Source organism: Gorilla gorilla, chromosome 2 (assembly GCF_029281585.2).
Source record: "Gorilla gorilla gorilla isolate KB3781 chromosome 2, NHGRI_mGorGor1-v2.1_pri, whole genome shotgun sequence".
Lineage (NCBI taxonomy): Eukaryota > Metazoa > Chordata > Mammalia > Primates > Hominidae > Gorilla > Gorilla gorilla.
The window spans coordinates 161,197,487-161,341,665 of record NC_086017.1 but is presented as its reverse complement, the minus strand read 5'-3'; the positions used below and the strand labels follow the sequence as shown (position 1 = coordinate 161,341,665).

Sequence of the window (144,179 nt, the reverse complement as noted above, 5' to 3'; positions counted from 1 at the left end):
TGGAGTGTGGTAATTTCCAAGTGCATCAAACTTTGTATTAGTGGTGAGGAAAAATCAACCATGTTTTTATTTAATATGCTATACCCAAGGTATATTATTTGTTCTAGGGCATTTATACCTAAGATATATTATTTGTTTTAGGGCATTTATCCTTACTACATCAGAGAGCCTATTAGTTCAATAATGGAAAGAAAATGAAAATTCAGAAAGGAGAAGTGTTTGCCTTGGGATTTTTGTTGATTTAAAAGATGTAGGTAAAAGGCCTGGAGGTGGAGCAGTACTTTTGTTAGCTTTGAGGAGCAAGGGGCTAAAAGTTGGAGTAAATGGTATGTCAAGACAGGGCCTGGGTGAATATTCACATTCTGATTTGGGACCGAAAAGACTATACCTTGAAACTAAGAGTGAGCCTGAAATAAATTATCACTCATAGACCTCTTGCAGGCTTCACACAAATAGTTCAGTGTTGCTAGGAACTCAGATGCTTGGCAGAGCAAGCCAAAATGCTCTCTGAAAAAAATATAATATCACTTTGGCCTCAAATAATTTTAATAAACAATTTTCCAAATGCAATGTCTGGCACACAAACAAAGAAAACTGGGCATACAAGAAGGTAGAACAACATAAACCATAATCAGTAAAAATAATGGCAATAGAAAGAGACTTCTGGAAGCTCCAGATATTGGAGTTATCAGATACAAACATTAAAATAAATATACTGATTGGGCGTGGTGGCTCACATCTGTAATCCCAGCACTTTGAGAGGTCTAGGTAGGAGGATCACTTGACCCAGGAGTTTGAGATCAACCTGGGTGACATAATGAGATCCTGTCACTACTAACAACAACAACAAAATAGCCCATTGTGTTAGTGTGCACCTGTAGTCTCAGCTACTAGGGAGGCTGAGGTGAGAGGATTGCTTGAGCCTGGGAGGTCAAGGCTGCAGTGAGCTGTGATCACACCACTGCACTCCAGCCTGGGCAACACAGTGAGACCCAGTTTCAAAAAATTAAAAAAAAAAGAAATAAAATAAATATGGTTCCTATGTTCAAGAAGATGAAAAACAAAATGAAAATATGGTTAGGGGATTGAAAAGTTAAAAAATGTATAGCCAGCTAAAAAAACAAATAGAAATTTTAGAATGAAAAAAATACAAAAATGGGCTGGGTGCAGTGGCTCATGCCTTTAATCCCAGCACTTTGGGAGGCCAAGGTGGGAAGATCCCTTAAGGCCAGGAGTTTGAGACCAGCCGGGAAACATAGGGAGACCCTACAAAAAAACAACAATATAATATAATAATAAAAAGTAAATAACAAAATTAACATAATATATATTATATATAATAATAAAAAGAGAATGCAAAAAAAAATAATATAATAAAATCAACCCAATTATTCACAACTGAAGAAAAATTAGTGCACTGGAAACAGGTAAGAAGAAAATATGCAAAATGAAGTACAGAGATACAAAAGGATAGAGCAAAGAGAAATGAATATAAGAAACATAAGACAGAGAGAAGATCTAATTTACTGATATTGTTGGATGTTTGTTTTCTCCAAATTTCATGTTCAAATGTAATCCCCAGTGTTGGAGATGGGACCTGGTGGGAGGTGATTGGATTATGAGAGCGGGGGTTCCTTCATGAATGATTTAGCACCATCCCCTTGGTGATAAGTGAGTTCTCACTCTGAGTTCACAGGAGATCTGATTGTTTCAAAGTGTATGGCACCTTCCTCCTCTCTCGCTCCTGCTCTCGTCATGTGACATGCTTGCTCCCCTTCACTTTCTGCCATAATTGTAAGATTCCTGAGGCCTTCACCAGAGGCAGATGTTGGAGCCATGCTGGTATAGCCTGCAGAACTGTGAGCCAATTAAACCTCTTTTCTTTATAAATTACCCAGCCTCAGGTATTTCTTCATAGCAATGCAACAATGGCTTCACACATTTACATAAGTAAGAGTTAAAAAGAGAAAAGGGAAAATAGGTAAAGTAATATTTGGAAAGATAATGAATGAGCATTATCCAAGACTAATGAAAGATATTAATTCACAGAATCAAGGATCCAAATGAATTCCAAGCAGAGTAAATACTCAGGAATACATACACATGCACCTAGCCAAAAAAAAAAAAGCATGGCAAAAAACTTAGGTAAATTACTGAGAATACAGAATCAATCTGAATGAAGTAAAAAAAAAGGATTATATGAGTGAAAAAATGGTACAAACAGTAACAGCGATAAAACCATGTATGTCTGTCAATTACAATAACTATACATGAATACATTTTTGAATGGAAAAAACATTATTAAATTACCTTTAAAAATAAGTGTACTTCCAATTTCCAGATTGGCATCTAGTAGCTTGGAAATAGTCACTTGTCCTAACAACAGCTAAAAAATTGAACAAACTGAAAAGTCAGTAACTCTTTTTATATCTGTCAGAGAAGTGAGGCCACAGGGCAAGCCACTGCCCTCAAAGTTGTAGAGACAATTAGGTAAATACAGAAAATTAAAATTTACCAGAGCAAAAACCCTCAAGCAGAAACTCCCATGGAAACCAACCCCAGGTTCCTTTTACCTATGATATCATGTCTATCTATCAAGAAAAAAATTACAAGACATACTAGAGGGGAGAAAAACCCCCACAATTGGAAGAGACAGAGCAAGGATAAAAAACAGACTCAGAGGGTGTTGGAATTATCAGACCAGGAATTTAAAACAACTGTGATTAATATGCTAGGGGCTCTAATAGGAAAGTAGACAACACACACAAACAGATGAATAATGTAAACAGAGAGATGAAATTTCTAAGAAAGTATAAAAAAATGCTGGAGAACCAAACACTAACAGAAACAAAGAATATCTTTCATGGGGCTGGGTGTGGTGGCTCGTGCCTATAATTCCAGCACTTTTGGAGGCTGAGGTGGGTAGATTGCTTGAGCCCAGGAATTTGAGACCAGCCTGGGCAACATGATGAAACCTCATTCTTTACAAAAATATACAAAAGTTAGCTGGGTGTGGTGGTACACACCTGTGGTCCGGGCTACTCGGGAGGCTGAGGTGGCAGGATCACCTGAGCTTGGGGAGGTTGAGGCTGCAGTGAGCTATTATCACAGCACTGCACTCCAGCCTGGGTGACAGAGAGAGACCCTGTCTCACACACACAGCAAAGAATATCTTTGATGGGCTCATTAGTAGACTGAATACAGCTGAGGAAAGAATTTCTGAGCTTAGAAATATCTCAGAAACTTCCAAATGAAAAGCAAAGAGAAAGAAAAAGTCCAAAAAAAAAAAAACCAGAATGTCCAAGAACTGTGGAAAAACAACAAAAGGTGTATCTTATGAATAACAAGAATAACAGAAGGAGAGGAAATAGGGAAAGAAAAAAACCAATATTTGAAATAATATTGACTGAGGATTTTTTCAGATTAGTGTCAGACATCAAATCACAGATCTAGGAAGCTCAGAAACCACCTAGCAAGATAAATATGAATCCCCCTCTTCCCTTCAAAACAACAAACAAACAAAAAACCCTACACCTGGGCATATCATATTCAAACTGCAGAAAATCCAAGATTAAGAAGAAATCTTGAAAGAAGCAAGAAGAAAAAAACACCTTACTTATAGAGGAGCAACAATAAGAATTACATTTGACTTCTACTCAGAAACCATGCAAGCAAGAAGAGAGCGAAGAGAAATATTTAAAGTGTTAAGGGGAAAAACACATCAACCTATAATTCTGTACCTTGTGAAATTATTCTTCAAAAGTGAAGGAAAAATAAAAACTTTCTCAGACAAACTAAAATTGAGGGAATTTGTTGTTAGTAGACCTATGAATGTTAAAGACAGTTCTTCAGAGAGAAAAAAAATGATACAGGTCAGGAATGTGGATCTACATAAAGGAAGGAAGAGCATCAGAGAAGGAATGAATGAAAGTAAAATGTAAACCTTTATTTGTAAAATGTTAAATTGATCAAAATAATATTCTTGTTCAAAATAATAACAGCAACAATGTATTCTGTGTGTGTATATATGCTTATATACAAGTGGAATGTATGACAGAAATGATACAAGGAATAGGAAGAAGGAATTATGAATATATTTTTATTATAATTTACTTGCATTAACTGTGTAGTACAGTGTTATTAGAAAGTAGACTTTGATTAGTTGTAAATGTATATTGTAAATGTATATTGCAATCACTAAAAAAAGTTTTAAAAAAGAGGTACATTTGATTTGCTAAGAAAGAAAAGAAAAGAATATATATATAATACATTTATATTATATAAAACATTCATATTTTATAACATAATATAATACTTATATAAATACTAAATGTAAATATTGTATACATGTATTAATTAAAACCATAAAGTGGATGCAAAGAGCAGAAGACAAAAACAAGAACAAATAATAAGGGCCACAAATAGAAAGCAGTAACAAATATGATAGATATTAACCCAATGATATTAGCAACTGCTTTGAATATCAATGGTCTAAGTGCACCAATTAAAAGAAATTTTCAGAGTGGATCCAAAAAAAAGACCTAACTATATGTTGTCTATAATAAATCTACTTTAAGTATAGAAACACAAATATATTAGAAATATATGGATGAAGAAAGATATATCACGCTAAAACTAATTAAAGTGGAAGTGGCTATATTAATTTCAGATAGAGCAGATTTCAGAGCAAGGAAAGTTATTAGGGATAAAAAGGTGTATTATATAATGATGAAAGGGTCAATTCTCCCATGAGAATACATAAAAATCCTTAATGTGTATATGCCTAACAATAAAATGTCACATACTGAAGGCAAAAAAACTAATAGAACTGCAAGGGGAAATAGATGAATCCACTATTATAGTTAGAGACTCTAACACTCCTCCATCAGAAATGAACAGATCCAACAGGTAGAAAATCAGTGAGGACATATTTGAACTCAACAACATTGTCAATCAACTGGATAAAATGGACATCTATATACTGCTTAATCAAACAACAGCAGATTATACTTGCTTCTTAATCTCATATGGAATATTTACCAAGATAGACCACATTTGTGGGCCATAAAACACCCCTTAATATAGTCAAAAGAATAGAAATCATGTGATGTCTGCTCTCATACCACCATGGAATTAAATGAAAAATCAATAACAGAATGTTTGACTCCAAAGTATTTGGAGATTAAACCACACACTTCCAAATAACACATCGATCAAAGATTAAATCTCAAAAGAAATTTTAAAATATTTTGGGCTAAATGAAAATGAAAACACAACTTTAAAATGTGTGAGATACAACAAAAGCAGTGCTGACATGGTTTGGATCTGTGTCCCCACTCAAATCTCATGTTCAATTGTTTTCCCCAATATTGGAGGTGGGGCCTGGTGGGGGGAGATTGGATTATGGGGGCAGATTTCTCATAAATGGTTTAGCATCATCCCTCTTGGTATTGTCCTTGCAATAGATAGTGAATGAGTTCTCATTAGATCTGGTCAAAGTGTTTAGCATCTACCCCACTGCTCTCTCTCTTCCTCCTGCTCTGGCCATGTGACATGGCTGCTTCCCCTTTATCTTCCACCATGATTGTAAGTTTTCCAAGGCCTCTCCAGAGGCCAAGCAGATGCCAGTCTCCTGCTTCCTGTATAGCCTGCAGAACTGCGAGCCAGTTAAACCTCTTTTCTTTATAAATTACTCAGTCTCAGGTATTTCTTTACAGCAATGTGATCACAGCCCAATACAAGTGCTCAGGGGGAAATTTATAGCATTTAATGTGTATATTTTATTAGAAGAGAAAAATTTCTAAAATCAGTAATCTAAGCTTCCACCTTTGAAAACTAGGACAAGAAGAGCTAATTAATCCAAAGTAAGGAGAAGAAAATAAATAATAAAAATTATATCAGAAATCATTTAGATTAGAACCAGGAAGTCAATAGATGAAATCAATGAAACCAAAGGCTTGTTATATGAAAGGACAATAAAATCAATGAGCCTCTAGTCAGGCTAAGAAAAAAAGATAAAATATTGCTAATATCAGAAATGAAAGAGGGAACAGCACTACAGATCCCTTGTACACTAAAAGGATAATGAATACTATGAAGAATTCTATGTCCGCAAATTTGATAACCTACATAAAATACACCAATTCCTTGAAAAACACAATCTGCCAAAACTCACACAAAAAGAAATATACAATCTGAATAAGCATATATCTATTAAAGAACTTGAATAGATAATTAAAACCTTTTAGAATAGAAAGGACCAAGTTCACATGGGCTGACTGGTGAATTCTACCAAACATTTAAGAAATAAATTATAACAATTCTCTACAATCTCTTCTAGAAGACAGAACAGAGAAAATACTCCTAACTCATTCTGTGGGGCCAGCATTACCGTAATACCAAAACCAGGTGAAGACAATACAAAAAATGAAAACTACAGATCAATATCTCTCATGAACACAGACACAAAATCCTCTTCAAAGTATTATCAATACAAATTCAACAATGTTCCAGGTATACAAGGCTAGTTCAACATTCAAAAATCAACTAACATACTATATCACATGAACACGCTAAAGAAGGAGAATCACATTGTCATATCAATAGATGCAAAGAAAGCATTTGACAAAAATTAAATGCCCATTTATAATAGATACTCTCAACAAACTAGAAATAGAGGGGTACTTTCTCAATTTGATAAAGAACATCTGCAAAAAACCTACAACTAACATTATACTTAAGAAAAAATAGAAGCTTTCCTGCTATAATCAAGAACAAGCAAGGATGTCTCCTCTCACCATTGCTTCTCAACATTATACTAGAAATCTTAGCTAAGGCAATAAGACAAGAAAATAAATAAAAGGTATACAGATTGGAAAGGAAGAAATAAAATTCTGTTTACAGATCACATGATTGTGTCTGTAGAAAATCTGAAAGAATCCATAAAAAACTCCTGAAACTATTAAGTGATTATAGCAAAGTTTCAGAATACAAGGGTAATACACAAAAGTTAATCACTTTCCTATATACCAAAAATGAACAAGTGGAATTTGAAAGCCAGAACACTATATTATTTACATTAGCACCTAATAAAAGGAAATACTTAGGTATAAATCTAACAAAATATTTACAAGCTCTATATGAGGAAAACTATAAAACTCTGATGAAAGAAATTAAAAACTATATAAAAGGAAGATATTCAATGTTCATGGATGGGAAGACTCAATATTGTCAAGATGTCAGTACTTCCCAACTTGAATTATTGATTCAATGCAAATTAATCACAATCCCAGCAATTATTTTAAGGATATTAAAAGACCCAGAATAGCCAACACAATATTAAAGGAGAAAAAAAATCAGAAGACTGACACTACCCAATTTGAGTTACTATAAAGCTACAGTAATCAAGACAGTATAGTAACAGTAAAAGAATGAAATAATAGATCGGTGTAATAGAATAGAGAGCCCAGAAAGAGACTCACTTAAAAATAGTCAACTGATCTCTAATAATGAAACAAAAAATTAAATGGATAAAATATAGTCTTTTTAACAAATGGAGCTGGAACAATTTGCACATCCACAGGCAAAAAAAAATCTAGACACAGACCTTTCACCCTTCATAAAAATTAACTCCAAATGGATCACAGACCTAAATGTAAACTGCAAAACTATAAGCCTCCTAGAAGATAACATAGGGAAATATCTAGATAACCTTGGGCATAGTAATGATTTTTTACATATAACACCAAAGGCACAATCCATAAAGAGATAATTGATAAGCTTGATCTCATTGAAATTAAAAATGTCTGCTCTGCAAAAGAAAGACACTGTCAAGAGATGAGAAGACAAGCCACAGACTGGAAGAGAACATTTGCTAAAGACTAATCTGAGAAAAAGTTGTTATCCAAAATACATGAATAACTCTTAAATTCAACAATAAGAAAACAAACAGCCTGAATAAAAACGGGCAAAAGACTTGAACAGACATTTCACCAAAGGTATACAGATGCCAAACTAGCATATGAGAAGATGCTCAACATCATAAGTCACAGAGAATACAAATTAAAACAATGAGATACCACCACATGCAGTTAGAATGGCCTAAATCCAAAACACTGACAACACCAAATGCTGGTGAGAATGTGGAGCAACAGGAATTTTCATTTATTGCGGGTGGTAATTCAGAATGGTACAGCCACATTGGAAGACAATTTGGCAGCTTCTTACAAAACTAAACATACTCTTACCATATGATCCAGCAATTGCATTCCTTGGTATTTACCCAAAGGAGTTGAAACCTTATGTCTACACAAAAACCTGCACACAAATGTTTATAGCAGCTTTATTCATAATTGCTAAAACTTGCAAGCAACCAAGATGTCTTTCAGTAAGTTAATGGATAAACTGTGGTACATCCAGATGATGGAATATTATTCAGCGCTAAACAGAAATGACTTAAACCATAAAAAGACATGAAGGAATCTTAAATGCATATTGTTAAGTTAAAGAAGCTGGTCTGTATGATTCCAAGTGTAGAATATTCTGGAAAAGGCAAAATTATGTCAACAGTAAAAGGATCAATGGTTGCCAGGGATTACAGGGGAAGGAGTGGTGAATAGGTGGAGCACAGAGGTTTTTAGGTAAGTGAAAATCCTGTATGATACTATAACAGTGGATACATGTCATTATACAATTGTCAAAACCCTTAGAATATACAATACCAAGAGTGAACCCTAATGTATGGATTTTGGGTTGTAATGATATATCAATGTAGGCTCATCAATTATAAAAAATAGCATTCTGGTGGGGGATGTTGATAGTTGGGAAGGTTGGAGGCAGGGAGTAGGGGTATGTAGGACATCTCTGCACCTTCCACTCAATTTTGCTATGAATGTAAAATTGCTCTAAAAGTATTCTATTAAAAATATTTACAGAAGCATAAAATATAAAATACCTAGAAATAAATCTGACAAAAGATGTCCAAGACCCCTATGTGAAAATCATGAAGCATTATTGAGAGAAATTAAAGACTTATATAAATAGAAAGACATGCGATATTCATCTATTGTATACTTAATATTATAAAGATGATAATTTTTCTCCTGTAGTCTACAGATTTAATGCAAACCTGTGATTCTAAATTTTATATGAAAATACAAAGGTTTAAGGATGGCCAAGATACTATGAAAAACAAATGAGAGGACTTGCTCTCCAAGATATGAAGATGTATTGGTTCTAGTAATTAGGACAGTTTGATATGTTTTTATTTTATTATAAATTGATAGTTTCTAATTGTATGTATTTATGGGGCACCAAGTGATGTTTTGATTTAAAAATACGATGTGGAAAAAAATAAAAATAAAGCTAATTAACATATCCATCACCTCAAATACTTTAAACTTTTTGTGGTGAGAACTTTTGAAATTTACTTTTAGCAGTTTAAAAATGTACTATATACTATTATTAATTCTATTCACCATGCTGTGCAATAGATATTTTAAAAACCTTACTCCTGTCATCTAACTGAGGTTTTGTTTCCTTTGACCATCATCTCCCCATTTGCCCCACCCCCCCAGCCACCATTCTACTCTCTGCTTCTATGAATTTGATTGTTTAGATTCCACAATTTTCTTCTTCTTAAAGGCTGAGTAGTAGTAGTCTATTATTTATATATACTGCATTTTCTATATTCGTTCACCTGTTGATGGACACTTAGGTTGCCTCCATAACTTGTGCTACATAATAGTGCTACAATAAATGGGAGTCTAGACATCTCTTTGACAAATCTTTTGGGTAAATACCTATAGGTGACATTGCTGGGTCATACAGTAATTCCATTTTTAGTTTTTTGAGAAACCTCCATACAGTTTTCAATAATGGCTGTACTAATTTACATTCCCGCTAATAGTGTACAAATGTTCCCTTTTCTCCACATCCTTGCCAATTTACCCTTTGTCTTTTTTATAATAGCCATGCTGACAGGTGTGAGATCTGAGGTTTTAATTTTTATTTCCCTAATGATTTAGTAATGTTGAACATTTTTTCATGTATCTGTTAGCCATTTGTATGTTTTCTTTTGAGAGTTATGTATATAAGTTGTTTCCCAATTTTTTAACTGTTTTTTTCTTGCTGTGGAGTTGTTCAAGTTTCTTAAATATTTTGGATATTAACCTTTTATCAGATGTATGGCTTGCAAATATTGTCTCTCAATCTGTAGGTTATTTCCTTTGCTGTGCAGAGCTTTTTAGTTTGATGCAATCCCATTTGTCTATTTTTGCTATCGTTGCCTATGCTTTTGGGGTTAAATGAAAAACTCATTGACCAGATTAATGTCATGTAGGTTTTCCCCTATGTTTTCTTCTAGGAGTTTTACAGTTTCTGGTCTTACTTTTAAGTCTTTAATCCATTTGAGGTGACTTTTTGTATATGGTGTGAAATAAGGGTCCGATTTCATTCTTCTGCATGTGGATATTCAGTTTTCTAAACACCATTTATTGAAGAGACTAGCCTTTCTCCATTGTGAATTCTTGGCACCTTTGCCAAAAATCAATTGACCGTAGATGTGTGAGATAATTTCCGGGCTCTCTATTCTGCTCCATTAGTCTATGTGTCTAGTTTTTTGCCAGTACCATGCTGTTTTAGTTATTGTAGCTTTTTAGTATGGTTTGAAATCAGATAGTGTAGTGCCTCCAGCTTTGTTCTTTTTGCTCATAATTGCCTCCACTATTCAGGTTTTTGTCATTCCATATGAAGTTTAGTATTTTTTTCCTATTTCTATGAAAAATGACATTGGAATCTTGATAGGAATTGCATTGAATCTATAGGTTACTTGGACAGTTTTATATTCAGGCAAGATAGAACAATGGAACAGAGTAGATCATTCTCAAACTCACACACAAATGAACACGATTTATGACAAGGGTGGTACTGTAGAACAGTGGGAAGAGGAGTGTCTTTCCAACAAATAAACCTGGGACAATTGGAAACCCAAATAGGAAAAATAAAACTTGACCATTACCTTCCGTCTAATAAAATGTCAATTCCAGGAGACTAGGCCTAAATGCAAAAGGCAAAACAATAAAGGTTTGAGAGGTAATATAGGACAATGTCTTCCCTCAGCATAGGGAAATATTTTTTAAATAAGATACAAAACAAAAATCTTAAGAGTTATAAATTGAGTTTCATAAAAATTAAGAACCTCTGTTCCTAAAGAGACACCAATTAAGCAAATGAAAAACAAGCCTTGACTGAAGGAATATATCTCAACATATGTAACTAATAAAGGCCTCTTAACCAGAATATATAAAGAATGAGTACAAATAACTAAGAAAAAGGCAGACCTTGGGAAATTGGCCAACAGACTTGAATAAGTAATATCTCAAGGAATATATCTCAACATATGTAACTAATAAAGGCCTCTTAACCAGAATATATAAAGAATGAGTACAAATAACTAAGAAAAAGGCAGACCTTGAGAAATTGGCCAACAGACTTGAATAAGTAATATCTCAAGGAATATATCTCAACATATGTAACTAATAAAGGCCTCTTAACCAGAATATATAAAGAATGAGTACAAATAACTAAGAAAAACGCAGACCTTGGGAAATTGGCCAACAGACTTGAATAAGTAATTCTCAAAAGAGGATACCTACATAGCCAAGAAATATATGGGAAGTGCTTGACTTCACTAGTAACTAAGAAAATGCCAACTAAAACACCGTGAAGTATCCTGACCCCACCCATCAGGATGACAAAAATGAAACTGGCTGACAATACTAACTTTTGCAGATGATAAGGAGCAAAGGGAACCCTCATAGTCTTGATGAGAGTGTAAACTGTTATATTTCCCTTGGAAAGCAGTTAGTCATTGTTTACTGAAGTTGAAGGTATGTGAACCCTATGACCTATCAATTACAAATACTTGTACAAATGTCCCCAAAGTCATAATGTACAGGATCCCATTTATGGGCCTCCCTAGATTGCTCTGGACGTTGTCAAGTCCCCAGATCATGATTTTATAACAACAAAGAAGCCTGCGCTCCTGTCCTAGGAGGAAATATTTCATGTGTAGTTACTGATAAGCAAGACCTTAAGATAATTTAGTCTTCTTTCCGTTCCTGGGTTCATTCCCAGACAAAGGTGATGTCAGGCTTGTACTGTGCGCTGAATTCCCACAGCCCAGCGGCTCTGGCTTTTTCGGTAAAATTTTTAGGCGGAAGATAAGGTGCGTTTTTCATTTGGTACTCGCCCTTCAGAAAGGAGCTAACTGTTCAGGATGCCGCTGGTCTTGTTTCGTAACAACGCTAGATGGAGCTCCTTCTTTTCGTTCCTTCTTGACTCTCGCCAGCAGCGTGGGCCCCGCAGTTTCTCACAACCCTGAGCGGGTGCCCTTGCACTTCCCGCAAGACAAGGACGTCGCCGTCCACCACCCAGGAATTAATTCGCGATGTCTTTACTCTGGGGGAGGGTGCAGTGCTCCTTTCCCTCAGAACAGCTAAGAGGCTTAAGGGGTGTTCTAGTCAGCTTCATTCTTCTGCTTCTAGGCAAGCGTGAGATCAAATGATTTCGAACCTACAGTTCACTGCCTTTTCCTTAGAGACCGGAGGCAAGCGGAATCCATGAACTCCCACTTCAGCGACAACCTTGATTATAACCTTCTGAGTAGCAAATATCTCCCCCTAGCATACAAAGAAGGACTCAATACATTTTTTATTGTTTACTGAAAAAATAACATTACATCATCGTAGGGAAAAGGAAGAGAATTAGCAGGAGAAATGAGTAAATGATGGGTCTGTAATCCACATGTACTGGGGTCACTCTGCTCCTGACCAACCTACACCTCCACCCCCACAAAGCTGATAGTAAATTCTTAATGGGAATAGTCTCGGCTTCAGTGTTGCCTCTGCAAGGCAACCATTCATTCTCAAGCAGAGCCTCCATTCATCACCATATGCTCTGCTTTATTTTTCTCATCTATTTATCTGTTCAGTTATTTATTGTCTGTCACTCCATTAGATTGTGAGTCCCCATGGACTTTGTCTACCTAGTTCCAGGCATGGTCCTCATGCCCTGGAATAGTCCTAGGCACATATTGGGTGCTCAATGTTTGTGGAGTGAATGGTCCTGTGATTCCAAGCTCCATCTGGATCCATTTTGTTTATGGGTCTTCTCCCGCCTGTATATGCTGTCTGCATTCCACAGTTTGTCAACTTGTCTGTGGAACTGTAGCCCTTCCTTAGATGCCCCTGAAAAACCTTCCATGGAAGGTGTCTTTGATGTGAAAACCTCCACTGAAAATTTGGGTAGACAGCGGGAGCTACATAGAGGTGACCAGACAGTCTGACGCTCAACATGCATATTTCCTGGATTTAACAGTCTCGTCTCCATCCCCATCACTGAGACAATCCATAATGCCCCATCCCATGGACCCCTCTGTCATCTCAGAGTCTTGCTGTCACCTTTCTCTTTTCATCTCTTTTCCTTTTTTCAACTCTTTTCATACTTTTATGCTGAATAACTCAATTCAGCTCTTCCTAGATCCTTCTCTGAGTCCAGGTTTGCCCATCTAAAACCCATCAATGTACTAGCCAAACTAAAGAGCAGTCTCCCTTAGAAAACCTAAAGTTCAGATATAGAACAGTGTTTTCTTATAATAGCGCCCCCTTTTCTTTACAACTAAGATGTTCACCAGTTTATCTGATTCTGTTACTTTACCTTTCTGTCCCCCAAAATAGTTAGAATAAATACCCAGTGTCCTTCCTATCCTCCAACATTTTTAGCTAGAATAAATGTGATTTAAAAGATGACAGATGGAGACCTTGAGGTAGATAAATAAACCACTAAAAGTATGGAGCCTCAGGCTAAGTGTAGAAGTGGCGAGAGACAGGGAAACTTTCTTTAACCTTGCCTTGATGATTGCCTAAGACGTAGGTGGGGTGTCTGTATTTATTAGCCTAAGATCTGTATTCATAGGTGGGAGGAGTTGAAAAGAGTCATCATTTAGATTCTTGAATTTCCTTTGCTCCCCATAAGCCTCCTCTGGCCTTTCACATGTGTTAAGTAAAACTAGATGCTGAAACAGATACACCTATAATCTCAGAGATTTAATAAGGTTTATTTTCTATTCACATCAGAGTCCAAGACACATTGTATGGCCTTCCATGTGAACGTTCAGAGGCCCAGGCCCCTTCCACCTTGTGGTTCCTCTTCGTCTTCATCCTCTCAGTAGCGGGCAGTTAGGGAAAGAGACTGTGGGAAATACATCTGCTTCTTACCCACTTGGCCATTTACAGAGCTCTTCTGCTCACATTTTATTGGGCGAACCAATTAATTGGCCCATATATGCGTAAAGGTTGATGAGGTTGGGAAATGTAGCCCCTGACTGGCTAGGAAGAACATGGGTTTTTGCAGTCAAATAGCTACGTTTGTCACACCCCTGAAAGCAAATTTTCATCTGGAGATTAGTCTCACGTCATCGGACTTCTTACCTTTTTCTAGCATCATTTTTTATTGTTTTAAGCATGAGGCCTCTCTCCATCCCGTATAAGCCGCCCAAATGTTTTCCTTTCTCTCAGACTTGCACCCCACTTAACACCTTTCTTATCCCTGAAAAAGTTCATTTATTTGTAGGGGGGCGCATCTATACATTGACCTGTTTCTTGACTCTAGTCTTTCTGTCCTTGGCCAAGACTCTGTCTCTCTGTTTCTGACGCCTCTTCATGAATGCACTGTCGCAGTCTCAGGAGTCCTCAGGGCTCAAAAGACTCCTGATTCCCCTGCTCAGCCAGGGGCTACATTTCCCAGCCTACCCTATCCATATACCCACTTACGGCTAGTTGGGCGATGTGACTGATTCTTACCAACGGAATGTGAGCAGAAGAGTTCTGTAAAAACCCACAGGGTTATGAAGCAGATGTGGATGGACACGGTGGCTTGCGCCTGTAATCCCAGCACTTTGGAAGGCCGAGGCGGGCGGATCATCTGAGGCCAGGAGTTTGAGACCAGCCTGGCCAACATGGCGAAACCCCGTCTCACAAAAAATACAAAAAGTAGCCGGGCATGGTGGCGCATGCCTGTAGTCCCAGCTACTCGGGAGGCTGAGGCGGAAGAATCGCTTGAACCCAGGAGGCGGAAGAATCGCTTGAACGCTGGAGGTGGAAGAATCGCTTGAACCCAGGGGGCGGAGGTTGTAGTGAGCTGCGATCGCGCCACTGCCGTCCAGCCTGGGCGACAGAGGGAGACTCGGTCTCAAAAAAAAAAAAAAAAGACAGAAGCAGATGTACCGTCTCCTTAGTCACTTTCCCCATCTTCCAGCCACTGTGAGGAAGAAACCGCTAGGTGGAAAGGACAGGGGTCTGAATGGTCACATGGGCCATTCAACCAGCCGTGGCCTGCTGCCCCACTTTTACGAGGGCGGCTTCACAGAATGATATCGGATATAAGAAAGTTAGCCTCTGACACCATCTCATCTCCTTTCTGACTTCTGCTGTCTCATCTGGCCACTGTCCCCTGTTTTTTTAGATTAACCACTAAAAGCTTAAGGTATGAGCCTTTCAAAATTGTTTCTTTAATAAAATACTTGAAATTGGAAAAGACTTCAAAAATCATTCATGATATGGAATTATAGGCACCGTGATAGGGAGGGAGATAAAAATATTTTTGAAAAAGGTACTAGCCATAGCCTCTTAAATCTCCTACAGTGATCAATGTCTACCATTTATTGACATTACCACACACTATGGTAAGTACTACTACATGCTTTAATTGAATTTTTTTCTACAAACTTAGAAGATTGATTTAATGTTTGTCTTCTCTAACCTTTGGACATCTGAACTGAGGACTATTGCTGGGAAATCTGCCAAGCTGTCTCTCTCTCCTTTCCTTACTTGGTTTAAAACATCTGCTTATTTTCCTCAGGCATCATAGTTGCATTCTTTTCTCTCCATTCCACTGAACTAAACTGGTGTTTGAGAACATCTCTGTCTGTCTGCCGCCTATCTGCCTACCTATCTAGTTCTCTGTTCATGTTCAAAGGGATTTGAGGCAGTCTTCTTATACATATTTATAAATCCCACAGAACTTAACTGAGCCACTTTTCCATGGAATATGCTTAATAACCATATATTTGAATAATGGATGAATTCCAATTTTCTAAGTTTTACATTCTAACTACTCCTGTAGTTACTAAACCTAACTGGGTATCAGAATCAAGTAGGAGAATTTGTGGCTATATCAAGATTTCTGAGGTTGGGTTTTAGAAATCTTTATTTTTAACTACCACCCCAAGAGATTCTGAAGCAGCCAGCTTGTTTCCAGCCTGCAGACTGGCGTTTGAAAACCAATGGACCACTTTGTCTTTCCTCACCCCAGAATCCTACAATATCTCTTTTTCCCTCCAGTATCCGTCCTGCCCTAGCCTGCTTCTCTTAGCAACCAAAAACCAGTAACTGAATTGGTTTATCCTGAGATTCTCACCATGAAACAAAGATATGTTCCCAAAGTCTTTAGTAAATAGCTCTGCTAGACATCAAAATGTTCCCCTACCAATCAGTTCTTACCTGCAAACAGGTGACCATTTCTACAACTCAGATAAAAACCTGAGATCTATTTCCAGGATACTTTTCACCATATTGCTTGTTTTACCCAGTGAGAGACTCTTTCAAGTCCCCACACTGAGTTTTGCCTCTTAGCTATCCTTCATGTCTACTTAGTATTTGGGAATCCCGCATTCTCAGATGACCTGATTCTGCTGTTTTCTCATGCTGATCCTACCTGCAACATACTCTTCTGGGGAGCTTTTTGTAAAGAAGCTTTTAAAGTAGAACAAGCAGATTCAAGAAAACTGCCATCTGGTTTCCACGCTGCAGATGCCCACATGAGCCTCGAAAAATCTAGCTGGGGAGGAGGTGGAAGATCCTGTGGGCTGGCTGGTAAAGGAAGAAATGAGAAGGGGACTTTTTTTCCCTTAATGTTCCTACAGTTGGACCAAATCACCATAATTTGAGACAGAGAGAGAGAGAGAATTATCACTATTAGGTGAAGAGTGTGGAACATCTGAAAGCTTAAGACAACAACCTTATTTTTCTATTCTATAGTCTAGAGACACACACTGGCCACCTTCGTAGCTCTTTAGAGATCCCCAAGAATGGAATTCTTATCTAATCATTCCCACTTTTTTTTCCTCTTGCTTTTGCTTTCTGGCCAAACTCCTGGTGTGACTAAAGGAACAAGATTTTCCAGCTATATGTATGCATGTATATACCATTTTAATTATATATATATATGAAATATGGGATTATTTTCTACATTTGCTAAAGACAAAGTAGAAGTCAGGCTATAAAAACTTAGTTTGATTTCTAAAATTTAGAGTTTTAGAGGTAAATGAAATCCTAGAGATTATCCAATGCAACCAGGCCTTTTGTAGGGGATAAAGTTGAAACTCAGAGAGACAAGTACATACTTGTTAGGTAGGATTCTATCCATGGTGGCCTCAGTGATAGGCCCCTCAGATCTCTCTTAAAGCAGAAAGATCATTGCTCTGCCACTGGGAGGGCAGTTGGCAGACAACTTTCAACTGTCAGCCTCGTTAGGGTTTGCCTCAGCTGCAGAGAGTAGCCTCACCCAGGATCAGGCGCTTCCTGGGGCAGCCCATATACAACAACTGATTGAGATGAGAGTATAAAAGCCCAACATTTTGACCTAATGAGGGACACCTTTATTGGCCTTTTTGTCTCCCAAGCTCCCTGTGGGGTTGGCTGAGGCTATCAGGCAGTCAGTGGGCCTGCTTTGTGGCTTGACTTCTCCCTGTGCTTTCCTCCCTAACCCCCACCCAGTGTTGATCGCAAGAGCACTACTCAATAAACTTCTTACACACTAACTTTTATCTTAGAGAGTGCTTCCCAAGGAACCCAACCTGGAATAAGAACCAAAATAAAAATTGTGTCTCCTAGCTCCTGCTAAAATGTTCGTGCTAGAAGTACGTGTGTGTGTGTGTGTGTGTCTGTGGGTGTGTCTGTGGGTGTATACGTGTTCATGTGTTTGGATGACTATGTGTCTGCATGCATTCTCTGTCTCCCTACTTCCTAAGAAACTTCCCATTTTGGGGGTGGGACTATAGCTCTTATTTTTCTCCATCATGCACTGCCAGGCTTTTGCCTCTCTAGCAAGATGGTGCTCATCTGGTCTAAACGAATGATTCATGTTGCTTAGCTCAGCTTGTACAAGATTAATAGCAAAGTCACATCCTAGCAGTGAATGAGTGACTCATTGAGAAAGCAAAGATCACAAGAAGAGAACTGTAAGGATCCCTGTAGTCTTCTAGCTCATCTACTGATATTGACCCCCAGAAAACCACTGGATGGTCACCCTCATTATAGCCAGAGTACTCTATCAGACATCATAAAAAATGCTATATATTTTTATGTTTTCCCCACCTCTACCTCCTTCATGCTTTTGAAATTGCCTGTCCTCTATGAGCTAAGGCAGCAGTAGGAAAGCCATCACTCCTTTGTGCCATCTCAGCTACCAGCCTCTCTCCTGGTTCCTTAGCTGCCCCTTGCCTCACCCCAAACAAGCTTGACTATGAGTCAAGGACAATTGCCCCCACACCCCACCAGCTAACCCTGGGAAATACTTCTTCCTTTTTCTTTATACCTTTCCCATTTCACTGAGTATCTTTTACTAGCTGAATGATCTCGGATAGCTTGCTTAAGTTCTCTGACCCTCAGTGTCCTCATCTGGAAATGTGAATCGTGGTACTACCTTGCAGGGTTGCTGTGAGGGCTGAACAAGATCATGGTGTGAAAGGTCAGGGCCCAAAGCTTTGGCCACAGTGGACATCCAACTCCCACAGCTCTTCCTTACTGGCAGGGAGTCTCCTGATCCAGTCTGTCTATGCTGTTAAACTTCCTTTCTCAAACACTGTCCTACCCTCTTCCATACACCTCCTCTTAGCAAAGGAAGAATAACATTCATAATGCTTTCTCCATTTTCCTAAGTTCAGAAGAAATGCCCAGGTTATATGATCAACTGGAAAATAAACATGTGTACAGCGCATTACTTCAATAAGACCCAAACTTATCCAAAATTCTGTTGTTCTTAAGGGCATCTATATCCATTATGCACATGTAAAATAGCTGCACATTTTAAAAATATTCTCACAAATTTGAAAGGGAATTCTAAATGTATACCACATTTTTAACCACTTTGCTGATTACTTAGGTATTTTCACCTCTCTCTGCCCTTGCTGTTTATTTCCCATGAACATTACATTGTAAGCGTATTGACACACAGACGTTTTAAAGTCTTCTCATTTTAAGCCATTCTTCCTTGAAGATTTCTCACCACTATCCCGTCTACTCCTCTTAAGAATGAAAATATCAGAGAGATAAGGGAACAAATCATATAACTAAAAAGAGAGTTACATATTTGATGAACAAATAGCATTGTTGGGTTATAGAAAAGACAAGCTAGTGCTTTCAAATATGTGGCCATATTCTAACTCTAGAAGGCCCTGAATCTGTTTTTCAACTGAGGATAATGATGGGAAAGAAGAAACAGAAAAATACTGAGGAATGAAACTAGAGGGAAATATTTTAAAACTTGGTATGTATTTTTGGAGTAAAATTATAAAACTGAAAGTTGATAAATATGGCAAAGAAGAAAAAGAGCATATTATGAAAGATTTTCCTATGGCCTTGGTAATGCCGTCTGCCTTATCAAACACATTTTAATGCCGGGACACTTTTATTTTTATTTCTAAGTTATTATCATTATATTTGATGTTGGAGAATTTATTTACCAATATCACAGTTATTTTGGATCAAATCCTATCCTCCAAGTTTCTAACAGGAACATCAGAGAATAAAGAAATACAATGGTTTTGACAAAATCCACACAATGAGAATGTAGGACATCCTTTTCCTATACTATAGAGTTTCAATACATTTGCTAAGCGGAATGAACATTTATGGAACATTAACTCTGTGCTGAGCACTGCTCTAAGAACTTACACATATTAGCTCATTTTTTTTTTTCACAAAACTCTTGTGAGCTGGGTACTTCACTTTACAGTTGGCTTACATTTTGCACATTATAGTTCTTCACTTGACAGTAGAAGAAACTGAGGTAGAGATGACTGTGATCTGGCAGGCAGCTATCTCTGCTTCTGGTTTTGACTCTGCCATGACTTGGGACATGAATTTGAGCCTCACAGTTCTGGACCGTCAGTTTCTCATCTGTAAGATGGAGATACTTCATTGAATCATCTCAAAGGACTCCTCTTCCTTGAAAATACCCTGATTTGGGGCTTCTATGTTTTGGTCCTAGGAAACTACATTTTGGAATTCCTAAAACATTTTTTGTTATTTTTTAAATGGAAAATGAAGACTATTGTGATTAAAACCTCAGCATTTGTCAAGGTACAGAACGGTGTTGCCTGCAAAGTTTGTCTTGGGAATGATGAATTAATTTGTTATTTATTTTGCCCTATTCTGCTATCCAACATTAGAACTTATAACTTCTGGAACACTAACTGTATGTTTTTTTCCCATAAATTACTGGGGTACAGGTGGTGTTTGGTTACATGAGTAAGTTCTTTAGTGGTGATTTGTGAGATTTTGGTGCATCCATAACCCATGTATACACTGCACCATATTTGTAGTCTTTTATCCCTCGCCCCCCTCCCACTCTTCCCCTCAAGTCCCCAAGGTCCGTTGTATCATTCTTATGCCTTTGCATCCTAATAGCTTAGCTCCCACATATCAGTGAGAACATACGATGTTTGATTTTCCATTCCTGAGTTACATCACTTAGAATAATAGTCTCCGATCTCATCCAAGTCAATGCAAATGCTGTTAATTCATTCCTCTTTATGGCTACATAGTATTCCATCATATATATATATCACAGTTTCTTTATCCACTCATTGATTGATGGGCATTTGGGTTGGTTCCACGATTTTGCAATTGTGAATTGTGCTGCTATAAACATGCGTGTCCAAGTATCTTTTTCGAATAATGACTTCTTTTCCTCTAGGTAGATAACCAATAGCAGGATTGTGGGATCAAATGGTAGTTCTGCTTTTAGTTCTTTAAGGAATCTCCACTGTTTTCCATAGTGGCTATACTAGTTTAAATTCCCACCAGCAGTGTAGAAGTGTTGCCTGTTCACCACATCCATGCCAACATCTACTGTTTTTTGGTTTTTTGATTATGGCCATTCTTGCAGGAGTAAGGCGATATTGCATTATGGTTTTGATTTGCATTTCCCTGATCATTAGTGATGCTGAGCATTTTTTCATTTGTTTGTTGGCCATTTGTATATCTTCTTTTGAGAATTGTCTATTCATGTCCTTAGCCCACTAAGGGCTAAGGGATTGTTGTTGGTTTTTTTTTTCCTTACTGATTTGGTTGAGTTTGTTGTAGATTCTGGATATTAGTCCTTTGTCAGATGTATAGATTGTGAAGATTTTCTCCCACTGTGGGTTGTCTATTTACTCTGCTGACTATTCCTTTTGCCTTGCAAAAGCTCTTTACTTTAATTAGGTCCCAGCTATTTATCTTTGTTCTTATTGCATTTGCTTTTGGGTTCTTGGTCATGAAATCCTTGCTTAAGCCAATGTCTAGAAGGGTTTTTCCAATGTTATCTTCTAGAATTTTTATAGCTTCAGGTCTTAGGTTTAAGTCCTTAATCCAGGAAATGATGAATTTATATTTCAAGCAGGAAAGAATAAGAAATTGGGTCAATGTACTTCAAAAGAGAAAATATATGTAAAAGCTTAGAAGAGGGTAGGATGTGGAAAATATTTCAAGGATAGGTAAGTGAGGGATAAGGGAGGGGAGTTGAACATCACAACATATTTTTCCTTTGAGAAGACCATCTGCTGAAATTCTGAACATGAGAACAAAGTGGGATTTGAAGGATCTGGAATAAATGAAGTGAAAGAAATGCTGAGAAATCTTTAGACTGAGCAATTTCTAGACAAGTGAAGGAAAGTCATGTGACTTGTCCTGCTGGTCCATCCAACCAAAGTATGTGAGTTCTTAGACAGCAAACTATGCTGAGAGCTCTCTGACTGAAAGGGTGTGATTCAAGGACCACAGTAACAGAGAGCCCCACAGCAAGGGGCTTGGAAGGATGTTGAGGAGTGCAGGCATTTGGCACATAGGAACCGAAATAGGAACAAAGAGTGTGGATTATATTATGCAGAATGAAACAGCATTTTAGACGAGTAAACTATAGAACATTAAAACTTCTAAGATCTTATATGTCGTTTTCTTCTCCTGCTTCCTCTCACAGATGAGAACACTGAGGCCCAGTAAAGTGAAGGGACTTTACAAAGCTCAGTGTCCTTGAAACCAATGTATTGAGGATGAAAAGCAGCATGAATTTTAGGAACAGATTTAACATTCAAAAAATACTCTCTTTTGCTCCCTTGAATATAGAAATATGTTTTTCTTAAAGAATGCACTAAGTGGTAATCCTTGGACCCTTCAGAAATCATTTTGAAGATTATACTATTAATTTATCATGTCTTCTAAACTGCCAATGTGTTTTCCTTATGTAAGGAATTATGAATCAGCTTAATTAACAAGCTTATCTGTATTGTTTGTATAGTGCCTAATTTAGGGTAACATTAAAAACAAAAGCTATTTTAAAACACAAGAATTAAAGCAACAGAAAAGCATTTATTTTAAAAATCTACCAAACACAAAAACCCTCCTTAGAAGAAGCAGCAATGATGCAAGGGCCTGAGAAGCTAAATAAAAGGAAAAGAAAATCTACCCATGGTTATTTTTAGCAGTTGTAGTTTTAAAATTTTATGTGGCTAAAGTAGAAAGCAATCCATCAGAATGGAAATTGATTAATCACCAAAAAATAAAGAATAAAATGGTTTGTGTTTTCAGTGACTTAAAGAATGTTTTAATCTAGCTGCCAGATCTACAACCTACTATAGTTCTTCACATCTCATGTTTCAAAAATGGCCAAATCTGCAAAGAGGAAAATAGAAAAATGCTTTGAAAGCATTTTTTTATAATTAGAAACTCAGATTTCAAGTGAGGCCCCAGAGCCTATCTCCAATAGCCAGTGTAGAGTCCATGACATGGATCTAAGGGATGGATCTGGGGCATCTTTCATTTCCTCTTCTATCTTAAATCAGACTGTCACTAACATTTGGTCCTGCCTTTGCAAGAGGAGCCAGTTTCCATCCCTGATTTTTGGCTCCTGATTCTTCATGAGGGCTCTTGAAAATACATGCTCCAGGCACTGTAAGAAGTCCAGGAATGAAGGGCTTTGGAACAGAAAAGGGGCCTTTGTGTTTGCCTTAGTTTGTTCCTGCTGCTATAACAAAATACCCAAGACTGGATAATTCATAAACAGCAGATATTTATCTCCCATGGTTTTGAAGGCTGGAAGTCCAGAATCAAGTGCCAGCAGGTTCCACGTCTGCAGAGAGTCTGGTCTCTGCTTCTAAGATGGTGTCTTGATGCCACATCTTCTGGAGGGAATGAACACTGTGTCCTCACAGGGCAGAAGGGATGGAAAGGCAAAAAGGGCTGAACACTGTGTGAAGCCTCCTTTCATAAAGACCTGAATTCCATTAACAACTGAGGAGTCCTCATGACCTAATCTCTTCCTAAATGCTCCACCTCTTAATACTATGGCTTTGGGGGATTAAGTTTCTATATGAATTTTGGAGGAGACAGAGACATTCAAACAACAGCAGCCTTCTTTCCCTTTGATTGAAGAAAGAAACTAGCAGTCCAGTGGCCTCTGGCATGCAGAGCCTGTGGGCAGCATCTGCCCCTGTGGAGAGGAGAGAAGATGTCGTGGCTGACATTCTTCTTGGCCCTTGAGGCTGCTCTTCACTGCACTGGCATTTCTCCTAGTCAGGCCAAAAGCAAAGAGCTGACTGCAACGAGCTGAACAACCTGTGTTTGGAAGGAAGTCTCTCCTGATGGCTTTGAGGACCCAAGTGGAATGAGTATCACAGGCAAATGCTGTAAGTTGGGATTTGGGCCATTTCAGAGAATCAGATACCTCTTGCACATATCCTTTTTGAGAGTAGCCTTAAGTGCCATGTTACCCCATCTGTAGCTGCCCAGTGGCTCTTGGGGCCATTCAGACAACAGCTATTCCTACAGTCAAACTTTTTCCTGTTTGAGAAGAGGGTCCAGACATATTGAAGAGTAGTTTTGAGCTTGTCCTTTGCAGGGCTTACTGAGAGTGTCAAAATTATTTGCAAATTGGCCTGGAGAGTTTACAGCTAAGAGTTTTAGTAAAGATTTCTCTTTCAAATTCCTCTCTTTGTCTGTATCATAGCTTTTTTCAGCTACCAGTGTTTCTCCTCTGGATTACTGTGACACTCTTAATTGATCTTATTGCCTCAAAGCCCTTCTCTTCTGTATCACCTGAAGAATGTTCTGGAATCACTGATCTGCCTCCTGCGCTCATAGCCTTGCACTACCTACCACTTGTTTTCTGCTGGGCATCAATGTCCTCTAGAATCTGGCTCTCTTCATCACCTCCTGTTCCTACTTCTCACCTCACCACATGGGCCAGCCTTTCCCCATTTGATTTTCTGGCACATAGTGCAGACTTGTTTTCAGATGTTAGGCCTGATATCACCTCCTGTGGGACAACTGCTCTGACTCCCTCCATCTGGGTTGAGCATCCCTTTCCAGTAGACTTGGCTGTGCACACATTCATTGCCCTGACCAGAGTGTGAGCCTCTGGAGGCCAAGGGCTGTGTCTCATTCTCAAGTCCCCTGAGCCTGGTCCAGGACTTGACACTCAACCCATGTTTGGGGAATGAATGAAGGGTGTCAGTGACTCTGTCAACCAGAGAGGAAGAACTGCCTGCCACTAGTAGCTAGATCTTGCTGCTTCTTCCATTTTCCTTTCTTTACTGAGGCTGAATATGCCAAGAATCCCCAGTCCCCCTCGGCAGCCAGGAGGAGGGTGAGGAGAGGGGAGCCTTTGTTCCTCCTCCAGATGGCTGAAGCTGGGATGGAGCCCAGCAGCTGTGTTTGGGTGGAAGGCGAGAGGGCAGATGGCCTGGTGTCTGTCTGCAGACAGCCTGAGAGGCTATAGCCCTGGTGCAAGGCACTCTTTGTGGTGAACTCCACAGGGCAGTGGTGGCATAGAGCAAATGCCAGGGCAGGGCACTGTGCTAGCATTCACCGATCAACACTGGCCGGTGCGATCTTGAGACAGCAAAAAGAGAATCCTTTATGCCTGAGACCCTCGTGTTTCTGGTGGTGGCTTTTAACGTTTCAATCTAAACAAAGCCTTTTCTATATGAAAACTCTCTTAATTACTATCATTTAAACATTGGTTTAACACAAGCAAGCCTCATTAGGTTTCAGTTTTGTTTTCTGCAAATTTTGGCAGCCATTGAATTATTCACCCAACCAACACTGGTGGTGCGGGGGCAGTTGGCAGAGGAGGGGGGGTCTTCCTTCATTGCTGAAAATATTTAGAACCAGAATATGATACCGGGCCTAATAATTTGTACTAGGACAGTAGTCACATGCTTAGAACCCAAGGTGCTCACTGATGTCCTCCTATCATCAGGAAATTTTTTCTTTCTTTCTTTCTTTTTTTTTAAAACAACAACAACAACAACAACAAAAACCAGGATCCTTGGAGGACCAGAGTGAGAGTTAGAATCAACATTGCTACCACCTTTCTGGCTGCCCCTTCTCTCTTGATCCAAAGTCAGTCATTCCAAAAGGCAAGGCACAATGTCATACCTGTGTTCTGAGGATATATGGGTGGCTCCTTAAGATGACAATTTGTAATGGACACATTTATGAAATAAACTCCAAATCCAAGATTCTTTAATCATCCATTCTGGTAATCTTTTTCCTAATTAAACACTCAAGCTACAATGTGACTTAAAATCACATTTTAGTTTCTGCACATACTAAAATCGAGCATTTGAAAGATGTGATGTCATGGTGCTGTCACATTGCATAGGTATAAACTATCTTCTCCCCAAAATCATTTTTTTTATTATCATACTTTAAGTTCTGGGGTACATGTGCACAACGTGCAGGTTTGTTACATAGGTATACATGGAATACTATGCACCCATAAAAAAGGATGAGTTTATGTCATTTGCAGGGACATGGATGAAACTGGAAACCATCATTCTCAGCAAAGTAACACAAGAAGAGAAAACCAAATGCCCAAAATGATTTTTAACAACAATAAGGAATTAAAATCTACTGAGAATTCACTGGGGGCATCCTGGTGAGGAAAGTGGAATTGTCTTCTTTCCTGCCCTCTCCCCCAAAATATACATTCCCACATACCAGGGGGAGGGAACCCCCAGCATTAGAATATTTGTGATTCTTTAAGACATCTGTTAACAAAACAGTTGTGGCCAGAGAGTTCCTGGATTTCCTTCTTGTGCCTGACACCTTGGCATCCCCTCACCAAGGGTTTCTGGCTGCCAGCTAGGCTTTGCCTGAACTGACCAACATGGCAGCCACTAGCCACGTGAGGTGACTAAAATAAAAATGTAAATTAAGTAAAATTAAATATGTTAAATTTTCAGTGCCTCAGGCACACAAGTCACATTTCAAGTGCTCAGGAGGCGCGTGCAGCTACTGGCTACTGTATCGGACAGCACACATATAGAGCATTTTCATTATCACAGAAAGTTCTATCAGACAGCACCGCTTAAGACTAACTAGGCAATTCACTCCAGCATCAATTCAGGCTTGCTTGATTTTATGATTAAATTGACTCGTTGTTTGAATTTATTAATCAGTTCAGTTGGAATAACTGTGCACTCAGGCAGCTGTTGAGATGACAGAAGTGATTTGTTCCATAAAATGTTAATGGCAAGAGTACAAGTATGAACAATAGTAATAGCTGACATTTACTGAGCACTTATGCTTAAGGCACTGCGCTAAGGACTTAACCTGCATTATCTCATAATCTTGGCAACAACTTTATTATTATCCCAATTTAACAGGAGGGAAAAATTAATAGCAGAGGTGCAAAGGGTCTTTAGCATTCATCTCTTTGACCCTCTCAGTTGACAAAGCTCAGACTCTGAAGTTGGACTGCCTGAATTTGATTGAGTGGCCTTGGGCAAGTAACTTAACCTCGTTGTGCCTCAGTTTTCTCATCTGTAAATGGAGAAAATAGTAGGCCCTGGCCGATAGATTATTGTGAAGTTTCAATATGAACAGTTCATATGAAGTACTAAGAACACAGTAAGTGTTAACTGCTTAGATTATTTATTGTAGGTGAGGAAAATCCAAGGAGATTAATGCCCAAGGTCACGTAGTCAATAAAAGCCCAGTACTCTTTCCATTATACAAACTCTTCTTGCATGTAAGTCACATTGTGCCCTCCTTCCTTACCCCCACAAGCTTTCACTAGCTTGGCCCCTTTTATCTTAATCACTTGGCAGCCAACTGCTAGTATGATGAGTGACATCAGCACTTTTGCTTTGGCAAAGTCTGCGATGACTGTCCCATGGAGGCAGCCAATTTCCAGAGCTTTCTGGCTTGGTGACATGTGGAGAATAACCTAGATGATCTCCAAGGTCCCTGTCACTCCCAACGTTCTCAGATGATTTAAGCTAAGAAAGCAAAGGCAAGTTTCCCTATTAGGTAAAAGAGAACACATCTTTTGACCCAGTTGTCTGGATCTTAAGGTTTTTGTTTTCTTTTTTCTTTTCTTCTTTTTTTATTTTTAGGAGAGAAATAGTTGAAAAAAAGAAAAAAGATTAGCTCACTAGACTAGCAATATCCTGGCGGTCACTTACACAGCACTTTTTATTTATATGGAGCCTCAGTTACCTACATGTGGGTATGTTAGAGTGGTCCTGATGCCAGGCACTGCCTGAGATACTCTTTTTGGTTCACGCTTGTGCTGACCCAAGGTGCTCACGTTAGAGTCCTTGGTTTTCTTAAGAGGATGTCAACTCACTGAGGTTTCATGTGATTGGATCTGTCTGTTCCTACCTGAAAATTTGAGGATTGAAGAGAAAAATTCTCTTTAACCTCCGCACCAGGAATGGCTGCACAACTCTTGAGCAGCTGATTGGTTTTTATCTTATAGACACTGAATACATAATTCATAGTATTTTTCTGATCTTGTTGGCTGCTACAGCCAAATTTGCAACCTGTTTCTAGCAATATGGCATGGATATGGTACACAAAACCTACCCCTGGTGACTTTTTCATATTTTTTCCTATCGTCGTTTCAATTCTTCAATTATTTTCAGCACTATGCAGGATAGAGGATATAAATAATAAAGGTAATCTCTGGTCTCATTTCAGGACCCGGAAAAAGCCCCGGGCATCCCAGGCTATTCAGTTTTCTCCAAAGGGCTTAGGTCTTCTCATTTTTTAACTGCACAAAAAATATAAATTGTGGACACCACAGATGCTATTGTTCCCTGTGGTGTGATGGAGTGTTGCACAGATCATGTTGTGCTATGGGAGAGGGGTAAGACAAAAAGGTACTGGTTATAAAAAAGAAAAAGGCAAAAGGGGGATCCAAAATATAAAAGGAAAGAATTAGAATTGAGGGGGTTAGCTTGGAGACACTGGAGATAAATTTGCCTGCATGACTGTTTTTCCATGAGCCAATCTTCAGCACTCATCAGCTCCATCTGGCACAGGTACCCAGGGAGGCCTTCTGCAGTGCAGTTTTAAAGTCTACTTTAAGCTTTCTATGGCAGTAATTCTCAAGCTATTTGCATATGGATCATTGTAATTCTTACCAAAATTATTTTGATTCAGTAGATCTTGGATGGGGCCTAAGATTCTGCATTTTTAACAAAGTTCCAAGTGATGGACATGCTATGAATTCAAGATCCACACTTTGAATATCGAGAATCTACAGGTCTTATATGGCAGCAGTTGGCAATTGGGGATTTCTGGACTCACGATCTTCTGGGTCCAAGCCATCTTTTCCAGTCTTGCTAGTGAAGATCTCTGACGTTTAAAGTCAGCATTACTTGGATTTCCATACATTGCTGATCATAATGTAAAATAGTGCAGCCACTTTGGAAAACAGCCTGCCAGTTGCTCAGAATGTTAAACATAGAGTTATCATATGACCCAGCAGTTCTACTCCTACGTATATACTTAGGAGTAATGAAAGCCTATGTTTATGAATAAACCTGTACACAAATACTTATGGCTGCATTAATTCATAATAGCCCAAAAGTGGGAATAGCCCAAATGTCCACAAACTGATGAATGGATAAAACTGTGGGTTATCCATACCAGAGAATATTTTTCAGCAATAAAAAGGAATGAATTACTCACACACGCCACAACATGGATGAATCCTGAAAACGTTACGCTAAGTGAAAGAAGCCAGTCATAAACATCCAGGTGTTGTGTGATTCAATTTATATGAAATACCCAGAATAGGCAAATCTATGGAGACAGAAAGGAAATTAATTGTTGCCAGTGGCTCAAGGGAGGTGGAAAGGGGAGTGACTGCTAATGGGTACAAGGTTTTTTTGGAGATGATGAGAATGTTCTGAAATTAGATTGTAGTGATGGCTGCACACCTCTATAAATATTAAAAGCCACTGAATTGTACACTTAAAGTGGGTGAATTTTATATGTGAATTATATCTCAAAGCTGGTAAAAGTCTTGTAGAGGTAGAGGGGTGCAGAGTATATCTTAAGAAAGCCTGCATGCACTGCCTTCTATCCAAGCAGTAGTTCTCTGCCCTATCTGGGGGTTCATGCTTCCCCTTCTCCTTGTTGGGAAACCCTACACCTCATTATATGCTCTCTCAGGTCTTGGTGATGTATCTATATTTAAAGTAATCTCACCCAGATTTTTTGAGTGTGCTAGAATATTGGGTTATTAAAAATAGGCTGTGAAACATCAGAAAAATTTCAAAATTTTAATGCTCTAATTTTAATTTCTAATTAAATGAACACTTCATCTGACGTTGCAACAGAGTGCACCCTTCGTACTGTCAGTAGTGTTGTGACAACAAGCCTGAGTTAAAAAAGTTATGGAAGCTCAGGTCAATTGACTTTTCCTGTTTTGCTTATAAGACCTCAATTCCCACTTAGAGTCCATAAATATCTGCAAAACCAAACCAGCGAAAACGTTGTTCAAACCTTGCTTTTAGAATGATAATTTACTTTCATTTAATAAATATGGGCACTTCGTCTTCTGTATCTGTTCTCAAAAAGCTGATGCTATATTATTTACTGATAAATAAAATTTGGAAATCTGCATCAGACCTAATGGATATCAATACCATTAATTTAAAGGTGGATTTTTCTGTCATAAATATACATTTTAAAATGTAAATAAAATTAATAACTTGTGCTTGCAATTTAATGGATTTACCACAATACAAAAAAATCCTCAGCTGATGGGTTTTTTTTTGACAATGCTAGCTTTGCATGTGAATGGAGAAGCTCATTCCTTACAGGGTGTGATTGGCAACTGGCCAATTGCCCTCTCCTTTCTCATCTTCTGCCCACCCTGTCCCAACAGTCTCCATTGACTATGACTGAAATTACACAGTTAAAGGTTTAGTTATTTCACTGGCTTAGTTATTGCTCTACTGATCTTTTTAAAAAAAATACAAAAACCCTTGGGAGAAGCATATTTAACACTTTTGAATCACCAATACCTTGGCTAAACAGATTCCTTATCAGATAGTTTTCACCCTGATAACTCAGAGCAGCACTCAGCAAAAAGGGAATCAGAGGCCTGGTGCATCCCCCAAGGTCATCATTACTTAGTTCAGAGGCTTAGTTTCTTTATTTACAAAAAGAGAACAATGGGCCAGGCTCAGAGGTTCATGTCTGTAATACCAGGACTTTGGGAAGCTGAAGGAGAAGGATCATTTGAGCGTAGGAGTTTGAGACCAGCCTGGGCAACATAGTAAGACCTTGTCTCTACAAAACAAATTTTTAAAAAATGAGCTGGGTGTGGTGATGTACACCTGTAGTCCCAGTTATTTAGGAGGCTGAGGCAGGAGAATCACTTGAGCTCAGAAGTTCTCTAGGCTGCAGTCATAGGCTGCAGTCAGTCATGATCATGCCATTGCACTCCAGCCTGGGTGATAGAGCAAGGCTCTGTCTCAAACAAAACAAAACAAAAAACCCAGATATAAAAATGTTTAATAAAATGTAAGCACATCAAATTTAACATTATATAAAAAGAACAGTACTTTATAACAAAGTCAGGTTTACAAGGGGCTTGCTCTCTAAAAACAGCCTTCTTCTTTCCCGATAGATTGTAAGTCTGTGTTTGTAAAGTCATGATTCTCTGTAAGAAGATGAATTGTATGCATGACTATTTTACTATTGGTTACTGCTGCATTTATCAACTTGGGGAGAAATGTATTAGAGACAAAATAAAATGGTTTTAATCTTAAAAGAAAAGAGGGAACAATGGTGGTGGTAACATCTGCCTTGCCAGCCTCCCAGGTAGAATCACAGGTGGTGAGTCAGACGACTGTGAGTTTACAAACATGCAAAACAGCAGCAATCAATGAACCTTCATGATGTGCTGGATGCTGTTTAGGGACCCAAATAGACCATTTCACCGCCACTGCATGCAGATCTGAAAGGTCCTATTTTCTACATGCTTCCTTTGGAAAACACAAAATGGGTTAGATTTTTTCCCAATCTCTTGTTATAAAAATTTTCAAGCATATATAGAAGTTGAAAGAAATTTACAGTGAGCATAGATATATCTACCACCTAGATTCTACAATTAACATCTTACAATATTTGTAACATAGTGAAACCCCGCCCATGTCAATTTAAAAAAAGAGAGAAAAGGGCCAGGTGCAGTGGCTCACACCTGTAATCCCAGCACTTTGGGAGGCCAAGGCGGGTGGATCACCTGAGGTCAGGAGTTCGATACCAGCCTGACCAACATGGAGAAACCCCGTCTCTACTAAAAATATAAAATTAGCCAGGCGTGGTGGCAGATGCCTGTAATCCCAGCTACTCGGGAGGCTGAGGCAGGAGAATTGCTTAAACCTGGGAGGCAGAGGTTGCAGTGAGCAGAGATCATGCCATTGCACTCCGGCCTGGGCAACAAGAGTGAAACTCCGACTCAAAAAATAAATAAATAAATAAATAAATAAAATAAAAATAAAAATAAAAAAATAAAAGCCCTAAGGTAAAACAAATACTACAAAAAAACTTCAAACAGCTCTCATTGCTGGTTTCAGTTGTGTGCTCTACACCTGAAGAAATGCCCAAGGAAAAAGATATGATCTTAAAACCAAATAAAGTTTTGTCTCCCTGAGGGGCCAATGGTTTCTGTATCAAAGGCAGAGAAGGCACTGGAATACTGTAATCTGGAATAGAAGCTTTTTGGAAGATAATAACAAACACCTTGTGATAGTATTGAATTGTATGTTCCAAATGCAGTCATTCAAGTATCCTTTCACTGTACTTGCCTCAACATATTAATAGTTTTCTTTAAACTAATTTGTCTTTTACTTAGATACATATATTTTAAAAAGAGATCTTATATCATTCCCATGAGTAGAAAACCAGGAGTATTTGCCATAAACAGAAACTAACTTTGAAAATTAGTGCCATGCAAACCAAACAATGTTGTTAACTTTTAGCTCCATCCTGGGGCTTGATAAAAGCTCTGAACCTGGGCCTGTTCTCTGTTTAAACAAGAAAAATAGCAAGATAGGCAAGAATTAGAGAACTGTTAAAACTTTCAAGTGGAAACTCTTCTTGATTTAATTAGAAGGACTGAAAGATAATTTAAAAGAATAAATTTCTTAGTATGTGATTCAGTATAATATAAAATCAACTCCTTGTACTATTTGTGTACCATCATGGTATACAACCCAGACCGGGTTTCCATCTCAAGAAGCAAGAAAAAGAAATACAAATGAAACAAACCAAAAAACAAGAAGACTGGAAATAAAGAAAAAAAGAGAAATCAATGAAATAGAAATGGAGGTAGAAACAAAATATGAATAACACAAAAAAATTGTTTTATTGGAAAGAACAATAAAATTGATAAATTCTGACTATAAAATTAAGAAGGAAAAAAATCACAAATTACCTATGTCAGGAACTTTAAAAGAAGTATAACTACAGATACTAAATTTTAAAAACAAAATGCCAAAAAATTTTACAACATTGTTGAAATGAACAAATTCCTTGAGAAATGTAAATTATTTAAACTGACGCAAGATGAAATAGGAAAAATAAGTAATCCTATATTGATTTTAAAAACCGAATCTGTAATTAAAAGCCTGCCCCACACCAGAAAACAGAGCAAAACTGTACGTTCGGATGGCTTTGTTGATAAATTTTTCTGAATACTTAAGGGAAAATTAATATACTTTTCAAGAAGAATGAGGAAACAATTCCAAATTTGGGGGTTTTATGAGGCCAGCATAATTCTAATATCAAAAACTGCCAAGGACATTCTAAGAAAGGACTATTATAGGCCACTATGTTTTAAGAGCAAAGACATTACAATCCCAAACAAGATAACATTAATAAATTGAATCTATTGATAAAGAAACAAGATTATACATTGACCAAGTGAAGCTTTACAAAACTACAAAACTGATTATTATTCAATAATTGATCAAAGTAATTCACCAAATTAACAAAATAAAAGAGAAAAATCACAATATCACCTCAATATATGCAGAAAAAGCATTTGACAAAATTCAAGTTATGCATGATAAAATCTCTTAGTAAACTAGGATAAGATGGGAACTTCCTTAATCTGATCAAGAGTACCTATAAAATTCTTAAGGTTAACATTACATAAATGGTAAAATAGTGATCTCCTTACCCCCAAGGCCAGAAATAAGACAAGAATGCCCACTATCACCACTAGTATTAAGCATTATGTTGGAGGAACTAACCAGTTCATTAAGGCAAGAAAAAAATATATATAAAGGTTGGAAATGAAGAAGTGATACTGTTTTTAATCAGACAACATAGTGGAATATACATAGATTTATCCAGTAACCTTGCTAAATTGAATTAGATATTCAATAGTGTTAAGATGTCAATTCTTCCCAAATTGACCTACAGATTCAATGAAATTCCAATCAAATTCTAGTAGTTTTTTTGTGGAAATTCATAATATTTTCATGGAAATGCAAATGGCCTAGAATAATCAAGACAACCCTGAAGAAAAACACAAAGTTGAAGGATTTACACAACCAAATTTCAAGATTTGCTATAAAGCCACAGTGATTCATACAGTGTGGTACTGGCCTGAGGACAGGCAAATACATCAACAAAATAAACTAGAAAGCCTAGAAATATACCCACATACGTACAGTTACTTGATATGCAATAACAACACAAAGGCAAAAGTAGAATCTTTTCAGTAATGGTTTTATAGCAATTGTATATCCATATAGAAAAAAGAACTTTGCCTTCTACATCAGACACAAATATTATTTTGAGATTGATAGTAAAAATTACATGTGAAGGATGAAAAAGCTTCCAGAAGAAACACAGAATAATATCTTCATGAACTTGGATTAAGCAGAGATTAAATAGGACACAAAAAGCACTAACTGTTAAACGTTAATTAATTGGACATCACTAAAATTAAGAACTTCTACTCATCAAAAGTCAGACACCATTAAAGGAGTGAAAATGCAAGCCATAGCCTGGGAGAAAATATTTGCAATGCATATATCCAACAGAAGACTTACATCCAGAATGTATAAAGAATTCCTATAAATCAATAAGAAAAAAGACACCTAAATAATAAATGAGCAAAGAAATTAGTTGGTGTGGTGGCACACAAACACCTGTAGTTCTAGCTACTTGGGAGTCAGAGGAAGGAGGATCACTTGAGCCCAGGAGTTTTAGGCTGTAGTGAGCTATGACTGCTCTACTGCACTCCAGCCTGGGCAACAGAGTAAGATCCTGCCTCTAAAAATGAAGAAACAAGAAAAGTCAAAAGACATGAACAGACACATGGCAAAGGAGGATATTCAAATACCTAATTGTCTAATAAACATATGGAAAAGTACTCAGCATTATTACTCATAACGGAAATGAAAATTAAAACCACAATGAAATAACACTATATACTCATCAGAATGGCTAAATTTAAAGACCGATGATACGAATTATTGGTTAAGATGTCAAGAAACTGAAACTCATATTGATGGTGACAGTATAAATCCCTACAAGTCCTGGAAAGCTGTTGGCATTATATAGCAATGCTAAACACATAACTATCTTTTGACCCAGCAATCCCACTCTTAAGTGTATATCCAAGAGAAATGAAGCCTGTGTCTACTAGAAGACATGTACAAGAATGTCCATAGCAGCTTTTTTCATAATAACCAAAAATTGGGAACAATCCAAATGTCCACCAACAGAAGAATAGGTAAATAAACCCTAGCCTATTTATACAATGGAATACTACACAGTAATGAAAAATATACAGAATGACATAAGTGAATCACACAAATATTAAGCTTAGCAAAAGAACCCAGACACAATAAAGTACATACTCCATGATGTCATTTATATGAAAGTCAAGAAGAGGAAAATGGTGTACTTCATTTCATAGCAATTAATCTCAAATGTACATAAAAGTTACATATATAGCATACATAAAAATAAGACAATCTCTGTTCTTTTAGTAAATAGACATTATCAAAAGGATCAATTCCATTAACCCTTCTGAATGCCTGTCTTATAATCTAATGACTGTTTAGCTAGGAAGACTGGGTAGGAGGAGCATGACGTTCTTGGAAATTTATAAAAAGCAAAAAAAAAAAAAAAAAAAACCAACTCTCAGCAGTACATTTCATATCAGACCCCTGTTGTGAAATAATGTTTTAAGATAACCACTGGGTGCCCACCCTAGCCCAGGATTTTCCTGTGGCTCTTCCTCCCACTCCAGCTTGTGGGGAGTGCAGTGTACTTTGTCTCAGGGTAGGAACTACACAGCAGAGAGGGAGAGAAGCTTTTTTAGGTCTAAATGCCTAAGCCACAGCAGGGACCAGAAAGACACAGGACATAGGACAAAAGATTTCAAAGAACACATAATGGCTCAGAGCCAGTTTTACCTACCCTCCAAACTAGCTCTACATATTTCCTGGATTAATGGCAGAAGAGGACTGGAGGCAAGTATAAAAAGCTGGGCCCATGAAGAGGTCCCCCTATCATTCTCCCACCTCCCTCACTCTCCCCCTCTCACCCCTTCCCTGCCTTCCCTGGGGGTGGAAGGAGGAGTGACAGAATCCCAACTAGGTTTGAGGAATCCACGTGCACAGGGCATCTATTCTTGCTTTCCATGTAGAACCTGGGGGGTGGTAAGCCTCCCTGGTTGATCCTGCACTAGCAGGACACAGGGGTGACCAGTAAAGATGGTTCTATGGGGTGTCTCAGATGAGGGGCCTAAAGCAGCCTCATAGAAGTCCCACATACTCACAAGCAGAGAGGGGAGATACATGGAAAAGTAGACAAAAAAGTAGGCTGAGAGAATAAAAAAGAGCCACACTTGGGGAGGCCCAGATGTCAGAAATGGGGATGGATAACAGCACACCTATGGACTGAAGAGGAGAGAAAATGCTGTGAATCTTAGCAGATGCCAGCCTCATAGATGATTACCAAGAGCCAGATGTCCTTTCCCAAAGCTGTGACATAAGCCTCCTGCAACTTAGCCACAAACTCAGGGAGAAAAGGGAACTCTGAATTGACTGAGATTAAGTTTCTGCCACCAGGCAGGATGAAAGCTAAAATATGAATTCAGTTGTCAAAGAAAAACAAAGGAAAGTATTTCTTACACAACCGGGAATGTGTCCTGGGGTTTCTACACCTTATGCTTTTCTAGAGTGCAAGTGTTTGGGTTGTGAGTGCTCCAATCATCTGCTCATTCTGCTCTCATAAGCAGCGCAACAAGGCTATATGGAGACTGGATTTCCCTGTGCAAAATCCATTCTACTTCTAGCTATAAGGCAGTGTGAAGCAGCAGAAGAATGGGGGAGGTGGCCTCATTCACTTTTAGAATATGTGACAAAAAATTTATATACATATGCACATTCTCAGATTTCCTCTCCAAGCTCGTTCAAGTGGATTCTGTCTTTGCCCGTTCAACACTAATCATTTTAGAGCCCCACCATGAGAGAATTCGGCCTTTGCCAGAGAGGGTCTCCTGAGGTTTGTTACAAAATAATTGAGAGGGCCAGGGAAAAGGTAGAATAAGATGAAGGAAGTATCATTATAGTCTTGGGGAAAGAGAGTTGGGGGTGGGGGGGGGGGGGTTGCATGTATTCAAGGTGTGAATGAAATATCCAAACACTCTTGGCTGCAATTTCAATTCACAGTCAGAGTTCTTAATAGTAAGCAACAGCACACCATCCACTCTGGTGGATTTAAGCTGAACTGTGAAAAGGGTTTTGAGTAGCTCACAGAAATGGCAAGAAAGCAGAAGAACTGGGTTTGGAGCGATCTATGTCCAGAATGATCCTAAAACCTCACCCCAGGACTTCTCTGGGAAGGATTCTACCAGCACTGTCGCTTGGCCCACTGAGTCACAAGATTATCACAGGGCTCCTCTCAAGTCTACTTCTTTCCTTCACTAACTTTGGTTCCAAGTGTGGGGCAGGTGTGTCTGAGAGGCTAAGCCTAGGTCATTCGCCTGAGATCTGGGAACACGTGTGATTGTTATTTTTCAGCTTCTGTGGTGGGTGGTGTTGTAAGATACAAAAGAAGGGAGAATGTCCCCAAACATCAGATGAGGTCATGGGCAAAAAAGCCAGAAAGATGGCTCTTGTCTATCACTGAGGTTAACTACCTTATAAATCTGTGGGCACAGGTTTGTTCTTTAGTATTTGTTTAATGCAGATTCCATGTTCCTTTCCCTGAGCTACTGAATCATAGTCTATGAGAATGGGGTCCTGGAACTGGCATTTTAAAAACCAGCACTTCAAATGATTTTTATGTACCTCAAGCTTTTATATACACCCCCATCAGCCCGTGGGTATAGCTAACAATCACTCTAAAAATCACCATCTGTTGAAAGCATTCACATCCTGGGAAATAAAGTATAACTCTCTATAGGCGGTTGTAGAGTCTATGGCTTTAGAGTGTAACAGGCATTGGGTTAGTTCCAATTTTACCCTGTATATAGTTCTGCAATTTTAGAAAAGTTGCTTTTTCTCTGATATGGCTTGAATGTGTCTCCTAAAGTTCATGTGTTGGAAATTTAACCTCCAGTGCAACAGTGTTGGGAAGTGGGACCTTTAAGAGGTGATTAGGTCATGAAGGCTCTATGCTCATGAATGGATTAATGTCATTATCTAAGGAGTGGGTTTGTTATCATGAGAGTGAGTTTGTTATAAAAGTGAGTTCATTCTTGCTTTCTCTCTTTCTCTCTTGCCCTGTCTCACCCTCTTTCATTTTGCCATGGGATGATGCAGCAAGAAGGCCCTCACCAGATGCCAGTACCTTGATCTTGGACTTTTCAACTTCCAAAATTGTGAGAAATAAAGTTATTTCCTTTATAAATTACCCAGCCTGTGATATTCTACTATAGCAATACAAAACTGACTAAGACAATCTGAACCTTAGTTACATCACCTGTAAAATGGGATAACAATAATATAAACCTATATTAGTTAAGGTAGGATAGGCTATGCTGCTGAAACAAACAGCTTGAAGTCTTGATGGCTTAACATAGTGAAGGTTTATCTCTTTTTAATAAATTTTTTTTTAGAGTAGCTTTAGGTTTAAAGCAAAATTTAGTAGAAGGTACAGGTTTCCTAACAACTCCTGCCCTGAACATGCACAGCCTTCCCAATTATCAACATCTCACCAGAATCGTACCTTTGTTACAATTGATAAACCTACATTAACACATCATTATTGCCCAGAGTCCATAGTTTACGATATAATTCATTTTTGCTGTAGTACATTCTATGTGTTTGGACAAATGTATAATGACATATACCCACCACTATAGTATCATACTGAGCAGTTTCACTGCCCTAAATATCCTCTGTGCTCCACACGTTTATCTCTCCCTCCTCCCTAACCACTAGCAACCACTGATCTTTTTACTGTCTCCATAGTTTTGCCTTTTCCAGAATGTCTTATAGCTGGAAATCTACAGTATATAGCCTTTTTGGATTGACTTTTTTTTCACTTAATAATGTACATTTAAGTTTCCTTCATGTTTTTTCATGGCTCATATCCTTTTAGCACTGAATAATATTCCATAATTTGGATGTACCACAGTTTATGACAGTTTATCCTTTCACGTACTGAAGGACATCTTGGTTGCTTCCATGTTTTGGCAATTATGAATAAAGCTGCTGTAAATATCCATGTACAGGTTCTTGAGTGGATATAAATTTTCATTTCCTTTGGGTAGATACCAAGCAGCATGATTGCTGGATCATATGGTAAGAGTATGTTTAGTTTTGTAAGAAACTGCTAAACTGTCTTCTAATGTGGCTGTGCCATTTTGCATTCCCAGGAGCAATGAATGAGAGTTCCTGTGGCTCCACATCCTTGCCAGCATTTGGTGTTATCAATTGTCTGGACTTTGGCCATTCTAATAGGTGCATAGTTAGTGTTTAATTATTGTTTTAATTTGTATTTTTCTAATGATATATGATGTACATAGCATTTTGCCATATGCTTATTTGGCATCTGTATATCTTCTTTGGTGACATGTCTGTTAAGGTCTTTGACCCATTTTGTAATTGGGTTGTTTGAGTTCTTATGTTGAGTTTTAAGAGTTCTTTTATATTTTGGATGATAGTCTTTTATCTGTCTTTTGCAAGTATATTCTCCTAGTTTAAGGCTTATCTTCTCATTTTCTTGAATTGTCTTTCACAGAGCAGAAGTTTCAAATGTTAATAATGTCCAGCTTATCAAATTCTTTATTTCATGAATTTTGCCTTTGGTGTTGCAAAGTCATTACCATATCCAAATTCATCTAGATTTTCACCTACATTATCTTCTAGGAGTTTTTTATTTTTGTATTTTATATTTAGGTCTATAATCCATTTTCTGTTAATTTTTATAAGAGCATAAAGTCTTTGTCTAGATTTTTTGCATGTAGATGTCCAATTATTTCAACACCATTTGTTGAAAAGACTATCTTCTCTCCATTGTATTGCCTTTGCTCCTTTGTCAAAGATCAGTTGACTACATTTATGTGGGTCTATCTCTGAGTTCTCCATTCTGTTTCATTGATCTGTTTGTCTATTCTTTGCTAATACCACATTGTCTTGATCACTGTAGCTTTACAATAAGTATTAAAGACAGCATCATTTCTCTGATTGTTTTTTTCCTTCAATGTTGAATTGGCTATTTGGAATCTTTTGCTTCTCTATGTAAATTTTAGAATTAGTTTGTCAATATCCACAAAATAACTTGCTGGGATTTTTATTTCAATTGTGCTGAATCTACAGATCAAGTTGGAAAGAACTGACATCAATATTTTTACAATATTCAGTTTTCCTATCCATGAACATGAAATATTTCTACATTTACTTATTTCCCCCTTGATTTCTTTCATCAGAGCTTTGCAGTTTTTCTCATATAAGTTTTTCACATATTTTATTAGATTTATAACTAAGTATTTCATTTTGGGGGGTGCTAACATAAATGGTAGTATGTTTTAGCTTCAAATTCCACTTGTTCATTGTTAGTATATAGAAAAACTATTGACATTTGTCTATTAACATTGTATTCAGCAAAACTGCTATACTCATTTTTTAGTTCCAGGAGACTTTTTTGTTGATCCTCTAAATTTTCTAGATAGCGAATTATATAATCTGTAAACAAAGACTGTTTTATTTCTTTCTTCCTAGTCTTCATACCTTTTATTTTCTTCTCTTGTCTTATTGTATTAGCTAGGACTTCAAGTATAATGTTGGAAAGGAGAGGGGAAAGGGCATATTCTTACCTTGTTCCTGATCTTAGCAGGAATCTTTGTTTCCCAACATTAAATATGATGTTTACTGTGGGTTTTTGTAGATATTCTATATTAAGTTGAGGAAGTTCTCTTCTATTTCTAGATTACTGAGAGTTTTTATAAGTGAATGTTGGATTTTGTCAAATGCTTTACCTGCATCAATTGGTATGCTTGTGTGATTTTTCTTCTTTAGTTGTTGATGTGGTAGATTACATTAATTGATTTTCAGATGTTGAACCAGGCTTGCACACTTGGAATAAATACTTCTTGGTTGTGGCGTATAATTCTTGTTATTGGATTCTATTTGCTAATATATTATTGAGGATTTTTGTATCTATGTTCATGAGAAATACTGGTCTGTAGTTTTGTTTTTTTGTAATGTCTTTGTCTGGTTTTGGTATTAGGATAATGCTGGCCTCATAGAATAAGGTGGGAAGTAGTCCCTCTGCTTCTATTTTCTGGAAAATATTGTAGAATTGGTATAATTTATTCCATAAATTTTTGGTAGAACTTACCAGTGAACCCATCTGGACCTGTTTCTTTCTGTTTTGGAAGTTTAATAATAACAATAATAATTATCATTATTATTATTTGAGACAGAGTCTTTCTCTTTTGCTCAGGCTGGAGTACAGTGGTGCCATCTCGGCTCACTGCAACCTCTGCTCCCGGGTTCAAGCGATTCTCATGCCTCAGCCTCCCGAGTAGCTGGAATTACAGGCATGTGCCACCACTCGCTGCTAATTTTTGTATTTTTAGAACAGACAGTGTTTCACCATGTTGCCCAGGTTGGTCTCCAACTCCTGGCCTCAGGTGATCTGCCTGCCTCGGCCTCCCAAAGTGCTGGTATCACAGGTGTGAGCCACTGCACCTGGCCTGGAAGGTTATTAATTATTGATTCAAATTTTAAATATATATGTATACATATATATAGACACACATATATTGTATATGTATGTATAGATACATATATACATATAAACATCTATACACACACACACACACACATATATATATATGTCTATTCAGATTGTCTGTTTCTTCTTGTGTATGTATTCTGGCCACTTGAGTCTATCAATGAGTTGGTACATTTAATCTAGGTTATCAAATTTATAGGCATAGAGTTGTTCTCATAGTACTTCTTTATTGTCCTTTTAACGTCCATGGGAACTATAATAATATTCCCTCTTTCATTTTTTGTATTAGTAATTTGTATTATCTCTCTTTTTTTATTTGCTAATATGGCTAGAGACGTCTCAATTTTGTTCATCTTCTCAAAAAACAACTTTCAGTTTTGTTGATTTTCTCACTTGATTTCTTCTTTTCCATTTAATTGATTTCTGCTCTAATTTTTATTATTTCTTTTCTGCTTACTTTGGATTTCTATTGCTCTTCTTTTTCTAGTTCCCTGAAGTGGAAGTTTAGATTATTTATTTTAGTTATTTCTTCTTTTCTAATATGTGCCTTCAATGCTATAAATTTTCCTCTAAGCACTGCTTTTGTTGCATCCCACAAATCTTGATGAGTTGTGTTTTCATTTTCATTTACTTCAAAGTATTTTAAAATTTCTCTTGTGATTTCTTCCTTGACCCATGTGTTATTTAGAAGTATGTTGTTTAATCTCTAAGTATTTCAGTATTTTCTAGCTATCTTTCTGTTATAGATTTCTAGTTTAATTCTACTGTGTTATGAGAAGACATTGTACAATTTATATTCTTTCATTTTTATTAAAGCATGTTTTATGCCCCAAAATGTGGTCTCTCTTAGAAAATGTTCCATGTGAGCTTGAGAAGTATGTGTACTGTGTTGTTGTTGGATGATGTAGTCTACAGAGGCCCTTATATCCATTTGATTGATACTGTTGTTGAGTTGGACTAGTCCTTGCTGATTTTCTGCCTGTTGGATCTGTCCATTTCCTTTACAGATTGTTCATTATTAGTGTATTGAAATGCAATTGAGTTTTGTTTGTTACTTTGCTGAACTCAGTTATTAGTTCTAACAGTGTTTTTAAGAAATCTTTAGGGCTTTCTACATATAAGATTATATCATCTGTGTCAGAGATAATTTTACTTCTTCCTTTCCAGTTTGGATGCCTTTTATTTTTTTTTCTTGCCTAATTGCTCTTGCTGAATTTCCAGTATGCTGTTGAATAGAATGATAAAAGTGGGTATACTTCCCTTATTCCTGATCTTAGAGGAGAAGCTTTAAGTCTTTCATCATTGAGTATGATGTGCCTTGTGAATTTTTCACATATGACTTTCATATGTTGAGGTAATTTTTCCTCCTATTCCTACATTGTGGAATGTTTTTATCATGAAAGGGTGTTGAATTTTGTCAAGTGCTTTTTCTGCATCAATTGAAATGATCATGTGACCTTTTCTTCATTTTGTTAATGTGGTATACTACATTCTGCTGGAAGTCACATCAGCCAAGGGGGAAGGGACTTGCAACAATGCTTGGAAATGCAACAACAATGGCTTCTTCTTCATCTGCATCTCTGAGATCAGAAGGGTACCAATCCAGGATATTTGAGAACAGAATCCTTTTCACCCAACCTGGCTTCTGTAAGTTGTTTGCAGGCTGTTCCAGGAACATGTGCACAGCTACTTGTCCCAGAGCTGAGGGATGGGAGATGGGTAACTGCTACTGTGCTAAGAGCAGAAATTGATTGAAATTAACCAGCATTTACCATCCAAGCCTTCCCCTGAAAATTTTAAGTCTTCAATAGACTCCTGAGTTCCAAAACCATTACATTAGCCAGATTCTGCTAGTGCCATTGGTGTTTAGGTGAGAAGACACATTCCTGGTGCTTTCTACAGTGCCATCCTGCCATAATCCTCCTGCACGGTTCTATTAGCTTTTTCTCACATATTTCAATTCCCTGTTGTTAGGCACATACTCATTGAGGATTGCCCTGTCTTGGAGACTCGACCCTTTTATCAGTACGTAATTCCTCTCTTTATCCCTGATAAATTTCCTTGATCTGTAGTCTATTCTGTCTGAAATTAATATATAGCTATTCTTGCTTTCTCTTAATTAATGTTAGTGTGTTATATCTTTCTTCAGCTCTTTATTTTTTATTCTTAATTGTTCTAACAGCTTGTTCAAAATAACACAAACAATGTATTCATATATACATGCTTATGTATAAGTGAAATGAATAACAACATGATAAAAGGAATGTAAGACAGGAATTATAAATATTTTGTTACTATAAGGTACTTGCACTACAGAAGTATAGTGTAATTTAAAAGTAGACTTGGATTTGTTATAAATGTCTACTGCAAACTCTAGGACAACCATAAATAAAAGTAAAAAAAAAAGAACTACAAATGATATGCTGATAAAGGAGATAAAATGCTCATTAAAACCATAAAAGGCAGAAAAAGTGTGAAAGACAAAAATAAAAACAAAAATCAAGGGCAACAAATAGAAAACACCACAAATATGTTAGATGTTGATGCAATTATATCAATAATGACTGTGAATATCAATCTTGTAAATGCACTGCCTTAGACAGTTTGGGGTGCTATAAAAAATTCTTACGTGGGGTAGCTTACAAACAACAGAAATATATTTCTCACAGTTCAGGAGGCTGTAAGTCTGAGATGAGTGCCCGCATACTTGGGTCCAAGTGTGGGCCCCCTTCAAGGGTGCAGACTGCCAACTTTTTGTTGTATCCTCACATGACAGAAAGAGAGAGGGAGCACAAAGTGGGTGAAGATAGGTGGTTTTCCTGGGCAGCTCTCTGAACATTTGAGCTCCTTTAATTGGGCCACGAGTTGGAGTTATTTGCTTTCAGTGTGATGAAGAAGAGAAGGAGAGAGAGAGTAAAAAGCACTGTAGGCTATTGTAAGGCCAGGCTGGAAGGGGGTGCATAACTCATGTCTATATTTCATCTGTCAGAAGTCTTTTATATGACCAATCTGACTGCAAAGGAGTCTGGAAATGCCATGAAACACATGGATTTGGGAGAACACTGATGGTTTTTGCCACACCATCTCATAGGACTGGTGTGAGAACTAAATGAGCAACATGTATAAAGCACCCACAAATATTTTATTCTTTTGTTTAGATTTTCTTGGTTTTTGTTTTTGTATTTTTTGTATGTTTTTAAGGGGGAGGATGCCAGATGACAGAGTATTTATGGTTTTATTTAACACAAATAAAATGTGTACATGAGCTGTCTATTAATTTTTCTTGCTGTGCAGCCTGGCAATGGGACTAGTGACTCTGGTGGGCTGTCAGGTTACTCTCTCCACAGTGGCTTTAACTGTTCTTGGAGAAGCATGTTGAGCAATCTCAGCACAGTAAGATTTGTTACATATCAGCAGCACTTTCAGCTCTTTGACATCGTGGAACAGGAATTTTTGGAAGCCACTGGGGAGCATGTGTTTTGCTTCTTTTTGCTCCCACAACCAATGTTGGGGATCAAGGTCTTGCCTTTGATTTTTCTCCCCACCCTGTTGTCAATGCCTCTGGGTTGCTGCTATATGCGTACATCTAATTTTGATATGTCAGTCTGACTGGTGAAGGATAAACTTCTTGGTCCATCTTAGATGATCTTGGGCTTCACGAGGGGTCTAAGGGTAGCCATGGTGTCAAGAAGGAGATGGCTTTCCCTCTGTAGGCAACACGCAGGAAGAGAGGGGAAGATTTTTTTTTAACTTTTGATATAAAATTAATAGATCTTCACTATAGAAAAATTAAATAGTATACATAAGCAAAAGAATACAACAAAAGTCCCCAATAATCTCAACCTCTAAAGATAATAGCTATTAAAACATGAATCTTTTTTCTTTTACAAAAATAAGATTTTATTGTGCATACAGTATTAGAAGCTTTCCTTTTAAAATCATCATTTACTGTGGTATAACTCCCTTGTGTTATTATATTCTTTTATAGATCATCCTTTTCAATAACTACGAAGTAGTGAGTCTTACAGATGTACTATAATAGTCAAACACTTTACCAAATGTTGGGCATCCTTACTATTTTAATTAACACTGTGATGAACATTTTGTGCTAAATCCTTGCACATCCTCAGCTCTTCCTTTATTAATGTGGGTTTTTTCCACTTCATTTAGTTCTCTGTGTTTGAGCTGGGCATACACAGCAGAGAATGACTGGCTGGTCATGCTGGTCACTTAATCAACCATGCAGAATGGAACTGGTGGAACAGGTTGGGTTTATTGCTGTAAAAACCAGCCAACCATAGCTTTGACTTTTAAAATTATTCCCATTCCCTAGAGATTATGCCCCAGCTCAAACCTTCTCTGGCATACATATTGCAAGAACTGCCTCATGCATTATCTCATATTCTTAAGAGAATACACTGTCATCTTTGCCTGAGTCAAGAGGAGGCCCTGGCAGCATGGGCTATGTTACTATTTATAAAGCATGTTTTATACATGCTAGAGGATGCCAAATGTATTAAGTCAATGAGAGTCATTTGCACAATGCATATGGGATCAGGATATAAAATGATTTGAAGTCCTTTTTTGGTACAGAGAATATTTTAATGTTATATAAAATCTACAGATCAGCTTGCAAACAGAATTTTTTAAAATCTGGCAAAACTGTTTTATAAGGACCATTTCTGTTCCCTTGGAACTTTTCCTAATACTCACCTTTAACTAAATAGGGTTCAGACAGTGGTTAGTAAAACCCTTAAATGATTGTGCCACCAACCACTATTTTAAAAACACCTCAGCTCCTTGGTTGCCTATATTGCCTACACAGGATGAAGTCCCAACCCTTTAGCACTTGCAGTTTCTGTATCCTTTCAAGTCTGGTCCCAAACTTCCCTTTGCAACTTTGTCTCTGCCTGTCAATCCTTTCTTAGTGATCCACTATGGATTATAACACTTTATATCATGATTGGTTTAAAATATATCTTTCCCTCTCTATAACATCTTTTTTTTATTAACCATAATATCCTGTCCCTCTCCTCTGCCTACGTCTAAGAACCTATAATACCTGAAATACAGTAGGTAATCAATACATGTTTGTTACTAATAGTAGCTAAAAAGATAAGAATGGCTAGCATTACTATGTTCTAAGACCTTTGCTTATGTTTTCTCATTTAATCATCACAACTTTATGAGAGTGATACTATTATTATCCCCATTTTATAGACGAGGAAACTAAGGCACAGAGGTTAATCAACTTGGCCAAGATTCTAACAACAGATGACAGAACTGAGATTGAACCTAGGCAGTACTAAATCTCCAAAATCCTGGTTCTTAACCTACACTAAGTGAAATTCATTGCAAAATGAAAAGTATTCACGATGTCATTGGGACAGAGACCACATGTAGGGGAGCAGTATAGTTTTTTTGATAGATGCACAGCTCTGCAGACGGACTACTTTGGTTTAAATTTTGTTTTTACCATGAGCAGCTTTGTGAGTTCGGAAAATTTAAATTTTACTTAAATTTTCTAAGCCTTGTTTCCCCATTCATGAAGTGTGAAGAGTAGCAGCCCCAATTTGATAAGATCATAGCGAACATTAAATAATACAATCTTTATGAAGCCTGCAGGATAATGCCTAGCATATCATAAGAGCTCAATCAATACTGTATACATGTAGATATTATTACCAGCTCAAAGACCTGGATTTATTGCTAATTGCTGTCTTGGAGTGAATATTCCAAATGCTTCGGCAAATAGGTCATTCCTTCCCCAGTCACCTGCTTCATGCGCAAATCTGTGCATATGTGTACATTGGTCACACGCACAGGTGACATGAACATGGAATTACAAGACTCCTAATTCAACTAGATGGCCTTCCAAAGTGCATTCTGCACCAGTCATATTTGTTAGGGCTTTCCAGGGAATCAATAAACAGTGCTTCAGTGTCACAACACGACAGCTCTTGGAGACCTTCTGGTTCCAACATTCCATGAATCAAAGATTAAGGCCTCTCCTAGCCCTTAGGCAGTCATGAGAATTTAGAATTAGAGAAAAGATTGGAGCTCCATCCAGAACCTAGAAAAACACCCTCCCTTCAACTGATCTACTATGACACCAGCACCCAGCATCCAGCCCACAAGCCTGGCTAAGCTTGACTTTCCGGAGACTAAACTCTCATTGTGTTCTTCTCCTATTAGGAGGGAGCCGGATGGGATTTGACCATGACCTCATATGTACTCGTTATATTTCTAGTGGGTCCAGGCAGCTGTGCCCTGAAAATACAGCTCTGACTAGAGGAAATATGATCTCTTTTCTTTCATCACCAAAGCTCCAAGCTAAAGCTAAAGGTAAACTAAACTTCTGAAAAGGAAAAGGAGAAATCATCCAGCCCAATTCAGAAGAATGCTGGGAGAGAGGAAAGGCAGAGTAAACAGTGTTTAAAGACGAGGCAGCAATAGACCATGGCAATGATCACAGTGGGTAAATGCAGAGCCTCCAGCCTGCACAGATGGGGAGCTCACCTCCTTCACCCCCAACTGCAGGCAGGACAGTTGCTAAACAGCCTTAAATTCAGGCTGATATTAGTCAGGCTTTACTGATGAGAAAGGGCTTGGAGCACATCTTAAGCTGCCTGGGGTCATGAGTCAGCTGTACTTTCAGAGGAAGTGGTCACTGGGAGGGGAAAATAGATTCATAGATGTTTGTGTTGGAAGGAATTTACTCAGTTCTGCCCCTCATTTTGCCTGGGGAGGAACCAAGGGTCAGAGTGAGTCCACTTGCCCAACGTCACAAAGTGAATTTGGGGCAGAGAGTGACTGTTCTGTCCCTTTCCTACTCTGTCCCTTTCCTCCTGACACTTTACTCCTCCTGCAGCTGGCTCACGTGTGGCCCTTCCATCCTACCCTCTAGTCAAGCCTCTAACATAACGCAGGCTGCATATTGGAGCTGTGCTACCCCTGGTGTGCTGCAGAGTGGAAAGGAGAACGCATGACGGCATTACATAGGAAATGTCATGGCGTCTGTTTTTCCTCCCACTTGTGGAAATTAACTTCATTTTGGATCTCATATATGGGGTTAATTTTCCACCCAAAGGACAGACTACAAAGCTTCCAGATCAAAGAAAGAACTGAGAGCTACATCACTCAGGGAGCTTTTCCTAAGCAAGCAGAAGGAGGTGCCAAATATGTTTCCAAACACTGGACACAGTCATTCTTTTGCTACCTGTGGCTAATGCTTATCAACATTTTCTTAGCAAGAAAAGAAAGAGAATCAATGTCAGAATGCTTCTAGTAACTTTTATCGAGTACTTATTGTTTGCCAGGTAGTTTTATTTCATCCTCAACAACATCATTTTTTTTTTTTTTTTTTTTTGAGACAGAGTCTCGTTCTGTCGCCCAGGCTGGAGTGCAGTGCCACGATCTCAGCTCACTGCAAGCTCTGCCTCCCAGTTCAAGCCATTCTCCTGCTTCAGCCTCCCGAGTAGCTGGGACTACATGCACCCGCCACCACGCCCGGCTAATTTTTTGTATTTTTAGTAGAGACGGGGTTTCACCGTGCCATTTTTTTTAAAAAAAGGAAATAGAAGCACATAGAGGTTAAGTAACTTTCCTAAAGCCTTGCAATTAGTAGTCTGACTCCAGGACTTGATTCTTCATCATGCTTTCCACTCTCTTGTAAGACTGCATATAATTCTTGCTTTAAAGCATGGGTTTAGTCATTCTCTTCAAATTTCTATTTGCTTCATGAAGTCTTAAGTAAAGAACCCCTCTTGTTATTATTATTGATCAATATCTGAACCAAATCTAACAGCTGAGATGCTGGTGTTCTGTAGATTTGCAGTTCTCACAAAATGTTCCTTTGACAAGACTTTTTTCTGTTTAAATGTGCTACAGGCTATGTAACCAATGTTAAAATGTTGGTATATTTCCTTCCTGCCATTTTCTTTTTTTTTTTAACCTGATAAAACCACAGCCACATTCAATTTCTTGACGGCTCATTTACCATTTTTTAATGAATAAATAAATAACATTTCATTGAGTAGCTCTTTCATTATAAGCTTATGATGATACATAAGTAGGACACATAAAACCCTATGATGAGATGTTTGGGCTGTTTCAAAATTCGTTATGTCATCAACAACGGTAATACATTATTCTTTATTTACTAGATATATTTTATTCCAGGTTAACAGAGATTTTATTCTCTGAAGGAGGCTCAAAGCAGGGTTTGTGTGTTTATGAGTTCAGGTGGGAAGAGTTTAAGGAATGCATCTGGGTCATGAGCCAACCTAGAAGTCTCAGTAAGTTCAGTGAGCAACATGAAAGGACTGCATACGTCAGTAGCAGCAACAGAAGCAGTTGCCACACCAACCAAGAGAATATGTGCAAGAGATTTCAGAAAGCCAGAAACATCACTAGGTCTCAATGTCCCAAGTGAAGAGAAAACTCTCATATTACAGGAACACTGACTACCAATCCACACGGAAACAGTTTTTCTGGAAGTGACATAACAATTGTGTTTTCCAGATTACTCAGGGCATTCTTAGCTCTTTGTGATCAACAAAATTGACAGCATGCATGCACATCCACACAATCCAGAAGTGATCGCTTTCTGCTCATTCATGTAACAGAGGTGGGAGACCTTGGGATGATGAGGCAGAAAGGCCCGAGTTAGGATCTCAGCTTTACCCCTTCCGGCAATATGACTGTTAGTTAACATGACTATTTCTCAGTTTTCTCACATGTAAAATGGGAATCCCATTTAAGAGAATGAGTAAATAAATGAATTTTAAAAAAATAAAAACAACAAAACATTACATAAATTTTAGCTCTTAGATATTGTTAGGGCATGTAGAAATGCTGACTATTTTATAATCCTTATCTATCTTGGAGGCTTAGGGTGGAAGTGGTTACGTAAGTATTTTATACTCATTTAATAGGGTAGTTTGAGATTTTTAAGTGGGAGATATTGATAAATGTTTTATTTCTCCTGCTGTAGGAGTCTCTTTTGAGACTCCTATCTTCCTGCCCCTGTCCCCCAAGACGGCCCCAGTGGTATTCAAAGTCTGAGCAGTGGTGTCTCCAGGGGCCTGAGCAGCTTTTCTATTGCTAGGCACCAGGAAGGCCCCCTGCCTTCCTACTGGGTGATATGGGAGCCCATTTTGCCCAATTACTTATCTACAGGGCGTGTGTAGACATCTGAGCTTGTGCTCTTCCATTCTGGGCAGTCACGATTGAAGTTTGACATTCTCATTTCATTGTTCATCCACACAGTAAATTCAGTTACCAAATTTTTTGGTTCCATTTTTTCAGTTGAGTGTCTCCTTTCTATTCTTACTGCTGCTGCTAAATTCCGTCCACATTACCTCTTGCTTTACCTGTTGCCATCACGGATTTGGCCTTCCTGCTTCAAGTTTTCCTTCTTTTAGTCCCTCCTACAGATCACTGAAAGATGGATTATATTCCTAAAATAATGTCACATTTTTGCCTCAAAACAATTTATTGTCTCCAAATTCCTAGATGAATTAAATACAAACTATTCCAACATGATAGTTAAGGCCCTTTACACAACGTCCATGTAGCAGAAACCAATAATTGGTTCTCTCCCCTCTCCTTAATAATAGATACGCTTTCCTTTGCTGAATGTTAGCCAGACACTTGGCTGCTCTGAACAAGGACCGCATTTCCCAGCCTCTGTTTTAGTTAGGTATAATCACGTGACTTAATTCTGCCAATGAGATGTGAGTAGAAGTGACATGTGCAACTTCTGGGAAGTGCCTTATGGAGAAGATTCCTGTCTTTTGCTCTCCCTTCTTCTTCCTGATGCCTGGAATGCAGAAGTGGTGGCTGCATGAGTCTTAAACTAGAAAGTGGAAGCCACGTGCTGAGGATGACAGATCAACGGCATAGTAGAAGCCTATTCCCTGGCCCCGGGTGTCACTGAACCAAACTGGGGTCCACTTGCCTGGAACAGTAAGACCAAGCATCCACAGTGAGGTTTGCAGCAAGAGAAAGGAGGGTTTTTATTTGCAGAGCATCAAGCAAGGAGAATCGCGCAGCTCATGAACCCAAATATACTTTGACTCTTGTGGTTAATAAATCTTCGCAATTCTGTTTTGCAAATGAGGAAACTAAAGCCCAGAATAAACAGTATTATTTCAGGATATTGTGCCTCATTACTAGATATTATCTAAAGATTTTCATCATAACCAGTTTCCTGCATCCACGAGGGTCTTACTTCCCCTATAATCATTCAATATTTCTCAAAATATGGTCTGTAAAAGACTATAGACTTAAGATATGGAATCTGGGGCCCTATATTCTGTGTCTATGAATTAGAATCTCTGGGGATGGGGTTCTGAAATCTACATTACAAATAAGCTTCTCCAATGATTTTATACACACTGAAGTCTGAAAACTTCAACTATACCGTAATTAACAAACGTTAAGCCAGAAGACCTCAGCTCTTGGCTGGGCACCAGAAGCTCCCATGGAAGTTGAATTGCCCTATTATTGGGCCCCAAATTCTGAGGCAGCAGCTTTGGGGACTACTTCATTCCACTCTCAACTAGGACTCAATCATTCAGAGGTTTGAAATTATTGGAACTTTAGTGGACTACACATTTGGATGAAAAATTCATATTTTAAATGATCACCCAGGGCACTGAATAGTATGTTCTACCAGGCCATCCTGCTGTGGAAGAAAGAAAGTTGGAATACTACATTTAGGGAAGATTTTTCACAGGATTATGTTTATTTCCCAAAAAACTACCAGAAAAACCTGTTGATCAAGCAAAGCTAAGCTTTTTATCCTATTGCGGAAAGAGAAAACACCACCTTGACAAAGCCTTGGTTGTGTCTCAAAAGGGGAAAGTCAGGAGAGGATATTTATAGTATTTTAGTGCCTGGGATGGATGGCTTTTATGGCAAGTCTTGCAAGGCAGGAAACTAGGATTGGGCAGAGTTTATAACACAATATCTTTGGGTTGTTGGGCACAGTGAGGAGAGGGTATAGAAGTGAGTACTAATGAACAAGATGTTACTCTTGGTAAGTCAGCCATTTAAATGGTTCTCAGTCAGCCTCTGAGAACAAGAATTTCCTGGAGCAAGTAAGTAAGTTATTTGGTTTGGTCCCAGGATTGTTGAACACAGAAGAAAAGTATGTTTGTTTCCATTCTAATTAAAATAAAAAATATTTGTGGTGAAGCCTCAATTATCCCTAAAAGTCTATTTTCTGGAAGTTTACTTTCTGCAAGCACTATGGTAGAAATAACATTTGTATTTTATTTAACAGTTTACAGAAAGAAAACACACACTTCGTGTTTTTTGATACAACCTGTGAGGTAGTTAAGCCAGGTGATTTAAAATGCCCAGTTTACAGGTGAAGAAATTAAAACTCAGAGAAATTATGTAATTTGCCTGAAAAGTAAAGTGCTTTATATAGGAATTGTAACCTGGTATTCAGACTCCAATATTCATACCCTTAAACAGTACCACGAATAGGTTTGATTATGTCACAATGTCTTTAGTTGCTATTGTTGTTGGTTTTTTTTTTTTTAATGTTGCAGAATCTGGGGAGAGTTCTTTAAGTTTGATTAATGTAATTTGGTTACAGGAATGCCGAAAGGAATTCATTATAACTTGGCCACAACTACAAACTTCCAGAATCATGGACCCTACAGAAGAAACTATAATTGGCCAAGAGTAGAGCAATAATTAGCTAAGTATAGATCAACCAAGAAATAAGAAATAAACGATGACTTCCTGAGTGCAAAAGGCACTGTGTAGCACTTTAGTCCTGGTTGCTACTAGCTTGCTAATGCAGACAACCTAGACGCAAGTACTGTGAATTCCAAATTATAAGCTCCTACAAATTGAAATGTGTTTTTTGAGTATGCAGAGGCCCCCAAGGCTGACCAGGAAGTTATAAAGTTTTTCAAGTAGAAACTTACTGGTGGGGCTTAATGAGCCATGTATGTCACTTCCATTAATGAAATGAAATATGCCACATTTCCAAATCTCCCTTTAAATTGCAAATCCATCTAAATGGGTCGTTTCAGATAAACAAATGCCACAATTTCCCTCTGGATTGGAAAGCACAGTCTATGATGATCTGGGAAAAAAGCCCACGAAGTCAAATAAGGGAATATATCAGAGATATAGTAGATGTAACATACATAATGAACTCTCTCTTGGAAACTGAATGTCTAAACAGATTAAGTAAACATCCACTGCCGCTTGAAGGGAGAAAGAAATCAATTGCCCCATGTGCTTTTCTCAAGCAGGGCTCATACTCTAAATCAGAGTCTCTCAACTCTCATTGTATTTTATAATCACCAGGAAAGCTTTGAAGATTCCTGATATTCAGGCCTTACCCCAGACCAAGTGGGTTTTAAAACCTCCCAGGTGATTCCAGTGTGCTGCCGGAATTGAGAACCAGTGGCCTAAATCAGTGGTCCTCAAAGTGCAGTCCCCAGACCAGCAGCATTGCCATAACCTAGAAACTTGTTAGAAATGCAGATTCTCTGACCCGACACCAGCCCCTCTGAATCAGAAATTCTGGGGCTGGGACCTAGCAATCTGCGTTTTAACAAGCCCTCTAGGTGATGCTGGCATATGCTGAAGCACTTTTGAGAAGTACTTCTCTAAATAAAAGGGCAGTGTTCCTCCACCTGCAGCTTAAGGGAACATAAGCCTGACCTGCCCCAAACACTGCTTGGGACATGTGGCTTTTGTCTGAAGACGGATGCCACTATTGACACAACACCCAGGCCTCTGGCTTTAAAGTAAACTGTGAAGTGCCATGTTAACTATGAAGTGTGGAGCTTAAAGGTGGAAGGGAACAACAGAAATCCCTGGCCCCAATTCCAGGGCTGATCTTATGAGGCAGGCTGGTCCCAAATAGTGCATCTACTGGGACCACGGTCAACATTTGGGGTTTGCCTCCCAGCACACCCTTTCTTCTGACTTTAGGGCCAGATTTTTGTTGATGAATCCATCCTCTCCCACTTTTAGTCCCCTCGGTGGATCCCATGAGCTAAGCTGTAAGGTACATGGATGTGCTTTGGTCAAGGAATAGGCCAAGGCGAATATCCGGGCCTGCATGACTCAGCAACTTTGGCAAGCAGGCGCACACCTCCGCTTGTTATATAACCTCTTTGTGTAAGCTCATACTTTGCTTTAAGTCACAAAGGTAAAATTTCCCTGCTAACGCTGTACAGGGACTCTTGGGGCTCGGCTAGGTTCAATATGGCTTAACATGGTGGGCATGCTGGTGCCCAGAGAAAGGGAGAGAGAGAGCCAAAGCTGTCTGTCTTGCAGACGGACAGAAGGAAGTCACACAGCTCAGTGTGCTGGTGCCCCAAAACAGAAAGAGTTAAGCTGCTGACCCTGAAGGCAAGGGAGAGCTGGCCATGCAGCTGCAGGCGTGGAGGCTGTAGGAGCCGCAGTGCCAGAGCAAACAGCTGAGATAAAGGTGGACAATGTGAATAAGCTGCTAAGAGAGCTGCTGCTGAATAAAACCATATTCACCTGCCTATGCCCCCACCGAGTGTTCTTTCTGCTCATCCACCCACTCCCCTTGGACTTCAGCATGGGCTGGACCCAGACCCCAGGACCTGACAGAGACCAGTCGGCAAAAGGCTGTGAGGACTGTAGCCCCGCCTTTTTCTCTACTCCATCTCCTGCCATCCTCCTAGGCAACACCAGAATCACACTGGATGGCTATCTGATTCATTGGCCATGAACATTCTGAGTTTCTTCATTCCTGATAACCTTCCCCTATGCTCCATCTCACCCATTCCTGCCCACAGATCTTTAAATTCATGAATTCAAGTATCCTTTCTTTGGTCCTCAGCCTTCTCTCTTTACAGTGTTTTTGCTTGGATACTCCTGTTTCAACTCTTTTTTGACCTCACAAGCCCCTCTCATCTATTGTCCCTCACCTTCTTCCTCTATTGCTCCTCTTAATAAATGAATGCCCCCAGTCAATGGTAGGGAATAAAGAATGCATATGTTTTAGATCTTAAAGCACGCTTCCTGTAATTGCTACTTAAAATTCATCATTCTCTGCAAATCCCTGCCACCCTGCTATGATGGATAAAGTGTCCTTTCTGCCATCAAAGGCAAAGGTCCCCATATGTGCTCTGGTCCCTCTCTCCAAACATCTTCTAAGAAACTTTATGCTGCTTGTTATCTACCCTTATTTTCTCCTACCTTTTCAATCTCATTCTAGCAGCTGGGTCCTTCTCATCATCTGTTAAACACGGTCTGACCATTCTGATCTTAAACTGGATTTTTCCCGGTATCTCCTCCATCACCATTCTCTTCTCACCCTTCTGGCTCAATCTCCCCATGAGATGTGTCTATATTTCCTTTCTCAACTGGTTCATCATTTGTTCCTTAGGACTTTCTGATCTCATTTCTGTCTCTACCCTGCTAATGTGTCCAATAAGCTCTGTGTGGTTTAATTTAGTAGACATTCTTTGGTCCTCATTGTCATTGACTTATTAGAAGAATTTGACACACTAACCATGTCCTTCCTCCACTTCCTTCCTTAATATCCCCAACTGTTAACCCCAACTAGAAGATAAACTTCGTGAAAACAAAGGCCTTGTCTGACTTGTACCTGCTGTATCTGCATCCTAGAACAGTTCTGGAACTGTTCAATGAACAAATGAATCAATCAACTATGTAAATACTCATTTCATCTTAGTACATGAGGGAAAGTACAACATGAAAAGAAGGATAATAGAGGAATCTAAATTCATGTTAGGAAGTGGCTTATGGGTCAGGAAGGCTTCTCCTGGTTTCCATGAGCTACACTCTCTGACTTTTCTTTCTACCTGTCTGTCTTCTCATTTCCAATCTCCTTTGCCAGATGCTTTCCCCTTCTCTCTCCCTAATGTTTCATCGTTCCTCAAGAATTGTTTCCAGACCCTCTTCTCACACTACATTTCCTCTCTAGGTAACTTTGGCACTGTCACTGATGCCTTTACAACCGTTCCCAGTTAGATGTCCCCAGTCTAGTCCTCCCTTCTGAGCTCCAGATCCATATAGCCAATATACCCCTGCCTGCCCAATGTCTAACAACCACCTCAAACGCAACATATCCAAAATTAAGACACAAACCAGTGCTTCCCAATCCTCTATATTTGCTTCTTTTTCATGCTGTCTGTCTTAGCAAGTGACACCACATTATGCCTAGTTACTCATACCTGAAACTCATAAACATGAAGGAAAGTAAATATGGAAAAGAACACAGTAGAGGGATCTAACCTTATATCATTTTTACTATCTTGGAATCAAGTATAATGATTTTAGACATTTCTATAACTGGGATACTACCTTTCTTGGACTCATTCTTTTTTCCCTACATACTAGATATAGGTAATCTCAATTATAGTTCACATATACAATTTTCTTTTCCAAATGTTTGTTTTAGCTAGAGTTATTAATTGCCTCTTTTTTTGACTCACTGGCTAGGTCTTCTCATACCTCTACTAGCTCTATAAAACGCTTCTGAATATAATATTTTTATTTTATTATAAATCAACAATTTATAATTGTATGCATTATGGGGTACAAAGTAATGTTATGATTTATGAATATGATGTGGAATAATTGCCAAGCTAATCAACATATCCATTGCCTCACTTATTATTTTTCCTGTTAAGAACGTTTGAAATTTACTCTTAGCAATTTTGAAATGTACAATACACTATTATTAACTATATTCACCATGATGTGCAACAGGTCACAAAATAAAACCTCATTCCTTCTGTCTTAGATTTTGTATCCTTTGACCATGATCCCTTTATTCCTCCCACCCTCTAGCTTCTGTAACCACCATGCTACCCTTTGCTTCTATGAGTTTGACTGTTTCTGTCTTAGATTCCACATATAACTGAGATCTTTCTGTGCCTGGCTTATTTCACTCAGGATAATGTTGTCCAGTTCATCCATGTTGTCACAAATGAGAGAATTCCCTTCTTTTTAAAGGCTAAATAATGTTCCATTGTACATATAAACCATATTTTCTTTATTCATTTATCTGTTGATGGACACAGATTGATTCCATAACTTGGCGATTATGAATAGTGCTGTAATGAACATGAGAATACAGACATCTCTTTGACAAATTGATTTCAAATATTTTGGGTAAATATCATTTCATGCATTAAGTGGAATTGCTGGATCACATGGTAATTCTATATTTAGTTTTTTGAGGACCCTCCATAAAGTTTTCCATAATGGCTGTACTAATTTACATTAACAGTGTAAAGGGTTCTCTTTTCTTCACATGAACCCATTGCTTTAATTATATTTTATTTTAAGTGTTGAGGTTGAGAAATTTGCTGCCATTCTGATTTCTAACACTTATGTGACATGCCTTTTCTCTGAAAGATTTTGAACTCCTTGATTTAGCTTTGGAGATCTTAAATTTTATGATGATGTGCCTTGATACATATCTTTTTTCGTGCATTTCTGAGACCCTTTCAATCTGGAAACTTAGGTCTTTCAGTTCTGAAAATACTTCCTATATAATTAGTAAGAATTTTATATATTAATATAATTTTCTCTTTACCATTTTTAAATTCTATCTTTCTGCATCTAAAGTCTTGGGGCTTCTTTGCATCATCTCTTTTTCCTCTAAGTTTTGGCTTTCTGTTTAATTTTGATCTCTCTCTTCTATACCAGAGACTTTTCTTAAAGGCTGATCATCCTTGGATATCATAATTCAGCTTAAGCCATCATGTGTGTTTGGGTGGAACTTGCTGGTGGGTGGGCTTTAGTGTAGGGCAACTGTGTGGCCATCTTGCTTTCTCACAGAGACCTTTATTTGTCAGTTTCTGGGTAATTTCTCTGTGGCAGTTCAGTTTCTCCAGAAAGGATCCTCTGATCTCCTGCCTGGATATGGTCTACAAGTTTCCTTTGACTTCTGGAGCTGGTGATTGAGAGTTTCTGTGGTTGTACTTTTCAGTTAGCCGACTCAATTTTCTTCTAATTCTGTGCCTTGGTTCCTAAATACAGTACCCTTCTAGTTCAATCTCTCCAGGGACTCTAACTTTTGTCTACTGTGAGGTTACCAGAGGGATAGTCTAGTTGAGATAGTAGAGGGAGGTCCAACTACCGCTTATACAGATCTTCAATTGCAATGTTTGCAACCCTGTGCTCTACTTCTGCCTTTAGTGATAATGTATGCCTCACATTCTGGAGCTTCTTCAGGGTCTCATGTGGTCACCCAGCTTGCTCTTCCTTGGTCTGTCTCTCTACAGGTGCTTAGGTTTCCCTTGCATCCACTCTGCTAAGCCTCTTCCCACCTCTTCATCTGCTTTCTATCTTTATACTTGATGGTTCAAAATCACCAACGACTTCTGGTTTTATTTAAAATGGAGGTTCGCATTCCTTTGTTTTGTTCTATTCTAGTAATTTAGGGGGTAGTTTTTGAAAGAAGAAAGGCAGAAAGGGCTTTGCTTTACTCAGCAATCTTGAAACCAGAAGTCCTCCCTTCTCCATTTTTGACTTCAGCAACTGGGGTAGATGTATCTGGCATTTGTCAAAATGGAGAAAGCTAAGAATAAAACAGGTTTGGAAAGAACCACCAAATTGTTTTTGGTCGTGTTGATTTTAAGATGCCTTTTAGATATTTTAATTGGAGATGTTGGGAGTAGACAGTTGGATACAATGAATTTGGAGTTCCGGAAAGAAGGGGCATAGATTCTATTTAGAGTCACAGGATCAAATGTGATTACCCAGACAATCTGTACAGATAGTGGCAGGAAGAAAGTACAGGCTCAGCATATAAACATCAAGCAAAGAAGGAGATATCAGCAAAGGAGACTGAGAAGGAGCTGTTGGGGAGAGAGGCAGAAAATCAGGTGAGTGCAGTATCTTGGAGGCCTAGAAAGAAAAGTGTTTGAAGGAGTTCAACTATATACTGTAAGAGTGAAATAGGATATAAACAGAGAGGTGGCCATTGCATCTGCCAACACAGAGGTTATTGGTGACCTTGACCAAGCAGCCTCATAGAGTGATGGTATCCAGAGAAGCTTGAAAGGAATGGCCTGAGGAGAGAATATGAGTGAAGATGTGAGACTGCAACTGTAGATGACATGCTCACCAACTCTCCTGCTATGTATGCCTTGTTCATCATTAAATCTTTAGCAACTAGTAACCACACATAAAATATATGCGGATCCACTGAAAGAATGAATCTGGTCCAAGTGTTCCTACAGTGCTGGGATCTTTTCTAATGCATGCACTTCCATTGTCTCCCACCCTGTCTTTATCCTCAGAGAAATTAATTTTAATAATATGAAATTAATTTTAACAGGTGAAATTAATTTTAACAATATACTTAATTCACTATATTCAAAGCATTATCATTTCAACATGAAATCAATTCTAAAAAATCTTGGAGCTATCTGACATTGTGTGTGTGTGTTAAGTCTTTGAAATACAGCATATGCTATACTCTTCCAGTGCATGCCAATTGGAACCAGCTACATTTCAAGTGCTTAATATGGTCAGTGGCTACTGTATTGGCCATATTAAGTCATTCCTTTCAAAGGGAAGCAAAAGTTGTGACTATAATCTGTGAGCTTCAAAAGGTCACAAATTGGTTTACCCAAACCATTCAAATGCAAAGCAAGTTTGTTTGGCAACAGGAATTGCACCACTCAGCTGAGAACATTCTGTAGCCTGCTGGACATAGGACTTTGGGGCCAGTGAATGGAAACAGGCTTTCTGCCTGAAGGACCAACTCCCATTAGCTATGAAGTCTTGGGCATTTTCCTTTCCCAACGCATCTAGTATTTTTCCTCACTTTACAAATTAAGACTTTATTTTCTGGATATCCAACATGCCTCATGTAGCAACTAAGATGTGTTTATGAGCCTTTTGGGAATCTCTGGAATTTATATGGAATTCCATTGATGGTGTGATGATGTGTAAAACAGAATGAACTCCATGTGCTCTGTGGCAAGGATAGGCCTGAACCCAGTTACAACTAATTTCTACATTAATTGAACATGAATTCAAATAACATACTCCTTTGCCTTACAATACATTAGGTTTCTAGAGATTATGAATGCATTATCAAGATGACCTAATTCATTGTTGCTCTGTAAACTGGTTGTTTTGGTTGGTAAATACCCAGTTTTATCTGTGTTTGCTTCATTCACTGAGCTAGAGCTTGTTTCTCCTAAGAGAGACCTGATTAGGGGCAGGCAGGTGGGCAGGCTTCCACTACGGACCAGCTGGCTTCCCAGGTCTAAGACCCTCTTACATTCTGTGAGGCACTGTCTTTCATGCTGTTCACAAGTTGGTCCAAGAGGCATTGTTGAAGATTAAAATTCACACAGAAACAGCATGTTTGGCTTTCAGAGGATCAGCCATGTCATTTTCATGTCTGCATGAAGGATGGCATCTCAAAATTTTCTGAGCTGGGCCGACTCTGCAAACAAATGACCTGCATGTTGTCAAATCACCAGCTCAGGCCAATGCAGATACTCACTGCACCTGGCCCACCCAACTCCCAGCAGTCCTCTCCAGCAAGCTTGTCACACTTATGAAAGGTGGTATTTTAGCAATCTGTTTATAAAACTGCCAAAGGAACATTTATCATGAGGTGCAAACAAAATAGGCACAGGAGAGAAATGTTTTGCACCAGGTTTCCCAGAATTCTGAAACATGTATCCTAAACACTCTGAGACATCTCTGGTTAACCTGTGCAGTAAGTATCAGAAGCAAGTATCAGAAGAGTACATGGACCAGGTGTGGTGGCTCACTCCTGTAATCCCAACAGTTTGGGAGACAAAAGTGGGAGGATTGCTTGAAGCCAGGAGTTCAAGGCCAGCCTGGGCAACAAAGCGAAATCCCCATTTCTAAAAAAATTAGCTGGGCATGGTGGCATGTGCCTGTAGTCCCAACTACTCCGGAGGCTGAGGCAGGAGGATATGCTTGAGCCCAGGAGTTTGAGGCTGCAGTGAGCTGTGATTGCACCACTGCACTTCAGCCCAGGCAACAGATCAAGACTCTGTGTATTAGTCAGTTCTCACACTGCTAATAAAGACATACCTGAGACTGGGTAATTTATAAAGAAAAAGAGGTTTAATGGACTCACAGTTCCACATGGCTGACGAGGACTCACAATCATGGTAGAAGGCAAAGGAGGAGAAAGGCACGTCTTACATGGCTGCAGGCAAGAGAGAACTTGTGTAGGGCAACTCCCCTTTATAAAACCATCAGATTTCATGACACTTATTCATTGTCACAAGAACAGCATGGGAGCCCCCTCCCCACCATGATTCAATTACCTCCCACAGGGTCCCTCCTGTGACATATGGGAATTATGGCAGCTGCAATTCAAGATGAGATTTGGGTGGGGACACAGCCAAACCATATCACAAAACAAAACAAAAAACCCATATGTCCTGTAATGTACACACATTCTGAAGTGAAAACAAGCTGGGAAGTCCAGTATGGCTAAGAGTGTCAGAATCCTCCACAACTGTGTTCAAGAGATTATTAAAATATAGTGAGGGGACATTTTTCTTATTACAGCAGAGGTGACATGAGTTCAAGAGGTCCAGGAATTGCTGAGTTAAAATACCCTTGACTGACTGTATTAACCCCTGGCATTATATTAAAATTTGACAAACCACCCATGATTGGAAAGCAAATAGACAACTTGCTTCAACACGGTGGTGATAAATCAGTCACTCACCAGGAGCACTAGCCACTGACACACAGACATGAGTATTATGCAGTTTTCTTTAGTGATTTACCCAGCTGGCTGTCTGCCTACTTGTTTGAATGTCTTTGGGGAAATACCAGAATTAGAAGTTAATGTACTGAAGAAGCTACCATCAGAACGTTATTCACTAACTGAGAGAACCTGAAAATAATCAGAAAGATCTGGCTGCAGGCATTGATGCCAGACAAATATAGAGCCTGCTTCTCACTTCCCTGGAGGTCACAGGCCAGGCCATCCATGACACATTTGGGAAATTAGAGAAATAAACACTGATGGACCAAACAGTCTTGTGTTGTACCACTCAAACCCAGAAAGGTGTAGAGCTAAAAGGTGCTCTGAACACCTCAGGATGCCCCCAACACTAACTTCAGTCAAATGTATATGACAGGGTTGTCCAATCTTTTGGCTTTCCTGGGCCACATTGGAAGAAGTAGAATTGTCTTGGACCACACATAAAATACAGTAACGATAGCTGATGAGCTACAAAAAATAATAAAATCACAAAAAAACCCTCATAATGCTTTAAGAAAGTTTATAAATTTGTGTTGGGCTGCATTCAAAAGATCTCATAATGTTTTAAGAAAGTTGATAAATTTGTGTTGGGCCACATTCAAAGCCATCCTGGGCCCCATGTGGCCTGTGGGCCGCAGGTTGGACAAGCTTGGTCTATGGACAAGGCACAGACCTGATCTGTCCTAGATCTAGTGCTGGACTAGATGCCATTCCATCTCTTTGTCCCTCTTTGTCTTCTCCCCCTTCCCTCCCCTTTCTCTCCCCCTTCCCTCTTCCTGCACAGTAGATTGAAATAGAAAAATAAGAGCTGGGTCAGAGGTAGGTGTTAGATGATTTTCATGGTGTCCTGCAAATGAATAGAGCAACGTCTTGGCCCCTATCAATTAAAAGGCATTTTGAGGAGCCACTTTCTGGCCAGAGTAGGAGGTGGGTAAGGGACTGAAAGTAAGTCTCATACTGACATATTTCTTTAGGTGACTTCTTCTTTCCTAGGTTATGGGCATCTTGAAGGCAGGAGCCATGTCTTAAGATAGGCTTTTAAAACAACGTGTATTTTTATTGTCTGATTGTGAAATAAATACATACTCGTCGTAGAAAAAACTGAAACACATTTTTTAAAATCTCATTTTACACCTAGCTTTTAGAATAGTGTCTGGAACATAACAGGCATTCAATAAAATTGTGTTGGAGAGGGAGGAAGCAGGGAAAGTGACATCAATCTCCTCATTAAAATGCACATAATTCAGCAGTGGCCACATGCGGGGCAGTGAGTCAGGAGGTGCTAAAGCTGCACTGTGTAGCTCAGGAGCACAGGTTGCCTGCAGCTCCGGCTGCTGCCTCTAATCTCAGAAGTTTATCAGGGGTAGATGTGAATTTATCAGATAACAAGGACCTGGGATTACTTAGCCTGGAAAAGAGAAGCCTTAGAAACAATTTAAAAATTAGCATGGTAATAGTATTTCCATTATACAAAGTCATATATGTTTCTGAGAGATAAATGGAAAAATGTGAATGAATCCCCTAGAGTTCCAGTCCTGTTGATATTTTGGCAGATTCTCTCCAAGCACGTTTTCTAGATGTTACTCTTTTGTCATTGTTCTTTTCCGTCGCTGGGATCATGCTCAATCCATGAGGGGTCATGGCCCATCTGTGGTCATGAAACCTATGTGGTGGGTCTAACTAGCATGCAAAAAGACAAATTGGAAGAGCATCTAAAATGCTAAAATGTAGTGTCCCCAGGGTAGGCAAGCATTGTCTCATGCAACCTTTGTTTCAGTAATAAAATATGTATGGGTGTCCCGGGTCAAGATGCAAAAACAACCATTTACCCTGGGTGTAGTGTGGTCAAAAGGTTTGAGAAACAGTGTACAATATTTCTTTCTGCTTGTTCCCCTAATTTAATTTAAAAAATGCTTATATACTTTTGCATTTTAATGACAATATCATTGTTAGTAGTCTAATATGTCATTAAGTGGATGTACTATAACTTATCTAACACTTACCCTCTTGCTGGGCATTTATTTCATTTCACAATTATAAATATGGAAATAAATCTTTTTGCAAAGTTTTTTTCCACTTATAAAACTAGATTCCAAAAAATGAAATGATTATATCAAAAGATATCATTTTCTGTTTAACAGAGATGAAATTTAATAGGCTACGTAACTGGGAAATGCAGTTTGTAAATTTCTTTCCTTTCTGTAACTGAATTTAACTAGCTCCTACTTCCCTGTTTCTCCTCATTAGCAGAAAACTTAATCTCATCAGTTCAAGATAAATTAGTCCCTCTGGTTTAAAATTCTGTTTGTTCTTGGTAATTACTCCATCAATTTAGGATTCTTGCTCCTCCCTGTAGCTTTCCCAGGTGAAGCCCTCAGATGGGTACAAATCTGGTCCAAAGTTACCTGCTGGCCTTGCTAACCCCCCCTGAGGTGTACTCAGTTCCACCAGTTCTTGGGCATCACTCCATTCCTGTTTCATCCATTTCTGCCAGTCATGGGCAATCCAGTCTACACAGTCTGCCTTCTCCTGGCCCAGCCCAAAGGTTTCTCTAGCCTGCTGACCTTAGCTGCACTGCTGTCCCCCTCCTGGGAGCACAGCTCTCAGCTGTTTCCCTTGACCCAACCAGGGAGTGTAGGATGCTGCGAAGCTAGCCACAGGTTCATCTGCTTCAGTATCTCCACAGCTATCGCTACTCTGACATTCAGGTGCACGGATTTTCCACAATGCTTGCTCCCCTCCAGGCTTCTCCTGGGAAGCCAGGGAATGGTATCTTCTGCTGTAGGATCCTTGTAAATTTATCTGAAGGATTTTCATTCCCTCAGGTTGTGCCAGCCATGGAGGTGTATAGCTTGCCTCTCCCTTTAAGAAAGTGACTTGCTATTCAGATGCAAGAATGTCATTAGCTGACAGGCCCCAGCTGTGTGTCTCTTCAGGTTCTCCCTCAGCTTTTGAGCTGAGGCCACACTCTTCCCAGGCAGGGCCCAGCCAACAATTGAGCACAGCGGGGATCCTCAGGTGTTGCTATTTCTGCCCAACACAGAACTCCTCTAAGAGGCTTTCTTGGCTCCAGAGTTCCCAGGAGTGCGCAGAGACAGTCAGATTAGGATTGCAGTTGTAGGCTCTCTCTGCTCAACCTTCCCCTCTTATCTATCACAGGTGCCCTCCCCTGACACTTATCTCACCCCATAAACTTCTTGCACTCCTAACTCCAACCCAAGGGCTCAAGTGACACAAAGCCCCTTTTCCCCAGAGCAGTGGGTCCTATGCCCCTTCACAGAAACTATCCACATTTAAACCTCGGTTACTTCCCTCCAATTCTCCCTTTGCTGTCATTAGTCAAGGATATGTTTCCGTTTGGTGAGAAAGTGGATTTGACCTCGTCTCCCCTTTATATGCCATATATCCCTGCTTCCATCACTGCCAGGCACTCACCTCACTGAGCATCTCTGCATGCTGGGCAAGTGCTGGGGACTTTCCCTCATATTCAGAGCCTTTGGAACCACCATCTCCATTCTACAGATGTAGAACATTAGACTCAAAGTCCCTGAGGTCCTATGTAGATCGTTCCTGAAGAGCAAGTACAAAGTGAAGCGCAGAGAACCCAGCTAGCGGGAAGGAGCTCTGATTTTGTCTTTATTTATTTATTTTGCTTGCATTCACCTAACCATTAGCTGGCTAGTGGTATGTAACTTACATGACTATTAACTGTAATATTAAGAAAAAATGAATTTCTAAAGCTTCATAGAGTCAGGAGAGCTCCTGATTGAACATTTCTTCAGGGCAGCCCAGAAAGTACTGAATATAAAAGATCTCAGGGAATTGCTAATCATCATAATAACTTTGATAAAATATCTGAAAAGATGTGGTTTACATGGGACACAAAGGAGTTTAATCCGTGTTTGAGTTAATGAATGAATTTATATATATAGAATATAGGATATAGAAAATTTAATAACAAAGAAAAGAAGCCCAAAGATTTTCATCTGGCCCAGTGTCTATGACTTCTACAACTACAAGATGAGGATGTTCGCGATGGACTGAGATACATTAGTATTAAGTAAACCCCAAGGAATTCTCGGAAACTGGTTCTTTTGTGCAGATGACCTATCAGTTGTAGAGGAAACTGAAGGGAAACAAAGCAGACAGTCTCGGGCTGGGAGCACACAGCTGGTATTCATGGGTTGAAGCAGGTCTCTCTGAGGCCAAGCTCTGCACACAACAGCTGTTTATGGTCTAAGCAGCACTCAGCTGGTGACATGCATCCTAGAACAGTGCCTCTCAAAATTTAATGTGCATACAAATTAAAGGGGCATCTTGTTAATAAGCAGATTCTGATTCTGTAGGTCTAGGTCAGGGGCCTGAGACTCTACATTTCAATAAGCTCCAAGGTGACGCCATGGACACTAGTTCATTGGCCATAGTTTGAGTTCCAAAGGATATGAAATATGCTCAGACAGCTTCGTGCTTAATTCCAGAGGCACAGACACTGTTTGAATAATTTATTTCCCCCATTCCCAGCCCTCACTTTCAAAGATGCCTTTGGAGTTTCTTGTTAAGGAAAGTTACCAAGAAGCAACCATAAGTCCCTCATAGCCTACTGCAGCATTGTTTCTGTGAAGCCATCATCTCTCCCAGCCTAAGACAAATATTTCCTAAATAGGAGAGGTATGCCCACAAAATGATTTCATTTGATAGAAAGACACGGCATTAAATGACCTTGAATCAATAAGGATATTACTTCCTTTCCAGTTCTCTTTCCATCCTCCTAAGTATGTCAAAGAGAAAGTCTCTGTTAGGTGCTATTATGTCTTTGAATGCTTGCTGCTCTCCCTGTATTAGGATGTGATTGGTTGCTAACAACAGAAAACCCAACTAAAAATGCCCTAAATAAATGAAATAGCCTAGAGGGTGGAGGGGGTGCTCAGGCTGGTCATCTCAACTGGCTCTGGAGTCTTCAAAATATTGGCCTCACTCTTGGGCTAGAAGTAACTTTTCCAATTGGCTGTGGCAGCTCCAGGCCTTGCACTCATACTCAACATTGGCCCCAGTTAACATCCAGAGGAAAAGATGCATTCTATTCTCAAAAGACAAAAAAACCTTCTTTTCCCAAAAGGTTCCAGAAAACTTCCTCTTCGTGTTTCATCAGCACGAATCAATTCACATGGCCTTTCCTGGACAGTTTCAATGACCAACAGTAGCCTGAAGCCTTAGGCTTGGGCCCTTGGCAAGGGGAATGAGTGTTGGGTGGTTAAAAACAAGAATCTCTCCATTGTCTTGTCAACAAAAAGAGAGCAGGCCTCTTGTTGGATGCCTTTGGGCAAGAAACAGTGGGCAATCCAACTGGATTTTAGTAATGGGAGGGGCGTTTGGGTTTTTTGTTGTTTTTTCAGTTGCTTTCTCTTGATGGCAAATGATACTAATTTCCTATTCACAGTCATAAAAAGAAATTTTATTTTTTATTACTTGTATTTCAGTTTTACAATATAAGTTAATTTAGAAAAAAATGTTAAAGAATAGAACACAATACATAAATGTGGCAAAAATTATGAAGGTCATAGGAAAATGAGAAGTTTGAGAAACATCACTACACTGTTACTTCCTGGCTAACAGATATTTGGAACTCCTAAATACAGAAGGTTAGTTGTTTAAGAGACATCACCTGCTACTCAGTTGCTGTGGGTTGTAGTCTGGTGGGTTCTCATCCTAGACTGGATTAGAACCACATGGGAGTTTTAACAAAGCAGATGTCTGGGTTCCACTCTCCAAAAACTATAGATGGTTTCCCATGGGGTCTGTGTGTTAGCATTTTTTAAAAGCTTCACAGGCTATTCTAATGTATAGCCAACGTGAGAACCACTGTTGAGACCTCTGAGAAATCATTCTGAAATGCAAATGAACAGGAATTTAGTTTGGTCCCATTGGTGGGCTGTGTCTCCATCTTGTAACTGAGTAGTTTAGCTTCGAAACACATTTTTCAAACTTTTTTTTCCCTTTTTCTCTTTTCTCTCTAGTCTCAAGATGTATCCTTGAAGTAAATTGCAGAAACCTCTTTTTTCCTTCTTAGTCTTAAAATATAGCCTTAAAGCGTACTTCAACACTTCACATCTCTCCCTCTCCCACCATACACTCTTACACCATGCACATTTATCTAACTACATGCTTGTTATGACGTTTCAGGGGTAATCCTGTGACAAACCAGGCATGGAGAGCTAGCTGTGAAATTCCAGAGATGATCTCAAGGTAATTAGTCTACAGCCCAGCCACTGCTGAGATGACACCAGCACACGCTCCAGGTGGACCATGACTCAAGACGGCCACCAGAACAAGGCACACAGACCTTACACCCAGCACCATGCCCGCATGACTCCCTCTCCAAGTTCCTCTTTTAAGCCCCTCCCCCCCAGCCTAAAGTTTGAAATGTTTCTTTTAAGGAATGAGCCTGGCCATTTCCCCAACCGCTGGCTTTTGGAATAAAGCCACTTTCCTTTTACTGCATCTTGTCCTCGTTCATTTGGCTTTACAAGCAGTGATCAGCCGAGCTTGCGTTTGGTTACAATCTCAAAAATTATAACTTGTCTTATGTATCTACTATCAGTCCAGTTAAGAAGAATACAAAGATGTGTACTGCTGTTCAGAGACCAAAGGGGCAAAGGCATTATTTTAGTAAATACAATACCTTTTGAAAATACTGTTTTCCAAGTAGTGTTCTTATAATAAATTTACAAGGACAGTTAAAAATGCAAGATGTTAATGTTAGATTATGATATCTCTTATGCGGGCTTCGGAAAAAAAAGTGCACTAAAGCTTAGAGTATTTAAAAGCTATTTTAAAAAGTTAATGTACATTTTGTTATATTCTTGTTGATATAAAAATATTAACCTGGGGTGTACAGCTTCAAACTTCAGATATTCATCTGTTCCAGATTTAGCTAAGTGTTTGAAGATAAGTACAGTCACTGAGATCTAGGGTTATTATGGTTTCAACATATAATCACCATCAAATTCATGTGAAAGATCTTATATTTGTACATGGGTGATTTTATGTTGCTTATGGCATTTATGAAATAAGGTACCTTGCTCTTCACTATTCAATAGTACGATCAATGCAACAATACCACAGTACTAACGGGGTTGCTAATCTACTTCCATATTTCCTCCACGTGAAATTTTACTGGTAGCTTTGGTCTTCTTTCTGTGCCATGGGAGTGTTGACATTTTTAATCCAACTACCTTGTAGCATAAATGACTGTTAACAAAGGTACTTTGAGTTTCTATGTAAGAGCGAAGGGTGAAATGCCAAGGAAGGCTCACAACATGGAAGTAATCCCGGCAAGGATAGAATGAAAATTCTGCAATTCTGAAAGGTGCCTGATTTGCTAAGCAGGTTCCTAAAATGGCTCTGATGCTGGACAAAGAATGAACAATTTGTTGTAGATGAATAGAAGAGAACATGTGACCATCATTTGCCGTATTTTCCCATCCTGCTCGCATTTTTAATTCAATGAATGCTTATCAAGCACCAACATGTGCCAAGCCCAGACACTGAGGTAATGAATGTAAGCACAGAGATCTCCATTGGAAGCCCAAGTCAGGCCAGAAGACAAGACTTTGTCTCTAACTAGACAGCTCTTAAGGGAATGAGGTTGACATCCAGTTCAAGGAGGACTAAATGTGCCATAAATCGATGTGGTTACTCTAACAGAGAAGTCCTACTGGGGATCATAACAAGCAAGTAAATCTTATTTTGGAAGGATAAAGGTCCTTTAGAGGGTGTCAGAGTAATTTTTCTCCTGGAGTGAATTCATGTATCTGGACTACCTCTGCTCCAGCCCCCAAGACCTTGACTCACATTTTTTCTCCTCCCCTTGCCCTACTGACCACCACCACTCCTCACACCATCCCCTGGTACAACCTTTGCCTACCCTCACTAAACCACCATCTGCTCCTGACTGCTTGTCCTATCTGGACCCTATTGCAGGAGCCCATATCCTTGGTATGATCCTCAAAATTTATATCATTATTACAAGCCATTAACATAGAAACTGTAATATTCCAGAGTCATGTCTGAATTTTACTTTTATATTCCATACTGAAAAAAAAGCTTCACCTAGAAATTTTGCTTAAAGAATTAAAGTGTAAACAGAAAGATAATTCATAATTTAAGTAATTCATATTCCTTAATGCAACTGTAATAACTTTATGTAAGATCCTATGCCATGATGCCCAAACACTTGGATTTTGAGCTAACAAATAATATGACTATACAGTATCAACAATATTTATACCACAGAGGGAGAAGGATGTATTGTATAACCTTATTTCCAATGATAAAGCAAGCATCTGAGCCTGGCATCATTTCAAGTGTGAGAACAAGCATTGGTGCTTGCTAACTAGTCAAGTTGTGTATATGTTTCAATAGACTGCTACTTTTATTCCAGGCTTGCTTTTTGACCAGTGACCATTTAAATGTATGTCTTAATTTGATTTTTTTTTCTTTGCTACTTACCAAGGACAATACTCTGGAAAGCCAGTACAGAAAGAGTGAGACCTGACATGTTCCCCTTTTAATTTCTCAGTATTGATGATTTTATGGTTAGACCTGCGTGCAGAGAAAATAAAGGGAGAAAGTCATGCAAAACAAATTATTACCTGTCAAACTCTTTTTTTTTTAATTTAACATTAGAGATCATAGCCCCAACAAATGGATTTTTTTCCTCTCTATTTAAAAGCACTCTCTTCTGATTGATATTTAATGCTTACAGTGACCACACGGGACATGTATTGTTTGCAGCCATGTAAACTGCCTTCATTTAAAGGGTTCAATATAAAAGCCCAGAAGGACAATTCATTTATTTAGTTGCCTTTGGTCAAAACTGAAACAGTTCCTGGGCACTTTAAAGGAATATTGATCATTCAACCCACTATGCTATTTGCAGAAAGGCAGATGAAACCACTTTGTGCCTTTCATAAAAATCCTTTCAATTATAGTTGAAAGAGCTTTATTTACACCTGCCAACGCTGCCTTTTATGTCTCTGCTTTACTTTCTGCAGAGATAATCTTTGTTCCATCATGTCTTTTAAAAAGTGTAGGTCACAATGAATAATGATAGAACTCATGAGGAAATATGGGACTCCATGGGGGACAGTTTCAGTTCCTTCTTGAGATTGTCATTAGGGCTGTTCCAAAATACTCCATACACATGGTAGGATTGCACCTCTCTGCCTACAGGAGGTTAGGAGTGGTCATAGGACATGCTCTGACAGAGAGGTGTACATGGAAGTGATGTGTGTCACTTCCAGGCAGGTTTAAAAGCCAGTGTGTACATGGCCATATTCTCTTTTCCCACTGCCGTGACAACCTGCCATGGTCTAGAGAGCAGCTTCTTCAGCCTGAGTCCTAGAGAGAAGACATAAAGCAGTGGAGCAAAGCTCCTGCTGGCCCTTGATGGACAATGGCACAATTATACACCTTTGCTGTTTCAAACCATCGAGATTTAGGGGCCAAGTCCCAAGGAGAAACCGTCTTGTAAGTGCCGATTAGAAGAGAAATTTGTTTAGAGATCACAATAACCAAATGAGAGCATTGTCTTTTATATAAATTGAATAAATAAGTTAAAATTCTGTATTTATATAATGATTGACCCAGTCCCTTCTCCCTCCCAGCATTATTTTTATTTTTAAATAGGAGAAATCATGTGACCTTTTGGGACACAAACTGCCGTTACCACTTTCATTTTGAGATGTATTTCTTTAACAGCAATTTTATTACTAAAGAACATGTGCCCCCAGCAAAAGAAACGACCATCAGAGTGAACAGACAACCTACAGAATGGGAGAAAATTTTTGCACTCTACCCATCTGTCAATGGGCTATTATCCAGAATCTACAAAGAACTTAAACAAATTTATAAGAAAAAACCAAACAACCCCATCAAAAAGTGGGCAAAGGATATGAATAAGACACTTCTCAAAAGAAGACATTTATGCAGCCAACAGACACATGAAAAAATGCTCATCATCACTGGTCATCAGAGAAATGCAAATCAAAACCACAGTGAGATACCATCTCACACCAGTTAGAATGGCGATCATTAAAAAGTCAGGAAACAACACGTGCTGGAGAGGATGTGGAGAAATAGGAATGCTTTTACACTGTTGGTGGGAGTGTAAACTAGTTCAACCATTGTGGAAAACAGGTGGCAATTCCTCAGGGATCTAGAACTAGAAATCCCATTTGACCCAGCCATCCCATTACTGGGTATATATCCAAAGGATTATAAATCATGTTACTATAAAGACACAGGTACGTGTATGTTTACTGCGGCACTATTCACAATAGCAAAGACTTGAAACCAACCCAAATGTCCAACAGTGATAGACTGGATTAAGAAAATGTGGCACATATACACCATGGAATACCATGCAAGCCATAAAAAAGGATAAGTTCATGTCCTTTGCAGGGACATGGATGAAGCTGGAAACCATCATTCTGAGCAAACTATCACAAGGACAGAAAACCAAACACTGCATGTTCTCACTCATAGGTGGAATTGAACAATGAGAACACTTGGACACAGGGTGGGGAACATCACACACTGGGGCCTGTCATGGGGTGGGGGGGGAGGGGGAGGGATAGCATTAGAAGAAATACCTAATGTAAATGATGAGTTAACGGGTACAGCAAACCAACATGGCATATGTATACCTAGCTAACAAACCTGCACGTTGTGCACATGTACCCTAGAACTTAAAGTATAGTTAAAAAAAAGAAAAAAAAAGAACATGTGGCCCTGAGCAAGCCACTTAATTTCTCTAGGCCTCAGTTCCCCTGCATATGGAGAAGGAAGGAAATGGAGTAGACGCACCAGACTCCCTCCCTGTGGTCTCCTGCAATATATTAGCTCATTTAGGCTTTTAAAACAATATACCATAAACCAGGTGTCTTATAAACAACAGAAATTTATTTCTCATAGCTCTGGACGCTGGGGAGTGTAAAGTCAAGGCACAGGCAGTTTAGGTGTCTGATGAGAGCTGCTTCCTCACAGGCAGCTATCTTCTCCCTGTAACCTCTCATGGCTGAAGAGGCGAGGATCACTCCAGACTCTTTCATATGGGCACTAATCCCATCCATGAGGGCCCCACCTTTGTGACCTAATCACCTCTCAAAGGGCCTACCTCCTAATACCATCACCTTGGGAGTTAGGATTTCCAAACAGGAATTTTGGAGGAACATAAACACTCAGTTAAGCAGTAGCAGTCTGCGTTTAATACATAGTTCACAGAAATTAATAGAAAATTAAATGAAACCTAAAACTCAAATCTTTTAGCTCTTCTTCTAGTTCCTGAAAAGTGTTATTAAAGCGTATAGCCATTTTGTTATGAGACCGTATCTTCCTATGAGAGAGAAGCCTAATGTGAAAAAAGGAGAATTTTCGAAGAAATGAAAGAGTTTAGGAAAATTTTGGTTTTTTTTTTTTGTTGTTGTTGTTGTTTGTTGTTGTTGTTTTGTTTGTGTGTGTGTGTGTGTGTGTGTGTGTGTGTGTGTGTGTTTTGAGATGGAATCTCTCTGTTGCCCAGACTGGAGTGCAGTGTCACAATCTAGGCTCACTGCAACTTCCGCCTCCCAGGTTCAAGCAATTCTCCTCCCTCAGCCTCCCAAGTCGCTGGGATTACAGGCGCCCGCCACCATGCCAGCCTAATTTTTTGTAGTTTTTTAGTAGAGACGGGGTTTTGCCATGTTGGCCAGGCTGGTCTTGAACCCCTGACCTCAGGTGATTCACCCACATTGGCCTCCCAAAGTGTTGGTATTACAGGCATGAGCCACTGTGCCCAGCCTTGTTTTGTTTTTTAAATGAACTTTTGATTGAAGTATACCCTACATATGAAAAAATGCACAAATCAAAAGTGAACAGCTTGGTGAATTTTCTCAAAGTGAAAATTCACATTGTAACCAGCACCCAGAGCAAGAAGCAACATGATCAATACCCAGAAACCCTCCTCACACCACCAGTTGACACAAAGGCTGTCACCATGCTGACTTTCTGTAGGCTGACTTCTAATGGCAGAGATTAATTTTGCTACTTTTTAACTTCATTGTTGAGTACCAGATGCACTCTTGCATCTTCCTTCTTTAGTTAACAGTGGATTTATCCAGGGTTTGCATGACATCACAGTTTGGTCCTTGTCATTGCTATATAATATTCTGCTGTGTGACTTTACTAAAATTTAGTCATTCTACCGTGATGAACACTGGGATGTTTTCAGGTTCGGGCTACTATTAATAGTGGACATTTTAAGTCTTTTGGTTAATATTTTTTGCCCTACATTTTCAGATTGAGGGTTCAGGAGGTAGATCTCTTTAAACCTAAGTAAGAGGACCTAGGTCTGTGGCAAAGCTTGCATGTTGGAGTATCTCTCTAGGGTTGAAGGAGAGAAAGCAGTTCTAAAGTCCCAGGTAGGGAAAGGAGAGAGGAGAAAAGGAGAAAGGGAGGGAGGAAAAGAAGGAAAAGAAGAAGAAGCAGAAGCTCTATGGAGCCAGAGGATTCAGTACTGGTAAATTGTACTCCTAGCTAGGAGATGCCATTGTCCTTTTAGTTTAATCCTTTGAACCCACAAGCTATATCATGTGGAATTCCCTAGGAAGCATTTTTCTGGAGCATCATTGTTATGTCAATGTAGCAAGTCAGTAAAGATGGTAGATGCTTAGAAGAAAAATATTTTTTTAGACTTGCTATTGAAAATTGACGTAATTGGGCTGGGTGCGGTGGTTCACACCTGTAGTCCCAGCACTGTGGGAGGCCGAGGCGGGCGGATAACTTGAGGCTAGGAGTTCGAGACCAACCTGGGCAACATGGTGAAACCCCGTCTCTACTAAAAATCCAAAAATTAGCCAGGTATGGTAGCATGTGCCTGTAATAACAGCTGCTCGAGAGGCTGAGGCATGAGAATTGCTTGAACCTGGGAGGTGGAGGTTGCAGTGAGCGGAGATCATGCCACTGCACTCCAGCCTGGATAACAGAGCGAGACTCCATCAATAGAAAGAAGGAAGGAAGGAAGGAAGGAAGGAAGGAAGGAAGGAAGGAAGGAAGGAAGGAAGGAAGGAAGGAAGAAAGAAAAGAAAGAAAGGAAAGGAAAGAAAGACAGAAGGAAGGAAGGAAAGAAAGGAAGGAAGAAAATTGAAGTAATCCTGAGCACAAATACAGTATGTCAATCACTAAATGAAAATTGCATTAAAATTCATAATGGAGAGGGAGCGTGAGCAATTGCCAATTCACCTGCTCCCATTTTTGATAGATCTTGAAATATCCCCCATCCCCAACTTTGAGTGTGTAATCCTACTTAAAAAATAGCAGCTGATCATTAAGCATGACTTTGCCGTTTTCTTCATAAAACCATGAAATTAGGAGAGAATAAATCAGAGATTGCATGCCCAAAAGCTTGTCAATTCAAATAGTAATACTTGCTTTTATTACTGAATATGGGGCTTTTTTTTCTATGTCTCCTAGAATGCCAAAGCCTTCTGTCATACAACCCATACCATTTCACCCTGAATATCCAATATCCAGTCCCTCTCTTCGGTTGTGTTTCCTCTTTATGCATGCTTTGGTGAGTTAACCCACTAGTTATTGGCCAGAAGAAAGCAGTTGTTTAGATAATGTAACTTGTTGACCAAAACAAAAACAAACAAACAAAAAGCCAAACTCTAAAATATTTAAAGAGGCTTATTTTGAACCAAATCTGAGTGACCATGACCCAGGGTGGGCATAGTCCCAGGAGGTCTTGAGACCATGTTTCCAAGGTGGTTGGGTTACAGCTTGGTTTTATACATTTTAGGGAGACAGAAGTTACAGGTGAAGACATAAATCAATAAATCAATACCTATAAGGTATGCACTGGTTCAGCCTGGAAAAGTGGGACATCTCAAAGGTGGAGAGGGAAGGTGGTACTTACAGGTCATTGGTGGATTCAAAGATTTTCTGATTGTCAATCAGTTGAAAGAGTTCAGCTTTGCCTAAATGGTTGAAGTCAGCAGAAAGAAATGCTTAAGTTAAGATAAGAGGGAAAGGGGGTTGTGGAAGCCAATGTTCTTGCTATGTAGATGAAGCCTTTGAACAGCAGGCTTCAGAGAGAGTAGACGGTAAACGTCTCTTTTCAAACCTTAAAAGTATCAGACTCTCAGGCAAATCTCTCCTGGATCAGGAAAAGACCTAGAAAGGGAAGGAGATTCTCTACAGAATGCAAGTTTCTCTCTCAAGAGACAGCTTTGAGGACCGTTTCAAAATATGTGAATGAAATATATTTTGGGGTAAAATACTTTTGATTTCCTTCAGGGTCTGCTATGTGCCATGTGATGCTATACCTGAGTCAGGTGGGAATTTGGTTTTGTATTGCCACAGAGAGTCTGTGTTGTCAGTCTTATGATCTCCATTTTGATGTTAATGCCAGTCAGTTTTGCCTAAACTCTAAAGGGAGGGGGTTATAACATACCACCCTTCCCCTCATGGCCTGAACTAGCTTTTCAGGTTTCTTTGGGACTCCCTTGGCCAAGAAGGAGGTCCATTCAGTCTGTTGGGAGCCTTAGATTTTTATTTTTGGTTATGTCTGCCTATTAATGTTGATCAAAAAAGCCTAACTCTGTAAAATATTTAAAGAAATTTATTCTGAGCCAAATATGAATGACCATGGCCCAGGGCACCATCCCAAAATATGTGCCCTGGGCCATGGTCACTCATATTTGGCTCAGAATAAATCTCTTTAAATATTTTAAAGAGTTTGACTTTTTTTTCATCAACAAACTTACTGAGTACTTTATATACATTCTCTCTAATCCTTCGCACAATTTTGGGTGTTATTATCTCTGTTTTGCAAATCAGAAAACTGAGGATCAGTGAGGTATTTATAAGACTCAAAGTCAATATTTAGATCTGTCCTTGTCTTTCATCTTTCCACCTGGAATATGTCTGTGCTGAAACTTATATTCTCAACCCAAAGTTATAGAGATGTATTAAATGGTGCCTGGTATCCTTAGAGTACTCATTCTTATTGGGAGGCTATTTTGCCCCTCAGGGGACATTTTGCAATGTCTGAAGACAACTGGAGTGAGGAAGTTACTATTAGCATCTACTGGATAGAGGTCAGGAATGATGTCAAATACCTTCCAACACACTGGCAGCCCGACACAGCAAACAGCACAGCAAACAGCAAAGCTTGAGAAACCTGCCTTGCAGAGTAGTTGCCCATCATAATAGTGTTTATTAAGCCTATGAGAGTGTTGAACTATATTTGAAGGTGGCAATGAGGAACAGTTGAAAATATATCAGGAATCAGAAGTTCTGTGTTCTAGTTCCAGATCCAGGACTAACAAAACCTCAATTTCCCTGTGAGTAAATTGGTGACAATAGTATCTGTTTTATCTATTTATTAATTCATCAAATTTGTATGTATTACCTTCTATGCATGAGGCAGTACTCTAGATATGGAATGTGCAACAAGGAAGAAAATAGGCATCATCCCTGCCTTCAAGCAGCTTAGTGGAAAACAAAAATAAATAGAACTATGGGGTACTGTGGAGCACTCTGGTAACCTAGCAAAGAGAAACCTAATTTAGTATTGTATAGTCAGAGAAGTAACCTCTTAGCTGACAATCAGAAAAAAGAATTTAGGCAAGCAAAGGAGAAGGAGAAAAAGTAGAGGCTAGGACAGTGTTTGCAAAAGCACAGGTGAGAAAGAGCATGGAACAATCCAGGAACTGAAAAAATATGCAGTATGACCAGACAGTAGAATGTGAAGGGAGGAAAGAGATGTGCCCGGGGAGGAAAGCAAAGGTCACCTCTTGGAGGGTTTTGAGGGTCAGCCTAAGGAGGATGGAGGCAAAGGGAAAAAAATGAAAGGTTTTAAAAGCAGGGGGCTGGCATGACGAGATTTGAATTTTAGAAAACCATTTAGGCTGCAAGGTGGAGAATGGATTCTAGAGACTGTGAGACCAGTTGGAAGTTTGTTACTGCTGTCTCAGCAAGAGGTCATGGTGGCCCACAACTCAGGTAGAGGCAATGGGATAGATAGAAGTGAATGCATATAAAAGAAGTTCAATTAATTTTTAATGCTGGGGTGTTGACAGTGTTGACAAGATATCCCTGTCTTAGAGCAGCAGAGTTTCCAGAACAAGGGATGACTGCCACTGCTGTGTCTGAAAGCTGGAAGTATCTCCAGTCCGCTCACCAGGTTGGATTCTGTGCAGGCCTGTGTCTTTGCCTCATTACAGTGAAGTTTTGTGATGTCTGAATAGCAGGACCTAGGTCACATGTCCACACTCAAGCAGCAAGGAATGTTGGTAAAGTGAGTCTCTGGCATCTCCTTGAGAAGAATGCCCTAAACTTGGAAAGGATGCTGCAAGAAGAAAGGCAAATATGCCCCTACAGTAGCCATGGGGAGTGATTTGCTAGAACCTATTTAGAAAGCAAACCTGAAAATACCTTACAAATTAAAAATATTCTTTCTCCTAAAAACCCCACTTCTTGGAAGCTATTCCCTAGAAGTAAAATTATCCATACTTAAGAACATATGTGCATTGAGATATTATGATAGCATTGTTCTTTGGGCAAAAATTTGGTAACAAAGTGAATGTCTTTCAATGAAAAAGAGTTGAGTAAGTTGTGCTGCATTTATGCCACTAAATATGTACTCAACCTAAAAAAAACTGAGTTGGAGTTAAACCCAGTTGGGACTGGGACTCTGAAAATCTGAGAGGGACATGCTGAGCCACTTCAATATACATCTCCTTATATGTAGCATAGATCTTGATGTGTACCACCTCTCTGGGAATGAGGTGAGAGGGGTCTTCTTAGTACCACTGGCTCATCCCTCCTCCTCATTCAACACTCCCATCCAGATTCAAATTGCTGCAAGTCTAGCTCATAACTGCTGTTTCACTTTGGAGCACACTCTACCCAAATAGGCTGGCCCACCGATGATCTCAAATTTACCAAGCTTCAGTTTACTCAGTTTCCCATGGAAGTGTGGCTCCTGGTCTTGAATCTATTCTCCATCACCATTGGGCCCAGTGGGCTCTGTGACTCAGCCCCATCCTGCAGGAAGCAAAGTAGCAGAGAAGCACCCGAAATAAATTCCTGGATCTGAGCTAAAATGCCTCTTCCTAGAATTCCTGAGTAAAAGCTTAATTGTATAATAACAGCTTGGTGGTCTGTCTCAATCTGCTCAGGCTACTGTAACAAAATACCATAGAGTGGGTAGTTCATACAACAGATATTTATTTCTCACAGTTCTGGTGGCTGGAAGTCTAAGATCAAGGTGCAGACAGATTCAGTTTCTGGTGAGGGCCCTCTTCCCTGTTTGCAGATGGTTGTCCTCACATGGTGGGGGTAGGGAGTGTGCTCTGGTTTCTTCCCCTTTTTATTAGGGCACTAATCCTATCATGGAGAATCTGCCTTTGTGGTCTCATCTAAACCTATCTACCAAAGGCTACGTCTTCAAATACTATCACATTGAGGGATGGGGTTTCAACATATGAATTTGGAGGACACAAATATTTATGTCTCTGAGGCATTACAGTATGGTCATTAAGAAGACAGGCTCTGGAGCCACATTAAATCCTGGTTCTGCCACTCACCAGCCATGTGACCTTGGGCCAATTACTTAGCCTTTGTGTGCTCCAGTCTCCTCATATATAAAATGGGATAGGAACAGTACTATCTCATAAGGTTGTTATGAGGCTACGTTAGTTAACACATAATACATCTATAGAGTATGTCTCAGACATACAAAGAGCTCGATAAATGTTATCATCATCATTCCCTTCTGGATCCAGGTATGTCTCAAATTAATCTCTTCCCAAAATACTCAACCTGCAGGTACCCCAGCAGCTTTCTTTCTCTCCCAGCCTTTGGTAGAAATTCCGAGTTTAAAAACTAAACAAAGCTGTATTTATTACACAAACTATATTACAGTAATGGGGATTTATAAAGGACATGGCTGAAATTCTTGGGTGTGGGAGAACGAGGGAGGGATTTTAGAAGTTCACTACAGCCACCCCAGTTTGGAGGGTGCTCTACCCCAGTAGCGTTCTGTACTTGCAATGTTGCTATTTTCCATTTTCTAAAGCTTTATTTAACCATTGTAATTTGTGGCTTTCTCCAAGACTAAGTATAGAGCAAAACATAATAATGCAAACTGGCTCATGCTGAGCTGAAATGAGTAGTGTTCTCTCACCAAATCCTCTTGTGAACTTTAATAACTTCTTTAATTTCTCTGTTATTTTCCAATATTGTATACCTATTCCAGAAGTACTCATTTTGTCTTTCCTAAACCAACTTTCCTCTGCTGGGAAAATGACCAAATTATTCCACTCCTGTCCTCCTGCCACACCTCTAGTTTTTGGTTTTTCAGCTCCCATTCTGGGGTTTACAACCAATTTAGCAGTTGTTGATCACGGCGAGAGTGTATAATTGAGTCAGTACTGGAGATGAAATGACTTGTCAGAACAGTTCATGAGAGGGAAATGATTTTCAGGACAAGGGGAGAGAGAATGAGTGAGACTATACATACAATTGTACTTGCTTGTGGGTCATAGAGTGGACTCCAATGTAGAGTAAACTTGGGTCATTTTCTTTGATCTTCTGACACACTATTCCTTTTTTAAAAAATTAAAGGTTAGCCTCTAACAGATGGCAAGGAAGTTTCTTGTCTAGATTGAGTTGTGGAGACTGTGTTTAGACTATAAGCTCTTAGAAATAGCAAAATACTAAAGCAGAGTATGTCATGGGAACTCAGAAAATGTGAATTAAAATCTAGAGACAGAAAGAAAGAACCGTGCTTAAAAAAGATAGTGGGTTGGTCAGTGATTTCTTACGGCTGCTCTCACAGATTACATGCAGTAGCCGTGTCCTTTTCTGTATTTAGATTTTCCTACCAAAAAGAGACTATGTGGACATTTCAGAGTCCCATTATAAGAAGGGTGAGTAACTTGAGCTGAAGTTTAGGATGAAAGGAGCAGGAGAAACCTGGCTCCTTGCTGGGAGGCACGGGGCTCTGGAGTACCTTCCAGGAGAGTCTGAGATGCCCCCCTACCCACATTCCTTCCAGACCTAATTGCTTACATTTCCTTGAGCACTCTGTGTGCTTCAGCTCCTCTGTGCCTGAAGCATCTCTCCTTTGCACTCACTACACCCACCCAAACCCAATTCAAATAATGCCAAGTCTTCTCCAGCTAGAATTAATCCCCTCCTCCTCTGCATTCTCTTGGCCTGTCTTATCCTGCTCAGTTCTAATGATGCTCCTAAAAGCAGGCCCTGAGTAAAGGATTTGGGTATGAGAATTTATTCAGGAGGAGATCCCAGGAAACACTGTGAGGGAGTAGGAAGTGAGACCAAGAATGGAGAAAAAGCCAAAAAAACAGTGCTTTAATGAGCAGATTACTGCTATGAGCAAAGAGGGCTCAGCACCATTGGGAATGCTCTGAGTCCGAGTGGAACATGCTCAGTGTCCTACTGAAGAGCAAGGAACTGCCACCTTCATCGGTGATGAGTTGTGCTGGAGACTAAGTCTCTGGCACTTACAATCCGCCTATAAGGCACTGAGCTGCTCTAAAGCTAAAGAATGCCTTCAGGTCAAAAAATGCTAGAAGTTATAGCCTCTAGGGGACTTCCCACCTGTGAAGGGAAGGGGGTGGTCAAGGGGATAGGAACTTGACAAGGACATCCTGCTATAATGATTGCCTTTGAAGGCAGAGAACAAACTTTACTCATCTTTATATATCCAAAGTATCCAACCTGCAGCCTTATCCCAAGTAGGTGCTTAATAACTTAGTGAGGTTGGTTCACACTTAACACATCTGATGAAGCAATGATACATTCAACATGTGTATATCAAAATGCCTATTATGTGCCAGAGAGTTCTCAAACAAGCCTTGTCTCTGTCCTTCAGAAGCTGACAGTCTCACAGGAAAGACAGGCAATCAGCAAATAATTACAATGCAGGGGGACAGGTATGTTGACTGATATGTCAGTGTATGTTTCACCCCTTGATACTACCACTATGGTACAAAACCTATCATTTAATTTTCAGCAGATTAGATTTTTATTTTCAGAGAAAGGGGAGTTTATTTCTCCTATAGAGGATAGGGACAGGGTATGATATTGATGACATTGTTTTTGGTATGATTTCTGGGTTAATGAACATGGATTTGAAATAGCCTACTATTGACTGGAAGCCTTACTGATGACATAAACAGTTGATTAACATGTATTTTGTATGTGGTATATATTATATACTGTATTCTTACAAATAAGCTAGAGAAAATAAAATGTTATTAAGAACACCATAAGATAGAGAAAACACATTTAATATACATTTACAGTACAATATTGTACTGTATTTATTAATACCATAAGTTTATGTTATCTGTTTATAAGATGAATTATCTGTCTGAAGCAGTGGGCAAACACAGCTGCAGACCTCAATCTTCTATCAAGCGATTCAACTGTTTTGTAATGTCATTACCTCTTTGTGCTTCTTGGGGATACTTCCAGTATCACTAGTGGCACTTTGTATGGGTCCCATGGTATTATTCAAGATTTACGGTATGCACTCAACAAAATGAAAAACATGTGAGAACCACAAAAGATCACTTTTTTACTGTAATACACAATTTACTGCAGAGGTAAACTGCTCACGTAGAGATGATTAGCATCACATGATGTTTTAAGTGGACACACGCAGCACTTGTGCTCACCATGACAACAACAAGGAATGGCAATGAAATTATTACAGTAGTATAGGATGTGCTACAATTAATTGTATGTAGTTATAATTTAATACTGCATCTTTTCGTTTGCTTACATTTCTCTTGACTAAAAATGACACCGTGTACAGTCTATGTCAGTTTTGATAAATTTTAATTTTTTATAATTTATGTATATTTTATAGTAATACATGACAAAATATACTAGTATCTACATATATTTTATGCATTCATACCATGCCTAACTTTTTCTTAATTTTAAAAATATTTCTAGGCTACATAATTCATCTTCAAGTTTCTTCAAATTGTTGCAAACCTCCAAAAAATTGTCCAATATATTTATTGAAAAAAATTTGTGTGTAAGTGGACCCATATTGTTCGGGGATGAGCTGCCCCTTACCTACAGAGAAGCAAAAATAAGAATTATATCCAACGTTTCCTCAGAAACCAGGCACGCAAGAGTAAAATAAATTGTTGAGTGTTGAGAGAAAAAACTGCCAAACTAGAATTCTTTACCCTGCAAAATTATCATCTTTTAAAAGTGAAAGAGAAATAAAGGCTCTCTCAGAGAAACAAAAACTAAGGGAATCTGTTGTCAGCAGACATGTCTTGCAAGAAATGTTAAAAAGAAGTTCTTCGGAGAGAAGGAAAATAATGTAAGTCAGAAACTTGGACCTACGTGAAGAAAAGAAGAACTTCAGAGAAGAATTAAGTGAAAGGAAAACAAACATTTTATTTTTCTTATTCTTTTTTTCTTCTTCTTCCTTTTTTTTTTTTTTTGAGATGGAGTCTCGCTCTGTCGGCAGGCCGGAGTGCCCTGGCGCGATCTCGGCTCACTGAAACCTCCGCCTCCTGGATTCAAGCGATTCTCCTGCCTCAGCCTCCTGAGTAGCTGAGACTACAGGCATTCGCCACCACGCCCAGCTAATTTGTTTTTGTATTTTTAGTAGAGACAGGGTTTCACCATGTTGGCCAGGATGGTCTCCATCTTTTGACCTCGTGTTCCGCCTGCCTCAGCCTCCCAAATGCTGGAATTACAGGCGTGAGCCAACTTGTCCAGCCTATTTTTCTTATTCTTAATTGATCTAACAGTCAGTTCAAAATAATAACAGCAACAATGTGTTCAACTATATGCCAATATATAAGTAAAATGACAGCAGTGGGTCAGGCGCGGTGGCTCACGCCTGTAATCCCGGCACTTTGGGAAGCCGAGGCAGGCGGATCACGAGGTCAGGAGATCGAGACCATCCTGGCTAACATGGTGAAACCCCATCTCTACTAAAAATACAAAAAATTAGCCGGGTGTGGTGGTGGGCACCTGTACTCCCAGCTACTCGGGAGGCTGAGGCAGGAGAATGGCGTGAACCCGGGAGGCTGAGCTTGCAGTGAGCTGAGACTGCACCATTGCACTCCAGCCTGGGCTACAGAGCAAGATTCCATCTCAAAAAAAAAAAAAAAAAAAAAAAAGACAACCGTGATACAAGAGGCAGGAGGGAGGAATTACAAGTATTTTGTTATTATAAGAGATTAAAATTCAAAAATTAGCCAGGCATGGTGATGCATGCCTGCAGTCCCAGGTACTTGGGAGGCTGAGGCAGGAGGATTGATTGAGCCTGGGAGGTTGGTGGAGGTTGTAGTGAGCCATGGTTGCACCACTGAACTCCAGCCTGGGTGACAGAATGAGACCCTTTCTCAAAAACAAACAAAAATAGTTATTCTCACTATCCATGAATTGGTACAATGTTATTTGATAAAAGTATAATGTATATGCTAAGAAGGGGAAAATAGAATTATATAAAATGCTCAATTAAAGCCATAAGAGGTAGAAAAGAGAGGAAGATAAAAATAGAAACAAAGAACAAGAGAAATTAATAGAAAATGGTAATAAATATGGTAGATATAATCACTTTAAATGTCAATGGTCTACCTACACTAATTAAAAGACAAAGATCCTCAGAGTGGATAGAAAAAAGGACCCAACTTCATGTTGCATATAAGAAACCCACTTAAAATACAAAGAAACATGTAGATTAGAAGTAAATAGAGAAAGATAAACCAGGCTAACACTAATCAAAAGAAGGAGGAGTTGCTATATTAACTTCAGAATGAGCAGGCTTCAGAGCAACGAAAGATATTGGGGATAAAAAGGGGCACTGCATAATGATAAAAGGATCAATACATCACAAAGACATAACGATCTTTAATGTGTATGTGTCTAACAACCAAATGTCAAATACCTGAGGCAAAAACTGGTAGAAATGCAAGAGAAATAGATGAGTCTGCTATTGTAGTTGGAAACCTTAACACCCATCTATCAGAAGTGGACAAATCCAGCAGGCAGAAAATTAGTAAGGGTATAGTTGAACTCAACATCACCATCAATCAACGGGATATAATTGACATCTATAGACTACAGTCATGCATCACTTAACAATGGGAATATGTTCTGAGAAATGCATTGTCGGGCAATTTCATCATTGTGCAAACATCATAGAGTATACTCATGCAAACATAGATGGTACAGCCTACTATGCCCCTATGTTATAATGGTGTAGCCTATTGCTCCTGGGCTACAAATCCATAGAGCATGTTACTGTACAGAACACTGTAGGCAACTGTAAGACAATGATAAGTATTTGTGTGTCTAAACATACCTAAACATAGAAAAGTAATGTGTTATGCTATGATATTACAACATCACTAAGTGATAGGAATTTTTCAGCTCTATTATAATCTGATGGGACCACTGTCATACATGTGGTCCTTTGTTGACTGAAACGTCATTATGAAGGGAATGACAGTACTTCTGTGGGACATAAAACACACCCTAACAAATTTAAAAAATGAGAAATCATACAACTTCTACTATCAGATCACAATGGAATTAAACTAAAATGAATAACAGAAAGATGTCTGAAATCCAATGTACTTGGAGATTAAACAACATACTTCCAAATAATATATGGGTCAAAGAAGAAATCTTAAGAGAAATTTTAAAACATTTTGAACTAAATGAAAATTAAAATAAAACATCAAAATGTGTAATATGCAGCAAAAGCAGTGCTTAAAAGAAAATTTATTGAATTGGACATATATATTAGAAAATAAGAAATATATAATAAAGGACTCTTATATGAAATATACGAAGAACTCTTCAAACTCAACAATAGAAAAATAACAACCTTATTAAAAAGTGGATAAAAACCTGAACAGACCCCTAATCAAAGAAGATAGATATATATGTAAATAGTCTGTTCCATATATATATGGAAAGTGAACATATATAAAGATGTTCATCATATTTCATAAGAGAGTTACAAATTAAAACAAGTATTAGAATAGCCAAAATACAAAACACTGACAACTCCAAATGCTGGTAAGGATGTGGAACAACAGGACAACATTTATTGCTGGTAGGAATGCAAATATTGGAAGACAGTTTGGCAGTTTCTTACAAAACTACACATATTCTTACCTAAAGATCCAACAATCACACTCGTCAGTGTTTATCCAACGGAATTGGCAACTCCACACAAAAACCAGCACATGGATGTTTATAGCAGCTTTGTTCATTATTGCCAAAAATTGGAAATAACCAAAATGTTTTTAGTAGGTGAATGGATATAAACTGCGGTATATCCTTATCAAGAAATATTATTCAGAGCTAAATAAGTTATCAAGTTATCAAGCCATGAAACATTGAGGCAACTTAAATGCACACTACTAAGTGAAAGAAACCAATCTGAAAAGGCTACATACTATATAATTCCAACTATATGACATTCCAGAAAAGGCAAAACTATGGGGACAGTTAAAAGATCAGTGGTTGCCAGGGTTGAGGAGGGAGGACAATGGAAGATTTTTAGGGCAATGAAATGATTCTGAATGATACTACAGCAGTAGACACTGATAAACATCATCATACATTTAACAAAACCTATAGAAACATAACACCAAGAGTGAATCCTAACGTAAACTATGAGCTTTGGGTGCTAATGATGCATCAGTGTAGGTTCATTGATTGTAATGAATGTACCACTGTGGTAGGGGATGTTATTAGTAGAGGAGGTTGTGGGACAGGGGGATATGGCAACTCTCTGTACTTTCTGCTTAATTTTTCTATGATCCTAAAACTGGTTTAAAAATAAATTGTACTAATTTTAAAAAAGTCTTTGACTGAATTGTTAGAAACACAAACTTGTATTTTGCCAAATTAAAAATAATTCTTTTTTTGTACCATGGTACAGCTAATTAACTTTTGGGTGACATAATTTGACATGAGAATTCATGGTGCCTTTTTACATTTATATTTAAACTAAATATAATTCAATAAAGTACTTATTATGGATTCTACTGCCACTCACTTTGACAAGTACTATTGAGAAATATTAATCTTAAAATACATAGTTCAGAGATGCTAGATCATCTTTATTCATGAAATTATGTTCCCAGAAACAGTCTAGATTTCATTTACACAATTTGTGCTGCCCTGCATTTCATTTCCACATTTGTATTCTCTGCCTCCCCTCCTAAGCATCCCAAGGGCTCACATAATGGTATATGATTTGGAATATACATAGAGAATGTTCCTAAATTGCTTTGGATTTTAAGCTCAGAGTACATATTGGTGGGTAATTGTTAAACTTTTTACTATATTATTCCAAATACCAGTAATAATTGTTTTCCCAGTCTTATCTATCAACAAAAGAAATTTTACCCACAGAGAGATTAGGGAACTGCATGATCATCGTCTGCCAGACTCTGTATGAAGAGAGTAATGAATTTGGGGGCCAGTTCTTGCCTAACTTCTCTTTAGATTCAGAGGACATTTCACTGACACTGCTGCCTTCTCCTGCAGCTTACCCTGAACACACACATATTTCTCAAGAAGTGGGATCAAGACTTTTTGTTTTGTTTTTGTCTTTCTTCTCCCTACTTTGTCTTTATTGAGCATGTATCATGGGTGTAATAAAAACATTTTTTAAAGGGGTAGGATGTTTGCTTGTTGAAAAGCTTCTAGATGAGAGCTCTAACACAGGAATTCTTAACTGCTTTTTCTCTACTCTCCCCTTAAGCAGCCTGGGGAAGCCTATGACAGCTTCCCAGTAGCACATCCACTCTAGAAGGAGAAATGCCTGCTGATTTGAATAGAATGTCAGCCTGGGTCACACCATGAACTGAGTTGGGGCAGCAAACGGATAGACAGATCCACAAACAAAGGAAAGGAAAGGGCTAAAAGTTCATTATGAACCTCATGAAGCGAATGAGAAGCTTCAGGTGCCGTGCCTGCTGCCTTAGTGCAACACATGCCCTTTCAGGTGACCAAGCCCATCTTTTTCATCATGTGAGCATTTCAATCAGGACGTTTTAAACATTAAACTTCCCCACTTTCCATAAGGCTGGTTTAATTTGCAGACCCTGACAGATGACATTTCTCACAGTGTGTCCCTCCCTATTGGGGGTGGCACAGGACTCCAGGCCTAGCATCATCAAAGCCCTGCCAGAGGCTTATGGCTTAAGCACATCAGAATGACCTGGGCCTGCCATTTGGTGGGGCCCCAGGGCATTTGGGGGCAAGACAGGAATTCACAATGAGAAAGTTACTTGTGGCCTCAGTTGGAGATCCTTTCAATTAAAGCTTTTAACATTTTTCACAAGCAACCCCCAGGGATTCATTCTCATCACCAGCTTTGATGGATGGCAGGCTAACACAGCAAATGACTCACCCAGCTCACTGCAAACACTATCAAAACCCATCCACTCTTCCTTCTCCAAAAAGCCCTGTAGGCTCCTGACAGGGCCAGATCAAGAAGCTCTAAGAAAAGTTAACTTTACTTAAATAAATGCTGCTTTCAGCAAACATTGCTCATAGCTTGAATTTTTTGTCTTTGAGTCATTAAAAAATGAAGAAAACAATGTCCTGTGGTCTTTTAATAGATGGTGCGTTCTCTTCATAGACTGGGCAGCAATCTGGTATCAGGAAGCAAAACAGGCCTGATTAAAATTCCAGTCCTGCTACTGACTGTGTGACTTTAGGCAAGTTGCTTAATTTCTCTACACTCCTATTCCTTCATCTCTGCAATGGGGCTAAATAACACCTACCTCACAGTGTTCATTCTGATTCAAAGGAGGGACCTCGTCTGTACCTAAGGTATTGTTTCTTTTATTCATGGGTCTAAGTATGAAGAACAGTATGTATGCATGATGCATGTATCTATCCATCTATACCCACACATATGTATACACACACATATCAGCTAACATCTAAGACCTGAATAATTACATATAAATATTTCAGATTTCCAGTTTCTCTTGGAAGTAAATCAGAAGATCTGGCAACATGAGGTTGAGTTTGATTGGCAGCTGTCCCTCAAGTCGTGGCAGGTACACATGGTCCCACCACTTCACTTAGTTTGTGAACAGCCTGTCCCCTTTGGTTATTTGACTGTGCTATTTTCTGTCTGCATCAGCCTCTATACCACAGGTCTTAATGGCAAGAACTCTTCAGAAAAGCAGAAGCAAACTCCAGTCAAATAGATTGGGGGTGGGTAGGCTGGGAGTTACTTTCAATGAGGGGCCTCCTTTGTCTTTCACCGTGTTGAAGAGTTAAACTTGGAAGAGAGGAATTCAGAAAGGATGGGTCAATTTTTTTAATTAAGAATTTTTTTTTGGCACAGCCCTGGTCAAGAAGGCTCTCTGCCTTTCTCCACAGTTGCCCAGCTGAGCAGACGGTTTTGTTGGAAGTGGGAATAAAGCTATGGGTCCCAAACATATTTCAGCAATGACAGTGCTTCTCCATGTGGGCACTATCCATCCCTAGGGAGTGTATTAACTTGTCATAGTTTTTTTGGTGGTCACAGTGCTTGGAAGGACACCACTTGCATTTGGTGGGTAGGACTAAGATGGTAGAGTCCCTGCAAAATAAAGGATTTGCTGCATGCCCCACAACTTTTGGACATCCTGCCAGATATTTATATGTTTATAATTATCATATTAATAATTATCTGAAAAACATACTTATAATTATCTTAACTAAAATCCAACCCCATTATGCATACAAAGTGTTTTCAAACAGTCTTAAAAAGCACTGAATTTTCTAGGAGTTCAGGCATGGTGTAAAGTGAGGAAAGAGTATACTTTCTTTGTTCAGAAATTTACTAAGAGCTGGTTCCAAGTTCAGAAACTAGCTGAAGCCATCACTGTTTAAGGTATTCTGGCTGACAATCCAGCCAACTGAGTCAGTCTGCCTGTATAGATGCCTCATTCAGCATGTTTTTACCTATAGTTGCAAATGTCTGACAATTTCATTAGGGATAATATAGAGTGTGCTGCAGTGGAGAACTGTGCACCATCTACCTACACCCCTCCAGGTTATCTGGTTCTAATTACATGGAGACTATGCTACAACTTGGTAAAATATAGATAACCGACAACAATGCAAAATAATTTTTGTCTGTAGACATGCAAATTCTGACCTATTTGGTAAATGTTCAATTGACCTCTCTACCCCACTATTAAAGAAGTTAGTTTTGCCTTCATTTGTACATTCATTTCAATATTCCTGATCTATAAATGTGTCCATTATATGGTTAGTCTCTTAAACAGGTTATAACATTTGCCTGGTTCCTCATTTTGAGTTAATTAACATATACAACATATGCTCATTTTTATATCTGGGTGAGAGTCATGATTTTATCTTTTTTAAAAAAATTATCTTTTAACAGTAGTCTTGTCTCGGCATTTGCAAATTGAGATACATATCTTATTAAAAATGACTTTCTATTTTGTTCTCCTGTTATAACAGGATGTTATATTTATTTTTAAATGTGTCATATATAAATTTCATTCCAGTATACTAAAAGGGGTGTTCAAATATTTGTTATAAAAGGGAGCGTGGGACCTGACAGGGTTTAGAATCACAGATTCCATCAGAAATTCTCTGAACAAACCCACATATGTAACTGATCAGCTGGGTCATTATTCTTCCCAGTCAGACAGAAATATCCAGAGCTCCAAGTGATTTACAGCAACCACTGGGCTGTGAATCGTTTTGGGAACTTCTCACCTTTCCCAAGTCCAGCTTCATTTAGATAGGACAATTACAAAATAGCTATTTATGAGTACCACTGACCTGAACTTCTTTCCCCATCATCAAATGCCAAGACTATACCATACACACAGCATTGTCATCTGGCCACCTTCGGTAATGTCAGAAAAGATTAAATGAAGACATTTTATCTTACTTCCCCTTCTCTGATTCATATTTTTTTTATCCCAAGATGAGAATACTCCAGAGTGTTCATTTTCCACAACACATACAGGGAAGCCTGGTCCTGACTTGCAGGCCTGTAGTAAGTCTTAGGACAACTATTCTAATACATTCATATGTTGCCACATTTTAGAATCCGAAAGGAATAGGATTTCAGGCTGAAATTTCTTTAACTCAGAAAGAAACAATAAACCAGCTCACCCATCTTGATACCACTTCACCCCTAGCTGCTGGCTGGGAATGGCCTCAGCTGACAAGGATGAATGAAAGAGAAAATAGATCCACTCACGGTTGTGTACTACTAAAATATCCTTATTTCAAGATATCACTATACTTTTTTACTTAATAAACGCACTTACCCCCAGAAAAGTACAGAACACTTGGCAAATAAAAATAAACTTCAGAAAATTTATAAGCCTGGCTTATATACTGCTTTATTTAGAGGATAATTCTCACATTTTTTCCTTCCACCTACCAAAAGGAACATGCATAATAAATGAAACTAAGCTTGGCAGGAAATCCATCAATAAGGTTAATTTAAAGTGTAGGCAGAATAGCAAATCTCCATATGGCTATCAAGGGGTTTGTTCTTGTTTCAAAACCAATTGACTTCCAAACAATGGAATACGCCTTTCTGAAGAAACCAGATAGAAGGAAATCCCAACCACCTAAACATCCACATCCCCATCATGATAATACAGCTCCTGGGAATTCATTTTTAGGGTCACTTAAAATATAAGAGCAAGGCTGTTTGGCTTCAAACTCTGGCTTCCTCACAAGCTTTATGATGTGGGTTAGATACAAAAGCTCCATAAGTCTCAGTTCCCTCACCTGTAAAATAAGGAGAATATACAATGCTGTGTAACATTACATATTATACACATGGTTCAGATGACTGCATTAGATAATTCATAAAAATGTTTAACAATGTGCCTGGTATTATTGTAATTGCGAAATATTTAAGACTTGATTTTTTCCATGATGTAAATTGGTGATAGGGTGAGTGCCATAACAGGGAGAGTATCATTTTAGAGATTAATGATTTTAAAAGAACAGCTCCTTCAAAGAGAGGATCAGGAGATAAGGCCTGGGCAAATGGTAGGCACTTTTGTTTTAGAGCATGAATGAACTTGGTTCTCACTAAGGCTTTACTCTTTTCTTGGCCTAAGTCCTCCACCAAAAACCATACTAGGGGATGGCCCTGAACCACAATGAAAACAAGACAACTTTCCTGTTGATTCCATTGGGAGTTAAGTATGCACATACAACACAAAAAATGGGAATCTTGGGAAATGAAGGTTTTAAATGTCTGCAGCAGTGAGGTGTTAATATTTGTTTTTTGGTAACTGGCGATACTATATGTTGCCATGGAGCTTCAGTCATTACAGGGCAAATGGTGTCTGAAGATGTTAGTTGAGTCTAGGGATATCTTTTCAATAAATGAAATTCAATCAAGACACATAGAATTTGTGCTTTTCCAGAGTGGACAAAAGGCAAGTTGCAGACCCCTGGGTATAGTATGATACCATTTTTTTGTTATTTTGTTAAAAAAAAGAGGACAAAAATAATATCACAACTGTGTGTGTGTGTGTGTGTGTGTGTGTTGTGTGTGTGTGTGTGTGTGTGTGTGGTATATGTCTAAGCATAGAAATGAAGTCTAGATGGAGACCCATCAAATTTTAAATGTGGTTTTACCCACAGGAAGATGGTGAAGATGAAACAGACATCAAACAGGAGGCAATTCCTTCTTTAAATTATGTTGCTTTATAAACAGTTAAGCAGCATGTACTACTTCTACAAAACGAAGGAAGGAAAAGAATAAGGAAGGGAGGAATGGATTACTTAAGTTCTCCTTTTTTCCCCTTTTGTTTCCTCTCTAAGATCTCTTTCAGCTCTAAAAGTTTGAGTCTATGTGTAAAGAAAAAAAAAAACTATAAGAATACAAATGACTATCAAGGGTATATTCACAAAGGCAACTTTAACAGTATGTTCGTTGCCAGTACAAATTTATTCCATTTAAGTCTGCTGTTTGAACTGACCCTAGAACAAAAATTGTCTTCCAAAACACTAAAAAACAAACAAACAAACAAAAAAGATTGGGAATGGTGGCTCACACTTGTAATCTCAGCATTTTCAGAAACCAAGGCAGGAGGATTGCTTGAGCCCAGGACTTCAAGACCAGCCTGCACAAAGTAGTGAGGCCTCATCTCTACCAAAAAAAAAAAAAAAAAAAAAAAAATTAGCTGGGTGTGGTGATGTAGTCCCAGCTACTCAGGAGGCTGAGGTGAAAAGATTGCTTGAGCCCAGGAGGTCCAGGCTGCAGTGAGCCTAGATCATGCCACTCCAGCCTGGGTTACAGAGTGAGACCGTATCTCAAAACAAACAAACAAAAGAAGAAAATTATACTCAGCATAGTTTTGCTTCAGCATCTTTGAGTTTATTGATTGGAATGTGGCAATCTCTAAAAGATATAGCAGATCATATTAAACAAGTCAGAATCCATCTGCCCAAACGCCCCCACCCTTCCCATCTCAACCAGGTAAAGCCCTACTCAACACTATTGATTAAATTCCTAGCTGTAGAATTCAAAAGTCATGTTTTTATTCTAACTTTGCTGCTTAGCTGATTACCTCAGGCAAGCTAATTAACTTCTCAAAGCTTCAGTTTCCTAATCCATAAAATGAAGAGAATTAAAGCCTGAGCAATCAGACAAGAAAAAGAAATAAAAAGCAAATGAGAAAGGAAGAAGTAAAATGATCTCTGTTTGCAGATGACATAATGTTATCTGTACAATGTCCTAAAGATACCACATACACCAAATAAATAAATAAATAAATAAAGCCTTATTGAAACTAGTACACTAATTCAGCAAAAGTTGCAGGATACAAAATCAACATACAGAAATCAGCTGCATTTCTACACATTAACAATAAACCAAAAAAATTAAGAAAATAATTTCATTTCGAGTAACATTAAAAAGAACAAAATACTTAGAAATAAACATAAATAAGGAGGTGAAAGACTCATGCACTGAAAACTATAAATCAGTACTGAAATAAATTAAGGAAGATACAAATAAATGAAAAGATGTCCTATGTTCATGGATTGGAGGACTTAATATTGTTAAGATGTCATACTACCCAAAGTTATCCATAGATTCAATAGAATCCCTATCAAAATCCCAATGGCATTTTTTGCAAAAATAGAAAAATTTGCCCTAAAATTTATATGGAATCTCAAGGGAACCTCAATAACCAAAACAATTTTGAAAAATAACAAAGTTGGAGAACTTCCACTTCCTGATTTCAAAACAATACAAAGCTTCAGTAATCAAAACAATGTGGCACTGGCATACCACAAATGGACTAATAGAATAGAATAGTAGCTCAGAAACAAACTCTCATGTATATGGCCAAGTAATTTTCAACAAGGATGCCAAGACCCCTCAATGAGGAAGAAAAAAAAATCTCTTCAACAAATGGTGTGGGAAAAACTGGATATCTGCATGCGAAAAATGAAGTTGGGCCCTTACCTTATACCACGTACAGAAAATTAACTCAAAATGGATTAAAAACATAAATGTAAGACCTAAAATTGTAAAATTACCAGAAGAAAACAGGGGAAAATATTCATGACATTGAACTTGGCAATGATTTCTTGGATATGAAAAATGATTTCTTGGATACAACAGAAGTATAGGCAACAAAAGCAAAAATTAGGCAAATAGAACTATGTCAAACTTAAAAATTTCTGTGCATCAAAGGACACAATCACTGTAGGTTCTGTAGGTAACCTACAGAATGGTAGAAAATATTAGCAAATCATATATCTGATGAGGGATTAATATATAGAATTTATAGAGAACTTCTATAACTCAACAACAAAATAATCAAATAACTCTCAGAAAATGGGCAAAAGACCTGAATAGATGGTTTTCTAAATATGATATTCAAATGGCTAATATATGAAAAGATGCTCAGCATTACTGATTATCAGAAAAATGCAAATCAAAACCACAATGAGATATCACTTTACACTCATTTGCATGGCTGGTGTCAAAAAGCAGAAAATAACAAGTGTTGGTGAGGCTGTGGAGAAATTGGATCGCTTGGGCACTGTTGGTGGGAATGTGAAATGTACAATCACTATGGAAAACAGTATGGAGGTTGTCAACAATTTAAAAATAGAACTACCATATGATCCAGCAACCTCATTACTGGATATATACCCAAAATAATTGACAGCAGTATCTTGAAGAGGTATTTGCACACCATGTTCATAGCAGCATTATTCACAAAGGCCAAAAAGTGAAAGTAACCCATGTATTCCATTCATCGATGTATAAATGGATAAACAAAATGTGGTATATACAAACAATGGAATATTATTCAGCCTTAAAAAGAAAGGAAATCCTGTTGCACACTACAACATGGATGAACCTTGAAGACACTATGCTAAGTGAAATAAGCCAGTCACTCACACACAAAAATACAGTAGGACTCCAATGATCTCTGGTATCTAAAGTAGCCAAATTCATAGAAACACAGTAAAATGGTAGTTACCAGGGGCTGAGGGGAGATGAGAAGGGGAGTTGTTGTTTAATGGGTATAGAATGTCAAATTTGAAAGATGAAAAAGTTCTGGACATCCATTTCACAACAATGTGAATATACTTAACATTATTACGCCGTGCAATTAAAAATGCTTAAGACAGTAAATCTTATACAACATCCTTTTAACACAATAACAAAAAAAGAAGAAAGTTAAATGAGGTGCATGTGAAGGAATTAGGAGGGTGCTTGGCATGTAACAAATATACATTAAATACTAGCTAGTAGCTATTAATGGGATTATCAGATGCTACCCCTCCAAGACAATTCCTTCCCTTCCATCCTCTCCTCAGCCTTTTCCCCACAGACACAATATGTTATTTTCCAATCTGTACTTATATTCTGTCCTGTTTTATAGCTTTACACTTTTGTACTGTCAAAGTCAGGAAGAGTGGATTATTCACCATTGTGTTCTCTCCTGGGTCCTACCTGTTGAGATGCATATAATAGGTCCTCACTTTTTTAGAAGTTACATTTTTTTCTCTTTTCATTACAAGTACTGCACATCATTAATATAGAAAATGTGGACAATAGTAAAATAGAAAATGGGAAAAAAATCATCCCAAATCCTACCACTTAAAAGCAATTAGAGTTAATATTTTATTTTTTTCAGCAAATACTTCTTGAATTAAACAGTTAAAATAAGATGCTAACTTGCCTTAAAAGGAAGGTAGGATGTGGATATAAGCTTGGAAATTATGTTCCTTGAGGTATTTCAGGGTAGGTTGAGGCACCTGGTAGCCAAGAGCTTGATGGGGAAGTTGAAATAAAGGAGATCATGTAACTATGATAATACGAATACAGCTCCTTTACTCAGTATATAATGCATATAAGTCAGAGATTATTTACCTAATTAATGAGGGAACCAGCAGGATGATAAAGCTGGTTCAAAAGAGGATACACAAGATGAATACATACTTAGTAAGAGACAAGATGTTGACACCACCAAGTTCCTAAAGTAGATATGAAACAAAGCAAAAACAAAAGCAATACAACTGTAACCTCTATGGTTATCTGTTCTACTCAACAAAAACTATTTGCATCCTCTAGTAGACCAAATCATGCGCAACTTAGTTAGTTAATATCTAACTTTAGGGGAACTGGATGCAAATCAATAGCCAATTGTGCCAGACAAAGTTCCTGCCCTACAGTGTCACATGACCTTGGGTAGGCCTATTGGACAGCTCTCTGCTATGACATTGAAAGGCACACAGTCATTCATCCTCTTGCCTTATTTCTGAAGTTTTGATAATTTTTCTTTACTGGGACCGTCAAGTCATTGAATAATTATTACTAACAAATATCAAACATTTATCATGGACCAGGATTGTGCTAAATGCTTTCCATGCAATATCTCACTGAATTCTCACCACAACCCTGGAAGTAGTACTATCATTATCTGCTTTTACAGACTCTTCAATAGAAGTCTCAGAAAGGTCATTTCCCCGAGGTTATATGGGTAAGAAAGTAGCAACCCAGCTTCAGGCTTAGCTCTGTCTGCCCAGCCCTAATTATTAATACAACAGGAGTCTCCACAGTGGGATGCAGGCACTGCAGAGATAACATGAGAGGAGGCATTGGGGTGTAGAGAAAAAAGAGTGGAACTTCCATCGAGGGTGACTTTAACTCCTATTCTTTATATTTCCCATTACATAATTTTTAAGATGTATATATTAATATATGAGGGTGTCTTAGATCAGTCCTGCTACTATAACAAAATTCCACAGACTGGGTAATTTATAAACAGTGTAAATGTATTACTTACAGTTTTGGAGGCTGGGAAGCTCAAAATCCAAATGCCAGCAGGTTCAGTGTCTGGTGAGGGCCCAGTCTTTACTTCGAAGATGGTGCCTTAAATGCTGTCTCTTCCAGAGAAGACGAACACTGTGTCCTCTCATAGTGGAAGGGCACAAGAGCACAAAGGGCCTAGCTATTTTCCTTTAATGCTTTTATAAGGTGCTAATGCCATTGGTGAGGGAGGAGCCCTCATAGACTAATCACCTCCTAAAGGCCCTACCTCTTAATACTGTTGCATTGGGGATTAAATTTCCGCGTAAATTTTGGAGCGGACGTAAACATTCAAGCCACAGCACAGAGATACATGGACAAACATACATGTGACAATCAAAAAGTTTTGGCACCTTCTGCTGTAAAGCCTTTAGTTCACTGAGGCTGTGGTTTACTCACATTTTCACATCTGCTACTTGGCATTTCTGACTCACTTCTCTAACCTTACTCATCTTGTTTTCTTAAAACATTTAAGATTTTGATATCCAGCTGTGTGGATTGAGAGCCTCACATCTCTTCCTTGCAGTGCGAAGGGGATAGAGCATTTTCATTTCTAGAGAGATTAGGAGATGCTGGGAGGTAGCATTGTTATCTTCCTGTGCCCTGGCTGGGAAGTCCTGGGGAAGGCAAATCCACTTTCCCATTCCTTTTTGTCCCTGGCTCTGGGCTTTGTGAGGGTGGAGGGAAGAGAGGTTTACCATGAAACAGACTGGTTTACACAACATGATTCTCAAATTTTCACACAGTGCTTTCAGAAATCACGTTGGTGGGTGGCTAAAGTGATCTGAAGATGAAAGAAGGGAAACAGCCCAGGTCCTAGCCTTGGAAAAAACAAAGAGCAATGCAGGCTTGATGCAGAGTCCGCAGGAATTAAAGAGATTTGTTTCTGAAGCAAAGTGCCAGGATTCTCCCTGGTGCCAAACGGAGGAAATGCTTGGTATTTCTGGAGCAAAGCACTCCAAGTGTGCTGTAACATCAGTATTATTGGGCATTTTTTGAAATTACTAGTTACACTTGGTTGAATAAATGCTCCTAAATGCAATTAATGTATTATATGTTAACTTCATGGATAAGCTAAGAAAAATAGTCATTATCTTGTCTCTCTAAGAGATACTACAAAGCAATATGCACATACTGAGAGGCTTTGTGTTGTTGCCACAGTTGTAGGAGACAAACAAGGAGAGACCAGAGCTCCCTGGCCCAGATGGGGATGTCCCTTCAGCTCCCCAACACCCACACACAGACTGCTTCATGCACAGCCCTTCCCCCAACTTGGAAGCCCCCGTTGAGAAGCTGTGTTTGGGTAAGTTGGGAAGTGCAGCTTCCTGCCTGGTCCCAAATGCACCCCCAAAAGCAGATGACCTTCATGGACCTCCCCAAAGGTGGATGATGGCACAAAAGTAGAGTCAGATCCCAGGAAAAAGGACGAAGCCTCCAGAAATAGTGTGGCTTTGACTCTCAGCCTCCCACTGCGGCTCTCCTCAAACCAATCCTCATCGCTTTTTTAGAAGAATGAGATAAGCTCACCAGATGATTTCCTCTGGGCTTCCCTCTTCAGGATTATGAAGAGACTCCAGAATGGATTGTGGGTACTGGGTCTCAGTTCCCCTCTGCAGAGAAGATTTGCCATTTGCTTGACAATTCGTTGTGCCAGGTACTGTACTTAGAAGGCTTCACTCCTTTGTATAGCCACTAGCAGTGGCTTGTACTACCTCCTTGTGAGGTCCCTTTGCAGCAGCATAGCATAATTGGGGTATTGTTAGCTATGCAGAACCTCACCTGACCCAAACCCTGCTGAAACAGACTGCATTTGAATTAGATTCTTCAGGTGATTTGGAAAGGCATTAGCTGGGAAGTACTGATTTGAACTGTTTGAGAAGTTAAACTTTATTTAATGGATCTGAGATCAAATTCCAGCTCCACGACTTGCTATGTGACTCCAGCAGAACCACCCAGCTAAACCATTCTTGAATTTTCTTTTTTTTTTTTTTTGAGATGGAGTCTCGCTCTGTCACCCAGGCTGGAGTGCAGTGGCGTGATCTTGGCTCACTGCAACCTCTGCCTCCTGGGTTCAGGCGATTATCCTGCCTCAGCCTCCTGAGTAGCTCAGAATACAGACACCCACCACCATGCCCAGCTAATTTTTGCATTTTTAGTAGAGACGGGGTTTCGCCATGTTGGCCAGGATGGCCTCGATCTCCTGACCTTGTGATCCACCCGCCTCAGCTTCCCAAAGTGCTGGAATTACAGGCATGAGCAACCGTGCCTGGCCTGAATTCTTGACTTGCAGAAACTATGTGAAATAATAAATATTTATTGCTGTTTTAAGTTTCTGCAGTATGGGATCATTGATTATGGCACAATAGGTAATTAATATGCCCGCTATAGTAGCCAAATATATATACAGTCTTTCCCAATAAAAATTTTCATATCTAAGATCAATCAAAAGAAATAAAAAGAAGGAAATAAAATTCTTTTTCACTGGCACTTGATAAAGTATTCCAATATTACAGAAAAGCATAAAGCACACAGGTCCAAGATAAGAAATGTTAGCAGAGGGGACATATCCTTCCCATGTCCCCTTAGTTTTCCATCGAAGGGGTTGATTAACCGCTTCATTTGGGGAGGGTTCCCTTAGCATTTTCTTCCAGGAGCATCTTTATGTCCCTTCACACTCTCATCCCTGGGGGAGCCAACTTAACTGAACGCTGCATTTGGGAGAAGGGCCTGAAAATACTCAGCTCTGTCTGGTCCTCCCAGCTACAGAGGGAGGCTGACTCTGCAACTTCACACATAAGTTTATGGAAATGGCCCTTGCAGGGAAGGCCTGAAGTGGTCCAGTATGTCCAAAGAATCTGTGCAGGGTCTTAAATTGAGTGGAGTGTTAGGACCCATGTGTTCACATGCTTAAGCCATGTCCTCTGAGCCAGCTTTCATCAGTAGCAACATGTCACTTTGATTTTTTGATTTGGGGTTTTAAATTTAAGTCTTTAATCCATGCTGAGTTAATTTTTGTATCTGGTGTAAGGAAGGGGACCAATTTCAATTATCTGCATATGTGTATCAGGTCTCTTTAAACTGTTTTCTCAATTAATCCCAATTCATTCCCATGAGGTACATCATTGTCCCCATTATGTAAAGTAAGAAACTGAGATCCATAAGTGCACATTCATTATTTCAACAAATATTTATTACGTGCCAATAATGTACCAGGAACTGCTCCAGACAATACATGAAAGTGATGCCTCTAGGGGAATGAGCTTGCGGGAGTCACAAAGTTGTAAGAAAGAAAGGAGCCTGGACTCAACTTCCGACTGATTCACCCTGCACTTTCCTGAGCAGCTGACTGTCACACAGCTGGGTGGTTCAGGCCAGTACAGACCAGGCACCAGGTGAAAGGTTTCATGTTTCATCTTTCATTCAACCCTCAGCCTTCAGGGGATGCTAGTCACATTGCATCATTCTACCTGAATATGTCCCCAGAGTTGAGCAAGCTCTGCCTTTTCTGTCACTGCCATTTTACAGATGGGGAAACCAAGGTGCATAGACAGTCCTAGGATCACAAACCAGCAGGTGCCTGCAAAGCTTCAGGCTGTTTTGTAATCTTTGTGAGGACAAGATGTCCATTTCTGTGTAGGCCATTGCTGTATATGCTGTAGGTATTTGAGCCACAGTAAACGATGGCTAAGCAGTGCCTGGCAGGGCCCTCCTGAGGGAGTCAGTGACCTTAGGAACCAGGGCGGGTAGCGAGTCTCATAGTTGTGGGTTCCAAGCAGATGCCAACCCTAAGCATGTGGTGATTGTGCATCTTCATGATTATATTTAGCTTGTATTGCATCACACACCCAACCAAACCTATTAAAACCCAGTGTCTGCATCTAAAGAACTAACAATGTGAAAAGACAGGGAGAAAATGATATGTACCACTAGGAAGGGAGTGAGTCTTTCCTTTCCATGCTGTTTCCAGGTTTGCACTGAGAACTGATATCAGATACAGAATCAATGCTTAATGCTTTTTGTTTTTATTACCCAGTAGCTTCAGTGGAAAGACATGGCCTGATAATGTGGACCTCTGTCCACTGATTGCTTGGGTACATCAACGCGTGAATGGCCAGCAGGCTTGATCAGGTGGGACCCCAGCCTCATTCACAAAGTTTAGAACTCTGGATCTGGATATGCATCAGAAGGACCCAGAGAGCTTGTTAAAGCATGAATTGCTGAGCCTCATCCACCAAGTTTCTAATTCTTTGCCTTTCTAACAAGATCCCACGTTATGCTGATGCTGTCCATTCAGAGACCATGCTTTCAGAACCCTTGGTATCCAACAAGGTAGTTCTGTGGATGCTGGAATGGGCCCAAATCCAAGAAATATGACTGTTGAGTGATAAAAAGCAAGAGTGGGTGGGGCGGGGGGTGGGGGATAGTCGGGGAAGAGTTTCCTACTATTCGTATAGAAAATGGGTTGGCATAGACATTGTAGCTTGTACATGCATTGACTATTTCTGGATGGTTACAAAGAAAATGCTAATATAGTTCTCTCTCAGTATATGTAAGGGATTGTTTCGAGGACCCCACATGTATACTCAAATCCACACACTCTTCAAGTCCCACAGTTGGACCTGCAGAACACTACTATACCAAAAGCCAGCCTTGTACACACTCAGATTTCTAATCCCACAAATGCTGTATTTTTGATGCGCTTAGTTTGGGTGAAAAAAAATCCACATATAAGTGGATCCACAAAGTTCAAACCATGTTGTTCAAGAGTCTACTGGAATTGTTGCCTCAGGGGACTGAGGGATAGGGTAGTGCTATGTTGGTTGTTCTGTGGGTCCTGCCCCAACCCAACACCACCCAAGATCACATTCCTGCCCTCCTCTCTGCCCTGGCCAGAGTGTCCTCCAAAGCCTCCATCACGCTTTTTCCTTGGTGGTTGACTTCCTCTTGGGTTTGACCATTGGGATGCACCAGCAAAAGATCTGAGAGTGAGAAAGACGAGCTATTCCTTCCACGCTCCCTCCCCACTTTGGTGCCGTGTCTCACAATAGCTGTGTCTGTCCACAGCTAAGTCCTCCAAGGCTCCGACTCTCACTGGGCTCCACTAACACTCTTTCCTTCCTCAGGCTGTTGTCAGTCTCTGGGGCCTCCACATCTCTTGTTTTTTTCCCCTTAACCCTACACCTCTGTAAGCAGTCCCTTCAGTAAAGCCTCTAAATTTGAAGCTTCTGGAGGTAAATTTGGTTTTCTGCTAGGATCCTGGGCGATAGAGGTGGGAAACATTATTTGCTGTCTATCCTTTTGCATCATTTAAACATTTTGAAACCAGGTGTGGTGGCTCACATCTGTAACCCCAGCACTTTAGGAGGCCGAGATGGGAGGATTGCTTGAGACAAAGAGTCAAGACCAGCCTGGGCAACATAAAAAGACCCTAACACTAAAAACAAAAAAACAAAACAAAAAAAACCTGGGATGGTAGCACACACCTGCAGTCCTGGCTACTCCAGAGGCTGAGTCAAGAGGATTGTTTGAGGCCAGGAGTTTGAAGCTGCATGAGCTATGATCATGCCACTACACTCCAGCCTGGGTGACAGAGCAAGATCCTGTCTCTAAAAAAATACAATAAATATTTTGCCATGTGCTTGTAATACCTGTTTGAAAAATATAAATAATAAAAACTAAATAGTGGAAATGCAGATTCAATCTCGAATAATCTAGAACAGTAAGTTTCAAAGAGAATCACTGGAGAATTGGTTTTCTTCAGCACTTAATGTGCCTTCATCTTGTTTGGCTTTAGTCTGATGCCAATCATGAGTTGTTATTTATCTTCTCATGTTTCGGCCTGTCAGTACAGCTAAACTGAAAACTCCTGGAAGACAAGAACCATAGCTGATGCCTCTTTGCAGTGCACATAGTGTCTAGGTAGCCAGGGCATAATATGGTAGAAAGAAATTTTTTAGTATCACACAGACTGAATTCAAATTGCATCTATACCACTTGCTTGCTTTGATTCTACCAGACTCCTGTCTCTCCTGGGTACCTTAGGGGACTCATAATATCACATAAAATGTTTATACTGTTTGGGCATGGCCTCTTGAATGCCATAAACATTAAAACTTTAACGTTATTTCATGACCCTGAGAAGTAAGCCATTAAACTCAGTTGTTTTCATACCAGTATCTGTGCAACATCCGCCCTTATCCCATGCCTGAGCTGTACCCAATCTCTGACTGGAGCAGGAGAAGAACAGAAGCCAAACATTGGAAAAGGCTTGTAGCTAAGGCATGAAACTTAGACGACACAAAAATTGTAAATAATGATTTTGAAAGCTTAACATCTATTTAGCAAGAGTAATGATTTAAAGTGGGAAGCTGCCAGATGGTGTGCACTGTTAATAATGCCCATCTGTGAGCCCTATCATGAATTATAAAATTGATTTGGAGAAGAACATCTCCTGCTGTTTACCCCAGGTGCCATAAATGTCTCTTTATAGCTCAAAGGGTCAGGAATGTGTAAGGCAGGCTGAGGTGCACGTTGCTTAATGGTATATGATATTTTTACATAATAATAGAAAACAACAAGAAAAGAATGCTATTTTTTTTTTGAGGTTATAAGATATTTGTGGCATCCAGGAGGCCATGTCAGAACTTTCTGCTTCACACGCAAGCCTGCCTCCAGGAGCATGGAAGAGCCTGACAGTAGGCAGGACTTCCATCTCCAGTGTTGGGTCTGAATAACTCCTGACCTGCCCCAGGTCTGGTGGCCCCAGCTTATCTGAGTCTCTTGATCCTCACCTGGGATCCTGACGAGGGCTTCAGGTTCTCTCGCATTAGAGGCCAGTTTGCTGCTGCTTCTCCACTTTGCCCCTGCAAATGCTCCAGCCCACTGATGTCACAACTGCAGATAATGAGTTTTCCGACCTCCCCCCTTGGGACCAGGTCGGCTTGATGACCCTCACCTGGATTTTCTGACAGAAAAGGGAACTAGACACTGAGCAAGTTACTTAAGCCTTGAAGGCCCAGTTTCTTCATCTGTAATGACACATCACAGAGGAGTTCCAGTAAACATTGATGTAAAGTGCTCAGTGGAGGCTGGTAATGAGAATAGAGTAAACCAAACCTAAACCACAGCCCCAGGACAGTCCACTAGCTCTTCCCCACCACCCCAGCACACTCTTTCCTTTGCTTTCTGTCTCACCTGCAGTGAACGCCCCCTTCCTACTCCCCACAAAGCCCTAAGTCAACACTTTCCCTGTGAAGCCTCCAAACCATCCTCACCCACCATGGTCTTTCCTCCCCAGAATCCCTGTAGGTATAATGTCCGCATGATGAGATATTGCCTTATGCTGCTCTCAGCTATTCTGTGCTTATCTTGCCTCTGATATAGATTACAAAATCCTGTGAGAGCCATGCCTTCTATGTCTTTGCATATTCTCCCATGAAGTGTCTTATACAGAGTTGGGGAGACAGAGGGAGCTTAATTATTCCTATTCCTGCATAATGTATCTTGTCCTGTATCAGCAATTCTTAACCCTCACAGTGCATCAGAATCACCTGGGGAACCTTGCAATATGCTAATTCTCAGGCCCCCTCCCAGGGATCCAGTTTCCATTGAACTGGAACAGAGCCCACCTATGGGTGCTTGTTTAGAAGTTCCCCAAATGATTCTAAAGTGATATGCAGCTAAGAGCAAGCACCACTGCACCATATTAGCCAGGATGACTTTGCCCTCAGCGGTACTTAATTCCCCATGCCACGTCAATTTGTCTTCTGGCTGCACTTTCTCCATTTAAAAATCTCAAATTATATCTTACAAGTTAAGTTACAATCCTTAGCTGCTTTCTGATATAATATACAAGGAATCATCTTTAGGCAAGTGAATACTTTCTGCCATTACTCATTGGGCAGAGAATCAAGCTGTAAAAAACCCAGCCAAGTAATCCCCTTCAATATGAGACTCTCATTAATCAATGATCCCTTCTGCAAGCACCTGTGTGAAGCCAGCAGTCACTATTTGTGACTTCCTTCCCCCAAATATATCAGACAGGAGAGCCAGCAAACAATGACCAAAGCTGTACTTATGTATTGGGGTGACCTGTAAGTTATAATAAGAGAAAAGGAAAAGGGGCAAAAAACAAAGATGATGAATTAATGAGGCTGCTATGACAAAATGAGTTAATTGCAAATATGTAAAAGGAATTCATGAGGCTTTGATGGTGTTTACAAGTTTCATTTCTCTTGAATGTCTCAATGAATTCAATATCTTCTGAAAAACTTTTAAAAATGTTATACTTTGACGACTTTCTGCTAACGACAGGAAAAGCAACGTTGAGGAATATGATTCTTATTTGCCTCTTTTTGGTTTTCTACAGTTTTAATTACTAGGTGAAGTGAAACCATGAGGTGAAAGGAAAATAATCCAACAAGCCACAGAACTCTTCAGCAGCCAAGGTGCTTTTAAGTGCAAATTTTTATAAGATGGCTAAAGAAAAGAAGGAAATTGTGAGGAAGTGTACGCTATACTAACAAATTTGTCTTCAAATTATAATATCTTTCAAGGTTTTCCAACAGGCACCAATGAGTTTTTAAATATTCTGTCAGATTCATTTTCTCCACAATCACTTTAAAAAGAACTCTGTTTACCTGCTCAGAATGAAGAGAGCTGTTATACTTTTTTTATAAACCATGGAGCTGCTTTACTGAGGATCTACCACCTCAACTTTTCCTCTACAGTGTAGAGTTAAACTGGATTCTAGAATTCAATAATTTACTTCTGCATCTACCCACTTATTCATGACCAAAATTTTTATTATTCATGAGTCTTTGGTATTGAACAGGTTACTTTTTTATTTGGAAATCATTGCACGACATTTTTAAAAATAAAATTTGCCATTTTTTCTTCTTGATAATTCAACAGAGAGGCCCACCGGGTGATACGTGCAGTATATATACTTTTACACATTTTAATTCCTCCCTCTAAAATATGAACAGAGGCCAAGGATCACCAACAATAGAAAAATCCTCCAATATACAAGAAAGTGACACCAAAACAAATATGCAGACTATGGGAATGTATATGAATGAGATAATGAAGTGAGAAGAAGAAAATATTGGAACAATTATAATTTATTTTCTACGGGAAAAAAGAGAAGTTGTTTGTATTCGCTAACCAAATCAAGCCTAGGAAAAAAGATACATTCCAATAATAAGGAAAAGCTCATAGAAATTTAAACTATGATAGCCAAAATAAAAATCTCAGTGATTATTATCACTAAAAATGAGATGAAAATGTCAAGGGAAGAATGATAAAGTTAAGAAAATCTACTATAAGTAGAACAATAAGAAGCCAAGAAATGAAATAAAAGAGAGAAAGAAAAGTAATAACCCAGGAGGTCCAATGGTCACCTGTAATCCAGAAAGGGAAAATGAGGGATGTGTGGGGCTGAGATGGAGGAAATTGTAGACATTTTTCAGAACTTGAGGATGTGAGTTTCATATGGAAAGGGGTGGATCCTGGAAAGTCCATCACAGTGGGAAAAAGAAAAAAGACCCAAACTAAGGCTGATCATTTAAAAATTCTAGAACACCAGGGACAAGAAAAGATCATAAAGCTTTTGGTGATTATTTCAAAATGGGCTTCAGCTTTCTCAGCAGCAACACTAGACAGTAGAAGACAATGGAGGCCCGGCACAATGGTGGCTCATGCCTGTAATCCCAGCACTTTGGGAGGCTGAGGTGGGCGGATCACTTGAAGTCAGGAGTTCAAGACCAGCCTAGCCAACATGGTGAAACCCCATCTCTACTAAAAATATAAAAATTAGCTGGGCATGATGCCACACACCTGTAGTCCCAGCTACTTGGGAGGCTGAGGCAGGAGAATTGCTTGAACCTGGGAGGTGGAGGTTGCAGTGAGCCGAGATCATGCCACTGCACTCCAGCCTGGACAACAGTGTGAGACTCTGTCTCAAAAACAAAAACAAAAGAGAAGATAATGGATAAATACCATAAAAATTGTAAGAGTACTCAAAAATTTAAGTCTTATCCATTCTTTCTTAGGAAAGCACCAAAGAATACAGATACCAGCAAAAATAGAAGATAAACTAAGAAATACAAAGTCATTGAATAGAAGAAACAAGGGATTCTTCATAAAAGAATGGTAATAGAAGTCCCAGAAAGTTGCTCCCTATCCTTGCCAACACTTGATATTTTCAGTTTTTTGTTTTTTGTTCTGTTTTTATCCTTGCCATCCAGTTGGTGTGTACTGGTATCTCATTATGGTTTTTATTTGCATTTTTCTGATAACTAATGGTGTTGGGCACATTTTCATTTGTTTATTGACCAGCTGGACACCTTGTTTATGCCTGTTCAAGCCTTTTGCCCATCTTTTAAATGTTACTGTCCCCTTTTTCTTATTGATTTGTAAGAATTCTTGTATATCTTCTGGATTTGAGTCCTCTGTCAGGCTTGCCCCATACTCTGTTAAAGGTATATGCTTTTTTCAAAGTGTGAATTATTAGTCTTTTCGTTTATGGTTAGCACTTTTTAATATTGGTTAATATTGGAGTTTTCATTTCCAAATTGAGAATATTCTGAACATGGTTTTTGTAACATTTTAAAAATTTACCAATGTATCACAAAGCATTTGACATCATAATATTTCTGAAAGAACACTTTTTATTTTTTATTTTATTATTATTATTATTATTATACTTTAAGTTTTAGGATACATGTGCACAATGTGCAGGTTAGTTACATATGTATACATGTGCCATGCTGATGTGCTGCACCCATTAACTCGTCATTTAGCATTAGGTATATCTCCTAATGCTATCCCTCCCCTCTCCCCTCACCCCACAACCATCCCCAGAGTGTGATGTTCCCCTTCCTGTATCCATGTGTTCTCATTGTTCAATTCCCAACTGTGAGTGAGAACATGTGGTGTTTGGTTTTTTTGTCCTTGCGATAGTTTACTGAGAATGATGTTTTCCAATTTCATCCATGTCCCTACAAAGGACATGAACTCATCATTTTTTATGGCTGCATAGTATTCCGTGGTGTATATGTGCCACATTTTCTTAATCCAGTCTATCATTGTTGAACATTTGGGTTGGTTCCAAGTCTTTGCTATTGTGAATAGTGCCGCAATAAACATACGTGTGCATGTATCTTTATAGCAGCATGATTTATAGTCCTTTGGGTATATACCCAGTAATGGGATGGCTGGGTCAAATGGTATTTCTAGTTCTAGATCCCTGAGGAATCGCCACACTGACTTCCACAATGGTTGAGCTAGTTTACAGTCTCACCAACAGTGTAAAAGTGTTCCTATTTCTCCACATCCTCTCCAGCACCTGTTGTTTCCTGACTTTTTAATGATTGCCATTCTAACTGGTGTGAGATGGTATCTTATTGTGGTTTTGATTTGCATTTTTCTGATGGCCAGTGATGATGAGCATTTTTTCATGTGTCTTTTGGCTGCATAAATGTCTTCTTTTGAGAAGTGTCTTATTCATATCCTTTGCCCACTTTTTGATGGGGTTGTTTGTTTTTTTCTTGTAAATTTGTTTGAGTTCATTGTAGATTCTGGATATTAGCCCTTTGTCAGCTGAGTAGGTTGCGAAAATTTTCTCCCATTTTGTAGGTTGTCTGTTCACTCTGATGGTAGTTTCTTTTGCTGTGCAGAAGCTCTTTAGTTTAATTAGATCCACAACTTCAGCAAAGTCTCAGGATACAAAATCAATGTACAAAAATCACAAGCATTCTTATACACCAATAACAGACAAACAGAGAGCCAAATCATGAGTGAACTCCCATTCACAATTGCTTCAAAGAGAACAAAATACTTAGGAATCCAACTTACAAGGGACGTGAAGGACCTCTTCAAGGAGAACTACAAACCACTGCTCAACGAAATAAAAGAGGATAGAAACAAATGGAAGAACATTCCATGCTCACGGGTAGGAAGAATCAATATCGTGAAAATGGCCATACTGCGCAAGGTAATTTATAGATTCAATGCCATCCCCATCAAGCTACCAATGACTTTCTTCACAGAATTGGAAAAAACTACTTTAAAGTTCATATGGAACCAAAAAAGAGCCCGCATCGCCAAGTCAATCCTAAGCCAAAAGAACAAAGCTGGAGGCATCACACTACCTGACTTCAAACTATACTACAAGGCTACAGTAACCAAAACAGCATGGTACTGGTACCAAAACAGAGATATAGATCAATGGAACAGAACAGAGCCCTCAGAAATAACGCCGCATATCTACAACTATCTGATCTTTGACAAACCTGAGAAAAACAAGCAATGGGGAAAGGATTCCCTATTGAATAAATGGTGCTGGGAAAACTGGCTAGCCATATGTAGAAAGCTGAAACTGGATCCCTTCCTTACACCTTATACAAAAATCAATTCAAGATGGATTAAAGACTTAAACGTTAGACCTAAAACCATAAAAACCCTAGAAGAAAACCTAGGCGTTACCATTCAGGACATAGGCATGGGCAAGGAGTTCATGTCTAAAACACAAAAAGCAAGGGCAACAAAAGCCACAATTGACAAATGGGATCTCATTAAACTAAACAACACTTTTTAAAATAGCTACATATTATTTCCATTGTATGGATGTATTATTCCTTAAATAACACTTGCTCTTGTACATTCAGATTGTTTTAGAGTATTACTTAAATAAAATTATAAAATTAATAAGTGTGCTATAAATTAAAAACCTAAGATTTTTAAATGCAAGTTTGACTATTTCCAATCTTCATTACCCAGTGAGTATATATTGAGTACCTAATGTTTCCTCCGCATTGTGCTGGATATTCTGGAGGATATGAGAGAACACATAAGGTGGGCCCTGTCCTTAAGGAGGTGACAATATATTTGGGAGTCCCAAATGTCACCTGTTTAGCAATGCCTTAAAGAATAATTGATAGCTCAACTAACTGTTAATAGCTATATTTGAAATAGGAAGAAAGTTAGGGGAAAGCAAGATGGGGGTGTACTAAAATAGTTGGCTTCAAGGAAGAAATGGGTCTTGAAGGGTCTTTATATGTTGGGGTTGAGTACTTCGCAGAGTGGGGACTGCATGATCAAAGATGTGGAATCAGAAGGAGTAAGCAGGGCATATCCGAAGGGCAGAAAGGAGTTGCTCTAGATTGAAAGTCAGGGTAGATGTGGACAAATTGAAGGAAATAAGAATGGATAAGTAAGATGAAACCACATTAATGAGGGCTTTGACATGATGAATTTGGATCCAATCCCATAGGCAATATGCTCACTGCGGCTGGGGGTGAGGTGGCAGGGAGCCAGGCCATTGAACGGCAGTTTCCATAACAGCCTTCAGGTGAGTGGGAGGGTAGGGAGAGTGGAGAGTAACAAGACAAACTAAAATTGATAGGAATTGTCCAAAGGGCAGGTGATGTTATCTTCAAGAATTACAGATAATAGAATTTTTTAATGAAACAGAAAACTAGATATTTACTCCATAGTCTCTTGTTTGGGTCTAAATAATATCTTGGGTTTTTTAAGTGGCATTTCAAAAACAAAGTATCTTGACAATCATTACTGAGAGCCAGTAACAAGTGTTATGTCTCTAAAAAAAACCTTTCTAGACACAGGAATAGTTGTGATTCTGTCACTGTTTGGCAGTAAAAGGCAAAGAGAATTCATTGTACAGTGGTTTGGGGTTTTACTTACATGGAGAAGCATTAGAACATAGGGGTCTGGGTTCAAATTCCAGCTATGCCATGTTAGAGAAGTAATTTAATCTCCCTGAACCTCAGTTTCCTCTCCTGCAAAATGGGTATAACAATAATTAGAAAAATGCTTGGCACATAATAAATGTTAACTATGATTATTCTGGTCTCTGAGGTAGACGTTATCATTTTTATAGATTAATTGATCAAAATATTCGCTACATAGAGATAACGTATATTGGAAAAATACTGTCATTTATTATAGTGGTAAACAAGGGGTTAAAGGTTGTTGTAAGAAATAAGTAATGAACAATGGGAACTTTCATCAAAACCACTAAGGACAAAGTACCATTCCTTGGCTCTGCATCTATTATAACCATAGTATTATTAATAGTAATAAAGTGCTTGGTTTCTATAGAGCCTAAGACTTGGAAACAAAGCCAAGCAACATATGTATATATTTATTTAATTGTGGGAGACCCAGCAACATTTGGCGGCAGGCGCAGTGTTCCATTCAGTGGGATGAAATGCGTGCTTCACGCCAGCTTCTTTAGAGGGACTGTTATTCATCACAGCTGTAATGTTCCCTTCAGAGAGCTCCCACCGGAATGGAAAAGGCGCACTGGCAATTTATATACAAAAGCCAACCCACGTTTGGCTTTGAGAATTCACTGGGAAAACTGTATGCAGTCTGTTAGTTATTCACGGACATGCTCTGATTTCTGATGGAAGTGCTGTGGTTTCATTTTGTTATCATCACAGTAAAATTAGAAAGCAGCAAAGAAAAATTAAAGGACTAGCATGTAGACATCTTCTAGCTGACAAATTGTTATATGGTAAGTTTTCAGAGTTCAGTGGTCGTGTAAAAATAGTCATAATTGGCACAGCCCTGTGTTTGGAGTGTGCACCCTGGCATTTGCCCCTACTGTCCAGCCCTGCCCCCACATCCCCTTGATGAAGTTACATAGTTATCCTCTTCCCTAGGAACACCGAACAAGCCTGCAGAGACACACCCTGCCTCTCAAAACAGTGCCATTTATGTGAAATATATTGGGACACCTCTTAACACCTAATGAATATAAATTGCTTTACGGTTGAATCTTGATTCAAAAGGACTAATGTCTACAGTTAACCTTGCAGCTAGAATAGTTCCCTACCCCTTATTGGAATAGGTGTCTAACTCCAAGATTTCTTTCCAAATAATACATTATCTCACATCTACAGAGGTGTGATCTAGTATTGTAAAAGCACGTTCACATCTACCACTACATCTGATCTTCACAAGAAATGTGAGAGGGAGACAAGGCAGGTACCACAATACCCATTTTACAGATGAGAAAACTGAAGTCCAGGAAGATTCACTAATTTGCACCAAATCTCACAACTAGGAGGGGCAGTAGTGGGGCTCAAATCCAGTGACCAGTAAAGGGTTCTGTCCAACACTTTATACCACTTCCCTGAAATGGTTTTTATTTTGTAAGAGAAATAAGGCTTCATCTCCTGCAACGATGAGTTAAATCTCAATTTGTTTAAATGACAAAGAATAAAAATAAGTAGTTTCTTTTAGTCCCAGCCAGAAAAGCAAGCATGATACTGGATTGTTTAAGTATGATATATATGAGAATGTGATGCTGTCATTTTGTTGGTTGCTTTTTTCCCCCCACGGAATCAGTTCTGTACTCATTTTAGTTCAACCAGCATTGAACAGAGCAACCACTATATAGCAACCAATATGTCCTGGCTCTTGTCCCAACAGTCCTTTGCGGAGACAGACAAGTAAACAGATAACACCTCACAGTGTTCTGAGTCCTGTGATCTAGAAGTATGCACCGGCTGCTAGGAGAGCCCAGGGGAGGCAGTGTCAATTAAGAAAGGCTCTTTTTTTTTTTTTTTGAGACGGAGTCTCGCTCTGTCACCCAGGCTGGAGTGCAGTGGCGTGGTCTCAGCTCACTGCCAGCTCCGCCTCCTGGGTTCATGCCATTCTCCTGCCTCAGCCTCCTGAGTAGCTGGGACTACAGGCACCCGCCACCACACCTGGCAAATTTTTTGTATTTTTAGTAGAGACGGGGTTTCACCGTGTTAGCCAGGATGGTTTCGATCTCCTGACCTCGACGGGGTTTCACCGTGTTAGCCAGGATGGTTTCGATCTCCTGACCTCGTGATCTGCCTGCCTTGGCCTCCCAAAGTGCTGGGATTACAGGCGTGAGCCACTGTGCCCGGCCAAGAAAGGCTTTCTGCAGGGGGAGACATCTAAGATTAGTTGTGAAGGATGAATAGGAGTTCTTCAAACAAAGAAGGGTGGAAGGAAATTCCAGGCATGTTCAGAGATGTGGAGATTGGAGACAGCAAGAATAAACACAGTTTCTGCCAAGGGGCACAGTTTCTGGAAAGTAGGGGGGAGGGCCATTTTAAAGGGGAATGGCATGTAATCATAATCATCACTAATGCTCACATAGTGCTTGCCACGCACCAGGCTATATTCTAAGCACTTTACATATACAAATGCATTTAATCCTCACAGCCACCCTGAAAGGTAGGTGAAATTATCACCCCCAATTGCAACAAAGAACTGAGGCACAAAAATGCAAAGCAACTCGGTCAGTATTTCATGGCTTATACTTTCAACACTGTGCTATTAGACTATCTTTCAAAAATGTGTGTGTGTGCATGTGTGTGAAAGAGAGAACATGAAAAACTCCAAAGACAGAAACAAAGAGACCAAAGTTTGGGGAAACATATAAATTTTGGAAAAAATTAAACCAATGGAGGGGCTTTATTCTAGAGAAGAGGGCTGAGAAGGCAGCATGAAGAAAATGAGCCTCAGTAATATTAAGGAGCCTGTACGTTAACTCAAGTAAGAATTTTCTGCCAATTAGAAGTAAGCTAAGTCAGACACGTGTCACCCAAGGGAGCTGCCAACTCTACTTGCTGCAGGTTGTGCTCCTTGGAAATGTTTTGAATTGGTCTGAATCCTGCCAGCTGACTTGAGCAGGATGTGAAGAAGAGACATAAGTTTGTTGGAATGTGTAAACTCTTTGAGTGCACATGTTTGATAAATATTAATTGATGGCAAACCAAATTTAGTGCTATAACTAAGATTAGTAACATTAATTGAGAACACTTCTCATTTTATACATAGTTGTTATGTTTCATGGCCAACAGGTAAAAATTCTATAAGGAAAATTTTGCATTTTCTATCTTCTCTTTTTTAAGGACTTTGGTATAGATAAGCTATCACTGGTTATTAAGGAGTTCAATGTTCAATTTGCAATCCACTTCTGGCAAGGTAAAAAGATCTTTGTGATATTAGTTTAATTACTAATCTTTTCCCCATTTCATCTTGTTTTTTTAATGCTTATTTCCTCCCCATATTCACTATTTAAAAATAAATTATTACAGTATATGTATCGTTGAAAATGACAAATTTTTCTGAAACAAGATAGGGTATAATTAAATACACATGTAAACCAGATGTTACTTGGAGACTACTTGCAGATTAGGTAAAAATTAGTTTATCCCCAACCTCAGGACCTCAAGATATCCCCATGATTTCTGCACTCCTGTGGGCCATGTCAGTTCAGTCCTATTTATTCATTTTTTTAGCTCATTCTTTCAACAAGTACTTACTGACCTCCTACTACATCCCAGGCATTATTATAGGCAATAACAACAACACAATGGTGCAAAACACAGGCAAGTTCCTGTTGTGGCAGAATTTAAATTCCAGTGGGTGAGAGGCAAACAAACGAAAGGGAGGAATTCAATGCAAGAAAAGAGATTTTCAGATAGTGAAAAGTTTGATAAAGAGAGTGAAACAGGGTCCTGTGAGGTCCTGAGATGTAGTGAATTTCCCCTTGGGGGTTAGGGAAGTCTTCCCTTGAAGGTGGCTGCTGGCCGAGGCCTGGATGGCCAGCTTGGCAGCCTGTAAATCTGGAGGAGGGGTTCCTGGCAAAGGGAACCACCAGGGCCAAAGCTTTGAGGCCAGGCTGAGCTGCGCACATTTCAAAGACAAGGGAGGCCTGAGTGGCTGAGATTAGTTGCACTCAGGAGAGAAGGGGTAGCTATGAGGGATGAGCAGCCGGAAGGGGCCAGATCACACAGGGCTTTGTAACCAGAAGAAGGAGGTGGACGTTTCTTCTAAGTGGGAGTCCGAAGGGATCTGATTGCTGATTTTTAAGAGGTCAGTGTTTCTGTTTTGTGGAGAGAAGATTGAACAGAAGCAGAAATGAAAGCAGAACACCCATTAAGAGGTTCTTGCATTGAGAGCGAGGCTGCTTGAACTACAAGGTACTGGACATTCAGGCAGATGTAGACAGAGGCAGTTTCTGTTGTAGAGATACTGAGAGAGGCAAACCTCCCTCCTCAATCTCCCACCTACTCCCTTTGATGGCTTCTGCAAGAAACTCAGTTGAACCAACTGGGATTTTTGGAATTTTACAAAAGATTTGCAGGGCCCTGAGGAGGGGTTCACTTTGGGGAACATGTGGGTATCTTGGATACCGCCCCCTTTGTCTCACTCTGCCCTTTTTAAGGGTCCCTGGTGCCTACCCATGGCCTTCCCCTCTATCCAAATCCTCTAACATATGTAATCCTGCCCCCACAACCAGCTTCCTCCAAGGGAGCAGCCCCTGTGCATCAATATCAGTTTCAGATCATTGCAAGCATATTAACTCACACAGAAATCCACCCACATTCCACATTAAATATTATTTACATGAGTTGACTTGTGGCTGACTAGATGATATGGTGTTACAGTTTGCAGACATTTAATTAGGCATTTATCTTTATTTTATGATTTACTTTTCTGTTTTGTAATCTATATATATTTTTTCAGATCTCAAACATTTTGTGGGCCATTACAAAGCTTATGTCCCCTATGTCTGTGGGGCCTAATGATTCAAATAGCCGTGACCAGGCCTGCCTGTGTGGCCCAGGCTGGCTGGCATTCAAGTGAATAACATCATCTCCATCTCACTGCACAGAAGTATGAACTGCGGTGTCAGCAGGTTTCCATGACACCACCGGTGATGTAGAGCACACATCTCTCCCACACTCTGCTGGTTACCAGGCCCTGGCAGTACAGACCAGGCCTCCTGGGTTGCCTTCCTCCTTCCGGCCCACGGGTTCCTCTTCACTCCCATGCTCTGCTCCCCAGACCTCTGGCCCGGAAGGAGTGACCCAGAGCCTGAGGCAGGAGAAATTTCGAGGTGGAGACTGGAGCTGAGGATGAGGCCCAGGCCCAGCTAGAGAGAAAACACTGAGAAAGGACTGAGGCCCCCACATGCTGGAATCTTGTGGAAAGAGGTGAAGGCAAAGCTGGGGATGAGAGAGAGAAGAGGGAGCAGGAGATTAGCGAGGAAATAAGATGAGGAAACAGCTGGGAAGACAGACATGCATCTGGAAGATTCCAGAAAAGGCCATTTCATCCAGCCCTGCTCCAGCAGTTTGTATTTCAGCAGCCTCACGGGACACCTGGCCTTTCCTTTCTGACATCGTTCTCCATCCATCCAGCACCTCTTGGAGATCACAAGGGGCTCTCCACATGAGACTTTTGAAACTAAGAAACAGATTTGGGTGTTGCACGTGTTTGCTCTGGAGCCACATTGCTTGGGCTCAAATCCCAGATCCATGGCTTCATCACCTGTGAACCTTGGGCACATTTCCCCACATGCCTGTGCCTCAGTTTCCTCAGCTGTGAAATGGAGTGATAATAGTTCCTACTTTTACTGAGTCATTGTGACGTTTCCTGTGAAAGGCCTAACATATGAAAAGCACTCCATAAATGTTTAGCTATTATTATTTCAAGGAATTGTAAAAACAGGATCACAAAATTGTGGAATATCATTAATGTTTACATTTAACAAATTATACCCTTTAATTCAAAAAATGCAATGGCATATAACTGTGGTATTTACAGGTAATATAGAAGTTAAGGTTTTTTCTATATAATTAATTTATAGCACCCTAGAGGTAGGATGGTTCAATCATGGGACGTGAGTTTAGAGCTGAATGAGAAGTATCTGTGTTATGACCGTATTTATAATATCATTTGGAAGCAACGTTAAAAGCCTAAATTTGAGGTCCTTTGTAAATGTTTGTCTCCAAGCCAAATGCTTTTCCTGGTCCCCTTCCTGACTCCTGCTCCCACCCCCGTTCATATCTTAAAATGATTAGGGCAGAAAAGGGTGGGGGAGTTGGAATAGACTCTACTTCCTGCCTCTCTGATTTTACAATTAGATTAACAGGGCATAAGGCCTTTACCTCTACAACTGGATGATTTATAGTTTTATATATATTACACACACACACACACACACAGAGAAAGAGAGAGAGACAGAGAGAGATATTCAGCCTAATATGTCAGTATAGATCCCTTTGCAATTCATGAGCATGATGTTGGGGTATCACACTTATGTGTAAGATGTGCCTCCCTCAAACCTTCTTCCTACAGGTTGGCACTTTGCCCACCTGACATGAAAAAAAAAAGTCAATGTAGAAGGAGAGATAATACAAGGCTAAAACTCACTTGTCCTGTAAACAAGTGAAGACAAGCCAGTCTTTGAGATGAAAGCCTGCAGGTGCTAGCCAAAAGAGAAGGGTGGGGAGGACAGGTAAACTTTTCCTACCTTACAATTTTGTTTTTACTCACATATGCCCAATAGAAGCTGTGTGTAATGCAAGCAAAAAAATGAATGACTTTCTACCAAATGGCACTCTTCATGGCTGCAAACATGACCCTAAACTACAGCAGTCTATAATGTGGCAGACTCAAGAGGGACACAAAGTTAACACTGCCCCATGGTTTCCCCTGGAAACACCAATGCCATGCATGAAGGGCTTTGTGGCTGCTAACCCAGGAAACATTGCTTGCAGAACTTTAGAAACAGGAGCCTTGCCAGCTCTCAGGGAAGCTAAGATGAAAAGTCTACCTAGAGTACAGCAGACTGGTTGACCTTTCAAAGGCTCTTTTATCCTCGAGGGTCTGTGGTTTTGATGTAGTGTTGAGTACTTTTTAACTTTCTCTCAAGAAGTGTCAGTAAGTAGATGAAAAATAAAGTCTGGTTCTGCACAAATGCACTAATTCCCCCATGCATTTTCAAAGATTTTTAAAAATAGACAAATTTTATAGTCACATAATAAGTAATAATAATCCAAACATGATGAGAAATTTAAATTTGTCTGCTTTGCAGATCTAAGAGTTCAAAATTGCTGTGAAGGCATATTTTGGGGGGATACTATTTTATATACATGGGAGACAAGTCATTGTTGCTCTGCAAATAGTAGGAAGACAGCACTTTTTTTGAGTGAGTTTTTAAGAAAGTTTTTCGTGTCTTCATGTTAATTATTTTGGAGGAAATAGAGTCACTGGATAATGATGATAACTTAAAAATAGCTAACCTTTATTAAATGCAGTCTATCTCAGTTATCTATTGCTATGTAACAGGCCACAAAATTTAGTTGCTTAAGACAATATTTTATTATTTCTTAGGGTTTTATGGATTGATTGGGCTCAGCTGGGAGGTTCTTCTGCTCCACATGGTGTCTGCTGAGACTGGAATGTCCAACATAGTTGTCTGGTGCCTCAGTTGGCCTGGATAAAAGAGCTTGGGTTTTGTTGGGCATTTCTATCTTTCTCTCTCCAGGTGGTCTCTCCAATAGGACAACGTAATCTCTCTATGTGGTGGCTCAGGGCTCTAACAGCAAGTGTGCAAGGAGGATAAACCCCTATTTGCAAGCACTTATTAAGACTCTGCTTCCATACCATTTGCTAGAATCTCAATGGCCAAAGCAAGCTGCTCAGTCAAGTCCAGAGTCAATGGGAGAGGGAACTACATAAGGACTTAAATACTGGAAGGTATAGCTCATTCGGGGTCACGTCACCAGTGTAACAGGCAACCACACAAATTATACACCACACCTTGGATTGGGCACTTTACATCCATTTATCTTCTTTAAAAATGAAAACAATCCTATGAAGTGGATGCTATTTACAATTTTCATTCTAAATAGACACAGAGAGGTTAGGTTACTTGAACAGAGTCACACCAGTAAAAAGTGGCAGAGCTGGGATTAAACCCAAGCCATCTAATCCCAGAGCCTGAACTCACAAATCTGAAGACACAAGCACAAGAATAGGAAATTATTAACTTCTAGAAGTAAATGATATTCCAGAAATACTTAGGTAATAATTAGCTCGTGAATTTACACATTCAATAATAATTATAATATTTTTGTCCTGCTTTTTTGAAGAGAGGGCTAAAAGCATTGTGAATCACAGAGGCAAAAGCGGTACCTTGACCGGGGTGACAATTGTACTTCTCCTTATTCATTGAGTCACTCAATGTCTTAATTTCCTCAACTATAAAATGAGAATAGTAATAATATCTAACTTGCAAGTCTGTGATAAGGTTAAGTTAGATAATACAGTGAGCATAAAGTACCTAAAATATTCTTGATGCATAGAAGGTGCTCACAGCCATGCGTGAGGGCACCTGGTAGACGGAGCTGAGCATGGTATGACATGTGGGAAGCAGGTCTCAGGGGATTCACGATCTCCTCCGTTAGCTCCCTGGAGGATGATTAGGGTGCTGAGCTTAAACTACAGGATAGGCTATTACCCCTGCCCATGGGTGGGAATCATGGGTCAGAACAGGGTGGGAGAAATTTCTGGTTTGCCATACCTCACTCCAGGAGCACTGGAAAAATGGACGCCATGGTTCCTGGAAGACTTATAACTGCTGTCACCACAGAACTAGTCTAAGTAACCCATCCCAACTCGACTAAGCTGTGTTATCTACAAATTTAATCCGGCTCTAAAAATGTTTCAGGACACTTCCCAAATTTGGCATGTACTAACTCAGTAAGGGTCAATTATCTAGTTCTCATCACCTTCCAGCAGAAAAACTGTTTTGATGTTAGTGAAGATGTAGGAAAAAGGGAGGAAAGAAAAAGCAATTCGTCATGGATAACTTTCCAAACCTTAGTTTCCATTATCTGGTTACGCCAGCTGCTGTCTGCTGGTTTTGAGGCAATTAACAGCTGGAAGAAACAGGACTCCATATTTCTTCATTTGGGGTCTGAATGATGGCTTTTTCCATGATATTGTAGTCACAGTTCTAAACATGAATTATGGCAGCTTTAAATTACAGCCACAATATTATGGGTAAAAGGATAAATCCCTCACTGCCTTCTCTTATCTCCAAAGCAGTTGGGAGTGGGGAGGAGGCCACTTACCCCAAAGCAATAAAATGAGGATGGGAGATGGGCCTGTGTCAGAAAAGGCAGCTGGAAGCATGCTTTGCTGAAATGCTCTCAGATGCAAATGCGTTATTATACAAATCTCTCTTCCCCAGTTGCGGAAGGACAAAGTGAAAGAGGATGATTGAGGAGAAACCCTCGATCTTCAGGGCAAGCCCTTTTAAGATCTGCTCATTCCACTTATGTCCCTGGTAGCATATTGTCCAAACAGTGCTCTCCAAGGACTCAAGGAAACTTTTCCCAAAGCTTTGTTTTTGGGGTTTTTAAAGGTAGTTTTCCATAATTCATTAAATGTGTTTCTTTCTCATGATCTCACATGCTTGAGCAATTCCTGAGGGCAGCACCTCAATACTGTGACACAGTTTCTGTTTCATTAGCTGTGTAAACTCACATAAGTTCCTTCACCTCTTTAATCTCAGTTTCCTCATCTGTAAAATGGGCATAATGACCCCTATGTCACAGTGTTATTGCAGGAGTGAAATGAAGTAATTTGCACCCTCTTTCCTTTCACCTTTCTCCCGGACTCTATCAATTCTGCATCCCACATGTCTCTGGGAAGGATTCCCTTTTCTCCGTTGTGCTGCTGACACATCCTTCTTCACCTGGACCCTGGCAGGACCCTCCATCCCCCTGCCACAGATGCCAGAGGGATTTTTCAGAATGCACACTGACCCTCCTCCACCCAAAGTTCGTTGCTCACCCTCATTGGCCGTAGGCTGCAGTCCAAACTGGAGCAGAACACCCATGGCTCAGTGATCCCACCCTGAGGATCCCTCCACCACCTCACTCTCCACACACAGTTTCCCACTTCACGACAGCGTTTGCTTTTCCACCAAACTCTCTGTTTCTCTTTGTCGCTCTCTTTCTCAAGTCTATTGCGTTTTTACACAAGTCACTTTCTCTGCACAGGGGGCTCTAGCTCCTTTTTTCCACCAAGAACATTCCCATGCACTCTTCAATACTCATCACAGGAATCATCTTGTCCATGAAGTTTCCTTCTCCATAGCCCAGGAAGAGGTGGGCTCCCCTTTCTTTGCACAACACCTTCTACCTCCATGCGGGCACTTTGCATTTCATTGTGTTACAGTCTACCCCACCTTGCTGTCAGCTGCAGCAACTGTTTTTGTAGCCTCAGGGTACTGCACAGGTCTGCAGAGAAGAATGACTCAAAATGTGTTGGCCTAAATGACCTAATAAATGCCTCTAGGGTCACACACTCTCTTTTAAATGGTGACTTTCCTATCTCCCTCCTTCCTGTCTCAAGAAGTCAAACTCACTTTCAGGAGCAATGACAAACTGCATGGATCTAGCTCAGCTCAAAGCAGACAGGACAGGGAGGAGCCATTATTTTCAGCACAAGCAAAATATTAGGGGGACTCAAAATGATAAGAAATACAGCGCTTAATTTTCGTAACATTTATTTTATCAATGACACTCCATCTATTTCAAGAAAGTGTCTGGGGGTAGTTCATAAATATTAAAGCATCTTTAAAACATGACGAATTAAAGAAATAAAACCCAGAACAAAAATATTTTAAAGGGAGCAGAGAATGAGATGCCTCAGTCTCCTGGAGTACTGTAAGAGTGGGGCTGGGGAGGAGGAAGGAAAGTGCCCTTGACTGCTCTGGTAGATTCTTTAGACGTGAGAGCATCCACAAGTGGTATGGCCTTTGAGAGGGGGATAAAAGCTACTTATGAGATGGCAGAATTGAGAATCCAAAAGATTGTTACAACTGTGTGGTCACACGTGCAGTGGACAAAGCTGAGATTTTTGGTTTAAGTTTTTGGATGGAAATTGTATTTTAGGCACATCTTTGCCCTTGGAAGACTTTTAGTGGCCTAGGTATATTTCTGAACAAACACACTCCCTCATATTCTTTTCCTGGTTTAAAAATTTGTCTCTTAATTATAATTGAAAATACAATAAAAAGGGAATCCAAGCAGTACTTCCTTCCTTTGATTAGACAATTCCTAGGACTTCTAGTCCTGGGAAGAGACGAGGCACTTGGAGGCTCGGGAGCCAGCTCTGTGAGTGCCTCTGATGCAGCAGTGTGGCACAGCGAGGATGCCTCTCAGGTCACGCATGCTCTTTCCCACTTGTGCCTCTGCAATGGTGTTATCAGGGCTTCAATCTTAGCATTTCAAGGAAAAAAGAAAATTAATTGAATGGGCAGCTTTACAGTTTATACAGAAAAGAAATTGGAAGCTGAAGGACGACATTGAAAAATACAAGAACAATAGACTACTCTGTAATAAAAAGAAACAAAATACTGATGTATGCAAAAGCACAAATGAACCTCGAAAGCATCAGGCTAAGTGAAAGAAGGCAGGCACGAGAGATTACACACTGCATGACTCCGTTTATATGATATTCTGGGAAAGGTAAAGCTATAGAGACAGAAATCAGATCAGGGATGGGGATGAGGGGAGGGGATTTGCTAGAAAGGGGTGCAAAGGAATTTAGCGGGTGATGGAGCTGTTCTGTGTCTTGATTGTGGAGTTATTACAAGACGGTTATTACAAGACGGTTATTACAGTTTTGTTGTATTGAATTTTACTGTATGAAAATCATACCGCAATAAACCTCACTTACATACACACATTCAGGACAGTCCTGCTGGAGATGATTGGAATCAGGGTCTGTGGAGATGTCTGGGAAATGGCCACTTGGATTTTGCCTGTGTTATCCATTAAAGCTCCATGGCAGATTTTGTCTGGAAAAAGAGTTCTGCTGCTAAAAACACTTGGAAACCACAGGATAAGATGAATGCCAGTGAGGGGCAGCCAAGGTGTCTTAAGAGAGCCATGCCTGTCTTCATTTTTGTTGTTGTTTTTACATGTATCTTACTAGGAGACAGAAACCAGAAGAGGAATAAAAAAAGACTATGTGTAATTACTCGCCCTCAGTAACCCCACAAGTGTTTTCTTTCCTTACAATTTAGTCTTAATAAGGACTCTGCACTCTCTAAATTTAGGACCAATGGTATGGAAGGCATCTATTTTCGCCAACTTGGAAGAGTCACCTAAATGATGCCCCTCAGGGTAAAGAGGTGCAAGTCAGTGACACCTTTGTTAACCCCAGATAAGCCCCTGATGGGCTTTACTGGCCCCCAAACAGCAACAATTGTACAGCAATAAGAGGACTTTGGAAAGTTTTGCAAGCCGGGAAACTTGCTGAATAAATCATCTCTGAAGCTGCAGTTTGGCTCCAGGAACCAGACAGCTCTCCTGAAATCAGGACTGTGTAATGCTTCCATCTGAATGCCCTTCAGTAAGGCCAGCCTCACCCTTTCACCACTGCCCCCCTGCTCATTATTGGTTTTCGCCTGAATTCCTCACAGGTTCCTGACTGAGCCCTGAAGGCGTTAAAGTTTATGAAAACAGTGTTTGCTGACAAATATTTGGACTAAGGGTATTGATTGGAAGATGTGAAATTCTTTCTTTCCAGCCTCTGTAATTTGTGTCAAATGTTCAGATTGCTGTGTGCTCCATTGTCCTCAGAAGTCCAGGCCTGCCATGTCACCCATCCGCACCTGGACCCTCACCCCATGATAAGAGCTTCTTTCTGTTGCTAGTTCCTGGATGCTTCACCACCCTTTATTAGTTTCCTAATCCTGCCCACATTTAAGTAAATAATCCTCTCATTGCATTGTCTTCAGTTAAACCCTTTGATTGTTTCATCTAATTTCTGTTAGGATAGTGACCATCACAACTCCCTGCCCAAATCCTACAATAAGTTCTCAGTGTCCGAATGATCAAATCTAAACTCCTTTATGCCCTTCCTTCCTGACCTCAGCTCCTACCACTCTCCCCTTGTCCAGTAGGTTCCATTCTGTTCCAATTGTTTCCTGTTGGGGGCTGTTTGCATCAGTGTTCCCCGCTCTAGATTGTTCTCTGCATGCTGGTGTGGCTGTCTCATTCTCACTGTCATCGTGCCAGGTTAGATGTCACCTCTTCAGAAAGGCCTTTCCTGGCTACTTGAAATAAAGTAGCTCTCCTCCCTAGACCCTCTCCAGCCATTCCATTACCCTAGTGTACTTTCTTTTTTTAAAGCTTTTATCAGTATCTGAAATTACATAGATGGTATTTGCAACACGTTTGTTGTCTTTCTTTGTTCCACACTAACCTAAGCTCCAAGCAGGCCAAGGCTTTATCTTATTTACCACTGTATGGTCAGAGTTACTGCAAAAAAGAGATTATGGCACACTCAAACTGAGTCAAAGGAGTTTAATAAAGGAATCATTTAGAAAGATGAGGGCAACAGGGGATAGGGCAATACTCTGGGGCTAGTAACACCAGGGTCATCAGAGTGTTTGCCTGAACTCTGAGAGGACTGTCTGGTGGGCAACAGCTGCTAGTAACAAACCCACAGCAAACTGGCAGGGAGGCAGGTTCACTGGTCACTCTCCTCCTTCTCATTGTCCAACCTCTTGTCACAGGTCCCCATTATCCAATAGGAAGTTGGAGGGCAAAAGACTCAATGCAGCCCATACCAGTTGGCTTCCTGGGACACAGCACAGGGTAAATGGCCAAGCGCCTCTCAAGAAGCGTAGCATCATCTTCACTAGGCTCAAGATGAAGCTCAGCACCAGGCCCACCATAGTTTCCAGCCTCAGGGGCACCATTCACCCAGATTTGTGCAAAATGGTGGCTGTTCCTGGCAGTAGGATATCAGAGAAGGAGGCATGGAATGAATCCATGAGTTTTCATGGGTTTGGCCCTGGTTTCTAGCTACTGGTTGTGGGGACATTCACTCCTTCCGTAACACAGGGCAATCAGGACAAATGAAGGTTCACTCCCCAGTAGGCTTCCTGAAAGAGTTCCCAAGACCTCAGCCATTGCCCTGTAAGATGGAGAGAAAATTCCTGTAACTGCTAGGCTTGTACATTCTGGGCTAAGGACATTTCTGAAGTTGAAGAACAATCTCTATTTATGTTCAGCATGGAAACTGGAGCTTGTTTTGCATTGTGTTTGGAGGCAGAGAGGAATCAGGTAGCAGGCTGGCAACTCTTCTGATTTTTTCATGGGCTACAGAGCTCTCCAGGCTTTGTGGGGGTAGGAACAAAATAATCCATCTACAGGATTAGTGGCTGAATGGGGAAGAAGCCAAGTCATTACACACTATGCCATCAACTTTTAGCAAGGTGTGGAGTTACCATGGTGACATGTATGGGGTAGGTATATCTAAGTGGATTATTAATCAGAAATCCTCCTTCAGTGCCTACTAGGTATGGGAATGGTGAGAATTCAAAGCAATGTGAAGACAGATGTCTTCCCTTTAATAATAAGCAATGAGAGGAGCTATAGATGCATGACTGAGAAGCAATTACAAGGGGACATGTTAGATTACTAAGAGTGAAGTGGGAGCTACTTGTCAAAAGAGTTTGAACATAAGGCTGGAGAATAATATGATGTGATGAAAATTGCTGCCAGAACAATCTTCCTCACTTCCTCAGTGTAGGGCAGGTTGAAAGAGGAGGTGGCCTGGGATGGCTGTGAAAATGAAGAAGCTGGAACAGACGGGACAGACTGCCAGAATGTACAGCCCAGTCATCCCGAGTATGCCTGATGGCTAGGCTATGTCATCCCATAAATACAACTGAGCTGTAAACAGCTGTGAGCTCTCTGTGGCTGTGTTTACCTAGTAAATTTAATTTCCCAACACATCTTTCTATTTGATCCATCCTATACTATTTGGATGAAATAATGTCATTGCTTTCAATTACTTTGCATTACTTTTGTTACAAAAGGAAAATGACTCCCTAGCACGTGTTAATTTCTGGTAGGAATTCCAGTTCCTTGTACAGGAAGCTGCTGCATACTTGTTGACTGATGACACACTGATCAATAAAAAAATGATAATAAAACCAGTGAGTACATGTCCTCTGGGGGCCTTTTAACTTCAAGGCTATAATGCAGAAACTTGTTCTTTCTTAACATAAACCACCCTGAGGCACCAGCTGACAATAGATTAAGAAGTTTACGTTCTATGTGAAATTTGCATTTGAAAGGAGGATCTTTATTCAACATTTATGGAGCCTTAACCAAGTGCCAAGCTCTGTGTTAGGTATCAAGGATACAAAGATGGCTAAGATGTGGCAGAACCCCCTCAAGTAGCTCACAGCCTAGGTGGAGGGGGGCAGATAGAGCAATGCTTGACAGCGAGAATTACAGGGTATAGGAGGCCCTAACAGGAGAAGCTGCTGATCTAGACTGGGGTTAGGGTTGGTCAGGGAAAGGGTTGTGGGTGTCTCCCGCTTTCCTCTCCAGGCCCACGCTCCATGCTGCTCTGTGCCCTGGGGGCTGATTGCAGGGACTGCCTCAATGGGCTCCTGTGCCTGCTGCTTCTAGTTGGATTTGGCCAATGGGGAGCTACAGCAAAGATGAGCCAGAGGAAGGAAAAGAAGGCTGAGGTGTTCATTCTCTGGAATCCCTTCTTTCAGGATCATTGTAAACTGGCTGTATCCCCTACTGAAGGACGCAGCTCTGGTCAAGCAGCCCTCTCCTCCGACTCTTTCTCTGTGTCCTAGTAACCTTCTCTCCCCTGGTGCTTTCCAGCCTCTCAGATAGTCACAGGACTACTAGCCATCAGGTTCAGTGCCATCGTTTGTTTCCTTAAACCCTGCTCTCACCTTTATAACTAGTCCCTTTAACAGTGCTCCTCAGTTACCCAGTGATAATGTGCCATGCCTTTCCTCTGGAATCCTGACGGTCAGAGAAGCTTTCCAGGGAGAAGTGATGCTCAAACTGAGTATGGAATAACAAGCGATTATTTGGGTGGAAAAGTGGAAAGGGTTCAGTCAGAAGCAACAAGAAGCCAGCAGAGGGAAGAGATCATAGGGTGTTCCAGCAGCCGAGGCATGATCCTTGAACCCTCCTTCTCCTTTACCCCCAACATCCACCTGGACACCAAGTCCTGTCCATGCTACTTCCTCACCATCTTCCAACCTGCCCACTCCTTTCCACCTCTGCCGCCCTCTGGATTTCTTGCCTCTCTTACTACACCAGCTTTGCAGTCATTCTCACACCCCTGCTGAAACCCCTTCACTGTTTCCTCATAAGCTTCAGGGTAAAGGTGGACTCCACAGCATGGTCCCCATAGCCCTGCCCACTGGCCTCAGGCCCAGCCTTCTGCACTTGCTGCCACAACTCTGCCTCATCAATCCACCTCCCCCAACTTGTTCTCTAGACTCACTCTCCTCATCCCATAGAACAAACGTCAGGGGACTGCCTCCCATGAGAAGCCTTTGGGATCACGCACCTGCCGTCAGTGACCAGCCCCTTCTCCCTTCAGGTGAGGTGTGGCCACAGTTGTGTTCCCGTGGTGCCTGGTGCTTTTCTCTATTTCAGTCCTGCCCACAGGATGCTCGATCATCCCTCTGCTCTTCTGTTTCCACTCCAGACTGTGGACTTCTAAAGATCAGGGACTGGATCTTATTCTTCTTTAAATCCTGATATGCTCACAGAGCAGGGCACATCATAGGTGCCCAGTTGATGTTTGTTGACTAAGGAATGAAGTGCAGTTAACTCACAAGGGGACACGGTGGACAAAGAGGAGAAAAGAGAAGGAATATGAGGTGAGGATGGAGGCAAGCAGTACCTGGATGAGAACGGACCTGATAAACTGGGCTGAGGATTACGGGTGTTATCCTGAGGACAACTGGGAGCCATGGAGCGTCTTAGGTACGAGTAAAGACCAGACCAGATGTGAATTGATGCAGCTCTCTAGCAGCATCAGTAAGTCAGAAAGCAATGGAAAAACCAAGATGGCAATGGGGGAGCAAAAGGAATGCCAGCCTCTGCCAAGGCAGGGCAGAGTAAGCAAAGAAAAAGAGATTGCAGATGGGAAATCCTCTGAGTCCAAGAGAATATGTAGCTATGGCATGTGGAAGACATTCACAATATCTTGTTGAATATAATATATAAAAGAGTATACATAACATACTTTCCCTCTTAAAAAATTAAAAAGGCCAGGAGGGATGTACATCAAAATATGACCAGTAATTTTGGGATATCAGAAATACAAGTAATTTAAGCCTAGAACCTGGGGGGGGGGGTGGGGGGGAAGGAAAGGAATACAGGTAATTTTCACTTCTCTGTATGTTTTTCCTAGTCCGTTGCTTCCTTTCTTTTGTTCTTTCTTTCTTCCTTTCTTCCTTCCTTCCCCCTCCTCCTCCTCCTCTTCCTCCTCCTCTTCCTCCTCCTCCCCCTTCTTCTTCTTTTTCTCTTACTTTTCTCCCTCTTCTTCCTCTTATTCTTTGCTTTTTGGACTATGAACCTCTATTCTTTTCTAACAATAAATATATTTTTTTCAGATACAAGAGGCAGCGAGAGATGGGTAAAATTCTGGTCAGGAATTTGTCCATCTGTAAGAAATACACCTTCTCACTACAGGTTGAACATCCCTAATCTGAAAATTCAAAACGTGAAATGCTCCAAAACCCAAAACTTTTTGGGAACTGACATGACACCACAAGTGGAAAATTCACACTTGACCTCACATGACGAGTTGCAGTCACAGTCACAACTTTGCACAATTTTTCAGTCACAAAATTATTAAAAATATTGTATAAAATTACCTTCATGCTATGTGCATAAGTTGTGTATAAAATAGAAATAAATTTTATTTTTAGGTTTGGGTCCTATCCCCAAGATATCTCATTATGTATATGCAAGTATTCCCAAATCCAAAAAAATTTGAAATCTGAAACACTTCTGGTTCCAAGCATTTTGAATAAGGGCTACTCAACCTGTACTTATAAAACTTCAGCCCACAGTATACGAGAAGTCTGAAAATTTGACAAGTAGCACAAGAGTTAAGAGCACAAGCTTTGAAATCAGACCAAGGATGGTGCTGCACAAGGGCAGGTGCTCTGTTTTGCTCACTTCCCCAGTGTCCAGGATAGTGCCTGGCACACAGCAGATGCTCAAGAAAATTTGTGCAATGAATGAAATCCCAGTTCCACCAAATACTAACTGTATGACTGTGAGCACATTGGGTCATCTCTCTATACCTTAATTACCTTTACTATAAAATGTGGAATAATAATAGCAATTAACACAGAGATTGGTGTGATAATTACATGAGATAATACACATAAGAAGACTGCTTGGACTATAGTAAGCTCTCAATGAATAATGCAAACATAAAAAGCCCTGGCCAATTCTAAATGAAGAATTTCCTCCTAGAATTGCATCTCTTTGCCCTTAGCTTTTGAAGTACAGATGGGTACTTTACCCATCAGGCACAATGCCTAGGGCCCATGAAAAGGTTTTATTTCTTTTAAAATCAGAAGCAAAAGGAATATAATAAAAATGAGTATGTAATAATAAACCTAGCCTGGATTATATTCATTGTTATACCAATGTGATTATAAAACATAATATAATTTGTTTTGTTTTGATGAAAGAAAGGCCCCATGAAAAGTTACAGTGTGTTCATGTTTCTTTCCATCATTCTATTCTTGTTATTCCAATGGATAATTTGATTTAAAACTTCATACATTAAGCTGCTACTGTAGATCAGACACTACCCTATAAAGAACAAAATCTAGAAAGAGTGGGAGGGGCTCTCTGCATTTGGGGTGCTCATCAGGCACAGTATTAGGTAATGGAGAGGCAAAGAAGGAGGGTGATAAAGAGATGGAATAATCCAGAGAGGACTATTGTTTCCTCAAAAAGCCAATGATGTGGGTGACTAGGAAGTTCCCAACACATGATCCCAGCATGATGAACTCTGTGTATCAGGAGGAAGGTGACACAGCACTGTGGCATCATATCATTTTCCAAGTAGGGAGCGTAAAGCTAAAAAATATTTTTTAATGACAAGACATGGAGCAGTAGAATCATGGTTTTCCTTCTTGGCATTTGTAATGTATCATGTCAGAATTCATCTTGATTTTGCTGAATACCCAATAAATAAGCTCTGAAAGAAAAATAGTAGTAATGTGTAAAATGTGAATACATCAGTAGGTTTTTACTACATGAGTACCCTGATAAAATTTCAGCCATTTGGGCAAAGAAGAAAATAGAAGGAAATTATCAGAATTTTGCAATAAACGTTCTATCAACTTAGGGATGGAGTGCCATCAAAATCTAGCTGAGTTTATCTTTGGGTAATGGAATTGTGAGTTATTTTTATTTTATTTATTTTATTTTTGCTTCTCACTCTATTTTTTGTTTTTACAATGAACACCTGCAAATTTTGTCTCTAAAGGTCAATATCGTTTTTTGAACTCAGGTATAAAAAAATAATGTTACATATTGAGGAACTGAAAACTGGACATAAGCTAAGTTTCACCAATACAAGACTGATTAAATACTTAAACAGATATTAAAAATTATTATTTAGTCAGGATTTATTGATGTAAATCACATTCACAATATAGTGTTGAATATAATGTACTAAAGAGTATATATGGCATAATTTTTTAAAAAAAAATTAAAAATATCTTTTTAAGGCCAAGAAAGACACACATTAAAATATCCGTAGCAATTTCGAGGTGTTGGAAATAGAGGTAATTTTTACTTTTTCTTGATATCTTTCTTTCTAGTCTTCTTTACAAACAAAATTTTAAAAAACTACGTGTATGTATTTTTTTCTAACTAAGAAACATTTCCCCTAAACAACATTTCTCTAACTGAAATCCATGTGATTTTGAAAGAAGGAACAACGACAAAAATGCCACTGCCACAAATTCAACATCTCCAAGATGTACTGTCTTTCCCATCCAACCTGCTTCTCCTTCCTGCTTGACTTATTGGGACCATCCTTGAACTCACAAACCCAGGCATTTGTTACCCAAACAAAGTTGCAGTGAGTTGCAATGACTAAAAAGACCACATGGCAAAAGTGAGGTTATACTTAGGATAGGCTGAGGGGCCATGCATTCCAGGCAGGAAGAAGAAAATGAACAAGGGCTGGCATTTAAGAATATGCACATTGTCATTGAAAAACTGTGAGGAAACACGAGTGGATGAGTGGGGAGTTTGTGAGGCGTATAGTAGGAAGTAAGATAAAGTGGGCCAGATTAGAGGGTCTTAAATACCAGGCTGAAGGGTCTTCAGTTTATCCAGGAAATGATGGGGCTGTTGAGCTTTTGAGCAATAAAATGACTGAAGGTAATTGGAATCTTTGAAAGACTCATCTGAAGGCAGAAAGCAAAAAGATCAGTTTTACTGCTGCTGTTCATATCTGGGATGAGAAGAGCCTGGATTAAAATAATTAAAATAGCAGCAGTGGCAGAGGAAAAAGAGACAAATGAAAGACTCCCCAAGGAAATAAAATATTTACAATTTGGATTCAAGATGTCCATCTACCAGGAGTACACCTACAGGCTTGTTCCAACTCCGGGAAGAGACCCTCCCTGACCTCTCAGACATACAGCTGACACTCTACCATCCAACAGGGAAAACAACTGTGAAGCTGGCCATCAAGCCATCAGGCAGGTCTCACTGGGACAGTTGCCCACGGCCACAAGCGTATTTGTCCAGGCACAGTTCAGAACATCCCAGTGAGCAGGTATTACTGGTGTGTTCTCCTCCTACCCAATTTAAAGATGAGGAAAATCATGACCAAGAACATTGAAATGACTTGTTAAAAGTCTCACAGCTATTAAGTGGCAAAGCTAGAACCAGGGAGGAAAATAAACTATTGAGCACCCATGGTGGATTAGGCAATGGGCCAGGCATTCATATACTTTACTGGGATTAATCCTCACAGTAACCCTAGGTGCTGTTATTATTCCCATTTTATAGATGAAGAAACTGAGGCTTACAGAAATTAAGAATCCCTCCCAAAGTAGGCAAAGAGATTTAGGGTTGGAATTCATATCTGTCTGATTCCGAAGCCCTATGCTGTAGTCCACTGCTATACAACAAATCACACAAGGACGGAGGAAAAAGTTAAAGACCACCAAGGGCAATGATCCAGCCGCAGTCCAAATTACTGGAGTAAATGAGCCGAGAAATTTCAATTCACTCGTCAGTATGTATAAGGATAGAGTCTGTTTTCCTGCTAATCAGCCTTGCAGTTTGGCCCAGACCTGTCTCCTAGCAGCTTTCTCTCCTTCAAGCCACATACAGGCCTGTGAACAAATACTCAGTGGTGCTTGGAGTCACAGAAGGGCTCGACTTTTTTGATCACGACAGAGAGGAACTCAGTGTTAGCAAACTGAAAGCAGAAATCCCAACTGCCAGAGAGATCCTTACACTTTGTACAATGCCTGTTTCCTAAAAAACCAAGCAGTCCTAACTAACCGTCTGTTGTGACTCATCAGCAGAATGTTCTTTGGACAGACAGAGCTCAGAAGCTTCCAACAAAAAGTAAGATCGGCCCTTTGGAACAGCTTTTTCTCCCTTAGGGGTTGAAACTTCTGAACAGAATGCTTTAGGGTCAAGTTTCACTGGGACCTTAAATATAATTTCTTCTCTGTGGAGAGATCAGTGGATGAAGAAAAACCAGAGGCCTGGAAGATGCCGTGGGGGTTCCGCTCATCCTTTTCCTGGTTTCACTCCTTTGCTACCTTGCAGGGGAGGGACAAAAACCTAAAAACAGAGTTTGTTAGGACTCTATTGTTTAGGTTTACACTGAAGTAAAACATTTGTTTCATATCTCACCTACATTTACCTAGTTTCCTGGAAATTCCTTTCATGATCCCACAGTCTAGCTACCCAAAAAATTAAAAACTAACCTCAGGTAAAATTTATATGAATGAAACGAATCTGGGTAGTGAAAGGTATTCTGTCCCAGCCTGTGGGGGTTTTGTATTCCTGATACACCCAGCCATGTATACACTATCCAAATTTGTCCACACTTTTCCCGTAAACCTCACAAGCAATGATCTGTAACCTCCACAGATAAATACCATTTTTTCACATCATACCTCTGATTTGGCACTCATATCCACACAGACACATGGAGAGACCAGAGACCATTGAAAAAAAAATGTGTGCCTTTAAGAGAATGTTGTTGCTGCTTAATATTGCTGTGCATATTCCTCTCTCTCTCCAGCTGGTTTGTCAAGTCCCTGAGGGTAGGAACCATGCCCTGTGCATCTTAGAGCCCCCACAGAGAGTCTAGTTTGTTGTGGTAGGTATTCAATGAATAGGTTAGAAGATACAGGCCGGCTCAGAGAGCAGGTCAGGGAGACAGCCAGGAGGAAGGAACTCCAAACACAAAGGAACATCTAAAACCTGAGAACAGGCCACTTCTGCAGTGCCCATGATAACGCTGAGTTGGATCTGATTTTGCCACTGAGTTCCAGTGGTACAGGCATAAAGCCCAAAGTGGTGTCAGGTGGCTGCCACAGGGAGATGAGGCAGCAGCCGGTTGGCAACTTCTGAACTGGCCGGAGTGAAAGGGGAGATGATTCAAAGGGAATCTCACTTGTCGCTCCAAGACCTGATATGCCTTGGAAACAATCAGTGAAGCTTCAACAATTACCAGAAGTCCTCAGCCCTTTGGTTGTGGGTGGCACTGATCTATGACACAGCCTCCAAGTCCTGGCAGGCTTTGAGAGGGCAGAAAGGACACTGCCTGTGCAGAGATTTCTATATTTAAGATGGTTGTCTCAGCCTCTGATTTGGAAACAGTTTGTCGTAGCTAAAGCATGAGTGCTTCTCTATGGGGTTGTTTCTTTGCAGTTGACACCCTACATTGAAAAAGCCACTTTTTGTTCTTTGTTTCAAGAGGTAGCCTATCTGGATATTATCCATGTTTGCAGTAATAATTATAAAACAGAAGGATTGTTTAATTTATAGTTAAGCAAAGAAGCCGGGGTCACTGATCTTGGCTTCGAAATAGAGATTATTTCGAAGAGCACATGCTTGTTGCAAAAACATGCAGCATCTTATATGATGGTTAGTGGTAAGAGAAGATCCAGAATTTCTATAATGGAGGGGTTTAAGGTACTCATATATTTGGAAATAGAGAAGGAGGCTGGAAGCTGCATTTACATGGTAACTTTCACAATATTGGGAAAACCTCGATTTTCTATACCAAGAGTGGAGTGAGGACTAGAGTCCCCTGAACTACAATCATCCTTCCTACCCCTGAGGTGTCACTGCTTTTAGCTTAATGCTGCATTTCATCATGATTCTCAATCTTTCCCACTCTTTCCGAGGAAAGCCTTGTTTAGTTTTGGCATTTTACTCTGAAATGTTCATTTCAACCTATGATTTACGTAGCAATATGGGTTATTGTTGACTCCTCTCTTTTGAACCTACCCTCTGTGGGTTCTCCCATAGTCACAGCCTAAAACCAGGACCCCATCATCTCTCTCCCAGACTGTTGTAAAGACCTCCTGCCCTCCTTCTCATTTATCCTGTTGCTTGATGGACTTTCTTAATGCATATTTGAGTGTCACTCCCCTTCTTTAACAGTTCTCTGCAGTATCCAATCTGACTTCCTTAGCATGACATCTCTAGGCTTTTATGACCTGACCCTTGCCTACCATTCTTATAAAAATGAAAATAGTTCTTTCTGTTGTTGCAGAGGTTAATAATTTAATGAAGGTCTTTGTAACTGGTCTCCATGATTAGGGATTACTGAACCCTCTGCAGCACTTTGTAGCTGCCCCCCAGTGACTTCTGCCTCCAGGGAGCAATCTCTGGTCAAGAAATAATGACCACCACTGGAATCTGTTAAAAAATGAACTCTCTTAGGCTTTTCCCAAGGACAGTCGTATAAGGGAGGGTGAGTTCAAATCAGGGCAGGTTACATATGGTATTCCTTTCCCAGGTAAATATCTTTACCTTGGCAGCAGACAAAGGTTTATGAATATTTTTTAGCATTCTGAAAGCTTTGAACAACTGAAATAGAAATAGCCAATCTAATTAACAGCACTATTCAGAAGCTGTTGACTCAAGGCCAAGCCTATTAAATGACAAGAGAAAGTACTCCTTGTGGGCCCAATTGAGCCCAGAACTGCTGAGCTGTTGATTCATGCTAAAAAAATTACTGGTGTACTTTACTTTGTACTTTGCCACTGAGGCCTGCTAGGGGATGTTTACTCTTTGGGCTTTGAGATCTATATTAATTTATTATTAAAGATCAGTGGGGTTGGTGGCAGGCAAACTCTGATGCTGAGGGAGAGACCCTAGTTGCCCTTAGAACCAGCCAAACTGGAAGAAGCCAGCCTTGGAGAAAGGCTGAAGAAGATGAGATTTGCCTCCTGGGCCCCAGCCTCCCCTTTTGGGGCCCTCCATGGCACCTCATCGGAGTGATATAGAGACAGGGTTAACACTATAAAGTCATCAGGCCTGGGTTCAAATCCCTTAAGATACATGGCCTAGAGTAGGGGTTGTCAAACTAAGGCCTGAGAGCCAAATCCAGCCTGCCACCTGATTTTATAAAGAAAAGTTTTATTGGAACACAGCCATGCTTACTCACTGAGGTATCGTCTATGACTGCTTTTGTGCTCCAGCGATAGAGTCAAGTAGCCACAAGAGAGACCACACAGCTGTCAAAGATTAAAACATTTTTCACCTGACATTTTACAGAGTTTGTAGCTCCCTGACTTAGAGCTAGTGATTTAATCTCAATTTCTTTATCCATAGAATCCTGATAATAATATTCCAAAAGATTTTATGATAATTCTAATAGGTGTAAAACAGAAATAAATAAGTACACTTGGAAAACTCTAAGTTAAACAAGGATGTGTGCTTTTACTACAGGCTCTCTCGTTTTTTGTTTTCTGTTTTTTGTTTTTTTTTGAGACAGGGTCTTGCTCTGTCACACAGGCTGAAGTGCAGTCACAAGATCATAGCCTTGACCTTGACCTCTAGGCTCAAGCAATCCTCCTGCCTCCCACTGAGTAGCTGGGACTGCAAGTATGTACCACTAAGCCCAGCTAATTTTTTATTTTTATTTTTTATGGAGACAGGATCTTGCTATGTTGCCCAGGCTGGTTTCAAATTCCTGGCACTGGTTTGTGACACATATTCAAGTAGTCCTCCCACTTTGGTCTCCCAAAGTGCTGGGATTACAGAGGAGTGAGCCACCACATCCGGACCCTCTCAGAGTCTTTAAGAAGCCAGTCAGGGAACCTGGTATGCATTTCCCAAATTAATTTAAACTTGGAACCCTACTGTCATGAAGAATGTACAAGAGTTGTCTTCATACATACATGCATGTGCTTCAGGGACACACAAAGACTTCTAAGAGATACAGACAGAGTAAAACGAACCAGTTTCCGGATCTTAATTCCATATGGATTTTTTTCATAAAACTGACCCACCGAAGAATCAGCGTGCCTTCCCAATACCGTGGTCTTCTCCCCCTTATAAGAGAGAGTCTGGCTCCACCCTTATCCCACGTCTTACCATGGGGACCTGCACAGAGATCTGATTCCTCTGGATTTCCCACTTCTTTAATGATAAATCATGAAGTCCTTAGGGCCCGCTGTCTTACACAGATTTTTGTTAAGCCTGAAGCTTTGCATTAATGACGTGTTTGGGGCCTGCTGATATGCTCTGAATTCAGAAACACATATTCTTTAGCCTATAACTGGAAAGTTTTCTGAGACTACCAAATTTTTTAAGATACATTAAGGAAAACCCTTGGGTAAAAATTCTACACCATTTATTTTAGATTTGGTCCTCTTATTCAACAAGCTAGTTAAAACATTTTATCAAATCATATTATGAAATATTTATGTCAATTGTGATCTACCCCCACCTGATTCCAAGTTATCAAACATTTGATCTTTGCCACTCCTATGATTAGAAAAGGAATCTTTAGACTTGTAATGAAAAATCTTAGATGTTAACTTAAAAATGTGTAAAAGGGTATGTGACTCCTCAAAATTCTTTTGTGAGGTAAGTGAGCAAAAAAGTTTGGAGACTTGTCTCTTGCAAGACTAGTTTTATCAGCACTCTCTTTGGGAAACACTAAATTAGACAGGTATATGAAGAGTCCGTGAAGAAGCCCGACCCAACACACAGCAGCTGCTTAACAACTGTCTGTTCTCTCCTCCTGGTCTCTTCCCCAGCCAGTCTGATCAATACGTTCATGCTCTTTCTCCTCTCTCCAAAATGCCAACCTTGCTCCCAGCAGAGGGTTAATAAAATAATTTATACTAAGAGATGATTTAATTTAGGGTGCTTGCTCATAGATCACCCAGCACCAGCATGTTCACATTAGAGAGAATACAAGCCAATGGAAGAGGCAAGACAGTACTGGGGAGTTTCTCTGCTCTTAAGGTCAGGCCACTGAAAGGGACTGCCTATTTGTACAGCTTTTTTTTTTTTTTTTTTTTTTTTTGCAGGTGATTTTTCACTAGGATGAGTATGTGCTTTTTGGGCCCCAAACAGAATGCTTCATAAGAGCAGCTTCAAGCCTGGGTTCCCCCTCTGTGGACTGTGAGGCTGAGGCTGACAGTGACTTCCAGGCCCCAGGAGCACATTCCCTTTGAAAGGACCCATGGGGGCCGTCTACCAGGAACACTTCTGCGCCTTCTCCCAGCACCACCCACGCTCTGCCAGCTTGTGGTATTTGGGGCTGTCTTACTTTCTCAGAAGTTAGAGAACAATCTGGAAGGGCCAATTTTGTGAGTTTTCTCTAATCTCAGAGATGAGATCAGTAAAACGATTAGCAGAGCACAAGAAATTCTGACACATCTACCCTTTTAGGAAAGCCCTGAACAAAAATCCACCCAAGGTGACAACATTCTCACCATTTACCTTCTGAACATCTTTACTGGCCTTGCACTGCCCTGTGTTCAGTTTGTGGTAGGGGCTGCTGCTTCCAAAAAGAAGCCCCCAATCCAGGAGGACTGCGCTCAGGTAACATTCGAAACCACCATCCCCAGAAAAGCCAGGAGGAGTTATTTTCTAAAAGCCTGATTCCTGAACTCAGAGGCCTTTGTATCCCATTATTACTCCTCCTTTAGGCTTTGCTCCCTTCATCTTAAGACTCTGTGTTGAAAAAACAGCAGGTAAAACTCTGTGTTGAAGAAACAGAAACAGAAAATACCATTAAAATTGGCTGAAGTAATAGTAGTAGTAATAATAATAATAATACGTATTGGTTCCAGTATCTGAAACACAGGGGTAATTGGTACATTAAGTCGGGTTTGATCCAGCAGCTCAGATAATTCACTAAAGTCCTCCCTCCTCCTTGCCACAACAAAGGATCCATCCTCAGCTCCACGTGATGTGGGGCTGCAGCCCACCCTGCCCCATGCCCTCCACCCTGTGACTACAGCCACTGTGCACCTCACACATTCACACTCCACTGCCCAGAGGAAAAGAGGCTTATCAAACGGAAAAGGAAAAATTTCTTTCCTAGAAGCCCTAGCCAGCATGTTGTTTCTCATCATCTCAGATTGGCTTATGCACCCATAAACCAATCACTAGATTAAGTCAACAGGGCTCACTCCTGTTATGAGGATAGAATAAACCCCACCCAAACCACAGGTAGACCCATTCCTTCCCCACCTTGAGACCAACTCCATGCTAAATAGAATACGCCTGGTCACAAGCATTATACTGACTGAACTTCTGAACTCTTGACTTTTTCCTTGCCATGACCCTTAAGTTGGAGCCCCATCTTTGTGTCTCCTGACAGATGCCTTGCCTTCTAAACATCTGCTTCTTCTAGACCCAGTACAGGTCATTGATCTCAGACTACTGCCTTGATTGCCAGCGCATTTGGGTTGGAATTTAGGTTTAAGGTGAATAGTATCTAGTTCCCTCCTTTTATTTTTCCCATGGGCTTTTCCCCTGTAACAACCCCAGCATTGGCAATCTTGAGTACAGGAGTGGTTGGGTGGGTAATGGGTCCACAGCCTCAGTTACTCTGACAACTTGGCATAAACGCAAACCATCCCAGTCTGTTCTGAACCAACCCCCTTTGATCCCTTCCAGTTAGTTAGCTGCCTGCTTCTAGCTCCAGCCCTATGATGAAGTGAAACATTGATGAGAAACATTATCTCCACTATTATATTAAGGGCTTCTTCAATCAAGCTAGCTGTTCGCTTTTCTCTTTAGGCAGCCCAATCAGAGGTTAGCTCTAACCAGGGTAGAATGGGAATCAGCCCAAAGTATGGCAAAGATCTGACTTACTGTTCAAGCTCCTCTGGAATCAAGGCAGAAAGTTACAGTAGCCTTAAAAGATCTGATTTATTGTTCAAGCTCCTCTGGAGGCTTATGTAGACTCCCTTTCTTACCTGTAGGCATCTGGATTTAGGAACCTCTGCTTTTTTCCCTATCCCCCACGCCTGTGTCTACATGGCACACCCTAGCCTGGACACCACTTCACCCTGACATCAGTCGTTTGCCACATCAGAGCCCAGTGTGCCATGCTCACAGTTAAGGCTTCCTCTGACCTTGGTAATGGCTCAGCCAGCCCTAGGAACAGCTTGCTTTGTTTGTGCTGCTTCTTTGAGCCACATGACTGATTTGTCATTCAAGGTGCAGGTGCTCTGCTTACCAGCCTTAAAATCTGCCAATCCTTCCCAGCCCTGATCACTGGAAATCTACGTTAAAACAGCTGAGTCCTTTCCCATCTGAGCTCCATGACTGCCCCTTGACTTTGAAAGACACCCGCTCTCTCCTGGCACCCTAGGATTCTGGCAGCTGAAATTCCCTAAACCAGCCCCCTGTCTTTTCCAATCCTACACACTCCTCTTAGGTGAACCCCCAGCCTCAGTGAGCATATCCTGCTTTCCTCCCAGGCCTTTTCTGTTTCCCCTCATAAAAGCCACAACATCTCATTAAAACCTCATGGTCTACTTTCTTCCCCCATTTTGCTATCCTGAAGCTGCCAGGTAGCCTGCTAAAGAAAAACATTTCACCCCTTCCACTTTACATCTAATGTGCAAGATTTTGCCATTAACATATTTTAACATATTAACATATTTTAAAATCCAGTTTTATTTTTTTCACATGCAACCCACTGCTCAGGGATGCCCCAGCAGTCTACAGAGTGCAAGCTCCAGTCATGAAAGTGGGCTTTTGTGATAGAACTCCAGGGGATAGGCTAGCAGGAAAGGTGGCAGGAATGCATTTTAAAGGACTGAGGCATTGGGACAGGAGGCAGGAGGCAATGTCCATGGAGGACATTAGGCCTGTGCCTAATGCCTGTGACCAGGGCCAGGATTAGAATCATCCGACTAGACCAGTGACCCCACTCCTGAACCTTCTCCATCTGGTGCTCTCTGCGTAGACTAGAAATATCCTCAGACTTGTAGTGAACAGCTGTTTGACCTTCTTCTGGTGTCCCACCTCCCTTCTCCCATAATAGTGAAGATGTAAGAATCAAGGCAGAAAGTTACAGTAGCCTTGAAAATAGCCTGCCACAAAAGGCTGCCAGCCCCAAATGACACGAAACCATTTTCCAACATGGTTGTCAGACAGCATTTACATAGCACTCCACATTTACAGATTGGGGAGCTGAGGGCAGTTAGTCATTCATATCAGGACAGAGAACAAGATGAGGGCTATGGGTCCTGTTTTCAATTCTTCTTAAGATCCTGATTCACTGCCTGAATGAAGAAACCCCAACCCCATCTCCTTCAGGTGGAGGCCTCCTGCACAAGGGCAAGCTGAACCCCAAACTTGACATTGGCCCCTCCTGAGCTCTCAGCCCACAGCCAACAGCTTTCTTTTCACAGAACACTCTAGGTCCCCTCTCCTGTCATGAGCCCTAGCAGAGACAACCAATAAATCAAACCCTAAACAGGTGAGGATGCCAAGCTCTCTTGAACATTCACAGATCAATGCAATTATGAGCATCTTTGTACTTCCAACTGACTGCTTCATTATTAATGTGAAATTAAACCCATTCTGAGCGCTTACAATCTGATAAGTGTTCTATAATTGTTTTTACTGATATTGCCCTGATATTGAACACCTGGGAACAGACATAATAAATACAGGAGGTTGCAAATCTTAGCCATAATTACTTTCAAGTTGGAAAAGTACGGATCTGGATGTGGCTTTGCCAGACGCTTGAGCCACTTAAATTCTCTCAGCCTCAACTTTTGCATCAGTAAAACAGGGGTAATTATGCCTTCCACCTAGGGTTGTTGTGAAGACAATGAGGTAAGATTTGTAAAAGGCCTAACATAACATTTGAAAATATAGCACATCCTCAATAAATAGTAGTTAGTATTAATGTGCTACATTACGATGGAAGTACAGGATAATCAGAAGATACAGATAAACAGAGCAACTCTTAAAAGCTCTCTTTTTCTTCCTTTATGCATTTAACAGTATTCACGGAGCACTTACACTGTACCAGACATCATTCTAGAAGCAGAAAATACAGCAGAGAACAAGACAGGTAAAGCCCCAGCTATCCTGAAGGTTACCTGTGAATGGCAGGAAAATAATAGAGAAATAAGAGTTAGTAAAGATGATAATTTCAGATATCCATAAATGTTGAGAAGCAAATTAAACAGAGTGATATGATAGACAGTGATTGCTGGATTTTAGAAAGAACCTCTATAAAGGATCATAATTGAGGTAATACTTGCCAGGAGAAGCCGTAGGAGTAGAGACGGGGCCAGGTAGAGGAAACAAGTGCCCAAGCCTGAGGTGGGATCAAGCCTGGCTGGTCAGGAGAACTGAATGAGGACAAGGGTGTCTGGGGCGGTGAGAGAGAGATGGGACGAGATGAAGTTGAAGGTCTAGGCAGGGGATCTGAATTCCTATCCCAGCTCTGCTACTAGCAAGCTGTTGGGCTTTAAATAAAGATTTTAAACTCTTGAAATCTCTCAGTTTTGCCATCTGAAAAATGAGGGGAAGGGGTTACCCTTGATCATTGTTAAGGGCCTTTCAACTCTGACTGTAATATAGACCAAAAGCACTATTACTCTTCCTATGATGACAATACTGCAGTCAAATATGACTCTCCTACAGATTGTCTAGTCTTGTTTGCAAGTGTCTATATTGATCTTTAGGCAAGAGTTACCTGTAAAATTACTCAGGCACCATGATGTAAAATCCTTTATTCTGCTTATGTCGAAGTATCTTTTGGATTAGTAATGGCCAAAAGATCAGCTGGCCATAGACAGTTTTTGGTTCCTGGTGGCAAAATACTAGCAGCTCACATATGGTCCCAGGAACCTAGTTTTTAAAGTTTATTTTAATCGTTCTGTATTGTGTCTTGACCTTTTTTCAAGCAACTAAAGAGCATGTATCAAGTCATACAACTGAGTCTGGGAAAACTTTAAGAAACTTTCTATTTTGTTTGATAGCATCAACTTGCATAGTAGGTTACTCTGAACAGTTAAAACAAGTGTTAAAACGCTGTTTGTAAATCATTATCATCTTTTTTTAGTCCTCACAATAGTGATTTTATTAAATTAGTTGCTTTATAAAACATTGCAGATGTCATAATTGTTAACATAACAATTTACCAAACTGCAGTTAACTGGTGCAATGTGCTGAGCACGTTTTATAAAGGAAAGGAAATGCCAACATCCTGGTAAAGTTGTTCCATTGTGGCCTAAGAGAACAAAGATTTGTTTCTCAGACACTTAAATCAGGCAGATAAAAACAGGTAAAGAGTTTCCCTCCCCAGTCTGAAGCACTTCATCAGTAGAAATAGCCAGATAAATTACTAGACAGCCTGCACTCAAGAGATTCCACAACATGTAATGCAATAATGGAGAGGTTTACCTCCTTTAGCTTCAAAGTTGGAAGGTTTTGGCCATTTTAATTTTATATCAAACTAGTGCTATAGTTTGATGTAAAAACTATAGAGTGAAGATATCAGCCACAGTATCTTCACTCTGAGATAAGCAGTCTTCTTCACAATGTATTTTTAATATCCTTATGTTCAATTTTAAGACAAAGCAATTTTAATACTAGGTGCACATCACATGCCCTTGCTGCAAGCTGGTTTTCTTGACAAGTTATGAAGTAGTTCAAGGAGGTATGGTTAAGACTGTATTACTGAATGGTGCTGGTAAATACTACACAATTTTTTTTGTCATGTTGCAACCTTTTATTTCCAATTCAGTGACTGCTGCTATGAAATCAGACAGCAACAATGACAACATTATTAGATTCGTTTTGAACTATGATTTAGTAGCCACTGAGGTTCCCAATTTTAACCCCTTGGCAGCAAGATCCAAGTTCCCTCATTTGCACATTAGCACCTAAGTGTTGAGGGGTTAAATAACCAGCACAAAAGATACTACTGCACTTCTAATTGTAGCATTTGGCAGAACTGAAAGGAA

At 39.7% G+C, this 144,179-nt stretch overlaps 1 long non-coding RNA gene and 1 other non-coding gene across 2 annotated transcripts; one reads left to right on the top strand and one right to left on the bottom strand.

Moving 5' to 3' along the window:
- Positions 1-45,056: 45,056 nt before the first annotated feature.
- On the bottom strand, positions 45,057-99,711 carry LOC109026164 (uncharacterized). Its single transcript, XR_002005120.1, has 3 exons — positions 99,557-99,711; positions 71,116-71,208; positions 45,057-45,547 (listed from the first exon to the last, which is right to left on the bottom strand). It is a non-coding gene; the product is annotated as an uncharacterized lncRNA (long non-coding RNA).
- An 18,390-nt stretch (positions 99,712-118,101) lies between these two features.
- LOC115934234 (small nucleolar RNA U13) lies at positions 118,102-118,206 on the top strand. Its single transcript, XR_004070054.2, has one exon. It is a non-coding gene; the product is annotated as a small nucleolar RNA U13 (small nucleolar RNA).
- The last annotated feature ends 25,973 nt before the right edge of the window (positions 118,207-144,179 follow it).